The 107,269-nt window shown below is 32.7% G+C and overlaps 5 protein-coding genes across 9 annotated transcripts; 3 read left to right on the top strand and 2 right to left on the bottom strand.

The window, feature by feature from the left end:
* The first annotated feature begins 15,899 nt into the window (after window positions 1–15,899).
* On the top strand, window positions 15,900–29,923 carry LOC143083567 (uncharacterized). Of its 2 annotated transcripts, none has more exons than XM_076259827.1 (8): window positions 15,900–15,972; window positions 18,824–18,925; window positions 20,229–20,525; window positions 21,118–21,298; window positions 21,767–21,909; window positions 23,420–23,581; window positions 24,958–25,104; window positions 27,280–29,923. In XM_076259827.1, the coding sequence occupies exons 2-8, from the start codon at window positions 18,841–18,843 to the stop codon at window positions 27,576–27,578; spliced, it is 1,314 nt and encodes a 437-aa protein (XP_076115942.1). In that variant the 5' UTR covers window positions 15,900–15,972; window positions 18,824–18,840; the 3' UTR covers window positions 27,579–29,923. The 2 variants fall into 2 exon arrangements, with proteins under 2 accessions (XP_076115942.1, XP_076115943.1); XM_076259828.1 differs by lacking the exon at window positions 15,900–15,972 and adding an exon at window positions 16,836–16,938.
* Window positions 29,924–31,060: 1,137 nt separating this feature from the next.
* LOC143083566 (DNA repair protein XRCC4-like) lies at window positions 31,061–49,689 on the bottom strand. Of its 2 annotated transcripts, none has more exons than XM_076259825.1 (11): window positions 49,582–49,689; window positions 44,619–44,763; window positions 43,081–43,271; window positions 40,457–40,621; window positions 38,348–38,404; window positions 37,635–37,692; window positions 36,549–36,636; window positions 35,358–35,388; window positions 34,917–35,020; window positions 34,179–34,262; window positions 31,061–33,257 (listed from the first exon to the last, which is right to left on the bottom strand). In XM_076259825.1, the coding sequence occupies exons 2-11, from the start codon at window positions 44,746–44,748 to the stop codon at window positions 33,137–33,139; spliced, it is 1,029 nt and encodes a 342-aa protein (XP_076115940.1). In that variant the 5' UTR covers window positions 44,749–44,763; window positions 49,582–49,689; the 3' UTR covers window positions 31,061–33,136. The 2 variants fall into 2 exon arrangements, with proteins under 2 accessions (XP_076115940.1, XP_076115941.1); XM_076259826.1 differs by having other exon boundaries at window positions 49,565–49,668.
* Window positions 49,690–49,935: 246 nt separating this feature from the next.
* LOC143083565 (putative GTP-binding protein 6) lies at window positions 49,936–63,597 on the top strand. 3 transcript variants are annotated; one of them, XM_076259823.1, is made up of 12 exons: window positions 49,936–49,957; window positions 53,407–53,658; window positions 54,079–54,174; window positions 55,184–55,290; window positions 56,609–56,796; window positions 57,328–57,417; window positions 57,893–58,010; window positions 58,801–58,921; window positions 59,540–59,748; window positions 60,467–60,612; window positions 61,320–61,475; window positions 63,432–63,597. In XM_076259823.1, the coding sequence occupies exons 2-12, from the start codon at window positions 53,418–53,420 to the stop codon at window positions 63,589–63,591; spliced, it is 1,632 nt and encodes a 543-aa protein (XP_076115938.1). In that variant the 5' UTR covers window positions 49,936–49,957; window positions 53,407–53,417; the 3' UTR covers window positions 63,592–63,597. The 3 variants fall into 3 exon arrangements, with proteins under 3 accessions (XP_076115938.1, XP_076115936.1, XP_076115937.1); XM_076259821.1 differs by having other exon boundaries at window positions 49,936–50,019; XM_076259822.1 differs by having other exon boundaries at window positions 49,946–50,027.
* A 4,834-nt stretch (window positions 63,598–68,431) lies between these two features.
* LOC143083564 (uncharacterized) lies at window positions 68,432–89,436 on the top strand. Its single transcript, XM_076259820.1, has 8 exons — window positions 68,432–68,498; window positions 70,857–70,915; window positions 72,086–72,197; window positions 73,120–73,178; window positions 75,192–75,260; window positions 79,142–79,228; window positions 79,684–79,776; window positions 88,567–89,436. Exons 3-8 carry the CDS (start codon window positions 72,103–72,105, stop codon window positions 88,926–88,928), a joined length of 765 nt encoding a protein of 254 aa, XP_076115935.1. The 5' UTR covers window positions 68,432–68,498; window positions 70,857–70,915; window positions 72,086–72,102; the 3' UTR covers window positions 88,929–89,436.
* A 775-nt stretch (window positions 89,437–90,211) lies between these two features.
* Window positions 90,212–100,087, bottom strand: LOC143083562 (uncharacterized). Its single transcript, XM_076259819.1, has one exon. The coding sequence runs from the start codon at window positions 100,055–100,057 to the stop codon at window positions 93,092–93,094; it is 6,966 nt and encodes a 2,321-aa protein (XP_076115934.1). The 5' UTR covers window positions 100,058–100,087; the 3' UTR covers window positions 90,212–93,091.
* Window positions 100,088–107,269: the final 7,182 nt, after the last annotated feature.

The following is a 107,269-nucleotide window of genomic DNA, read 5'->3' as shown; positions in this document are numbered from 1 at the left end:
AATCAGAATTACACCAGTATAATCTCAGAGAATTTCCTCCTGGGCTGGATTCTACTCATCCAATAGCAGGGTATTGTAAGTATGAGGATACTCAGCATCTTTGAGTACTAAAAATATCCAATTTGTATTCGTATTTTTTTATATATTCATTGGTTTTTGGTTAGAACAGGGGAACCACAAATATTAATAGCTGAAGGACGCCTCCGGGTGCGGGAATTTCTCGCTGCATTGAAGACATATTGGTGACCTTCTGCTGTTGTCTGTTCTATGGTCGGGTGGTTGTCTCTTTGACACATTCCCTGTTTCCATTCCCAAATTTATGTTCAACAAATTTCAGATTTACTATAAGAATTGTACTCAGAATTTGGCAAAACTATGAAATCAAATATCCATTAAAATTTTTATTTTTTCTCAATCCGCCAAAATAGATACCAACAAAAATAAATGAATCGAAATTGAAAAGAAATTATGATGTTTTATATACTTGAATGGCTAAGTTTACTAAAAAAAAAGTGTATGTAAACATTCTTGTAAAACAAATCTTTATAAATGTACTGCTGTTGAATTAGTGTTTTCCCTTACTCTAATTTGCTGATATGTTTTCCTGTATACAATGCACTTAACTACAAGAGCTCTAGTTAGAACTTCAGCCACCTAACAGTGCAAATGCAAAGGGAAACCCGTACAGAAAAGAATAAAGAAAAATAGTTTTTTCGTGGATACTGAATTTTGTTGCTTTACAAAAGTCCTCATACAATGCCTATGGCAAATTTGTTCTTTGTTGAACATTTAAATTCTTGGTTCATCGTACGCACAAAATCCATGAACAAATTTATATCCCACAAATAAAACAAATAATAATGAATCCACGGTAAAACACAACATAAGCATACTAAGGGGTTTCACTGTAGTAATTAGAAATGTGTGCACGTTGACCTATAATGGGTTACTTTTAATTGTTACTTGGATGGAGAGTTGTCTCATTTGCACTCATACCACATCTTCTGATATCTATATGTGGTACAAAAAAAACATGTTTTTTTGTATTGATTGTTAAATCCCAAATATTTTTTGTAGAATTATAGAATTTTTTAGATTTATATAAATCTTTAATCTAAGAGCCAATCTAACAACCATTCCTCAATCTTCTCCATTGTAAGAACCACATGGTCAAAGTAAAATATGTACAATTTCCCCCTTATACCTATGTAAATTAATGTATGTATCAATAAAAGTCAATGAATATATTCATTCATATCTTTTCTTTTAGTATTGCCAACCCTACTTGATACTATGTGTCAGGAGTGTGCCTGTGTCATGATTGTTGGAGAAGTAGGAGACTTAGAAGAAAGATGTCAGTCAACATTTAAAGGGAAAGAAGTTACTCATATAATTCTTTCTGGTTCCAAGGATAAGAAGAAAATAAATCCAAATAAAACCAGTTGCAATGGGGATAGGAAGTGGAGAAATTTCATTTTTTAAGTAAAAAAAAGGCTTGCCAAAGCTAGAAAGAAGGGGTTCTAGTGATCCTGAAGAACAAATGTTAACAAGTGTCTAATTGTTTTTATACACATATATGTTTTGTATATGTACACCAAATTGAATGTTTTTCTACAAAATTTGTAACTTCTTATTTTATATATGATATTTTTATAGTTCTCTTTAAACTTATATGATATGATCTTTATTTTAATATTTTTGTATTATATGTGATTTATGTCAACCACACAATTTTTATATTTACACAAACATAGCATAGAGAGACCAAAATCTCTCTAATACAGAAACCTATATACTTTGGATTTATTTATTTTCGGGGGTACCAATTTTCGTGGATTGAGGAAAACCACCATATTCGTGGTTTTGGCAAAGTTTGCATACATTCCTTTAGAAAATTTGTTATTCGTTGAACATTTAAATTCGTGGTTCCGCAGTACCCACGAAATCCACAAAAAATAGTACCTAACAAATATTGATGAATCCACAGTTTACTGAACTTTTGCATTGGAGAAGAAACTGAACATCCTACATTACTTTGATTTGTGTAATCAAACCCTCATTTCAATCCTTGAAACAGTCAAGGGCATTATCTTAACTAGTCACGTTAAAAAATATTCAATATATGTTTACAACAAATGGAAGTTTTTAACGACTTTGACTGGCTATACAGCCCTTGCACGGTTGGTGTTATGTGAAAAACTATCTGATTATTAGTAAATTTCTCAATCAGGAATTACAGGCTAGCTTTTTCTGTAAAGATGCTTGTATAGATTCTCAATTAGCTGTGTTGTCCCAAGATCCTTCATTGTAGTGAGAGCCAATACAGTAAACATTGAGAGTCCATAACAGACAGCCAGTAAATCACAATAAAATCTTGGATTGTTTTGATAACAATGATGTTTTGTCATCCAATGATGTGTGTGATGTTTGTGTTGTAAATGTTACCTCGTCTTATTCTAGTCCTATAATGACTATAAACTGCAGCTCATAGTTTTATCATGTTTACTCAAGAATATTTATACATATATACATATTATAAATTGTTGCTAGTAACTTACGACAAATTTATGATTGGTTAAATTTTAGCAATCCTAACCTATCTTTTTTATTCTTGTATATAAATTATAAATATGTAATAGTTTACTTTGGATAGCAAATTAAAGAGTAAAACGTTAAAATTTTGAAAATATTTAATTTATCAATAGCTGCCTTTACATTGATTTTGTTTTCTTCTGGAATTAGAATTAAAATACATGTATTACTATATTATACCTTGATATTATTTAAACAATGTATCTAGTCTTTTATTCAATAAAACTTTTTTTGTTTTATTCAAAATATTTGATTTCTTGTTAATGGTTTGAAATATACAAACTACAGGAAACTTACAACTGCTGGTCATCCACAATATTAACCAATAAAAAAAGGTTTCTTAGAAAATATATCTGTATTACTACCGGATGTTGAGAAAACACCAATCAAAACAATTGTACTGGAAAAATCATTGAAAACTGCAGACATGCCAACTATCCCGAATTATGGTCATAGGGGATATAAATTTGACCTAAATTTTAAAATTCTTTATTTGATAAACTGAGAACATCAAAACAGCCATTCAAACGAGTTAAAAGGGTATTTAAACACCAATCTAATTAAAAACCGATCTCTCATCGCTCCTGTTTCTGATATGTCGCGTGACATATCAGAAACAGGAGCGATGAGAGATCGGTTTTTAATTAGATTGTTTAAACACCTACATACTCATTCAAACGATTTAATGGTCATAGGGGATATAAATTTGACTTGCATTTTAAAATTCTTTATTTGATAAACTGAGAAAATCAAAACAGCCATTCAAACGAGTTAAAAGGGTATTTAAACACCTACATACTCATTCAAACGATTTAATGGTCATAGGGAATATCAATTTGACCTGAATTTTTAAATTCTTTATTTGATAAACTGAAAACATCAAAACAGCCATTCAAACGAGTTAAAAGGTTATTTAAATACATACATACTCATTCAAACGATTTAATGGTCATAGGGGATATAAATTTGACCTGAATTTTAAAATTCTTTGTTTGATAAACTGAGAACATCAAAACAGCCATTCAAACGAGTTAAAATGGTATTTAAACACATACATACGCATTCAAACGATTGAATTATAGATTAATGACACTTGTAACAATAAAAGAGGAGCATATTAAGTTCCTCTTGCGCTTAAAATCAGATTTTGAAAAGTTGGCAGGTATGGACTAATTAAAAGTGCTTTTTGAATTTGGTTTTGACAAAAATTGTATATATATACATATATAAAATCTTAATTCATTTTGTCGTTCAAAGTATTTTCTTATTTATAATAGAACTATAACACAATGACGGGATCTTTTAAAGTACAGAGTCGCGTTATTAGAACCAAAGAAACACAAAAAGTCGCATATACAAAACACACCAGCAAAATTGAAAGATAATACAAACACATTGACGGGATGTATAAGTACCGAGCCACGTCAAATGGATATCACAGAAAACAATCCAAACAGTAAAAGTAATATTAATATTAGAACAAAGACAAATAAAAGAACAATATAACACGTTGTTATAAGAATGATGATAAACAACGTCAGTAAGTGTTTTATTGCATATGTAACGTGTTTGGCTTATGAACTATATGTTCGTATCCGTTTTCACAGAATCTGAGACACTCCAATATCAATCTTTTAATTAACTCAAAAACCCAACTACAACTTAGAGGCTTTACTTAAAACTACAAGACAAACTTTGAAACTTAATAAAGAAATAACACTATTTACACAAATAACTTTGTATCAAAAAGTAGTCTGAAAACTAGAACCTCAATTTATCCTTGATCCTTTCACTGACTCCGAGGTCCCAACTGATTTGACAAACAATTATATTAAACTTAAGAATAAGCTTCAAAAATCCTAGGTTCCTGAAACACCTAGTCCTGAGACACCCAGTCTCTGAGACAACTAGTCTCTGAAGTACCTAGTTCCTGAGACAACTAGTTTTGAAGCACCTAGTCCCCGGATCACCTAAGTCACCAGATTATTACAAGCTATCTGTTCGAGGGACTGCGACCATTCCCGAGAGAAATTACAGTTTCGGAACAACGCGGTAGCTTGCAATAATTGTAATACTTAGTCTCCGAAGCACCAAAGTCACCAGACTTTTACAAACCACCTGTTCGAGGGACTGCGACCATTCCCGAGGGAAATTACAGTATCGGAACAACCCGGTAGCTTGCAACAATCGTAAAGACTTCAAAAACCGCTTGCTTCAAAACCAAAAGCTTTCAACTCAAACTAGGTTTACAAACTTTCCTTTTAAACTACTTTATTGGCTGGTATTCACTTTCCGATGTTCATCCGTCGACGGCCAATTAATAAATCAGCGACTTGCAATGAATCGGTGTCTTTATATACCAAGAGCGCGGACCTCGAATAGAGCACCCTAGCAACAATTAACGCGTCTCATAACAACCAAGGATAAAAGACTGATTTTATATGTATTATTCGTTAACGCATTGTTCAAACGGGTAATTTATTATGGATAACAATTCAACGACAAATTACAAATATTGTCTTATGCCTAAACTGCATTTTTGTCACACATACACGAATGTAAAAAATACGAAGGAGTAAACCCAAAATACCCGACCAAAATAAAACTGCGGGAAATTTTATTTTTCAAAACACTATCAAGCATTTAAAGAAAAGCAAGTTCTTGCAAAGAAAACATTATATAACATGTTTGCGCGTTGATCGAGGGTCTGGATGCGGATCCTTCGTTTATTTTATTCTTTAAGGTTCATCATAACAAATGGACAAATATGGCCGTATTTTCACCTCTGTGTACAGACTTACCTGTGCCGTTTGGAAAGTTTTAAGGCCTAGCATCCACTAGATATATAAAAATTTGAAGCATTTTTTGTTTAAGAAAGATAAAATATTTTTTTTGGTTTTTGATGGGCATTTTTTCCCTTTCTGCAGAAGGTGTAAAAATAAACAAACACCTGAATTACTTTGGTACTATCCACTCAGATAAACTCTTTAACTCACCTATAGTTTTGAAGCTACCTGTTGTCCATGTCAATTAAGGACTATCAATACATTACAAACCGGTTTTTACCTGATGGAGCATCTCAAGTTGTCCCACACCTTACGCATGAAGGAAAAAAATGCCCATTAAAATCAAAAAGAGATTTTATTTTTCTGAAACATAAAATGCATTTAACTTTTATATATATAGTGGATACCAGGCATTAAAACTTTCCCAACTAGACAGGCCGGTATTAAGTCTGTCCTCAGAGTAGTTTTTGGCATGTAAAACAGCCATATTTGTCCGTTTGTTATGATGAACCTAAATTTATATAATTTTAATATTCTAGAGTTATCAAAACTGAATTGAAATTTAATTTGCACTACGGAGATCCTAGCATCTAAATCTCAGTCTCATATATTACTGATGGGCCTCTGTGGCAGAGTGGTCTAAGTCGTTACTTCTGTAATCACTAGCCGGTCAAGTTCGAACCCCCCTCATGCGGGTGAACTCGACTCCATTCTTAATTGACTAGAATTGTCAGTTTTCCTGTCTCGAAGGTCTGTGGTTTTCTTCGGGCACTCCGGCTTCTCAAGATCCACTGATAAAACTGGCTGCCATGCATGATATAGCCCAAAAGCTGTGTTTAAAAGAGGCATTATAACACAAAAAACCAAATCAAATCAAACCATTTGTTACTGACTTATACATTTGTAGAAATTTTTCATAACTTTTGAATTGTTCGAATATAACTAAAAGCTTAACTGTGACTGATGGGACTATGTTGCTAAATGATCGAGATTCAGAGTATGTGTAGTCCAATCCTTAATACCGCAGTCCCACTAAGCCACGATCACAATACGATCTGTGAAAAAAAGGCAAGTTTTGATGATCGTAGTACGATCGTGTAGATCGCAGTAAGGTCGTACCACGGTCGTGGTTAGGTCTTCAAGATCGTGATGAGCGTTGCCAACTTTGGACATGTTCAAAACAATCGTGGTGCGGTCGTGGCGAAATCAGGTCGTATAGTAGAAGCGTAGTGAGAGCGCACTAAGGTCTAGTAAGATCGAAAAGGTCGCTGTACCATCGTAGCGAGAGCGTAGCGAAAGCGTGATTCTATTCGGAGAGACTGAACTACGACCTCATCACCGTGACCTAACTACGCTTCCTAAAACGTTACGCACGCTGTTCCTACAACCCCTAGGATTTAAAACAGAATCTTCAAAATTTCCTCCGCAAAACAAAATAAAAATGTTAGCAAACACGAACCACTATTAAAACAAATTCAATATATGTTTTGAATTATGTTTTTATAGCTCTTGATCATATACTAAGTGATATCCAGTATATTTGAGGATTAAAATAACAAAGATATGTGAAAAAAACGGATGTCCAACGTTACATTTATGAAAACCTGGTTTAACTCTTATGTATAGTGATCCTATTTCTTATCATCTGATCTCCCGGAAACTTGGCAGGAACAACGACATGTGTCGGTTCTTTGTGTCGTTAAAGCCGTTATTTTGCCAAATTTCATTTGAGTCGGTGGCTGCATATTAAACAAGAATAAGAAAAATGTCCAACGACGTTTTTCGGTAACTTAACGACTGAAAGTGAATTTTATAAGTAGATATAGCGGAAAATGAATAAAAAGAGTAAGACAATAATAACATCTACCGAAAGTACAAATATTTGCCTCATTGTTCGTGAGTTCAAATATTGCAGATTTTATAAAATCTTCTCTACACAGTCGTTTTTCAAGCGGTAGCCATTTTGTCCAAGTTGATATTTCATTTTTCAAAGGTGTTAACGCGTATTTTTTAACTAATATTTCAATAAGTTATTTATAATTGATCAAATCAAAAGTTAGATACACGAAGAGTACAAAATGCCAAAATTCTTTTCTTATAAACTACATACTTAGGTCTTAAAGGAATAATTTTTTTCAACACATTAAAAAACGGTAGCCATTTTGTCCAAACGTCTAAAAACGTCGAAAAATCCGAAAAACGCTAATTTCCGACGTTACATGTGCTAGTAAAGTTTCAATTAAATGTTTATGATAATTAAAACATATCGTTTGGTGAAATTTGGAAAAAGATGTTGATGGCTGCCGAAAAAAAAAGAATAGTGCATGTTGCTACATGTATAGACTCCGACCGGGACATAGATTCGACACAGGTTATTAATTAAATTTTGCAATTTGTATTGATCGTTTATAGCTTTTATCAAATTTATTTAAAAGAATCGTGAAAAGGGAAATTAAATCTCATTACATGAACTTCGTTCAACTTTTGCAAAGACAAATTGGAAACACCAAGTCAATCCTCTAAATGTAAAATGCGAATTTTAATTTATGTTGCGGAAGGACTACGAAATAGATCATTTAAACTTGTCATTTCAGTAAGGTGCATTCACCAATTATATTAAAAGACTTAATACAAGTCCACGGAATGTTTTACTTCGCAATTTGTCCTGCTATTCATGTTATAACTGAAAGTAATTCCTGTACTACATGTAGTAGCGAAGCCGGAACTTTTCGTCAATATTAAGTTGTGCATGCAATTGAGGTAATTGAAAGACAAATCCAAAACAGCGACGAAAACCGTTTCATTGAATTAATAAAACCCGGGATTATATTAGCCGTTTTTACAGACAATACAGGAGTAAATTACTATATTTTAAAATGTATATCAGAAGTTAAACAATTTAAGCAAGCAACTTTAGATGACTTAGAAAATAATTCTCAAGCCAAGATTCAAGAAATTGAAGGGGTGTATTTCGAGAAATTATGTGCCATGCAAGGAAAATACAATTCTATTCAAATTAATCAAGGTTAAAAATGTTTCGATTTACTTGCAGAGTATCAGATATATTTGTATTGGGGTTAAATTAAGATATAGAAATTTTACAATAACAGATGATATGCACCATGAAAGTTAAACATCCTATGATAAAAGTTTTGCACATTATTTATGGAAAACCGTATACATGTACTTCCGTCCAATTTTTCCTTCCTACATTACTTGCGACAGTAAGCACTGCATTTTTAGGTGAAATAACTTAAAAGGTAAACATTATTAAATCGATTTCCACAACTTGAGGTAATTTATGATAAAATGATATCACAAAAAGAACAGAACCAGAATCAATCAACAACATATAAAAAACGAATAAAATTTGCAAAAAATAATCAAAGTCAAAAACCCTCTTTGACGCCGCATTTTTAGTGTAACGTCGTGTTGAAGGGGGTACTTATAAAGTGAGAAACGGAATCGAAACGAAACGAAACGAAATATAACGAAACGAAACGAAATACAACGAAACGCAACGAAATACAACGAAACGAAACGAAATATAACGAAACGAAACGAAATGTAAAAATGAAGAAACGAAACCCTCTTCAAAAGCATCAAATATATTGCCCCTCCCCAGCCCTTTTAGTTCAAAAGAAATTTTCCTCAATCATAATACAAATACTTCAAAATAAAACTATTATATAGAAAAGATATTTTCAAATTCAATTATACAAATGTCATGTATAAAGAAGTCTTTTCAACGACCCTGTAATTGGGCAGGTCCATGATTTCAATACGGGTGGTGTAAAAGGGATTGAATTTGCCGTGCAGAAAGAGTCACGAACACAAATATTTAAATGGTGACGCCCCTCACAAGAAAAAATGATCTCCCCTTTCTCAAGTTTCTCGGATTTACCGAGTTTAATAATGCTATGTAAGTACTTATATTCGAAAAAAATTATTAGGACAGGAACTTGTTTTTCCCCAATAGTACCGACCGTACAAGGGCTTTAATTATAGCCAGTCAAGGTCGTTAAAAACTCCCGTAGTACCCAATAGTTCTCCGTTTCTGATATAAAGGCCAACAGATTTTTTTCAACGGCTTTTTATAGTTCGTTCCTATATTGGACGGTCTTCAACAATGAGCAAACCCCGTACCGCATAGTCAGCTATAAAATGCCCCGAAATGACAAATGTAAAACCATTCAAACGAGAAAACTAACGGCCTAATTAATGTACAAAAAATTAACGAAAAAAAAACAAATATGTAACACAGCAACAAACGGCAACCACTGAATTACAGGCTCCTGACTTGGGACAGGCACATACATATACACATACATGCATACTGTGACGGGGTAAACATGTTAGCGGGATCCCAACCCTCCCCTAACGTGGGACAGTGATGTAACAGTAAAATTTAGGAACGAACTATAAAAATCAATTGAAAAGGGCTTAACTCACCAGATGGATACAAATAGAAATACACAGACAAAAACCAGAGTGGAATCGTTTTCGAAATTCTTGCACAAAACAGGGTAAAATATTCATATCTTATTATATTAAGGGACGACATCAAAAGATCAATGTAAGATAAAAAAAAACTTAATTCAAATAGTTTGGGGGTGGGGGTTGAACTGCTGCAAGATTTGGTTATCCGACATTGATTTTTACATATATCAATATGGGTCAATCAATTTTTCCCAAATTAAGTTAATAGGGGGATAGGGGGGTCAGTGAAAAAACTATTTGAATTAAGTTTTTTTATCCTTCATTGAACTTTTGATGTCGTCCCTAATGTTCTCGTCCTGAATATTTATTTAACTTGCCACTGGACGTTAAAGACCATTTATATACATTAACCCTCAAACCCCTAAAATACTCTTAAAATAAATCATTTTTTTATTCACAATTTCTCACGAGCACAATTTATTATGACCTGGGCTATTGAAATATTTTGCCATTATGGTCTATAAAGATATCAGATATCAGCTGGTTAGCTACTAAAAATTGCAATGACTCAACATCAAAATGTTTTTAAGTTCTGTTTCCTTAACTACTAACACTGTCGAAATAAATTTTAAAATGTACATGTATAAGGGTACTTACATTTTCTTTTCCTTCTCATTGGGCTCCATTTTGCGTAATAACGGTTGAATAAAAAATATTCCTTTTATATATATACCCGGCTGGAGCCCGTGCAACATTTGGTGCTGAATGCATTTTAGAAAACTTCAAAGACCTTTGATTTTTTTTCTCACGCTCACAACTTACCCATATATAAACTCAGGCATGATAAAGGCCGACAGGATGAAAGACAATGCCTTTAAAAAGTATTTTTGGAACATCAAAGTGTTATATTGTACGTCAGAACGGGTAGCACGTCCACACGGGGTTGTAGAAAAGTATGCAGTCTTTCAATAAACAATAAATTAATTTACAATCCTCAATTGAGAGATCAAATGAGTTTTTCTTTTCATCTTACATACTGTTTTAGCGTGGTTGTAACAATGATAACTACATCAACAGCACCACACAATTGCATAACATAAGGATCAGATTCATTTCGTTGTATTTCGTTTCTTCATTTTTTCATTTCGTTTCGTTTCGTTATATGTCGTTTCGTTTCGTTGTATTTCGTTGCGTTTCGTTGTATTTCGTTTCGTTTCGTTATATTTCGTTTCGTTTCGTTTCGATTCCGTTTCTCACTTTATAAGTACCCTGTTGTAGGAACATCGTGCACAACGTTTCTACGACTATGCCACGTTCGCACCACGCTGTTGAAGATCATAGTACGATTCTAGCACGCCCATGCCGTCCTCATCACGCTCTTCTTACGACCTGACTACGTTCCTACTACGACCATCCAGGGCCGTAACTACATTGAGGCAAATGCCTCATGTTAAAAAAAAAAAAAGAAAAAAAATGAAACAAAAGGTTGTTTTCATATCAAATTGTTTTCACGGAAAGTGTCTTGCAAGAAGCAAGTTCTCTTCACTCTCTGGTGTATCCCCTGGATGTTTTTTGTTATCCATTTTTCTATTTTCCTTTTAGTTTTCAGAATTGATGGGCTATTGTTTGTACTTCTGTGTTCCGTGTTTGTCTTTTGTTCATTTATTGTCCTACTTTATGACTATAGTTTGAGCGTTGATGTTCATTTGTAAACGTGGTTTTGCAATGTTGCATGTCCACCGATGTCCAGAATTGTGCGAGAAATATATTTCAAGAACATGCGATGCTACTCAGTGGACACAAAAAAAAATTGTCCTTTCTGCATGGGTAATTGAAATTGATATCAAAGAATACAAAACAGTTTGTTTTATTGTAAATAAAACTAGATAGCTGACATGGTTTGAATTAAAGTAAAGTCACATATTTCCCGGTATCAAATAATTTAAAGAAAAAAAACAAGGTATTGCCATATATGACCTTTTACATTGAAAGTTTAAACTTGCCGGCATTAAGTCGTGTTGAGACCCTTTAACAGGTAATAAAGGAGTATGGGGACATAATCGCACACAAAGTCAATGCATAGAAAAAATACAAATGATCAATGGTCAAAGTTTGTGTTCCTGCTCTTCATCTTGTTAGTTGCCGGATGGTCTTCAACAATACTTTTAAAGAATCAACAATACCGTAAAAGATCGTAAAACAAGGTGAAGATGGTTCCTAGTGTGGAATTAAGCAGTACTAGTACTTAAAGTATAATACTGCAATGTCACTATATTTAAATATAGTCATAAAAAATCACCAAAGTCTAATCACAATACAAGACAAGAACAGACAGACAGATACGGTATTAATAATTATGAGAATTACAATTTTTACTTTATCCTACATATCGGTCTTTTAATGTTGTCTCTAATAGGCTACTTAAAAGTCTTAATTACAATGAATCTTTGTTTTTGCTTTGGGACCTGATTGTCGAAAAAAATATCTAAAAATTAATTAAGCCGTTTCAATGCAAGAAAGAGTCTGGGAAGCGCTCAGAATGCACGATTTTGCGTTATTTTTCTCAGAGCTTCCCCAGACCCCTCGCCCAAAATTTTTCGCATAGCTCCGCTCGGCGAACATATTTTGCCTCACTATTAAAAGAGGCTAGTTACGGCCCTGCGGCATCATTCTCATTGTCATTTTCACATAAAATATATTATATATCTACAGGTTTTGTTTGTTTGTATGTAGTTCTTGTTCATTTTCTATAACGGCTCAACCATTCTTCTCGTTTATATAGATTAGACCGTTGGTTTTCCCGTTTGAATGGTTTTACATTTGGGGCCCTTTATAGCTTGCTGTTCGGTGTGAGCCATTGCTCCGTGTTGAAGGCCGTACCTTGGCCAATAATGGTTTACTTTTATAAATTGTTACTTGGATTGTGAGTTGTCTCATTGGCACTCATACCACATCTTCCTATATCTATCGACACATCTGTGTCATCTCTGCTATCGTTCACTATGATATCGTCAATTGCGCTTTATGGATCAGCAAAATGTTGTAATTTAAATAAGAATGGATTGGTCAGTCCAAAATATCTGCTTGATCAGGATTCGTTACTACCAGAGCTCCATCTGCCTCTACATCAACCCCTACCACCGCGCCCACGTGTTCTAGAAGATTTTGGTGGCATGACTGTATTGTTTCCGAGAATTCTATGTATTAATCAGATATAGAAGGAATGGAATTGTACTGATATGGAAGACGATGTTGGCGTTATTACTGTGCTAATGTAGTAAGATCACGGTATGAAGGTAGTCCACAATCGTGGTAAGAACGTACTATAATCGCAGTAAAAGAGTGGTAAGATCGTGTTGCAATCAGATAACTTGTGGTATGTTCGTAGTGAGAACGTGATGAGCGTAGAAAGATCTTGATAAGCGTAGTGAAGTCGTAGAATAAGCGCGGTGAGAACGTGTTATAATCGTAGCGGGATCGTTGTAGAAGCGTAATGAGGACGTATAGTAGCATCGTGAAAGCAACAAAAATTTACATTTTCATGCCGATCATACCGCGACCTCACCACGATCTGGATTTATTTTAGATCGTGGTGAGCGTAGTGCGATCGTGGTCTACATGGTCTAGTCGGACTGCATGGGGCTTAAGGAGTAAAGTCTAAATCAGATTCATATCTCCAAATGCTTTCAAATTACTAGTACATAAAAATCTGAAATACCATAAAATGTGTAAGTATGCATGTCTTTCGATTCTAATTATTTTTTTATAGTGTGCACGTGTCTTTCCACAGTCACTTGTTGTCTTTCTGTGTTGTGGTGTAACACTATTGTTTCAGGTAAGGGTGAAGGTTGGTACTTATATACATTTAAACCCGCTGCATAAAGTGTTTGTTCTAAGTCATGAACCTGAATTTTCGGCTCTCCTTTGATACCATTTGCGAGTATATATGGTCTTGATGAAACGATAATAGCCTCAGGCGGAAAGGGACTATATATATAGTCATTCATATCTCTTGCACGTAAAATACACTCTTGTAGATTTCGAAAAAGAGCAGACTTATGCTGCTACAAGGCAGCATCCTCAAAGGGGAAAGGGATTTATATAAGTTGCAATAACTTGTTTCCCAATCCACTATAAATAAATATGTTTGAACTAAACTAACTACTGGAAAAACCTGATGTTTTCCGTGGTTGTCGCCTGTTGGTGTGGTTCATGAGTGTTTTTCCCTATTATAGCTTCAGTGTTCACGGTTCGTTGTGAGCCAAATGCATGATCCGTGTTGGAGACACGCGTACTTTGACCTATTATATATAATGGTTTACTTTTTATACAAATTATGTCTTAGATGGAAAGTTCTCTCAATCATGTCAATGGCACTCATACCACATCATCTTTTATAAATCTATAAAAAAAAAACTTTAACTAACAGCCTGAAATAAATTAAAACTTATTTTAACGTTTGTCAAGTTAGGCTGGAATTTATATTTATTACTAAGTTAAAACATGACAAACACAAGGAATAGTAAGGCGTCCCAGAAAAAATATCAGTAAAATATAGCCTTGCCAGACGTCATAATTATTTGGACTACTGCGAATGATAAAATTAAACAATATAAAGTTCAATTGATCAATGATGATCAATGATAACAGAGACATAATACAATTGTATTATATGTCTCTGATGATAATAAAACAAAGAATACTTGTATTGTGTTTTATGTGTTATTTTCGGGTGCTCCCATGAAGAATTTAACGGATGCACATATCGCAGAGTAGATTTAAACATCTTCTACTTGGACGGATTACCATAGAATCAGAAATACATCAACGATTTCTCAAATCTTTTGGAAATATCATAAGAAATGAAAACTAAATTGAAAGAAAATTAGCCATCAGGACAGCTAGCAACAAAATCTCTACAATCTGGAAGCTGGTTTACAAAAACTGTTGTATGACCTACCATCGCCATATGATAATAAACCCACCTGGGAAACAACTTTGGAAAAATCTGGTAAATAAAACAGTCGGTGATCACTGTATAAAACAAATGACAAATGAAGCTAAATCAAAATCTACTCTGGCTCGCCTAAATTACTAAAATGTCAAAGAAGGGAAAATACATAACATATGGAAAAGCTGTGGCACAAATCCATATGCCATCACATCTGCCTCCTTAAAGGCAAAGTTAGCAACAGGGACAATACACCTGCAATATCACAGAGCTAAATTTAGCAATGGACATGTGTCGCCTATTTGCCAGCCAAGTTATGTGCAGAGGAAAATGAAGATATACTTCACTTCCAACTAAAGTGCTCTAAGCTACAGTATATTAGAGATGAATTTCTACATATGATAAGCGAGGTATGGACAGAAAACCTAGAGGATCTTATTCAGGAATTAATAATTCCAATGATGAACATTTGTGCCAGCTAGTTATCGACTGCTCAAAATTTAGATTTTAAAATGAGAATGCACAGAATAGTATAGAAACATAAACTATTCCAGCAACGGCAATAATACTAATTGAACAGTAATCAAAAGCATGAAATACCGAGCTGAAAAGAAGGGACATACCAAAAGATAGAACACTTTTTGTATATAGTGTTTTTACATTTTACCGTTTTAATATGAAAGAACAACTTTTATATTTGAATGACGGACGTCTTTTAGTGTGTATATACCAGAGGGGGGATAGGGACCTTTATCGGGACTGCGGGATCGGGTGTTTTTAAGCTCGGGATTTCGGGATTGACCCTTTTGGGATCCGGGAATCCTTTTTTTCGGATTTCGGGATGTCGGGATTTGCTTTATTTAAATTCGGGACCTCGGGATTTCGTTTTTTCAAGTCCGGGATTTCGGGATCAAGACCCCTCCTATCCCCCCTCATACCAGAATAGTGTAAATAATGGTGATAGGGTCACATCCCCCAGAGGAGATAATTTTAAAATATCTCTTTTATAGTTTTAAAAGTTTTATCTTTTAAACATAATCCAGAGGATTTTAACAGTGTTAGTGATATTACACCGATTCTAGGATTGGTGGTTCTCCTGATATAGGAGGGAGTTGCAGTACAGGTAAACAGGTAAACATAAAAACACAGCTTCTTTCCCTTTTTCGACAAGTTTATAGGTACCACACGTCAAAATTTAGAAAGGTAGTAATTTTATTAGCAGATATTTCTTTGGTTTATCTACTCCAACAGAGAAGCCCTGTGTCAGATCAGTGTTTATTTACGAGTTCTTATGCTGTCTCCACCATAATAGCAGACTTCCATACAGAAAAATGTATCAACTGGTTAATTGATTACTTAAATTCTATTTTCCTAGTCCAAAGAATAGATATGAGTGGGTATAGGACCTTTATCGGGACTCCGGGATCGGTGTTTTTAAGCTCGGGATTTCTGGATTGACCCTTTCGGGATCCGGGAATTCTTTTCTTTTTTCGAATTTCGGGACCTCGGGATTTCATGTTTTTAAGCCCTTGATTTCGGGATCTCGTGTTTTTAAGCCCGGGATTTCGGGATCAGAACCCTTCCTATCCCCCCTCAATTATCACCTAGGAGATGGCGTCCCAGAAAAAAATTAAAATAGCCTTGCCCATGTTGCCAGGCTTCATAATTGACCTAGGAAGGCGTACCAGAAAAAAATAAAATAAAATAGCCTTGCCAGATGTCATAATTATTCATGTTATTTGCCATGCATAATCTATACAAAAACTGGACAATTTTGTGTGAGAAAAAGAGAGGAGACACAGAATTTTTATTATAATTTGAAAAAAAAGCATGATAAAAACTACAATTTGACAAATTATTAAAAATTTCTACGGATCTTATTTAAAAATCCCATTATCTACCTTACAAATACCGTTTTATAACAACAATCAACCTTTACTTTGTAAAAATGTCTATACTGCTGAATTATGTATTCAGACTTTAGTTGACAATTACATGATTTTTAAACACTTATATTGTGTAGTGCAAAGTGGTAATCGTTTACTTTCAATTGGTGTTAATTCCTGTTTCCTGTACATAGATTATTCAATGTTTTAATTTACAACAATGATCATGATGAGATATGCATATATACAATGTAATATTCCAGGATAAACTGTGCTTATGTGGGTGAGGAAAAATTTTAAAATAGGAAATTTTCATGAATTATATTAGCTAGGTTATACTGCTAAAAAGGAACTTATAAATGGTTTTTGTTTTGTTTATATTTTAACAGTTGCATTATCATCTCTATTCATTTCATTTTTCTCTATCGTGTATTTTCCTCATTATTTTGGCACACAATTCTCTATTCATTATTTTTTGGTCCATTAATCTCTTGTCATATTTTGTGCCCACTGTCACCCCAATCTACACCCTGATAACTATTTGCATGTTTAATTCTCTTAAAACCATTGAGAACATAAAATTTGTGAAAGGGGGAGGTTTGGAATAGAGTGTACATGGTGTAGTAATGCCCTATACCACCAGGCGTCAAATGGTCATTTTCAGCAACTGTTAGCATCAAATTGATTAAATTTTTACTGTGATTCGTCAAACTATCCTTATCGTTATTCGTCAGAGGTCTCAGTTAATTATTGCTACCAGTACCATCATTTTATTGTCATGCATCAAAAATACACAGGGGGGGGGGAATTTCTTTTATTGGGTATACAGGGATGTGCCAAAAATATGGGTCATAATTTTGCGAGATTTTATTTCAAAATGACCCTCCTTTTTAATGACATCCTATATTAAAATGCATTCACGTTTGATAACTGTATATTGATTTGGGGTATGATCTACATATCATACATAAATTCAATCTATTCTTCTGCAAATCTGATTAAATTTGCACCTTTCTGCATGGAAGTATTTGACATTTAAAAATATCATATATATTTTAAATATTGTATATAAGTATACATGTAGGTCATTCTTTCTTAAATATCTATATAACTATAGGTACTGAATTTCAGTGAATGTTATATTAAAATGGGTCCATTTTTTGAGGCAAAAATGGCACACCCCTACCAAAAAAATACCCCCCCCCCCAATTACAGCCCTCGAAATACAGGACATAATTGATAAATTTACACATCAGATAACTATTCTGGCATCTAAGGTAAACAACTAAACAGTTGGTTGAGACACATTTTTAATTTTTTTCCTTTTCAACAATAATGCTAAGGGAGGTTGATAGAAAGTTGAGACACACTTTCTTTTTATAAAATGATGGTTATGAACTAATTATGGGAGTTTGCTGAAAGGTAATGTATTCTCAGATCCGGACATCCTGGCATTTAAATTTTTCAAGGGGTGATGCAGATAGGATTCCTCTAGATTTTTCATCTATTTGAAGGTGATAACTGATTATTTATATTGCTGATTATTTTTTAACCAGAGGATATAGTATGATAAAAATCAAAATGGAGATATTATATAGTGTCTTTAACAATATTAAGTGGGTAAAATTACTAGATTCAACTGGTGTCAATATATATCAATTAAATTAATTTGCATTGAAGTCTATGGAAAATCTAGAGGATTCTTCTCCGCATCACCTCTCAACATTGTTTACATAACACAAATGCTAATCATTGATTGGTCAGTTATACATGTTGTGATGTCACTGCACTGACTGCAGATCTAAGAATTTGTTTGTTTTGTTTTTATAACAATTTGATTCACATCATATCTTTCACTTTTCTCAATAAGATTTGCCTGTACATACAAATGTATTCAGATATTGTTACTAAGTTTGTGAGCAAGGTTAAAGATCCCATTTTAATCATTAATTAATGTTGAATTTTACTATATATTTACATAGTAAAACTGAGAATTGACACATGGAATGTGTCAGACATACAACATATAATATTGTACAATAACCATGATAACCCGAAAAAAGAGATTATTCCAACTAATCACCACTTGGAACTTTTGGTATAATACAATGTAGCTTCCTTGTGAGCAGGAAATATGTTTATTGATTTAAAAATAATTTCATTTTCAGATTGTGAGCGACTTTTGATGGCAGTACATTATTTGTTATTCCTATCAGTATTATTTAATACTGGTTACCAGTGTTCAAGTCTTGAAGTAGAACTAGGAAACAGTAAGTTATTATAAACTGGTTACCATTAATTGTTTTAGTCTTGAAATAGTAACTAGGAAATAGTACGTTGATTTTCATATATATATGAAAAAGAAGACGTGGTATGATTGCCAATGAGACAACTCTCCACAAGCATGACAAGAGACCGAATGACAAAGAAATTAATAACTATAGGTCACTACAACTTTCAACAATGAGCAAAGCACATACCGCATAGTCAGCTATAAAAGTCCCAGAAATGACAAGTGTAAAACAATTCAAGAAAACTAACGATCTAATGAATGTACACACAAAATGTACAAAAAATGAACGAAAAACAAATATGCAACACATCAACAAAGGACAACCACTGAATTACAGGATCCTGACTTGGGACAGGCACTGTATATACAGAATGTTGTGGGGTTAAACATGTGAGCGAGATCCCAACCCTCCCTCTAACCTGCGACAGTGGTGTAACAGTACATCATAAGAAAGAACTATACAAAACAGTTGAAAAAGGATTAACTCATCAAATGGATATGAATAGAAATACATCTAACAAAAACATAGAGTGGACGTGGCTGGGTACTTGTATATCCCAACAACAAAAAAGACACTAAGGACTGATCTGATATACTATTATACAATTGATCTTTTCAGAAATATATTTGAAATAGTTATTCAAGAATAAAACTTCTTTCTATCTGTACTTTTCTTCAGTTTTATTTGTGAATTAAAGGAGATGTGTATACGAAGATGAGAAATCAACTCTCAAATTTTAAATTTATGTTTTCGGACTGTTATGAATTTAGTGTGCTTGTTCAATCGAAGGCAACTTGCATTTTCTTGATTTTTTTTCCTTATTAAAACTGTTTCTTATCTGAACGATGAGATGGTCAACTATGATATGAAAGTTATTTTGTAATTGAATTTATCTAATGTTTAACTAATTTTGATAACTTAATTAAAATATATATCTATATAGACAAAATTTTTTGCTGCTAGGGTTAACATGCAGTAATGTTCTCTCTAAACAAGCCATTAAAATTAATGTGAAATTTTTTGGATTTCAGAGTTATGTACACCTTCAGCATAGCAGGGTTAAATTGCTTTCAAGAATGGAGATATACAGGAATTACCCTATTTCTATGTCTCAGTCAGACTTAGGTTTTCATAAAAGGGAATTTTGAAAATTCATTCAAGATTTTCAGTATGTCAACTCACTTTATAAATAATGTTTTTTTTTTGGGGTTTTTTTTTTATAGAAAATTGTATGTCAAATCACTTTAAAAATAATGATTTTATTATTTTTATTTTTTAGAAAATTACACAATTAACTTTATAACTTATACTGGGAAAAATGGAGACAAAGTGGAAATTTTGTGTCAACGTAAACAAGTAGGAGGAGTAAATATTACATGGTATTTCATACATTCATACAATCATGACAATTATCAACCAGAGCTATACCCGTTTTCTTTTTGCCAAAAAGAAAAGAACTGTGAGTTGGACAATGGAGGAAGATTATTGATTGTAAAACAGTTTGACCCATCTGCAGGTGGTAGTTACATTTGTGTTGATGGTGAAAACGGTCAAGGTTATTCAGTCCATTTTCAAGGTATCATCATCATGATCATAAATCTTTATTAAAACACAGAAATTATTGTGTGCGGTTATTATTTTCAAAAATGGTTAAGGTAGTGAGTTCAATTATTGTGATTTCAAAAAAATCTACATTTTACATATCTATGTTTTAGCTATCAAAATGCAAGTTCTTATTAATGCAATACTCACCTATATAGCTAAGTCACATTATTTGCATTAATAAATACCTCACAATAATTTCTGAATTTAAAGTGACCTCAAATGTGATTTTCATAATGGAGGTAAAGATGGTGTGAAAAATACGGGAAAACATCATTATAACAGAGCAGTTGCTTGGAAACACACATAGGATTTCCCATACTTTCATACTATTTCCACCTCTTTCAAAAAAATCTGCCCCCTATCCAATATGGCCGAACTAACTGTGAAGAGCCCTATTACTTTTCAGTATTCAGTCAATACTCATGATGACTTTTCATTACCAAAGTAATTGAGAGGAATGTTATATTTAGAACCTTAAAAAGTAATGGTACTCGTAGTTTAATTTTTTTGTGTATTTTTGTGTTGTTCAATGATTAAGATAATTTTATTTTTGCTTCTTGTAGAATGTGTACCACCAATAGTAAAGCAGCTTTCATTTTACAATCAGACTGCCTCCATTGGAACCAATGTAACATTTAGTTGTAGGGCAGATACTGGAGAGCCTAACTGTACCACCGATGTAGACTTTATATCTTTTCGTTTCCCAGGTGGTGAAAGATACAAAAAGAGCAAGCTGTCGAAGAGGTTAGGTATAGTCTAATAATTACATTAGATGTATGTTTCATTATAATATTTTATTCTGATTGGCTAACTGCACATCACGTGTTATTCCGTAAGCAGTTGCATTGCTCAATACAACTTTTCACTCATGATAACACGTACTCCAACAGTAAAGTGCACAGGTGAATTAAATAATAAAATATATAAAATTTGTGTTTTCATGATCATAGCTAAAAAATGTAATTATAAGTATTGAATGCTTCTTTTTGTAATTTTATAGGGTTGTAAAAGCGTTGACTGTGTGTACATTTTTAGAATGAAGCGCGGAAGCGCTTCATACAAAATGTACTTCGGTCAACGCTTTTACACCCCAATAAATTTACAAAAAGAAGAGAGAGAGAGAGAGAGAGAGGTCAGAATAATTTTTCAAAACAGAAAATATGTCTTTACAAATTAGTGTTGTATTCAATAATTTGGATGTATATTTTTCAGAATAGTAGATGGACGTGTAATAGTTAGCAAGAATTTGACCTTGCTGAACATCAGAAAAGAAGACTTTGGTATCAATGTAAATTGTACAATGTTTGCCGAAACAGGACCTTTACAACTACTAAGTGCATGGTTACTTGAACAAGGTACTGTGTATAAACAGAGACTGATATACACTTAAAACAAATTCTGGCAATTAGTTTGGTCAAATTTTAATGAAATGGTTGATTTTTAATGAAATGGTTGATTTTTAATGAAATTTTTATATATTGTTGTAAAACTGTCTTGTGGGCAGTTGTTACATTGGCAATCATACCACATCTTCTTTTTTAAAGTTAATATTTTGTCAAAGTTTAATGTAAAATTAAAAAGAGCGAGTTAAATCTAAATCAGTTTTTTGGGAAAACTACTTTTGCTATCAGTCATAACAATATTTGTCGAAGGGAAATCTACTGTTTTCTGTCAATCCTAACAGTAATCATTTTTGTACTTCTGTTTTTGAAACATTTTATGGTATACCCATTTCCATCTATCCATTGTCAGCATGTCAGGCAATAACTAAAAAAAATAGTTTCATTAATTTGCATAAAACTCTTGAATTTTTTATATTTTCGATTTTGGTAATTTTTAGATTTTTTTGTTTCAAGAGTTTTGGGTTTTTTCATTTAAAAATTGGGATTTTCCAGTTTTTGAACAACTCAAAACCACTTTCACCAATTTGCAAGCAACTTTGGTGAATTGTTTATATATTTTGATGTGAGCTTCCTTCCAATTTTTATGTATTTTAGATTTTACATTGCCGATCAGTTATTTTACGTTTCTGATTAATTCAAAAATGCCTTGAGCAGTTTCAATGAAACTTTGGTGAATTGTTTATACATATTGACGTAAGTTCCCTTTAGATTTTTACAAATTTGAGTTTTTAGGTTTCTAAATAATGGGATTTTATTATAAATTTAAAATGGGTAATTTTCCAGTTTTCAGACGATAACTCAAAAGTGCTTTGAGCAGTTTCATAGAATTAGACTGTTTTATATCTTAAAATAACTCTTTAGTTTTTATAATTTTCTGATTTGATATTGAGATGTTATGGAACTTTATTTTATAACTATATAGGCAAATGGTATACATTATGCACTAAAGGCGTGGCTGTTTATTCTTTGTTGAATATTTGTCCAATTGGTCCGAGACCACAATTGTCATCCCTTGATTTTCGTTGTCCCTAGTCCCTAGTATTGACAGTGGGTAACTTGCCAATATTTTTTTTCCCTTTCCAAATTTATTTCTCCATGTTTTATGCTTCAAATTGTAAGTAGGGGGTGAAATTATACTGTAAAAAAAGTTGGGTTCAGAATTTTAAAGGAAAGTAGTGATTTGGTCCAGCTGAAAAAGGTAAAAAATTAGCACTTCAGAAGCTGTCAAAAGATTTCAAGACGCCCTAAACATAAAATTGTCCATATTTTGAGTTAGAGCCGATGAAGTTTTCTATAGTTTTGATATAATTTGTCCCAAAAGTAGTACAACACACTGTAAAAATTTCATTGAGAAAGCGCAGGTGGGATTTTTTTAATTTTCATTTATGTTCTAAAAGAAATGCACTACAAATTAATTGTGGTCTCAGACCAATTACTGTTATCTCTATGCATGTTCTTTCAGATTCTTCCACCATAGAAGATACAAAAGTTGACATAAAGATAGTGTTGTTTATCCTATTGCCAGTGTGTATTGTCATTTTCATTAAAGTTGTAATCTTCTACCTATATCATCCAAGAATTAGTTATGTTCGATGTCATCTTACACATAACTTACCAAAGAGAGGTATGACCTTATTTTGCATAGTTCATGTCAAATGTATACTGTTAATAGAATTGAGAATGGAAATGGGGAATTTGTCATAGAGACAACTACCCAACCAAAGAGTAGAAAACAGCCTAAGGCCACCAAGGCCACCAATGGGTTGTCAATACAGCAAAAAATCATTTTAGGGAGGCAGGCTTCATTAGTTACTTTTATATGAATGTGTGGTATATATGTTAAAGAGACAGCAACCCTACGAAAGAAATTGAGAGTAAAAGAGAGTTGTCAACAATAAGCATAAGTTAATACTATATGTCAAACTCTGCATGAGTCTGTAATCAAGCATCTACCATAAAAATTCAACTCTTTAATAACTGAGATACAGTATAGCAGGTTATTTTCGCGCGTTGTAAATTTTAGCTTATTTTCGCGGATAGAACCAAAATAAAATCCACCAATTTAAAAGCACAACGGTATAGATAAAAACATAGAATCCACCAAAATATTTCTACCTTATTCAATACAAAATCACAAAATTTTACATCCAGGGAAAATAACCTGCGATACAGTATGACATTAGACAACTAACTAGCAGGACATGTTTTCTTAACTGCAGTCATCAAAGGGGATATTAAACACATGAAGAAAAAAAACTCATTTACTGTATATTTACATTAGACGATTTTAGACTTAAAAGAATTCCTGAAGTATTAAATTGAGAATGGAAATGGGGAATATGTCAAAGAGACAACAACCTTACCAAAGAGCAGACAACATCCAAAGGCCACCAGTGGGTCTTCAATGCATCGAGAAAATTCAACACCAGTCCGCATGGTCATAAAACTTTCGAGTCAGTTTTTCTTACTCGTACTCGAAAATCAACCAATCAAAATGATGGATTTCATGTTTCGAGCATAATTTTAGTGCTCCAAAGCACTGAGCAAAGTTTTATGGCTTAATCCCCTGGAGGTTGGCCTCATCAGCTGGCCCCTAAATAAAAATGTGTACTAGTTCAGTGATAATGGACGTCATACTAAACTCAGCAATCAAAAAAAGAAAACTAAAATTGTATGTACTTACAGATGATTTAAATGAGTGTGAAGGCAACGGTAATATCTTTGGTTAGCTTGCATGCTAGCTGAACAGTGAAGTCATTATTAGGTAAGGTATACTACCCTCCTTTCGAAGTAGCCTAGTCCTACAGACAGATAGATTGGTTATCTGTTTGGCTAGTCTACTCTTAAAGGATGGTAGTTTACCTTACCTAATAAAGACTTCATGCTTCAGCTAGCGAGGAAGCTAACCAAAGATAATACATTTGCCTACACACTCAATGAAACAGGCTGTAATACAGTCATATATTTTAGCTGCAATGGTAGGTATTTTTGTATTCACAGGTGGTAAGCCCTTTCATGGTATGATACTATACAATGAAGATGCAAAAGTATACGACAAGGTGCAAAAATTAAAATCGGGACTACACGGCTATAATCTCCGAGAATATCCTCCTGGGCCTGATTCTATTGATCAACAAGCTGGTTATTGTAAGTAAGATTAGGAAAATTAAATCAAAACACCATGAGCAATATAGGCAGTTAACTAAACAAGATTGCACACGCTGAAATGTCTCACCTTTTTTACTAATCATTGATATTATGTTGATAGTCCTAAATATAAAGCTTTAATACAACTGTCACATAAACTAAACATAACAAAGAAACTAAACATTGATCAATGAACCATGAAAATGAGGTCAAGGTCAAAGGAACCATGCCAGGCAAACATGTTCAGCTAACAATTCTTCAATACAACAAATAAAGCTGACCTATTGTTATAAATTAAGAAAAAAAAGACCAAAACACAAATACTTAACACTTAGCAATGAACCATGAAAATGAGGTCAAATAAAACCTACGAGACTGACACGTAGATCAAAAAATATTTCCGTACACCAAATATAGTTGACCTATTGCATATAGTATTAGAAAAATAGACAAAAACTCAAAAACTTAACTTTGACCAGTGAACCATGAAAATGAGGTCAAGGTCAGATGACACCTATCAGCGAGACATGTACACTTACAATCATTCCATACACCAAATATAGTTGACCTATTGCATATAGTATTAGAAAAACAGACCAAAACACAAAAACTTAACTATAACCACTGAACCATGAAAATGAGGTCAAGGTCAGATGACACCTGCCAGTTGGACATGTACACCTTACAGTTTTTCTAACACCGAATATACTAGACCTATTGCTTATAGTATCTGAGATATGGACTTGACCATCAAAACTTAACCTTGTTCACAGATCCATGAAATGAGGTTGAGGTCAAGTGAAAAATGTCTGACCCGCATGAGGACCTTGCAAGGTACGCACATACCAAATATAGTTATCCTATTACTTATAATAAGAGAGAATTTAACGTTACAAAAAAATTGAACTTTTTTTTCAAGTAGTCACTGAACCATGAAAATGAGGTCAAGGACATTGGACATGTGACTGACAGAAAGTTCGTAACATGAGGCATCTATATACAAAGTATGAAACATCCAGGTCTTCCACCTTTTAAAATATAAAGCTTTTTTAAAAGAAGTTAGCTAACGTTGCCGCCCCTGCTGCCGGATCACTATCCCTATGTCGAGCTTTCTGCAACAAAAGTTGCAGGCTCGACAAAAACCTTCGGCAAAGTGTGAATACAATTTTTTTTTTAAATATACACGAGAATTTAGTATGTAAAAGTTAACAACTTTAAGTTAGTTTATGACATTCATAATTGAGCAATTATCATACCTCATAGTTATAATAGGCCTTAAAATGAAAAATGTAAAATAGTTACAAAAAAGTTAAAATAACAAATATATAAAACTCCCAAGGAAAATTCAAAACGGAAAGTCCCTTATCAAATGGGAAAATAAACAGCTCAGACACATCAAATGAACGGTTAACAACTGTCATTCTCCTGACTTGGTACAGTCATGTGACAACTGAATTCTGATTAAACATATTTGAGTACTATAATCCTGGTATTTATGATGAGTTTATTTATATATTTGATTTTATGGTTTAACAAAAGTCTGCATACACTGCCTATGGAAAAAATGTTCTTTTTTCATTATCTAAATTCTTGGTTCACCTGTATCCACAAAATCCATGAAATAAATTTGTATCTTCCGTCACAAATAATAATGAATTCACGATATAACACAAATTAAGCATAATTAAGGGGTTTAAATGTTGTAATTGATAAAGTGAGATACCAAAAAAAAAATTATTGATTGTTTAATCCCAAATATTCTTTGTAGAATCTATAGAATTTTGGTCAGATTGAAATAAATCTTTAATCTTAAAGCGAATTTTAACAACAGTTTGAAATCTTCTTCATTGTTAGAACCATATGGTCAAGTGAAAAAATATACAATTTTGCTCTCATCTAAATAAATTTGAGTATGTATAAAACAAATAAAATAAAATTACCTGGTCTACCATTTTATTTTCGGAGATACTTTATTTGGTGTTTAGCCCTTTCTAGTCCACTTTGGGGCGATCTAATTTCAACATTTTTTATAAATATACATACTTGATGACGTTGAAAAAGGAAAGGTCCAAGTTATACCTATTGGCAACGATTTAAATTTGTGTGTTTTTTTTCTACTTGCGAAAGTCGAGGAAATAAGCTGGTTTACAGTATTAATTTGTATCTTTTTTTTAGCATTGCCAACCTTTCTTGATACTATGTGTCAGGAGTGTGCCTGTGTCATTGTTGTTGGAGAAATAGGAGACTTAGAAGAAAGATGTGTGTCATCATTTAAAGGGAAAGAAGTTACTCATATTATTTTGTCTGGTTCCCAGGACAAGAAAAAAATAAACCCAGTTATTTGGCCAAAAGAAACCAGTTGCAATGGGAATAGGAAGTGGACAAATTTCATTTTTGAAGTCAAAAAAGGCTTGCCAAAGCTAGGAAGAAGGGTTTCTAGTGATCCTGAAGAACAAATGTTAACAAATGTCTAATTGTTTTTATATTTATAGACATGGTGCTCATTTACAACAGTCAAGACACAAACAATTCTATCTCACATAGATTTGTCTCGCCTTGAGAGAGTAAAAAACAAGACATAGGTATGCTATTTCTGGCGGCGTCAACAATGTATTAGTAGGTCAATGATATTTGGTATGCAGTTGTATAATCATTGGCATATCTCATTTCCATGTAAATTATTTGGCTCCACCCCCTGAATCATGGTTTATTGACTTTGAAACTTTTGCTTTATTTAGATTTATTAGTTCGTGATTAAGGCAATTTAAGTTTACGTGTTTGTACCTTTCAAGGATATTTTTTGTTTTTTTATATAAGTCTTATCATGTTAAACCTAAAAAAGGGTAAATTGCAGTGGGGGATCCAGAAATTTTCACTGACTGCCTAAGAGGGGGCCTGCTCCAGTCATGCTTCAATGATTCCCTATATAATCAACCAAATTTTCACCCCCAAAAAGCCCCCTGCCCCCCTTGAAAACCCATCGAAATCCACCTCTGAATTGTGAATTTTTATTATTCTTCTAGTCCAGTGGTTGGTATATTGCATTAATTTTATTTGTTCAACATATAACCCTTAGCATCAGGATAAGTATTGTCCTTATCCGTTTCAACCTGGAAAAAACTGTTACTCAAACAACTTCCTGTTTAGGTCAAACTATGCAAGACAAACATCATCTTTTATTTATTGAGGGAAGAAAAAGTCACATAATTATTAAAATTTTGATACTAAAAGTCCTTTTTTTTTAAAGACAAATTAAAGTAAAAAAAAATTTGAAGTTTTTATGATGATTTGAACATGGCGGAATTTTCCTTTGATGTATTTTTTTTCTCTTTGATCTTTACAAATAGGCCAAATCTCACACATTAATTTTGCTTTATGACGGTATGTTCCACAGTTAATTTTTTATTGAATTGTCAATAAATGAAAAATTAAAACATTTAAATATAATTTTTAATTATTTAACTTCAGACCTTCCACTTCAAATAGAAAGATACTGGATTTTTTTTGTATCTTTATTAGGGTGCCATATTTATTGATATAAACTTATTTGAATGAAAATTACTAGTAATTAGTTTAAAATTTATTTTTAAAAATGGGTGAAAGATTGATAATTTTTATAGGTAACTTTTACATATTTGTTTTGTATTTGTACACCAAATTTGATATTGAATGTTTTTCTACAAAATTTGTAACTTCTATTTTTATATATGATATTTTTATAGTTCTCTTTGAACATATATGATATGATCTTAATTTATTTTTTTGTATTATATGTAAAGAACTACTTTTCGACATCAAACATTTTTCTACCATAAGTGTAATTCACCATTTTAGAACTTTACAGACTTTATATATGACTTGTGGATTATTCCACTGGTCATATATACTGTAAATTCAGATATTATTGCATGCATTTATTATTGCCATTTTGTCATTTTAGACTAATAAGCGATTTTAATTTTTGCGATATTCAGAAAAATCCTGCTTGATTCATATAAAAAAATTTCAAAATGTAAGTTTTAATTATTACAATTATAACCATGTCACATTTTTAGCACTAATATAAACATTTCAATAATTTCTTATTTGATAGTAGTTAACGACAAGTTTTTTTTTTTTTTTATATTTAACCAACAGATTGATGTTCAGATCTGTTGTCCATGCTTGCCTCAATGCTCTTCAACTTAGTACTTTATTTGGCATTTTTAACTTTTTTGGATTCGAGCCTCACTGATGAGTCTTTTTTTAGACAAAACGCATGTCTGGCGTATTTACAAAATTTGGTCCTGGTATCTATGATGAGTTTATTTGCTTATAAGGATTGGGACCCTTGGTTGTACCTTCTGTTAAAAACAACTTTAATATTCTCTGGTTTTTCTTTTGACACATACCTTCACAATTTAAGAGGCAGAAATCTCATTGGTTGAAGTAATAATTACCAGAACAGAAGGGTGAATGGTGATTTGTCAGTGAAGTGTTGACACATGTACAGAATCTGTATTTTTATACTATTTTCATATAACAACTTTTGACTCCAGATTATACAATTTTCAACAGGTGACCTAATCTATGGTGGGCCATTCTGATACTCTGTCAAGTTAGAGTGACCAAAAGAAGTAAAGTCAGACATATAATTAACTTGTGCAATTTGGGATTATTTTGTTGTGTACTGTATATAAAAATTAATTTCCCCAAAAAATTGCACAGATTGAAGTGTTGATTTAACTTATTTACGTTGCTCTAACTTGACCAAGGTATCAGGATGTCCTACCAAAGATAACGATACCTGTCAAAAACAAAAATTAACTTTGAGTCAAAAGTCTGTAATCTGAAAATAGTTGAATAGATCATGCATGCTTAAGGGATGACATAAAAAGATCGATGTGTGATAAAAAACTTAAATCAAATAGTTTGGGAGTGTGGGGGTAAAAATTCTGCAAGTTTTGTATATCTAAAATCGATTTTTACATATATCCCTATTGGTAAATCAATGTTTCCCAAATTAAGTTCAGAAGGGGGGGGGGGGGGGTCAGTGAAAAAACTATGTGAATTAAGTTTTTTATCCTACATTGAACTTTTAATGTCATCCCTAACTAGAATGCTGAAAATTTAAATGGTGCATCATCAATTATTTTTTGCTCCATAAGTATTATGCTTTTTATCTGAAAGTGCTACTGATCTGTTAATATTGCTGACATTTATACCTTTTTTTGAGGAGATCAACATCTAAAAACAAGAATGTCATGAATGTAACATACATAAACCAAAACTTCTCTAATTTAGAAACCTATATGTACTGAACCTTGGCATTGAGGAAGACAATGAATACATTAGTTTGACTTGAGTGACCAAAAACCCAAAGTTCAATCCTTGGGAAAGTCAAGGGCATTACTTGAACTAGTCACTTTCTAATTTATACAAGTTATGTTGACAATAATGCTCTTTTTATGTCTATATATGAGAATTTCTAATCCTTTTTAATTTCTCAATCATGAATTACAGGGTAGCTGTTTCTGTTATGGTGCTAGTATAGATCATGTAGATTCTTATTTAGCTGTTTTGTCCCATGATCCTTCAGTTTTAGGAGACAAAACAGTTAACATTGATACTATCCCATAACATATAGCCAGTCAATTACACTATAATCTTGGATTGGTTTTTTTTAAGAATGTTGTATTTTTATCAAACAATATTTGTGATGTTTATGCTTTGTATGTTTCTTTGTCTTATTCCAGTCAGATAGTGACTACAAATGCTCATAGGGTTTTAACCATGTTTACTCAAGAATATTTATACATTATACAAATTATAAATCATTTATATGTAAATTGTAACTAGTCAGTTATGACAAATATATATGATTGGTTAAATTTTAGCATTAAAACCCTGTCTTTTTATTCTGATATATGAACTATAAAAAAGTAATATTTTACTTTTGACAACAAAAAAAGTGACAAACATTAAAATATTTTATTTTAGCTGCCTTTCATAGTTTTGTTCTGGAAGTAGAATTGCAATACATGTATATGATATATCTTAACAATGTATCTAGTCTTTTATTCAATAAAGCTTTTTTTTTGTTTTTATCAGCATATTTGTTAATGATTATGAAATATACAAACTACAAGAAACATACATTACAAAAACATGTCAATTCCTGAATGCCCCTTAATTCAAGAGGAGCAAAAATGTTCCTAAAATTTTTTGCATTGGCACTTGATGTTGAGCAAACACTAATTAAAAAATTGTATGTACCAAAAATACCATTGTATAGTAGCTTTGATGTCTTGGTTTTTGTTATTAATCTCTTAAAAAAACTATAAAATCTGTCTAATCTCTAACAAAAAGATTCTCTACAATCATGTTCATAGAATATTAACAATAATTTGTTTACAAACTGATTGGTTCAAAGTGATTTCATTAAACATAAACAAACATTAATTCTCACATGAGCTCATATTTAATGTGCAACAACATTAATTCTCACATGAGCTCATATTTAATGTGCAACAAACATTAATTCTCACATGAGCTCATATTTAATGTGCAACAAACATTAATTCTCACATGAGCTCATATTTAATGTCCAACAAACATTAATTCTGACATGAGCTCATATTTTTAAAATGTGCAAAATACTAAACAGTAAAGCTTCTTAAGTACTATTGTATATGTGAATCCTCTATATAAATATGATGGACATAAAAATAATCTGTTACATTATGTATCAAATTCATCATCAAATACGTCTTATATCAAAAACAAATAAATTTTCTAACACATAATTAAAAATACACAACATAAAAATCTAAGTGCTTGTAAGCACTGAATGGTAAAGATTGCATCAATTTATCAGTGGGAAGTAAAATTAAATATTGCATTGTTTGTAGCTGATTTAACAGGAATTCTATATATAGCTAGACAAAGGAAGATAACTCCATTTTTTTTAAAAGAGATGACTTTAACAATGACATCATTTATATTTTTAGAACAGATATAACTTATAAGAATGATTAGATCAATGCACTTTATTTTGTGTATAAAAGAGGTAGTGATAATCCTTGGAGATTTACATATCAAGTCAGTCCTATAAGGTTTTGATTGCATTTCATGCGATCTTTACTTAAAAAGAATTTTGCATCAATAAAGTATGAATTGGTCCATCCCAATAATTACACTTCTGTTTAACCTTGAAACACTTATTGTTATTTATAGACATCGGCCTCAATTATGGTTACCCTAATTTTTCTTAGTGACTAAATCATTATATATTTAATCAATGCAAGTCAAAACTACAATGTCATAATTAACAAGAATGTGTCCCTAGTACACGGATGGCCCATCCGAACTATCATTTTCTATGTTCAATGGTCTGTGAAAATGGGGGAAAATCTCTAATTGGCATTAAAATTAGAAAGATCATATCAAAAAGAACATGTGTACAAAGTTTCAAGTTGATTGGACTACAACTTCATTAAAAGTTACCTTGACCAAAAACTTTAACCTGAAGCGGGACAGTCGAACGAACGAACGAACAAACAGACGCATTGCATTCTTAGGAAATTTGTTTCATAATCTACACATATTAATAAAATTACATTTCCATTTCTTAGATCACATTGTTAAAATATAAAAAACAAGAATGTGTCCTCAGTACATGAATGCCCCACTCGCACTATCATTTTCCATGTTCAGTGGACCGTGAAATTGGGGTAAAAACTCTAATTTGGCATTAAAATTAGAAAGATCATATCATAGGGAACATGTGTACAAAGTTTGAAGTCGATTGGACTTCAACTTCATCAAAAACTACTTTGACCAAAAACTTTAACCTGGAGCGGGACAGACGGACGAACGGACACACAGACCAGAAAACATAATGCCCCTCTACTATCGTAGGTGGGGCATAAGAATCAATATAACAATAATAATTCCTAATATAGTACAAATCATTTGATGGTTTCATATGAATAAGTAATCTCTATGACCCTGAAATTATAAAAATCACAGTAGAGTTTTGGAATTTAACAGATTATATTTCATCAAGCATAGCGTCAGCATCATTATCATATGAATTCCCTGAGGATGCCCTTGATTTCCTTGTACTTGATGGTCTCTCTGATGATCTACTTGTTGATGGTCTTTCTGATAAACTACAAAAAAAATAATACATTTATAATATTGAGAAGTAAAATATTAAAAATGGTTAGGTTTTACTGTAGTAGAGGAATAATCAGTTAATATTGATTTGACATATCAATGATATAATGATGAGGCTAAGAAACAGGGGAAATGCAAGGCTCTGTCAAGCTTTTTCGATCAAAAGACATATTAACACAAGTGGACATTATTGTATACTGTATGATATCCTCTAGATGCCTTTACTGCCTTGGTGGTCTTGAGGTAGTGTGGGAGGTTGTGGGTTTGAACCCTGGCTGTGCAAAGCAGACTTAAAAATCAGTATTTCCTGCTTTTCCACTTATAACGCACATGGCATCAATGAGTAAGAGTAAAGATTGGTTGGGTTGGAGTCCAAATAGTGTGTGTAGGTAAAATGACATGTCCTCCTGTGAACTGTTACCTTGTTATGTGGCTCAGCAAATATGTCAGTCTATTACAAAAGCAGGGTTAAGATATCGCATCCTGAATGTGCATATTAATTTGCCATATAGCCTTTTTGTACTCAGGTGGTGTAAAGGCAGTCAGCGTCAATGTAAACAATCTAGTTTGTCTTTATGTTATGTTTTGTTGGGTTGCTGTCTCCTCAACAGATAACACACATCACATTTTATTTATACCCACTATTTAAGTATGATGAGATGATTGAGTATAATAAAATTGAGAATGGAAATGGGGGAATATGTCAAAGAGACAACAACCTGACCAAAGAGGAAAAATCAAAAAACAACCAAAGACCACTAAGGGGTCTTCAACACATAAAGAAAATCCAGTATCCGGAGGCAGGCTTAAGCTTTAAGCTGATAAGATCCAAGGGTTGCAGAGAAGAAGATTGACAATGAAATTAGATTTATAAAAGAAATGCACTTAATTACCATCTATTTAAATGGAAGTACCTTGTATTTGAATCCTTTGAAGAAACTTTAGGTAGAACTGGTTTATTAGGGGTTTTCTTGTTCGTCTCCCTGGTTCGTCTTGGTCTATAAATATAAAATTTAATACAATGTACATTGTATAATACAGTACACATTAACCTAAAACATCCTTTTGATTTTTCAAAATGAATATCTAATGATTGTGGGCAATGCACTGAAATCATGTATATAAATTGCATAGCATAAATAATTGTCATTAATCCAAGTCAGCAAGGAATATTTTGTTAATGTTTCATCTTCCTGTGTAGTTTTCAAAATTATTTGACAAGATTGTATGATGAATTCATGCATTCTATGTGTCCTCAAAATACTCAAACAACCACATCCATCATTAAAACATGGTAACAATATTTTGGTAGACAATTCACTGTAATTTTGTATAGGAGGAGATAACTCAGATAATTAAATGTAATATATGGGAGATAACTCTATACTTCTTATACTTGTACTTTAGAATAGTTTTTTTTATGCAATATTAAACTTTTTTTTAAAATTTTACAATGCTAAAATACTGCTATAAGAAATTACAATCAACATAGTGAACAAACAATTATTATTTTAAGTGCCTTATAACCCAAACAGCATCTTGTACTCTTATATATGAAAAAAACACAAGGCTATAATACGGTAACTTACTCATTTACATTGAATCATGGGCTCATTCCTTTGTCCCAACTATGATAAAACTATATTACAAACCTTGCAACAGTTTTTGGTTTGTCTTCATTCTCATCTTCTAGCACTAGGGAATCATCGTCCATTGATCGATTTGACTGCTTTGCTTTCTTACTGTGTTGTGTGACCTTAAAAAGAAATTTAAAAAAATGTTTATAGAAAAGAGAATCTTATTTACTTTAGTTTGAATATCATAGTGATTTTCAAAATAAGGAAGATCCCATTTAAAATCAACAACTGTCTGAAATAAATCAAGACTTATTATTGCATTAATTTTTACCAAAATATTTTGTCAACATGAAGAAAAAAGGCAGCTAGAATGAATTCAAGAACAATTTAATGAAGAGTTTAGAGATTATCTGTAATCAGCCAATTATTGAAGAAAATATTAAAGGCTACTTGCAAAGTGTTTAAATAAATATTTCTTTCCTTTAGTTTAACTTAATATATAGAAGTGAATCTCACCTTTTCATCATCAGTGGTATTTTCGTCATCACTGAAATAATCAAGAACATCATATTAAACATGTACAACATCACAGTTTAAGTTCTTGTTTTACATAAAAAAAACCCATGGGAGCATCTTTATTCGATCTATACATTGTGTTAAAATTTCAAAAAAATAAGCTATATTAAATTTTAATGAATATTTAACTTTGATTAAAGTGTAAAATTACAATTTATCTTTAATTATAAATTATGTCCAAATTTCTACATATGACATTCAGCAATACTTATAGATTATGGTTGATCATCTCCATGAGATTGACTTTCTCGCTTGAGCCTGTATGGTGAAAGTGAGAAAAGCAATGAAGTTGAGATGACCAATGATAATCTGCTTATAGCAATTTTACCAATGACGATGTTGTCAATTTCATGTAAATTTCATTGACAACGCCACATGCCCCCTTAGTTACTAGCGATAATTTTTCATATCACTCGACTCTGCTGAGAAAAGAAATCATCAAGATCAAAGGAAAATTCAGTAAAATAGCGATAAAGGCACTTAAGGTGGTACCTAACAATACAGGGAGATAACTCTGTAAAATCAGCTAACGTTTTAATTACGTTACGTTGTTAAAGGAATATTAAGCTTCTCAATGATCAAAATTTTGTCAAACTGCTATATAACCAGTGTAATTTTTCTGATAAAAAGACTGGTTTAAATTTTTTGAAATTTTCATATTTTTGTCAAAGGGTCAAAGTAAATAATTTGTCAAAATTTTATTAAAATTAAACTAGCCAAATTAATTTTAGTGAAGGTGTTGGGTACCACCTTAAAGATAGACTATTTAATGATTTAATATTTGATTCAACATACAAAAAGAGGCAGGATGGATTAGGCAGATGCTTACTATTATACAGCCTGTCTATTTCTGGCTTAAAAAGAGCAAAATAATAATTTGTAATATGGATAAAAAAAATCTCAGTGAAGAAGTATTTGTCATAATGTTTTTATTCTTTTAAGTTATCTGATATATTGCTGGTTAAATTGTTTAGCCCATTGGTCTGTACAATGAACTGCTGTTTTCGTTTCTCCAACCCCCCCCCCCCTCTTCCCCCTTCCCTATTTCAAAAAAAAAAGAAAAGACCTAGAGAGTTTCCATTTTCTGGGTTATAGTTAATATCTATTTTGTTTTTTTCTGTAGTAAGTGACCTGTAATTCATCTGCTTTGCTGGACGTTTGCTACTTTGCGTTGTTTTTGTTCTAGAAGGTCCAGGGTCACCATTATTTACTGCCACACCTGTAAAGAATATATATCATAATGTATGATTTGAAAGATTCATCATATTTTTGTTCACTATTTAAAACGTAAGATTATTTTTTTTACCATTATGCAAAATGTAACAGGATCCAGATCTTTTTATAAGGGGGCCCACTACAGTCATGCTTCAGTGATTCTTGATATAATTAAACAAATCCCCCCCCCCTTCTTCTTCTAAAAAGGAAGTAGAAAATTAAAACCTTATGATCAAATAATCAAATTATATAATATGATTTTTTTAGACTGATTATTGTATCTCACCATGACTTACTGCACTCCAGCCAAGCAAGCATTTATGAGAACATTAGCGGAGGGTCTAAAGTGGAAGTCCTTTATTTCAGTATATATTGTTTTGAATTTTAGGTAATTTTTCTCTAATCTTTATTCCTATTCCCCCCCATCCCCATTATTCTCTATTCCTTATATTTTAACACCCCACTATTCACCAGTCCTTATTTTTGTTCTATTTTTCTCTATTCTTTACTTTTTTCTTCCATTTTCTGTTCTATTGGATCATTATATATATTCTCAATAAACAACATCCGGACCGTTTATAAGGTAGATTAATTAAAATTGTTGGTGTTTTAACGCCACTTTTAAGCACCACATTTGGGTTATTTCGGGGCGACCAATTTTTATTAGTAAAGGAAGATGGAGTCCCTGGAGAAAAACACTGACCTTCAATAGGAAAACTGACAATCCTAGCTATATAGTCAATTAAGATTAATGTGGAGTGCACCCACATGACTGGTGTTCGAACTCACAACCTCAGTGTTGACTGGCTAGTGATTACAGTAGTAGAACTACGTAGACCACTTGGCCACCTTATCAAGGTAGAAGATGGCCTTACTGGCAAAGTGGGTCAAAATCTAAATGTGCATCTGTGCCAATATCATGAATATGAAAACCTATCAACTTGGGTAAATTCTATTTTTCAGCATGTTCAGAATGTTTTGTACAATTCATTTCAAACAAACCTCCAGATTCTTTCAATTCTCTGATCTTCTCTTTTTTACTGTTTAAAATTGCTGCAAACTAAAAAACAAAATTTAATAATTAAGTAAGCAAATAAAGACATATGAACTGTAAAAATGTTTGTTCTTTATAGTTGAATATTCAAAAAAAATTATCATGTATATTTGTTAATCATTTGAGCTGAGTACATACATCATGAAATTGTGGTTATATGACAGTTTTTGGAATTTCTTTAATAGTGTTTACCCTAAACTATTTTATATACTGTACATGTGTCTAGATACACCTTATCGCTATTTGTCCGCCATTACGGGAAATCACATAGGTTCCTGTAAAATTTTGACGTCATAAAACAAAATATCTGACGCCACAATTAAATAGTGATTGTTGTTTGCGTCAAAAGGTCAAGTGGCCAGGTCAGCCGGGATTAGCGATAAGGTGTATTGGTGCCTTCATTTCTGCATTCCTCAACTTTCAGACTATTTTTATCAATCTATTATTTGCTATACTTTTTTTTTTTAACCTTATCCTCTATTTTCTATTTCTATTGGCCCATTTTTCATTTTCACTTTTTAATTTTTTGTTGTTACTTTTTCTGAAAATGTGTCCCATTTTTCTGTTTTTCTCTTTTTTGTTGGTCCATTTTTCTTAAAACCTTGGTTCATTTATTCCTTATGTAGACCCTCGTATACCAGGCACAATTTGTCTTCCTTACTTTAGAATAAAGGTCCCTTTCTAATTCTTCCTTTGCAACAACACATTTTTCCAATCTCTACAAAACAGAGTAAGTCATGATTTTTTTTTAACCATATTTCTTTGATACGGACAACTGATATATACGAGAGTAAAATGTCCTTGGAACATAAATTTTCTAAAACAAACTAAAGGAATCAAAATATATAGAAAGTGTTAACTTTAATATATACATAATATATCATCATAAGGATAGGAGAAACATGGTTGGCAGCCCCATATTCATATTTGTTTCTTTTTAATTGTTTTGTTATTATTATAAAGCCACCAGTTTTTCACAACTGAATTGTTTATTCTAATGCAACAACGTTTGTAACGTTCATTTTGATTGGATAACGTCACTTTCTTACATGGCATCAATTGACAATTGATGCTATGGGAAGTACGCGCAAGCGCAGACGGCATATGACAGATTTTAAATACATGTTTTAACGTTGTTTTCTGTCAGTTTCATTAGAATGCGTCGTCAGTAAACTTAATTTGTGACCATCAAATCCCCAATTGATGCCGTCAGAGCTTAAAATACAATACAGTTATCTCCTAAGTATTTTTCATGTTGGAATCTTTTATAGCATACTTTATCATATGGTATTGGTTTATCTCATTGTTGAAGGTCATATGTTTGTCTATAATTACTTACATCCACTTCATTTGACTTTTAGTTGATAGTTGTCTCTGACACTGGCCATCACACCTCATCTCTTTATATTGATAATTAAGTAAAAATATGATATTGGAAAGAAAAAAGTATGCAATAAGTAGGAATAACTGTAAGGGTGAAAAATTAGTTAATTGTTTATAGTGTGAAGCATAATGAAATTTAATAAACAAATGTTACATTTTTTTTAGCTTACAAGACATTTCTTTGTTTTTGATTTTTGAAGTATACGTTCAAGCATGCCAGTACAGGAAATTGTCCGAAGAACTTGCTGACTACCAGTCAGTCAGGGGTACTACTTAAACAAGTTAATTTTATTTACTTGAACAAGTTAAAAAAAAAATACACATATATGTAAATTTGTAAGATACTTATACAAGTGAATTTTATTTACTTGTATAGGTAAACAAAAATTTGCTTAGTTACATGTCCCTTTGACATTCAGAATTTTTTACTTGTATAGGTAAAATAGTCATCCTTTCTTCTTTTCTTGAATTCTTACGATTGCTTTGCTCTAATAGAATTTTAACTTGTGTACCCTTTGCAGATGTCTTTACTAATCATTTAAGTGTAATTTAATGGAAAATGAAAATCCCATTTGTCTGTGATCTTCATAACACTGCTTATTTACAAGACCCAAAGGAGCAATTTTTTAAGGCCTTGCGCAAATATACAAACAGTTTCTTTGGTGAATTAATGAGATAAAACATTGAACTTTAATGAAAAAATTTGAGCAAACCTGGGAAAAATCATTAAAGTCATGATTTTACATCTCAAAACTTGAGGATTTTTGTGGGATTGTTTTGAGAAAATTAAGGGGAGATTATTCAAACATTATTTATTTACTTATACATGTATGTGTATATTTTTTTTTACTTGTTCAAGTAAATAAAATTAACTTGTTCAAGTAGTACCCCTGACTGCCAGAAGGGGCATCAATACAATGATAGAAATGCAAAAATATAAGACATTAAGATGTACACCATAAGAAAATAGTCTTTAAATGTACAAAGAAAATACCAAATAATTACATTAGATGTATGTTTCATTATAATACGTTATTCTGATTGGCTAACTGCACATCACATGTTAATCCTTAAGCAATTGCATTACACAATAAAACTTATCATTCATGATGACACGAGGTCCCATAATAAAGTGCACAGGTTAATTGAATAAAAACTTGATGTAAATCATGTTTTCATGATCCAAGCTAAAAAATGTAATTATAAGTATTGAATGCTTCTTTTTGTAACTTCATAGGGTTGTAAAAGCCTTGACCGTGCGCACATTTTTAGAATGAAGCGCAAAACAAAATGTACTTCGGTCAACGCTTTTACACCCCAATAAAGTTACAAAAAGAAGCATTCAATTCTTAAATGTTCTTGAAAAATGAAAAAATAAATGTCCTACCTTTAAAGCATTAACTCTTTCTTGAGATAATCTGTCATTATCTGTTTGTAATGTTGCTATGTCTACTTGCTGTGATTTTGCACATTCAATACAATAATTAAGGACAGAACTTATGGCATCAGTGGCGGATGTTGATGACTTGAGTGTAGCTCTGCCTAGCTGGAACTATACATGCATGTGAACATAGTAAGTTAAATTGTTATAAAATCAAAATGGTCATATTTACTTTTCACAATCAAATTTAATAAAAAATAAAAAGAAAGCCTACTGGAGTGCTATTCTTTAGGCCACACCAATTTGATTTATAGTTCTTTGGACAAAAGCTCCAAAAATTATGGGGCGAGCGAGCGAACTTTTTTTGATCGTAAAAAATTCTTGAAAATGAGTTTTGTTGAGGCGGGTGCTCTACAAGTGGAGTGAGCGGCATAATTTTTTTTCAAATTGTGCAATTTAGAAATTTGTGTACATGTTAAAACTGGGTAACTTCAAAGAAAAAGGAGGAGAAACATGCTCTAATGCATATAGTTTGATGTATTTGTGCCTGTAGTACAGTCTATACCATACCCAACTTTCTGGTTCGCTTTAGTTTAGTATCATTTTGATTATTTTTCGTCGAATAAGCTTTAACTGTGTGAATTTTTATTTAAATTCACACATGTATATAATGAGGCAAAGCGGATAAACTTTAACGAGAGGAATTGTGTAAGTAGGCAAATATATTGTATGGAATGCAATTAAAATATGTGCATATATTCCCAAAAATGCCCTAGAAAAATATTAAATATCTTTGATACAGTTGCTTTCATATATAGAAATGATTGTTTATTGGCTGCTTGGCATCTAGTTGAACCTATTTATCTATAAAAGGATCAACATAATGAGTGAGGTGAATATTTCAACAACATGTTGAGTAAAAAAGTTATATTGCTATGCATGTTGATCTCAGTGTAATGGAACATTCCCTTGAAATACATTATGTCCTTAAACCACATTCACATGCATTATTTTGATTTGGCAAAATACATTTTCCTTTTGCCCCTGAAACCTAAATGTATATCAAACTGGAAGTGGTTGCACCAATAATACATGCATTATTATTATTCACAGGCCATTACTAACCCGAATGATTCAGTCCTTATATTCCGCTTACTACATTAAGTAGGAGAGATTGATTACGGGAGGGACTGAATTATTCGGGTAAGGCCATTTCAAAACAGTTCTGAGTGCATGTCAATAGACTAACAAGGGGATATGGGTTTTCGGGGATATGGGAAGGACGACTCTGGGTGCGAGAATTTCTCATTGCATTGAAGACCTGTTGGCGACCTTCTGCTGTTGTCTGCTCTATGGTCGGGTTGTTGTCTCTTTGGCACATTCCCCATTTCCATTCTTAATTTTATTTCATCCATTTGGAAATAAGATTAATATGTCATTTTTTTTAAATCATGTAAATTTAATATCAATTTCATCCAAGACAGATAACTCTATCTATGTCTGTTGTAGTCCGAGATAACTCTGACGTCCAATGGCTGTTTTGTCTGACAATCTGGAGCCGTTGAACAACTCTATATCTAGTCTGGCTAAACAGCCGTTGTATGTCAGATTAATCTCCAACAGTGTCTATTGAAACAATGATTGGGAATGACAATGTTTGAACGAGTACTGTTGTGATCATGGTCGTCTTATGAGAGAATTTTTATTTTGACTTCTAGAACAAGTCTTCATAGGTAAAAAGAAATCCATTTCAAATAACTGTGTGTTTTAATAACTATTTGTCTTATGCAATGATCTGACACAACTGCATGTTGGCATCCTGATTTTTGAGCTTTTAATAACAAATCGATTTATCACACGTACGTTTGAATCGATTGGAGCAATATATGCACAAGAAAAACGTCTACGAGAAAAAAAATGTCAAGGATAAACTAATTTTGGAGCGGCATGCGGCCCAAAAATTTGCGGAAGCGGTAATTATTTTTTTTTATTGAAAAGTCAATTTCTCCAAAACAGAAGCGGGAAAATCCAAAGAACTATCAATCAAATTGGTGTGGCCTTAATTTTTTTTTTTTCATAATTAAATTTCCTGGCAGTCTATTTAGGAGTCTTATTTTGTTGTTGAAATTTTCATAACATAACTGTTCATAATGTTTCAAGGTTAAACATCACATTCCCCATTGTTCCCTGACAGTCACTAAAACCTCATTATTTTATCTTTGTTACCATGGTTACATATACAGATTCACGGATGTCATAATTAGTTTCAAGGTTTCATAGAAATGGTTTTTTTTGTGAACTTTAACAAATGTTTAAGTGGTTTTATGAATTCATCATGTTCATTTCAATCATTCATTATGTTCATCATCAATTTCCTTGTCTGTTGAACCCTTTCAGATTTGTTCTTATTACCATGGTGTTTTTATAAAGGGACATAGCAGCACTACTAAATATGCATTGAAATAAACCCGCCTATTAGCCTAAAATGAAATATACATCATGTACATTGTCCCCACATGGTTGCTTTAACCAATCATATTCCTGAAAATGTACAGGAGGTAAGATAATTAATGAGTATTAAACATGTTATATGTTAAAAAGTCTTTATTATTAAATAAATATTATCTTACTGTAATATCTTCTGCTGGAACATGTTTCTTCCAGATCAACTCTAAACTGTTATCTTTCTTATGTTTGACTTGATAATTAAAAACAATGTCTTTCCCTCCTGATTTTGTCAATGCTTGTAATGTCTGTCTTGTAAATGTATTAAGGTCCATCTTGATAGCTAATCGGAGATTATCTAGATCATCTTCAGAAACTAAAAGTTTAAAAAAAAATAAAAAAAATACTATAAACATTTATAAGAGGGTGGTATAGGGGGTGCTTGCACGAAAAAAACGTGAAATAAGACATAATTTCATGTTGAACGTGAAATAATTTCAGTTATAAATGAACGTTGCACAAAAAATAAATACTTTTATTTGTACCTTTGGTGACTGAGTCACTGTCTTCTTTTATATATTAACTCTTTGTTTTACTTGATATTCCAAATTTAGTATACACATTTATGATATAATTGGTTTACGGCTTTTAAAAAAGTATTTCTTGACTATCCCTGCCAAGTGTTTGAATTTTATTTGAAAAATACCGAGCACGCAAAATAAGACTTTGAAAATCACGATGCACATAAAATTAAATAAGCAGAACACGTTGAACGAGGCACCCATCTTGCACGACTGAACGTCAAATAAAAAAGTAAAAACATGTTGAACGTGAAATAAAAAACGGCGATCACGTTGCACGAAAATAACCCTTTACCACCCTCTTATAAATTCAGAAATTATAGCAATATTTTTATAATGCAAATAATCATGATAATGTCAGTCAGGGGTACTACTTGTACAAGTTATTTTTATTTACTTAGAGAAGTAAAAAAAAATATACACATATAAGTAAATAAATAGTGTTTGAATAATCTCCCCTTAATTTTCTCAAAAATTTACTTGTATATAAGCATGATAAGTAAATTTTTCTTGCAATCCCACAAAAGTCCTCAAGTTTTGAGATGTGAAATCATGCCTTTAATGATTTTTCCCAGGTTTGCACATTTTTTTTTTTTATTAAAGTTCAATGTTTCATCTCATTAATTCAACTAAGAAACTGATTGTGCAAAGATCTTAAGTATTTGCACAAGGCCTTCAAAAATTGCTCCTTGGGGGCTTGTAAATGAGCAGAGTTCTGAAGATAACAGACAAATGGGATTTTCATTGTCCATGAAATTACACTTAAATGATTAGTAAAGACATCTACAAAGAGCAGATAATTTAAAATTCTATTGGAGCAAAGAAATCGTAAGAATTCAATAAAAGAAGATAAGATGACTTTTTTACTACTACAAGTAAAAGATTCTGAATGTCTAAGGGACATAACTCAGCCAATATTTTTTTTACCTATACAAGTAAATAAAATTCACTTGTATAAGTATCCTACAAATTTACTTATATAAGTATATTAATATTACTTCTTCAAGTAATTAAAAATAACTTGTATAAGTAGTACCCCTGACTGAATGTGACTGGCTAAGTATAAAAATAAGTATTAAATTTAAGCATTACCATGATTAATTACTATTATGATACCAAGTTCAACAGGGTCGATATCTCACCTTGACCTTTCCAAACATCTATGCCATCAATCAAGGTAAGCTTAAATCCAGACTTCCCGTCATCCTGATAGTCTGTCTGCAGGAAGCAGCCATTCCCATCCAACAAATCTAATTTAACCAAGGATTTCATGCTGGTGAAGTTTTACTGTAAAAGAACATTTTAAATTGTATTACATTATCATGATTATTTAACATGTTTAAAAGTATGGCTTTGAGGGTACTATCCCATGATGGCATGCATGATGCTGGTCTAGTTTTACTTAACATTAAATATAAAACATTCCTCATTTTTAATCATATACCATTTTCAAGCATTGCGGGTTAAGGGATATCTAACATGCATATACTTGATCATGATGATGTAGAGAAATTAATTGTTTACTGTGTGTAAATTTTTTGATTTTTGTACAATCATGACAATACCAATTTTGTGGGTTTTGTTTTTACAAATTTATGTAGAACAAAATTTAGACTTGCATATATTTATTTATTATTTATGTCTGAGCTCTGACAGATGATGACCCTCAATTATATACATGAAACAACAGGAATCAAAAATTCTATTAATAATAAGGTATAGGGGCAATTATTATTCTCAAAGTTCGCCCGGCAACTATAGTAAATGTTGTAATAGGGGTGGACATGGTGGAACCAGCAAGGGGGTTACAACCATTTGTCCCCATTCAAATGCATTGATCGTCAAAAGAGAACCCAACCCCTGGATTAGCCACTAAATAAACAGTGCCTTATTATTCTTATTGTTGATAGAATTTTTGATTCCTGTGATCAAACGCCCACTTTTCGCTAGCTCATGTATGCATGAGAATTTCGCTAGCTGATGTATGATGTATGAGAATTTTCAAATAGTGTTTAACCTAAATTAAATTTGAGCAATAAAATATCTGTTGATTTTCATATACTATAGTGTACCTCACATAATCATGATAATGCTTAGTGCAAATAATTTTCTTTGATGCCTTACATCGACTCTGTAAAGGATACTTTATGCACACAGGCACTTGTTTCTATCCATAGGAAGGTCGACTATCCATATAAATACAGGGGCAGATTTAGGCGGGGGCGTGGTGGGCGTGCGCCCCCCTTAAATTTGCAAAGCATGGGTTGTCCCCAGCTCAATAAAGTATCTGAACAGACGAAGAAAAATAATGTTGTTGCATTGCAATCTGTTTTATCATTCAAAGAAGTATATAAAACAGTAAGTTTAACAGAACCAATGTGATTACTAATATACTGACCTACGGTTTATCTATAAGTTCTATCATAAATATGTTATACTTCAAAGAAAGGTGTCAAACGCGGTACTGCGTTTGATGACACATATCATAGGCATATTTAATTGGCAGTTAAAGTAAAACAATTTATAAATTATAAACAATTTCTTTGATAATCGAAACTCCAAAACATCACTAACTCACTTTCCAACAAAGTAGGTGAAAGTGCCCTACCCGCGGTTGGGTTGGGTATTTCATCATTGCACAGCGAAGAAAACAGTCAAGGTAACTGGTTAAATTCTTTCTTAATGAAAGATAGAAATACTGGTTCAAGCGAAAGGTTAGTTTTTATTAATTTGTATTAATATTTAATATATCTGTATCAATATATGTTTCTCACTTAATTGCAACCTGTAAAGTTTGCCGAAGCATGCATAAACGATCAAGGCTCCAACTCGTATTTCCGTATTACATATAGGATCCCACATACATGTGAACCTCCCGACGGGAGTACTATAATCCCGTTTTCAGGGGTCTCCTCCCGTCCTCCCGTTTAGGAGAAAAAACTCCCGTGTATGAAATATTTCATGAATGAGAATATGCAGCCGCCATATTTGTTAAATTTTTACTACCGTACGGGTGTAATTGACACCTGTGTTAAATTTTACCTGTAAATCAAAGAAGATGTATTATTATATGGCTTCACTTGACAGCTTGGGTGTCAAACATACTGGTAATCAACGATGTTTACCATGGCAGTATAATCAGTTCGTTGATTGTGGCCATTATCTGGCAGAAGCAGAAGAAGAAGGCTTACTGGTATCCGGTCGTTCCGGCCCCAAGTCAATCCGGCCCCAAGTCGATCCGGCCCAAGTCGATCCGTCCCACGTCGATCCGGCCCCAAGTCGATTCGGCCCCATAATAAAATATGAATAAACTGTATTGATTTTGGAGGAATTGGTGACACATTTCAACAGTATAAATGGAATTTTTAAAAAGTGTTCGATGATGGGTGACAAAAGGTAAGTGATTTAATAAAAACTTTGTATATTGGAAATACATTTTTGTTACTTCCCTTTGAATTATCCTGTTTTAAGTTATTTTGCTTTAAAAAACGTAAATTGTAAAAAGACTATAAATGAATAATATTTTAATCAAATAATCATAAAAGGATGGTAATTAAATGAATTTAAATGTTTTGGGACAAATAAAAAAAATATAAATTTATAAATTATTTTAGCAATCTAGACTTCTTTTCAAGGATTAAATTGAAGTTTATATTCTCTAATTTTTGTGCTATTTTCACATTTCCTGACCGGTGTGAGAAAAATATTTCTCCTCACTAGTGAAAAATCTGTTCTGGGCAAATGATTAGTCGAAATTTGATTATGACGTCAAAATGTTTTGTTTTCTTCTCAATTTTCCTATTGTGACGTTATGAAAAAAGGCGACCTTGCCTGATGACGTCGCATATAAAGAGCACAATTTTCTGAAAATCTTTGAAAAAGAACGATAAAAAGCATTAGAGAAACAGATTCCGACACTATAACTCGTGTATTACGATATTTCTCCACTCTCGACAGTTAAATTTTATTATTTAAAGGGCCAGGCAAGCCTCGCGCTTTAAATAATAAAATTTAACTGTCTCGAGTGGAGAAATATCGTAATACACTTGTTGCAGTGTAAGAATCTATATTTCTAAGTCTGTCTCATGTTTGAAGTCTGCTGCCATTGGATATAGATAAATAAGACTGAATACAAATCCTAGATAGCATATTTCTTTCTTATTTGTCTATACAGTTACCAATGATAAGGGGATGGAGACATGAATACAAATCTATACAGATAAGATTAATAAATATAATGATTTATTTGCAAGCAGTGAACAATCAATTCTCAAAAAAAAACCATTTTATTTTCATTCAAATAGAAAGGCAATAAGAATACTTTAAACATATTACAATTTGATAGAAATTTGAAGAAAAAAACACAATTTCTACATCATACGGTTACATTTACGACAAAATTTATGTCGATAAAAAACCTCCTGATTTGAGTCCTAATCTCCTGACCAAAATTTCCAAATCTCCTGATCTGAGTTTCACAGTCCGTCACATGTATGATCCCATGAAAATAAAGATCTCATTTTGAATTTAGTGGTTTACTGTAAAAAAATGTACATAAAAAGTTTGGCACGACCTCCGAAAACAACAAAAAATAATAATAATAAAAAATTGTGAAAAGACAATGAAAAATCGCTGGCAAAAGTAGACCGTTTTTTTTTTAAAATCTAATATTGGTCAGTTGAGCTATTGTTGAGTCAATGAATTGAAACTCGCACATTTCTTGTTAATTATGGTGATTGTAGATTGACAGGGGTGGATTTATGCGGTTTTAGCTTGAAACTTTAATTTCTCGCTTATTTTAATAAAATCTGAAGGAATCATTGTTTCCATTGAATGGACCCCTGGACACGCTGACATACAAGGTAATGAACTAGCAGACCAACTAGCTAAAAAAGCAGCACAGGAGGCAGAAAAAATACAAAGTATTCCAGTATTTACTAAACAAGATATACAAAAAGGAGCTAAAGACAGTGTTATGTTAAAATGGCAAAACAGATGGGACACCAGTGAAAAAGGAAGGAGGTATTATGCCTTTCAACAAAATGTTAAGAATACAATTCCAAAAGACAAACCGTCAACTGAAATATATAGAATAACTACTAGTTTAAGAACAGGATATTGCAATTTAAATTCATATAAATCAATGATATGCCCAGCACTCATCGACAAATGCAGCTGTGGACAAATAGAAACAGTTGACCATTATCTTCTGGATTGTGAAAATTATGAGGAGGCTAGAGAAAAACTCCGCTCTGCACTCTATTTCATAACATCAAAACTAACACTTGAATCAGAAGTACTATTAGCAACAACAGAAAATGATAATTACAAACATCACATAGAAGATATTCAAGATTTGTTAGGGGTTTTTATTAAAGATACTGGAAGGTTCACAAAATAGTTAGTTAAGGTTTTATTTATAGGGTTAATTATTTATTCTTTTTTTTTTTTTTTTTTTTTTTTTTTTTTTTTTAATTAATTATTTAATTATTTATTTAGTTTCTCTGCAGTGCCACATCATAAATACAAATGTACTAATGAGTTTAATACAATAGAGACATAAAATTACCAGAGTGATCGAAATTACAGATAGAGATTATAGTGTCAAGTTGACACTTCTAAAGACTAAAGACTAAATATTCGCCACGTTTTGCTTGCCATGCAAGTTAACTTCATTGCACCTTCTTTAGAAGAATATTCCAATAATTTCAATAATTATACCTCAAAAAAATTTTCGCCTCGCTCCGCTCGGCAAAATTTTAACATTACACCCCCTCCCCTAATCTAAAATCCTGGATCCGCCCCTGAAATAGAAGCTTTATATGGATAGTCGACCTTTCTATGGATAGAAACAAGTGCCTGTTTTTATGCATCTCGGCCTTGGGAGGCAACAAAAGATGGGCTATGGGCGTCAAAGCAAAAATTTAAAATAGCCTTCCAAGACCTGTAATTATTTGGACTAGATAATGCTCATCTTCATGTCATGTTGCATTGTTTGTTTTGATTTTGTGTTTGGTTTGATAAGATCTGATGTTTGCCATGATTGATCAAAATCAAATGATTGAGAAAATGTCTCATGAATTTATACCTATAAATATAGTTTACTATGTAAGAAATTCAAATATCTGCACACAATGTTATTATTTCTAGACTAAACAACTTTTGTTGCACAGCAAATATTCTAATGTTGGAAGATGACAAATACAGAGGTATTCCGAGTAGTCTACTTATCTGCTAGTCTCATGAGCAATTCTTAACTATTCAATGATTGCACCATTGCGGTAATCTAAGCGATGAAAATTTGTCACATGAAAAAAACGATACAATTATATGATCATAGTTATGAAATAATGAGGTAGAAATGTATGTGAATAAGATATTCCGGGTTCACATCCGACATTCGATTCTGGATTTTAGAAAAAACATCATTTGGTTTTCTCTAGGTTTTACCACATCTATTAAGGATTTTGACAGGACCAAAGTAAAAGTTACCAAAAAGTTAAAAGAACAAAAAATTGATCATCTTGCAAGAAAAATATTATAGTGATAATGTACTTCACTTTTAAACTATTTTACACACCTTCAATAACATGACAATATAGTCTTAGCTCTAGATTTGTTCAATTTGAAAAATGTAATTATGTACAAATGCATGAATGTTGAACTTATAGTCCCCCTCTAGCATTTGACTGTTTGATGTCTAAATCATGAAATATATATGTAACACTCCCAAACGTGTTCTTCCCCTCAAAAGTGTCCGACTCTCCCAAACGTGTCTTTTCTCCCTAAACGTGTCCGAAATGTACAATACTCCCAAAACGTGTCCGATAATTGTTATTCGCCAAAACGTGTCCAATATTTAACGCCAAAACACACGTCTTTTAGCGCTAATACATGTATCTCCAAAATAAAATCGCTGATAACGTTTACGGCAATTCTATGATGGGAGACACACGTGATGAAGTTGTCATTTATCAGATTAAGTTAGTTCGATTTAGGTTTTTAATGATTATAATAATTGCAAAATTAATCTGTTATTATTAAGTAACTTTGACTGCAGTTGTTTATTGTCCAGTTGCAAGTATTTCATATTCATTTAGAGCGAACATTCACATAGTTCTGGAGTTGAATTAATCGTTAACTTTGTTAATTTGTTTGTACTTATAAACTCCGATGATGCCTTTTATATTTATCCGAATATTGCATGGCGTGCTTTTAATAGCATTTTTTTTTCTCACTTTTGTCAATAGTTTGTGTGTATTTCAAAAGCTCATCAAATCATAAACTGGTTATCTGTTTTTTTTAATAAATTCTAGGTTTCCAACATCACTAAAGACACACGATAAGAAACATAACGTCCAGTGCTAAATACTTCATGCATAAGTTTTATAGATTCTTTTTTTATGAATATGACTGTCATGTGATCAACACCGGTTCTAATTGCAAATTTATTTTGTAGTGTATAAATAAACTTTAGTCTGTTAATTATGTATTGTCCAGTTGCAAGCACTTTATGCATATTTAGAGCGCACACTGGTTTTGCAAGTTATAATGTATTAACAGTTGTACTGTACAAATTAACTTCAAACTGAACTTTAAACTGATGATTGCGTATTGTCCAGTTGCAAATATGTCATGCATAATTAGAGAGAACATACAAGTTTTAATGTTTTTGCAGTTCTATTTAGAGAGAACATAGGCTACCTGTTTTTATTTTTTTTACATTTGAACATACATGTTTTAATGTTTTTACTGTTCTATTGTTAAAATAAACTTTAGACTGCTGGTTGCGTATTGTCCAGCTGCAAGTATTTTATGCAAATTAGAGAAAAAATACATGTTTTAATGTTTTTTCAGTTCTACTGAATAAATTAACTTTAGACTGTTGATTGCGAATTGTCCAGTTGTCAGTATTGCATGCATGATTAGAGAAAACATTAAAGTTTTAACGCGCAGAGAAAGGGACACTTTGACCCGTTAACTGTACAGTTTAACTCAACATGTTTGCTTACAATTTACATACGATATAGCCAAAATGACGCCCCCACTTTAACCCAGTTTAATTCTTCCGGTTTGAAAAAGTACTAACGTGCCTTATGTAAATTTCTAATGAAATGGTAAAATTAGTATACATTAATGAAATAGCAATAACCAAATAACGCTTGATATGGACACGTTTTGGGGATTGGACACGTTTGGGGGTTAGTTGAGAAATGGACACGTTTGGACGTTTATACAAATGACACGCTTTGGCGCAGTTTTCAACTAGACATGTTTGGGGGAGTCGGACACGTTTGGGGGGAAGGACACGTTTCTGAGAGTTACATATATATTTTCAAATTCACCCAAACCCATCTAAAAACACTATTGCAAATAGAGGGTGGGGGTCAGAACTTTATCTGGACTCGAAGATCAGACGATTTTCAAGCTTGGGAGTTTCGGGATTTATCCTTTCAAATTTTTTTTTGAATTTCAGTATGCATGGTATGACGGGATTTAAATTTCTTTAAATTTGGAACTCTGGGATTACATGTTTTTGAGCCCGGATTTCAGTATCAGGATCCCTCCAACCCCCTCCAAATAGTTTAAGCATGTCAATAGATCAGTTTGCTTGGTTCCTTCACGTCAATGCAATAGTGTGTTTATTTACAGGAACGGCAAATATTTGTATTCACTTAGTGCTCTTCTATCCAGAGAACTGCTGTATTTGTCCTATTAGCAATGATTAGAAAAGAAATAATTCATGGGGGCTTGAATTTTTACTGATTTACCACTGGTTTGCCCTTTATGCCAATATTTATCCCTCCACTGTCATGACTGTCGCTCATCGGTAAAATATTAAGCTTAAAGGGCCAACCCATGTTATATCAGTATAAATTCAAGCCCCCAATGAATTTAAACTTGATTTTATCATTTCTGACAATTCAAGTGCACACACACCCCTTTTTTCTCCAACGTGGATCAACTTCTGTTAGTATGGATTTAATACAAGGCTATCTAAATATCAAAATCAACCGTATAATATTCATGTATCCAAATTAAGAATAATTTGTTTAAGTTTGTCATTTATGAGTCTATGAAATTAGAAATTCTGATTTGTTTAATTTCTAGACTTGCAATTCTACAGAATAACAAAGTACAAATTTTGAATAATAGAATTCAGAATAGAAATAGGGAATGTGTCAAAGAGACAACAACCCGACCATACATGTAGAATAGACAACAGCCAAAGTCTACCTAAATGTGTCCTCAATCATTTCATGCAGAGAGAAACTTCCGCATTCAGCATGTTCAGAGGCGTCCTTCAGCTGGCCCCTGAACAAATATGTATACTAGTTCAGTGATAATGGATGCCATACATTATCATACTAAACTCTGAATTATACACAAGAAAAAAATATATATACATCATGTTTATACATGATATACAATGATATATAAACATGACAAAACAGGACTAAGTCATGTAAGTGTAGCATAGAAATATATTTTATTAATAATATGTATCTCAGCTTTATTTACTGCTAGTTATTTCATAGGAATACATACACGCACCTTTTGCATTCTCAGCTACTTGAAAAGAGAATTATTCTGTTAAGACTTCGTAAAAAAAAATTTAATGTGGTTTGATTGCAGTTGTAAAAAAAAATTTTGTCAATCTATTAAAAATAAATTCTAACCAAAATGAATTCATTATGAGGGGGGCTGGACCTTTTTCAGGATGTCGGGATTTGGTGTTTTTTATTTCAGAATTTCAGGATTGACCCTTTTGGGATTTGGGATTTCTTTTTTCTAATTTTGTGAAGTCAGGATTTGATTTTTTTTTAATTTTGGAACCTCAGGATTTCATGTTTTTAAGCCTGGGAATTTCAAGATCATGACCCCTCCTACCCCCCTCTTCTCTGTACTGTACACTTCCATATATTTCAGAAAGAAGTTGAATGTTTCTGTCAGCCATTAATAAGACGAAACATGTGTGTACTAAGTGTGTGCATCTACAGTCAACAATTAGAAAACTAAGCCACCAAAGCCAGCTCTATACATATGGAAGATCAGAGATCACAAAGAAATCTCTGATAAGAAAAACAAGTCTTTTATATTTAGATGGATCAAAATATGGTGCACCAGGAAATTTTCACACATCTGCTCTGCTATGTCAGAATGACGATTCTTCAAATGAAGGTAACCAATATTTATGAGAAGAATTTATTTACATGATTTATCAGCATAAATGGCATATGCAGTGTTTTTATAATATCATTTTGTTTGAACATTTGATCATGATGTCAAAAATAGGGATCAATTTTAATAACAAATTTTAAACATTGTTAAAAAAGATATGTTGGTTATATCAATGAGAAAGCAAACCAACAAAACAGCTTTTTAATGTTTGAATTGCCTTGATTAAAAAAAGTGCCTTTTAAGTGGTGAATTAATCTGAGATCAACAACATAATTAAAAAAAAAAACTCGCTGAAAAACATTAACATGATTCAAATACATTATGAAAAAACTACTCATTGTTAATATCATTTATTTGTTTCTCCATGAAATACTTGTCTTCTCTATAAACTACATATATCTTTTATTTTTCAATTTACAGATGAAAATGTTATTGACGACCCAGAGTATAAAGAATTTGTACAAGAATATCACAAACATTCTAACAATGGTCACAGCCTCTTTGTTATTCATCCAGGTTTGAATTTACCAAAGAGTTTAAGGTGGTACCTAACACCTTGAATAATATTAATTTGGCTTATTTAATTTTCATAAAGTTTTGACAAAATATTTACTTTGAACCTTTGACAAAAATATAAAAATTTCCATAGATTCAAACCAGCCACTTTATCAGAAAAATTTTGTTGGTTATATCATGTATATAGCAGTTTGACAAACACTAATTTTGATCATTGAGAAGCTTTATATTTCCTTAAGAAAACAATGTGATAAAAACATTTAGCTGATTTTTACAGAGTTATCTCCCTGTAGTGTTAGGTACCACCTTAAGTCTTCTAAAAGGACTTTTAACATTGTTTTAGCTAGATGGCAAATCTGGCTAGTTTTTGCATGATCTTTTTAATATACTTTATGTATGTGCCTGTCCCAAGTCTGGAGCCTGTAATTCAGTGGTTGTCGTTTGTTTATGTGTTACATATTTGTTTTTCGTTCATTTTTTTTTATAAGTAAGGCCATTAGTTTTCTTGTTTGAATTGTTTTACATTGTCTTATCGGGGCCTTTTATAGCTGACTATGCAGTATGAGCTTTGCTCATTGTTGAAGGATGTACGGTGACCTATAGTTGTTAATATCTGTGTCATTTTGGACTCTTCTGGACAGTTGTCTCATTGGCAATCATACCACATCTTCTTTTTTATATTTAAATTCAGAGATGATTGTCTGCATTTATTATTCCCATTTTGATATGACAGACAAATGTATGATAATGATTATTGCAATAACTGGTAAAGCTGCATACACATAAATGTGCATGTATCATTATTCGGAATGCAAGTTTTTATTTTGTGATCCTCACGGAATTAATATTGGAAAAAACACCCCAGCTTTTGATTACTGGAACAAAAATGTACAATATTTAAAAAAAATGAAGTTAGTTCTAATTGGCTTGAAGTGAGCTGTCCAAGGTGAGAAGGGTGAGAAGGGAAAGTGACAAAAATCTATATAAGCGTGATGTGTCTTTATTTCAGCTGTTAGATATGATCGACGTAACCCCCAGCTTACAACACCTGAGTTAGAAATGGAAGAGGCCTGTACACTAGTTAGAACATTAGATAAATGGAACGTTGCTGAACAGGTAACAGTTTGAAAAAAAAAAAACACAAAAAAAAAAGATAAATCTACACATTTATTCCTGACTTGTATTTAAGGAAAAAGTAAAATAACAAAAGAATACAGAACTCATACTAAATTTCAAAACAGAAAGTCCTTTATCAAATAGCAAAATCAAATGCTCAAACACATCAAACGAATGGAAAACAACTGTCATATTCCTGACTTGAAACAGGCATTTCCATATGTGAATAATGGTGGATTGAACCTTGTTTTATAGCTGGCTCAACCTCTCACTTGTATGACAGTGATATGTTATTCCATTATATTTGACAACAACTAGTGAGCAAAACAAAGAGACATATTAATAGAAAAAAATGTTTAAAAAAACCTTGGTACAGTTAATAAATGAATGGAAAGGCATAGGACAGTCTAAAGTAATGCTCTTTTAAAGAAACTTTATTTATTGGTAAAAGGTTCATAATTTTGAGGTTGAATTATCTCCCTTACCAAGTCAAGTTTCTAAAAAAAATATGTTACAAGTCAGTATATTCTCATTTTGGTTTTCTCTTAACTACATTATCAAAATATAGTATATAAACATCTGTTTTTAATCATTATTTCTTCTATTCATTAAGGCACCCTATCATGATTAGTCTGTTAATTTTAATATTAGCCTTTGGTCATAAAACAATTCAAGATTCAACGTTAACTCAATATTAATATTGTTCATTACATGTCATCACAAAATTTATACAGCAGACATCCTTGTCATACTGCTATTCATACAAGAGGTGTCTGGGGGAAATGTTACACTACCCTGTTTCTGGCTTGTTTAATTTTCATAAAATTTGGACCAAATATTGATTTTGACCCTTTGACAAAAAAAAGGAAATTAAAAAAAACTTGAGCCACACATTTTATTTGAAAAATTTCCATGTATGAATATATATAGCAGTTTGACAAACACTAATTTTAATCAATAAGAATCTTAATCTATTTCCTTAACAAACGAATGTGATGAAAACATTCAGCTGATTTTTACAAAGTTATCTCCCTGTAGTAGTATGTGCCACATTAAGGAGGGTGGTAAAGGGTTGTGTTCGTGCAACATGTTTTGCCATTTTTATTTCATGTATTGATTGTTCATTCATTGTGAAATGGCAATGATATTTCACGTTCTTCTGTTCAGAAACCCCCCTTTACGCCCCTCTTAAAATACAACATACTTGAGTTTTCCCAGGAAAATTTCTTTATGAAGAAATCATTACATGCCATGTGTTTTTCTAATTAACTTTAATAATTTATTGCAATATATACATTATCATTAATATGTTTTTCAGAAAATCGTAAAAGTCAACATTGGCACCCTAACAACTGCAAACATGTTTGGTGCAAATGTTTTTAAAGAAATGTGTTTTAAAATTCCAAACAAGAAGAACATTTCTGCTGTGTTTCTTAATGTGAGTCGTTTGAACAAGGCACAGATTATGAATTTCCAGGCACATTGGCAGCTACCTGTATTTGATAGGTAAAGGGCAAGAAAGTTTAGGGCTGTTCCAAAATTGATTATGGTGGGGGGGTTCCGGATAATATGCTATTAGATTAATATGCTGCTGGTTGCTGCATTTTTATACAAGTTTTGTAAGTATCGTAAATAAAAAAAAAATGTCCCCCCCCCCTCCAACCCACGTTTAAAAGTTTAATTCTGGAACAGCCCTATATAGTTTTTAATTTCGTAGTTTATATCTTTTTTTTATTCTGACATATTTTGTAATCTCTGGTTAATTATATATATTGAAGCCCAATCAAGGTAACTATGCTTATATTGATGTACAATTTCACATAAATGGTAATCTCTGTACAGCATGATGAATTTATAGGCTAGTGAAATTTTTCAAAAAAGACCATTAGTGAAAGACACCCAATGGAACCATCATACAACTGCGCGATATTTCATTGGAAGGCTTATTTATATCTGTAATTTTAAGTTTTTGCCAGTTTTTGAAGGTGGTGTTAAAAACCAAGAATCAATCAATCAACCAACAAAATTTTATTTCAGATATTCTATAGTGATACAAATTTTCAAACAACATGCTTTATCAAATGTGGCAAAGCTCCAAGTGGCACTTGCTGAAATTCCAGTAATAAGGTAACTAACTTCTTATTTATTTAAACCTGCCTGCACTTTCAATTAAACTGAACAAAACCCAAACATCAGATATTCTTCAAAATCATGAATAAAAAGTGTAGTTTTTATTAAAAAAAAATCAATGCATAAATGAAAATGTTCATCTTTTGTAGACCAACCACCTTCAAGACAAAGAAAAATAATGAATATTGCTAACTTGAAAAATTTATAGGCCTTGACTGTTAAGAGTTATCATTAATTTACAATGGTTAGTGTGATAAAATTGAGATACAAAAATGACAGAAAGGTGCATGGATCAGCCTATTCAAATACAGTTTGTCTCAGTCTAGTGAAAGGATTAAGTTAAACATTTTTTTTTCTAGATTAATAGTTGTACATGTTGTAATAGTATTTTTTTTTATTGATAAATGAAACCCTTAGATCTGACAATCATCTGTTATAAATGTTCAAACACTATTATGTATTTTTACTGCAGAGATAGGTTAGAAGAACTTAATGCCGCCAATCCACGTCAAATTCAGAGTGGTCTTGCCAAGTCAGCTCATGGTCGTGGTGCTAAAACTCCATTACAAATCAGAAAAGCTTTACTACAGGTAAGTTACAGAAGACAAATGTTTGTCAGAAATTTACCAGCAATGTTCTCCTTGAAGGAGTGTATAGCAAAATGATATTCTGTGAATTCAGAAATATTTGCATTTTTTTTATTATTGCAAAAATTACAAGTGGATGTAGGTTTCATAAAAAAAATAAAAAAAAAAATTATATGTTGATAACTTTATTCGTTGCATCATTTAATAAAATCATTATACACATGTATGTAATTAATCTTATATTTTTGTCTAATGCTCAAAGATAGAAATTAAGTAAATGAACACAAAAATTTCAGAACATACACTAATTTTTATCCTGCATAATTGTATATTAACTATTTAACTATGAAATTGATATTAAAGTACAGTATATTTTTCCTCATTTGATCTATTTCACTTAATAAGGGTATAATAAATCCACAGAATCTACAAAAACTTAAGTGGGTAGACCTTGGTTCAGGGAGATAACTCTTTAAATCAGTTAAGCGTTTGTAAAAGTCAAGTTCATCAATGTATTTTAAGCATTTACCTGAAACAGATTGAAAATAATCTATATAACCTAGAAGCTTAGAATATATTTTTGAAAATGGTTGACACAAACGTACTGATGATTTTAAGAATTATTTCCCTTAACCTAGGTCTACCTCCTTACCGTAAGTCTCATGAATCAATAGTATAAAGAACAAATACATGTGTTTGTATAATTGATGAAGAAATCTTTTCCCTCTTGTATAAGAAATAAATTGTGATCTGCTACCAGTACAATCAGATCAAAATATTAAATATGTTTCAGGACACAGAAAGAAAGTTAAAGAAAGCACTTGCTAAGGTAAAAAATCAAAGAGAACTTCTGAGAACAAGTAGAAAAAGGAAAGAACTCCCAACTGTAGCAGTTGTTGGCTATACAAACAGTGGTAAGAAGTATAAACAGACCAGTTTTTGTAACATGGCGTACTGGTACAATACTTTAAAGAAACATTGTGCATTTATCTGAGCATTTTGTTTTTGTTATTTATCAGTGATAGTATAAGTTTGTTTGACAAATCGGTATCAAGAAAAAATTTGAAATATGATATTCAGACAATTAACTCAGAAAAGGGAAGCTTGTTTATACTTATTGTTCTATGAAAGAAAAATATTTAAAACTACAGGATTTCCAAAAAAAACCCCAGTAAATTTGTAAATAAAGAATAAGTGCTTATGCTTTGAACATTGAGAAGGATAGATATTCAGAAAAAAGTATACTGTTAGATAGATCCCAGTTAAAATTGCTCATTTGGAAAAGTTGAGGATGAGCTCAAATTTTTTATTAGTGTCCACTTGATAATATCAAAATAGTAGATTTTTATCAATACATTTATAACATTTGAAATGATTTTAAAAACTTAAATACATTTTTTATATTTGTAATTGTATGGCTCTTGACACAAGAGGATCTTATGGAAAAATGGACTGTTTTGAATTATGGAGATCAAGTCTGAATATTGATTATAGATTAAAAGAAATCTTTGTAATGCAATTTTTACATACAGGTAAAACAACACTGATCAAAGCTCTAACAGGGGATGAGAGAATGCTACCAGAAAACCAACTGTTTGCCACGCTAGATGTCACTGCACATGGTGGACTACTGCCCAATAAAATGACAGTTTTATATATGGATACTGTAGGATTTATATCTAATCTTCACCATAATTTGATTGATGCATTTTCTGCCACGTTAGAGGATGCTTTGGCTGCTGTAAGTTAATAGTTTGGGTTTAATTATTAGCTGTAGATATGAGGATATAAATAGGTATCCGAATGTGTTGAAATAAGTGTTAAAGTCACTAATACTGTGCTTGTTTGTCTTTATGTTCAAAATCTATTTCTTAGGCACCGATACAAAAGTACGAAGTCATGTCACAAACAAAAGACGTTAATTTGCACCTATATTCTCAGCAACATTTACAGAATACAGAATAATGGACTAATACTTCATAAATATGGGCCAAAAAAATGATGGCGAAAAATGGGCAAAAAAAAGAATATAAAAAAATGAGATTAACATGGTGCTTAACTATAAAGAATGCAAAATGATAAGCAAAATTTACAAAAGAATAGAGAAATATGGCAACCAAAATTAAAGAATTAACAGAAATATAGAACCCCCTATAAAGCAATAGATTTCAATAAACTGTTTTTTGCTCTTTAGTGAGGTTGTTCTCTCTTTGACACATTCTTCATTTCCATTCTCAATTTTATGGTTCAATTTTTGGGACACAAGACATAATTTTTGTTCTGACAGAAAATATGAGATTGAAATATGTAAGTGCAGTTATCACCCTTTGATCAACCACATATTAAGGAATACTGTTCTAGAAAATAATAATGAAATTGCTCATTTTTGTTTTTTTTAGATATAAGAGTTTGTTATAACAAGAATCAATTTAATCAACTATATTCATTTTTTAATTCAGGATATAGTACTTCATGTTAGAGATGTCAGTCATCCTGATGCTGTCAATCAAAAAGTTGGTGTAATGAAGATATTGAAGGAAAAACTGACCAAAGATCAAATGGAAAACATTATAGAAGTCTGTAATAAAGTGGACAAACTTTCACAGTAAGAATAAATTAAAGGATAATTCTTATAGACGGATAGAAAATCAATATAAATTGGTTATGTTTGTTAGTTGTATTTTTTTTTTTTTGTTGATGTCCAAAGTTTTTGAAGAATAGAAACCAGAAAAATCAGAAACTTACTTGTTTAGGGGCCAGTAGAAGGACGCCTCCGGGTGCGGAAATTTCTCGCTACATTGAAGACCTGTTGGTGACCTTCTGCTGTTGTTTTTTTCTATGGTCGGGTTGTTGTCTCTTTGGCACATTCCCCATTTCCGTTCTCAATTTTATTGTCTATTTTGAAATTTGTTTTATGTTGATGATTTAAACAAATAATGAAAATTCCTATACATCATACAGGAAGCACTATCCCCATCATCATGACTTTTTGGTTAACATATTCTTTGTGGTGTTTTCATCCTTTTCACATAATTTTATATTGTTGGTAGATATTGTGCAGTGCCAGTTAAATTATATATTCACAGCTTCCAGGAACAATTTAGATATTGAAATGTAACAGAAGTTCATTTTGCATATATAGAAGCCTTTAAATGTCTTTTGTATTGTATTGTTTGTTGTGGTTTCATTGAAGCAAATCTCAAACATTCTTTAATTAGTAAGAAATCCTTGATATGATTTTCTTGTTACTCATAAAAAAACAGGTCATGGTGTTCTATATTTGAATTTTATTTTCCTTTTTTTCTATTGTAGGAATTATTTTTTTGAAGGCAATGAAATGCCTATATCTGCAGTAACAGGACAAGGCCTAGATGTTTTAGTCGAAAAAATACAACACAAACTATTAGGAGAAAATTCTATATATTTGGAGAAAAGACTGAGAATTCCCGATTCTGGAGATCAGCTGAGGTATAAATATCCATTTGTTCACATTTTAAGGAGGTAGACCTAGGTTAAGGGAAATAACTCTTAAAATCATCAGTACGTTTGTGTCAGCCATTTTCAAAAACATATTCTAAGCTTCTAGGTTACATAGATTATTTTCAATCTGTTTCAGGTAAATGCTTAAAATACATTGATGAACTTGACTTTTACAAACGTTTAACTGATTTAAAGAGTTATCTCCCTGGACCAAGGTCTACCTCCTTAAATAGTTTAATTATTTTCCAATCTTGAATGAGGTAGTGTTACTCAGATACTTTTATCAATTTTAACTACCATATAGTTAAGAAGAAAAATAAAGAAACTGAAGGGGGACCATGGCCGAAACGTCTTTCAAATAAAGTTTTATTACAACAATCATTTTAACTTTTGGCAAGGGGAATACAGCTGTACTGTAGATATTATTGAGAGGCTTTTTATAAATTGGAATAATGCCACTTGGTAAGTATTGCAATAATGATAACTGAAACCTAGATCTTTATGCATATTTTTTTCCAAATCACAATAATAAAACTCACTTGAAAAATGGTAATAATAAATAACGCAATAATTTCTTAATTTATAGTACAGTAGACTCCACCTAATCGGATATAGGTTAAACGAATATATCGGCTATTGTAATATTATTTCAAAACACCGAACCATTCCCTATACATTTCAGTCAAAATACATCGGATAATCGAATATCGGTTATTAGAATATATCGGCTAATTGGATAGGAAATTCGAATATTCATGAAAAATGTGTGAAAACCATGTACAATCGAATATTTTGAAATAATTTCGTATTTTTCTTCACAGGAAATGAAGCCGGAAGTTGCGCCATTACGAAGTTTAAGAAAACTTCTGTACAAAAATGTTTCATTTTATTAATAAAAACGATCTTTTATAGACAAATAAAACATATTTTTTCTTGTTGTCTTGTTTATTTTATGAATCTGATATTATATTTTGCCTTAGATCTGTTTGTTATGTGTTTATCCAAATGTGGTCGATATCATTTGCTTCACAAACAAGGACACGACAGAAATGATAAACTGTGCGTGATGTTCATCAATGTTTATTAAATATGAATGAAATGTACCTCTTTCTCAACAATTTATTAAAATATATATAGAAGTCCCGTGTAAAAATAAGGATTCGTGTGTCAATAGCATATCCCAGGTGAAATAGAATTATGTAACTTGTACACACGTACGCCATTTTCCTAATTTACATAATATTCAGCCTTTTATTTTCAGCCACGACAGATAAGATAGAAAAGCAAATTAATTTTACTCATCTTGATGTCCAATTTTATAATCATAAAAATAGTTGTATTACTCGCAATTGGAAATGTGTTTCATAAATAAAAAAACTAGAAAATTAGATCCGAGTTCGATTATAGTTTAGAGAATTCGTAGCTATTAATAGATTTACCTGTGGCCTACTTCCGAGAATTCATAGTTATTTTTAACTTTTACCTGTTTAAACACACAAATGAAACAAATCACGCAAAAACAACAAGTCTCATTATTTAAGAGGTACATATTTTATTCAGATAATCAACACATAATTAAAAAATCAATAGACTGACAGATAAACAAAATACATTATAATCAACTGATCGATCTATTTACTCAATCAATCGAATTATCCGAACTTGTACCTGAAAAAACATTGAGATTAGTTACAAATTTCTATTAATAAAGCAGCTATAATAGCTATTGGTATCTTAGGGTTGTATCTGTCAATATTGAAAAAAAACTTGGAGGAATATACGTTCATCGGCTAATTGAATATATCGGACAATCGGATATTTTTAGCTGACATTTTGGGTATCCGATTGGCCGGAGTCTACTGTATATAATCTATATTTTAATAAAATACTGTTATGATTGTAACCAAATCAATTTAAATTCCTTTATTTTTTTCATTATTTCAGTTGGCTGTATCAAGAGACCAAAGTACAAGACATACAAACAGACACTGATAATCATCTTATTGTAGATGTTGTAATCTCAAAAACTGCTTACGAAAAATTTAAAAGTAGATTTTATAATGTGAAACAGAAAACAGACTTTCCAAAAATTAAAAGAAGTTAAAAAAGATATATATCAATTGTTGGCATCAGATATTGTTTTATTTTCAGTTATGTTTAAGGGAGTTCGCTTCTCAGTTTCAAAGTAATTAACTTTTCAAAACACTAGTTTATATTGATAGGGGATAAATAAAGGAATCCAAAGAGCAAAAAAAAAATATAGGTCACCGTGCTTGTTTTCGAGATATTAGCCATTGAAATTTTGGTAGGAAACTATTCTCTCTTGACTTTTCATAGCTTATCATTGACAAGTTTAAGTTCTAAAAAACTATTAAAAAATAATTAAATTTTTATAAGATTTTAACAGATGGATTATCATTATACATGTAAAAGATTTATAAAAAGAAAAATGGGGGTCACCGGGCAAACTTTTTCAAGGCATTCAAATAGATAAAACCAGAGGATTCCGAAAATCTGACAAAAAATCCAAAACATGACAAGCCAGCTTCCTTAATTCTTATTCCTTAGTGGTCTTTGTACTTCAGGTTAGAGTTCACTTTACTGTAAGGGTTAAATTTGAATGTTAAGGATTGTGTTATTTCTAGGTATAGTTTAGGATATAGCAAGTTTAGGATAGCCTTTTGTTGGATGGAACTCTTTAAGCAAAAGTTTGTTTGTGTTTTTTTTTTAAAGTTGTTCCTCCTTGCTGTTCCGTATGAGCCAAGGCTTCATGTTTAAGGGTTTACATTGACATATAATGGTTTACTTTTTACAAATTGTGATTTGGATGGAGAGTTTTCTCATTGTCACTCAAACCACACTTTCCTATATCTATGACAAAGATTATGAGACCATAATCACCACCATATTGTCTGTTATTAGCTGATATTTCCGCCATTCCCCATCTACCGAAACACATGCATACTAGAGGTAGTAAAAAAAAAAGTTATATGATATTCATGCACATACTACATGTGAGTGCATTTGGAATAACCTTTTGACTTAAGGTTTGGGTAGCCAAAAACATAAAATATATGAGAGAGAATATAACTCAAAAAGGCAAATTCTTAGAGTGGCATTAAACACCAACAGTCAATCAATCACTCTTTAATAAAGTACCGTATAACGGGTTATTTTCGCGGGTGTAAAATTTTGCGATTTTCATTGAATAAGGTATTCAAATGATTTCGACGGTTAATATTTTGGTGGATTCAAAACTATTATCAATACCTTCGCATGTGCACTTTTAATTTATTCTGGCGATTTTGTTCTATCCGCCAAAATTAAAACCCCGCGAAAAAACCTGCTATAGGGTATCAAACATGTCAAATTGCCACCCTAGTGTTAGTGTAATTAGATCCATGTTATGAGCTGAATGGTTGCCTTTTAGTGAATTCTCTTCTTAAAATATCGGCTGCATCTGGCCACTGGAAGGTATATGATACAGTACTTGGTATGATGTCCACTTAAATTGGTGATGTAATCAACAATGATCATATCCTTTCAAAAAAATACCAGTCAGTTTTTACTGGCTTTTCTCTAAGGTTAGGCATTAAAAAACTAATACAACAGCTCCTTATTTTTATATTGCCGGTTTTGATATGAGTTGATGAAAGTTCAGTTGTCCAAAATTTTAAATACCTTATTAATTTTTTTTTATTGAAACACGAAATCTTTAGCATAAGATAAATATTCAATGAAAAAAAAGTATATATATCTTTTGATGTTTAAACAAAACAAACATCAAAAATGTGTCGGACTTTAAAAACAACTTAAAAAAGATTAGGAATGATAGATAATTAAACAATTTAACCATTGACCAAATGACCAAGTTTGCAACAATAGGTCACTTTACGCAATACATGCAGAAGGTTCGATATGTGACCTTCTTTTTACTATACTCTAGTTGGTAAAGGTTATTAATATTGTGACAGTGTAATAAAATTTGATCAACATCAAAACTTGTGTCATTAAGTTTCAGCAGATGTGAAAGTTTTAATGTCAAAGAGTGGGAAATTCAGTGAAGATTGTTGCACAAGAAACAGAAAAAATATGACCCTTTGTTATAGCACACTTGGTAAATTATCTAGTCAAGTGATATATATATCCTCGGTAAAATTTACCCCCATTGATATATTCTTTCGCAAATTTTTTGTTCTTCCCTCACCGGGATTCGAACCCATGCTATTGAGATATCGTGACACCAAATCGCCTGCACTGTAGCCGTCCCGCTAGACCACACGACCACCTGGGCTTCATAAAAATGAAGCTTTCGATGGCCGAGTGTTACCTTTCCACCTCAGTTTTAATCTAGCGTCGTACTACAGTACATGATATATAAGGCATGGAGATGTATATATATATACCTTAATTCATTTAGGAAGAGACCCTAGTATATGTTCAATTCATCTATTGGGACCTTTTTTAAACTGTAATTGAAACTGGATTGATCATCAATAAAATTTCCAATCATGATTCCTTTTGCCATTAGAAATAGATTTATTTGATAGATTAACTGTAATTATTGTAACAAAAACCCAGTCCACTAAAAAAAGGGAATCAAGTTGTCAGTATGGTCAATGAGAGTGGTTTTTTAACTAGTAAAAGAGACAGTTGTTCATGACTTATGATTGCACTAGTTTTATAATTATAAAATCCAGGAATAAGGCAGCTCTGGTGGTCCCATTGAAGCTTATTTGCCTTTAGTGCAGGAGGTCAAATGAAACCTTGAAATAGATTGATATTTACTGCATCATTGCCAAGAACATGGTTCTTAGATTTGTTAGAAATAAGAAATAAACAGCTGCGCCATGAGCGCATGATACGACCGACGTCTTGTGTGGAAGTTTTATGCAATAACCATATATTGTTTTTGAGACATGACAGGACATGTGAAACCCCCCACCCTTTTTTTTTTTACAAAAAACTAAATATCACTAAAATAAAATTTTGAATCAAAACCAAAAAGTCTACAGATCTTTAGATTAATATAACAAAGAAGTGTGTACAGTTTTAAGCAATAATCATAAATTATTTTTGAGATACGGCGCGACATGTAAAAAAAACCTCCCCTGTTTAACAAAATACTCAATAACTCAAAAATAAAATTTTGAATCATCACCAAAAAGTATACAGATCTTTAGATTAATATAACAAAGAAGTGTGTAAAGTTTTAAGCAATAATCATAAATTGTTTTTGAGATACGGCACAACATGTAAAAAAAACCTCCCCCTTTTTTACAAAATACTCAATAACTCAAAAATGAAAGTTTTAAGCAATAATCATAAATCGTTTTTGAGATATGGTGCGACATGTAAAATAAACAGCTGCGCCATGAGCGCATGATACGCCCGACGTCTTGTGTGGAAGTTTTATGCAATAATCATAAATAGTTTCTGAGAAAGTTTTAAGCAATAACCATATATTGTTTTTGAGACACGGCGGGACATGTGAAACCCCCCACCCTGTTTTTTTTTTTTTTTACAAAAAACTAAATATCACTAAAATAAAATTTTGAATCATCACCAAAAAGTATACAGATCTTTAGATTAATATAACAAAGAAATGTGTAAAGTTTTAAGCAATAATCATAAATTGTTTTTGAGATATGGCGCGACATGTGAAAAAAACACCCCCCATTTTTAGTTACAAAGTGCCGTAACTCAAAAAGTTTTAATCTTATTTTCACCAAAAAGTATACAGATCATTTGACCATCATAAGAAACAACTATATTAAGTTTCATGAAATTTGAATAAGTCGTTCTCAAGTTACGGTGCGACATGTTTACGCCGGACGGACAGACGGATGGACGGACACCGGACATTTGTATACCATAATACGTCCCGTCAAAATTTTGACGGGCGTATAAAAACCTAAGGTGACAAGTCTTCCTGAAGTGTCACACTTTGCAATGGAATATAATCGCCCTGAATATGAATGTAATATTTGCCACTGGATGCAAAGCTGCTTACAATCCTATAGGCAAAATCATACGATGGTCCTTCAGGATACACTAGCTTCTTTTGTTTAGGTATTAACCAAATAAAAAGTGAATTGAAATAAAGTTAATCTTCTATTAAAGACATTAAGAATCTAACTTGAACATTTATATAAATATTTGTATCGATATATCAATTTCTCTAGAATCTAAACAAATACTAAATAGGAAAATGACTGTGCAATGAACCTTTCGGAAGAGTTGAAATACTAATATTTCTTGTTTATTTTTAACGATAAGCTTTGCAATTCCATGTACTGTTATTAATAGGCAAAAATAAAATTCTAGGCGCATCTTTTGAATAGCTATTTGTGACAATCTAGGCATTTTAGGAAAATATCGTTTTCATTATAAAATTATGCATACATAAGACGTGGGCTAGGACACGGAAGTATTAATTATATGGATTTCCTTCTTATAACAATCATAATTAAACATTTCATCTTTTGAAAGTGACACAAAATTTAAATGCAAAATGTTGATTTTTTATTTTTTTTGACTACAAAGCAACAAGGACGTATAACTAACATAACTAATATATATACGTCCTTGAAAGCAAACACTCATTTTTTCCCAATCATGTTAAACTTTATAATAAACGGATACCTGTATTTCTTTATACTGAAAGAAACTCTATACATAGATTTTATAATCAAAAATTTTAAAGGACACAATTTATAAGTTTTAATATTTTCCGTCATTAGATCATATTAATAATATCAAAGGAACAATTTCATTATCTTTTTCCGGATCAGTTATAGAAGGCCTTGGAATTTCTCGATTTTTGTTCCATACTGGAAAAAAATAAAGGTTTTCCCGTTAGTATTGCTTTTAAGCAAGCTGTTTGATCTCAAAGATAAGCCATTAAAGCGAATTAGACAATATGAAGAAACACTTGTTTTTATTATTGTTAACGGTATATTGTTCCTCAGCCAAAACAACCAAAAATCCAGAGTGCTTCAGAAGTGGAAGGTTAGTCAATGTATTTTAAGTTTTACTCCGCAATACGTCCACGAGACTTGACAGTGTTAAATTCATATCCTACCTTACTGTGATTTGGCGTTGATAGCAAAATTATATTAGTTTCTATTAGATTTCCAATTTTTCCTAGATTCGGAAACATGTCAGCAGACAAAGGTACTGAAATATGGTCACCCTCGCACTCGGGGTGAACAGCTGAGACATTGTGTACCCCACCCTTTGAATATTTTGTTTTTCAAAAATATATACCTTTGTCATATATCAATTAAAAAATCAGACCTATAGATATATTTGACTGATATTTTTCATCTTCTGGTACATTAGTATAGTAAGTTTTATTGGTTGGACGTCCCGTTTATCATCATGTTTATGTTTAGAGCACCGCAATCGCTACCATTACACTTAACTTTTCCAATAAGTTCGTCACATCTTAAACATTTTCCTCTATTTTCCCATTTACTTTTATATCTTTCAGTATGAAGAAATTGTAATCTCAATACATGATAAAATATGGTTGATCAGATAAATGCAGTAGCACCTCAAAAAGTTACACTTTCACTGAGTTTTACATTTTAAATGAAAAACTGATAAAAAGTTACATAGCCGTTCGCTCTTGAAGAACACGGCTGACACTATGGAATTTCATTTATTAATTGTTATCATGTTTTATGTATACAAACATTTGAATGTAAACTAGGTGCAAATGTCAAAATGGTCGGATTTATAGCATTTATAACTAGCATCAGTGGAAAAAACACATTGGAATAAATAGAGATTAATTGTGTTGACAAATAACTGATTCATTTACGACTGTGGTTTAACGGCACCAAAAATAAATACAGACTTCTGATTAGTTTCAAACACTTATGATATAATCAAGCAAGTGATAATATCAACCTATTTATATAGATTAATCTGAATTTCTCACCCTTTTCATAAATATATATCACGGAGCATGAAATAGTGACCTATTCCAGCGGCTCATCCCTAACACTCATTACATAGTAAGTGGCGCCCCGATCTCTCGCATGAACTTCTCTCGATTCTACCAGTAAAAATCCTTCCTTACAAAGGTATAGCTGGTCGTCTATTTGGGATTTGTTAATTCGCAGCTTTTATATATCAAAGTAATGAAGTACTGAACATAGGATGACCGCAAGTGCTTGTGGATGGTCCGACAGGCACTTGTCTACTGAAAAAAAATCACATCTCTATACCTGAAAGTGAGGTTAATTTACAGATATAATATTTTTTTAGGACAAGTTCATGCGTTGATCATAAATTAATAACAGGAAATCAACCTCATCGTAATGACTATTATATTGTAGTGATACAAATCAGTATACTCTGGTTTACTAATGTTATATATTAAATTAATACTTGTATAGTACAGTTACATGCATATATGATTTTCATGCATTTTCATATCATTATATTCTACTTTAATAAAAGGACAGTGCAAGTGCATGGTGGACACTCTAGCTTCTGTAATAATTTGATTTTTCTAATAGAATGGATTTGAGTAGGCGTTCGTATATTCCCGCAACAAATGTTTAATCATTTATGCAGAGTTATTGTTCCTTGAGATTGCAAACGTTCCTGAGATATTCTTCCGCATGCGTTTGCAAAGATATTAATACAGTTTTTTTTGTTTTTTTTATATATATATTACGTACATAATAACAAACCATTTTAATATTATTAATTTATCTTCTTTAAAAGACATTTGATGAGTATTTATTGAAGAAATGCATTTATAACAAGCAATAAGGAATATTTGTTTGCACTTGATGATGTCTACGGATTCATTATGTTTATAGATCGGTTGAAAACCCAAAACGAAAGTTACGTAACGGAATTATAGGCGATAGCAATACACTGGAATGCCCTCACGGTCATCCGCTGGAAAAAGGGAGATGTGGTATGATTGCAAATGACACAACTATCCACCAAAGTTCAAACTAAGTGGATGTAAGCAATTATATACAACCGTACGGCCTTCAACAATGAGATCAACCATACAATATATCCGACTTTAAAAGGGATATAAAAAATAGGAAAACAATCATTTGTGAAAACTAACGGCCAAATTTATAACACGTTTTTTTACGAAAACAGTTATATATGACAGACATGTTCATGGCAAAAGACAACCATTGAAATATCAGAAAAGGTTTGTGGATTTCAAACTTTAACAAAAAAATATATGATATTTCCTGATTTCCAATAATCACGGACCAGTCTAAACTAAGAGTAAAGACTTGTCAACTCAGATATATATACATTATGTTACTGGCTTCTTGAAACTAATCACAAAAAATAGTTTTCAGTTTGTTTTTTTTATTTCAGAGATGGCATAAGAACATTCTGTTGTAACAACCACGAATTAAAGAATGGACGATGTGTTGGTATGTATTTTTATGCTTTTAGAATATTAAGATTTAGGAAAAGTGACCGATAAAACAGCTATCAAACAAAAATCAAGCAAATGAAATCCTTTAATATAATCAGAATCCGGAAACGAATGTGAAACTGTTGGAAAAGGCGGCTTTTGACCTGGACGAAATACGTCATACGAAATACAAAATAAACATGATAACACAACATAAACTCCAGATATGGATGTGTGTGTGTGTGTGTGTTTTAATGACCTTTATATTTGTATTCTTTAATCAACGTTTTGACATTTTCTCTAGTATCTAAAAAAAAAGAAGAAGAAAGATATCGCCTAATTAAATTATGGCTATCATTATGAGTTTTGAACCATTCCCCCCTTATTTTCTCTTACTAATATTTCTTATTCTGTAAACCCAATGTAAACCCCACATATGTATGTTAAGATATGTATTATGACTATTATTGTAAAGGTAGATTGTATGTTATCATTGTTTTGATAAGATACGATAATAATATGATTACTAACGTAACCGTTAAATGGTCCAATATCAGAGGGTCTATATAGGATGTTCTTCATTTCGGTCTATTCTTTATAGTTTTTTACCTATCTTACTCTATAATAATTCCTTATTTTTTTTAACCTTTTTTCTTGATTTATTTCTCATAATTCTTTATTCTGTAAACTCCATCCTGACAAATTTTATATCAGACAGTGCAACAAGCTATTTTGTTGGTGTTAATTGTAGGCAGATTAAGCGGGCGGGACACAAGGCCTCTCCCCCTATTTTGTAGGGAAAAAATGGTTGATTATATAGAAATCACCGAAGCATAACTGTAGCGGGTCCCCTCTTATGGCAGTAAGTGCCCTCCCCCTTTTATAAAAAGTTTTGGATTCCCAAAATGTTTTACCGATGTTGACTCGAGGATCTCGAACTGTTGATACACGTGTATAAACCACAGAAATCATTTGGTTGAAAAATAAGAAAAAAACCCTGATAGGATAGAGTCCGTTTCATCCTGTTTGATAATATGTTTATAATAATCATCAATTATAGTTTATTAATTTTTTAATCCGTTTAGATATTTGTATTTTTGTTAAAAAAAAAGGGGGGGGGGGGCAATTTTTGTTTGTTCCATACATCATAACTATTTGATTCAATCTAAACATTATTGTATTGTAGAATGCACAGCCGGTTACATGTCGTCGGGATACGGTAAACCATGCAAGCCTTGCCGAAGTAACCTATATGGCCCTAAATGTAGTTATGGTTGCAATTGTTCACCGACTCAAAGGTCAGTTATTTTGTTTGCTCTTCCAACTTCATCCTTTTTATAAATTTTTTTCAGATAGTAAAATATGTAATACATTTAACACATAGTCGAACTATTTCTCTACGAAACATATATTTTTGATATCCAACTTTAAAATCACAGAAAGCTTATTTTTAAATCATATAATTTGCCTTTTTGATTAGTTAAACTTGATATATGAATGAATGCAAACTTGGGAAAAATTAAATATTTACGGTTTAAAAAATTACGAAAGAAGGATATAATCCGAAGGAAGTTTTATTAGGAACATTTATCTTTTATTACGGCTTACTTTCGTCATATTCATAATATTTAACCGATGTATACATACCTTTAAATATAATCATGTATTTAAATTTTTGTAAGAAAACCCACACATAATTATTTCCTGAAATGTGCTTCTCTTTGAACCGAACATTGATATGAATCAGGAATGCATGTACCTTATAACTCTCAACACATTTGATATACATATGAATGAAGTAGTGAGATATTAAACATATGTCGTGGTTTTAAAGTAGAGAGTTGGTCATCGAAATTTTAAATAACATAATATGTATTTCAATACACTTAAGCTTGCTTTGTCAAATAAAAGTCCCCATGATATATGTCTGGCACACTCTTACGTCGACGATTGAACGTAGGGGTATTTTTGATACTGAAACACCCATTGGCGGATCCAGAATTTTTTTTTTACACGAGGAAACCCACTGACTGGCTTAGAGGGGTGCCCGCTCCAGTCATGCGTCAGTGATTCACTATATAATCAACCACATTTTCCACAAAAAAAAGGGGGGGTCTGTAACTTTCTGCCTCTGACAGCATAAACAGTACAGCAAATAAAGGCCTAGTACTGTGTATGAAAATAATTTTTATACAAGTTGATTTATAATTTATTTTCTAGATGTGACCCAGTTATGGGATGCATGGTTGATGAAGAAATAGAGTTGGACATTTTTGTCGGTAAATATATGTGATTAATCAGCTTGCTTAACATAAAAATAAGACTAATTAATATGACGTCATGTTTCGGTTGTACTCTTTATGACGCAACGTCAGATATTGCTATCATTTAGTGTTTACATAACAGAAAAATGACGTTAAATTGGAAACGCGCTTTATCTAATTCTTCCTGCTTTCCTTTTTGGGTAAATGTAAAGTATAACACACAAGTATAAATGCCATGAAAATCCAATCCAATAGGATTTTATAATTAACATATGTTATTCAACTTTACTGCTAGTAATTAAGTGTTTTTGGAGGAATATTGCTGCATTATATATTCAAACCGAGTATGATTTTATTCAAGCAGTGACATACAATAGCTTATACTTGTGATACTGAAGTTCTCTTACTTTTTGATCGTCTTATAGATGTGCATTTTTGTAATGTGTGCATCATTTCGTTTTGTTGAAAGCAGGACATTTATATTTAGTGGAGAAAGGAACACGCGAATGCAGTTCATGCCGTCCCTAGCATATTACGCTTGTGGCGACGTCAAATTATGATAACGGACAAACTTCAAGACATTTTCATTAATCCGTAGTTTTGATAGATAACCCTGTAATCCTATGAATATTATATTTCTATTCTTTCTCTATCATAATGTGAAAATTTAAGAATCAATCTTTATTTTCATGTGTAATTTGAAATATTTATTTCAGCATTTCTATAAAAACTTTCCCGTCAAATATTTACTTAACGCTATTTTTCGTGGTAGTAGCAATATCTAACGTTGCGTCTTTACCTTAAACTTAAACTTTTTCCAATCCGTTTAACAGACAGGCTTTTTTTTTTTATAAAGTTATATACATTAAAATGGAAAGCAAAATTCTTATATTTGTTCACAAACAAGGGATAGCTTGAACGATACGTTTTTTTTCCTGTAATTTTGGCCTCATAAATATGTATGAAATACTAAAGGACAACTAATGGGTACTATTGCTCGTTACTGCAGCGATTCAATGCACTAAAAAAAATAATAACTCAAATCCTGTTTCAAGTTTTTTTTTAAATGAATTCATGCCATGGAAACGGATCAACTTTATTATATCAATGATAGATAAAATTGAGAATGGAAATGAGGAATGTGTCAAAGAGACAACAATCCGACCATAGAGCAGACAACAGCCGAAGGCCAGCAACGGGTCTTTAAAGCAGCAAGAAACTCTCACGCCCGAAGGCGTCCTTCAACTGGCCCCTAAACCAAATATGTATATCTAGTTTAGTGATAATGGACCTCATACTGAACTCCGAATTAAAAAGTACGTTTATGACATAAGAAAGTGTAGTATGTATGATCGAAGGTGTGGATTACAGAACAAAAAGTAGAGTAAAATGACTGAGGCAAAAAATAATGAAAAGAGAATAATTGGGTGTTGAAACTTTAAGAATAACTGAAAAAAAAAAAAAAAAATGGGTAACAAAAAAAAAAAAAAAAAAAAATGGGTAACAATATATTGATTACCGAAAAATACTATATCCAGAATACAGTTATCAAGTAGTTACGGAATAACCATTATTTTTCAAAAGAATAATGAGTGAACAAAATAAAGAATACAAATATGAAGGAACACCAATTTATACTCTGTGTTGTAATGTTACACTTTATTGTTTTATCTAAGGATGAAGTTTGGTACCTTTTAAAACGTTTAAACCCCCTGCAGTTGTTTTCACCTGTCATAAGGCAGGAATCTGATGTTCCGTAGTTGTCGTTTGTTGATATGGTTCATAAGTGTTTCTATTTTCTCGTGTTTTTTTTTATATATATTAGACCGTTTGAATGGTTTTACACTAGTCGTGGGGCCCTTTATAGCTTGCTGTTAGGTGTCAGCCAGTTTTCAGTGTTGAAGACCATACTTTGACCTATAATGGTTTACTTTTATAAACTGTGACTTGGATGAAGAGTTGTCTCATTTGCACTCATACCACATCTTCTTATATCTATGTCTGTATTTTCCCTCCTTTTCCATGCAGAATTTGAAGATGAAAGCAGTGATGGACACATTAATCAAAACAGAACCGAAAAGATTATAACAACTTCAGGTATTTAATTTCCTTTTTCTATTTTCTAGCTAAGCTATATATACATGCAGTTTACAAAAAATGTTATACCAATACTGCAATGAGTAACAGAGCAATGGACAAAATCCCCAATATGTACAGGAAAACATTTTCCAGAGCATAGCACCAAATCAGGAATTATTTTCAGGGAAGTTACTGGTAAACTAGTAAATTAAAATAGAATCTGTGTGGAAAACCTACTAAATTAAACATACATCAAATAGCTATTGACAGATTTATGATATATTTTTATTTTGAAAAATTTCAAATACCATGTAAAAATATCTGAAACTCAGTGACACATCGGTATCAATTTTTTATTTTAAGTAGTTTTATGAGTGATTTAAGCCCATATGAACTCATTATTACAGTTTGTTCTCAATTTTGTACTGTTACACCACTGTCCAAGGTTAGGTGAGGGTTGGCGCCTTCAAACTAGTTTAACTACGCCACATGCTTAATTCAGTGGTTTTTGTTTGTTACTGGGCTACATATTTGTTTTTGTTCATTATTTGTTCCTAAATTAGCCCGTTAGTTTTGTCGTTTGAATTGTTCTGCTTTTGTCATTTCGTGGCCTTTATAGCTGGCTATGCGGTATGAGCTTTTCACATTGTTAAAGACCGTATAGTGACCTATAGTGGTTAATGTTCTATTGGTCTATAGTCAGGGGCGTAGCTAGAAAGAAACGATGTGAAAGCAACAACCGCCGAGCGCAGCGAGGCAAAAAAAATTTTGGCCCCTATATATATATATATTATGCAGAATTATTATTTTTCGGTTTTCGTTCATAGGACGGTTAAAAGAGGAGCTATATGTAGATAAAAATTTATGAATGTAAAACTATTAATAAATCTTCTGAATATAGTAATACATAAACAACAAATATTTGTGATACAGAATTTACTCAAAATTGTCCAAAATCTGCTCTTCGGGACTGGGCAGAAACAAACTTCTCTATTACTTTGTCAACATTCACACTGAAATCCCGATGAATATGCAGTAATGCTATGTAACTTTCGTTGTTCATTGTTGATCGTACATTTGTTTTCAATTGCATACGTAGTACCGTGACTGATAGATCTCATGGCCATCATGGCATGGTAGCACTCGCGATATGTTATAAACCAGCGTATGTGTTCGGCATCGAGCGACCTCCCAATTGAATTCGTCAAAATTACATGTTAGGTCAGTTTCGTATGTTTCAGACAATATTGAGATTTGTTCGTTTGTGATATTTCTTACAACACGATGAAGCCGTGAGATACAGAACAAAGAAGCGATTTTCTGATAACTTGACGCGAGATACAAGTAACCTTCCGATTTTGTCATAATCTCCATTTCTTTTTTTGAATGCCGAATCAATGTGCACGCAACTTCGGAGCTACGATCTTTTTCTAAACAAACAGCTTCATCAACACTTGTAACTAGGTTGTCAAACTAATATCCGGGATAGACGGAAAAGACACCATGCACCAGTCTCCGATTCCGATTGACCAACTCATCTCTCTCTCTTCTGCTTTTTTTCTTTCTTTTTTTTCTTTTTTGTTTGTTTTTTTGTTTGTGAAAACGACGTGGATGCACGTGCTGTCGTGCCTCCGGGTAGCTACGCCCCTGATAGTGAACAGTAAAATCATCCGTTCGTAAATTTTACGAACGCCATCACGAGTTGGTTTTGACCGTTACGGAATAATTAACCGTTTCGCAGATGATATCGGATATGTTTCTTATGTCGTAACTACCATACCCTTCCCTTTTCTTGAAGGCGACTTACCGAATAAGACTATTTACTGGATTTGTAATAAAATAAACAATACGACGGGTGCCGTATGTGGTGCAGGATCTGCTTACCCTTCCTGAGCACCTGAGATCACCCCCAGTGTTTTGGTGGGGTTCATGTTGCTTAGTCTTTAGTTTTCTATGTTGTATCTTTTGTACCATTATTTGTCTGTTTGTCTTTTTAGCTCACCTGTCCCATCACTTTGCGTCCGGCGTCCGTCGTCGTCCGTCGTCCGTCGTCGTCCGTCGTCCGTCATCGTCCTGCGTCCGTCGTCGTTAACTTTTACAAAAATCTTCTCCTCTGAAACAACTGGGCCAAATTAATCCAAACTTGGCCACAATAATCATTGGGGTATCTAGTTTAAAAAATGTGTGGCTTGACTCGGCCAACCAACCAAGATGGCCGCCATGGCTAAAAATAAACCATAGGGGTAAAATGCAGTTTTTGGCTTATAACTCAAAAACCAAAGCATTTAGAGCAAATCTGACGTGGTGTATAATTGTTTATCAGGTCAAGATCTATCTGCCCTGAAATTTTCAGATGAATCGGACGACCCCTTGTTGGGTTACTGCCCCTGAATTGGTAATTTTAAGGAAATTTTGCTGTTTTTGGTTATTATCTTGAATATTATTAAAGATAAAGATAAACTGTAAACCGCAATAATGTTCAGCAAAGTAAGATTTACAAATAAGTCAACATGACCGAAATGGTCAGTTGACCCCTTTAGGAGTTATTGTCCTTTATAGTCAATTTTTAACCATTTTTCGTAAATCTTAGTAATCTTTTACAAAAATCTTCTCCTCTGAAACTACAGGGCCAAATTAATCCAAACTTGGCCACAGTCATCTTTGGGGTATCTAGTTTAAAAAATGTGTGGCGTGACCCGGCCAACCAACCAAGATGGCCGCCATGGCTAAAAATAGAACATAGGGGTAAAATGCAGTTTTTGGCTTATAACTCAAAAACCAAAGCATTTAGAGCAAATCTGACATGGGGTTAAATTGTTTATGAGGTCAAGATATATCTGCGCAGAAATTTTCAGATGAATCGGTCAACCCGTTGTTGGGTTGCTGCCCCTGAATTGGTAATTTGAAGGAAATTTTGCTGTTTTTGGTTATTATCTTGAATATTATTATAGATAGAGATAAACTGCAAACAACAATAATGTTCAACAAAGTAAGATTCACAAATAAGTCAACATGACCGAAATGGTCAATTGACCTCCTAAGGAGTTATTGTCCTTTATAGTCAACTTTTAACAATTTTCATAAAATTTGTAAATTTTTATTAACATTTTCCACTGAAACTACTGGGTCAAGTTCATTATAGATAGAGATAATTGTAAGCAGCAAGACTCAGTTTAGTAAAGTAAGATGTACAAACACATTACCATCACCAAAAGACAATTTTGTCATGAATCCATCTGCTTCCTTTGTTTAATATTCACATAGACCAAGGTGAGCGACACAGGCTCTTTAGAGCCTCTAGTTATTTTTAGCTATGAATTTATTGTCAGTTTATTTTCAATCTATGAGTTTGACTGTCCCCTGGTATCTTACGTCCCTCTTTTGTCTCATTGGCAATCATACCACATCTTCTTTTTTTTATAACCTATTTATCTAATTTTACTGGCAAAACAGATAATTTACAATTGTTTATTGTTTGTATTTTGGTCCATAGACTCTAATGGAACAAAATTTAATAAGATCCGCCAAAAAAACCCCAAACCAACCACCAAACCCAATGTGGCCCAAATGGAATGAACACAGACTGCTATTACTTTCCCCTCTAGAAAAAAAAGATGATACTGATTTGGGTATTTTAAACATTACAGTATCAATCATGTAGTCACAGGGGCGGATCCACTCATTTTTAAAAGGGGGTTTCCAACCATATGTCCCCATTCACATGCATTGATCGTAAAAAAAAGTGGTACAACCCTAGGACCCCCCATGATCCACAACTGACTCATCAAGCTCATACTAAAAAAAACTCCGTCCTGATTAAAATATCGTGTATAAATATATGACGTTGTCAACCAGCTTTGCATGTTTCATTTTTTTTCAAACTTTAAAATGTATTCCAGATAAGCTTACTGATATATCAACTTCTGAACTTCTAATGTACGAAGGACAAAATCAGACACTGTCTTTAGAATATACCAATAGTACAGGTAAATAACAGTTAATAATTTTCATTTGTAGAAAAACAACAGTGAGCTAATTCCTTATTGTTTATACATAGTTTACATACTTTGGTATCTTGAAATACAATTTAATTTTTTTTACTGATTTATTTTAAGATAAGCCTTGGCCATGTATATATATGCGTAAATAAACCTTATATTTCAATTGAAAATCGCGTTATCACTTGTTTTGCCCATCTACGAGAGAGTCATCGTGTTTTCCTGTCTGTGTGGTTGTCCACTTGTCAAGCATCAAGTTACATATTTGGTTTAAGGTTTTCTTTGGTCCCTTTATTGGTTTAGTCGAAACTTAGTACATATGCTCATTAAAAAGTCAACTGTTAACATGATGGTAGTTTGAACTGAACACAGTGTGCCACGGGGGAGGGATGCCCTTTACTACATATTCTTGTTTTCTAAATATTAAACATTCTGTTTTGTAGGAGATATAAATACAACGTCGTTTCAAACTGTGTCAACAAGCGTTGAACAAAGCTATGTTCATTTAAACATGTCAAAAGAGAAAGTACATTCAGGTAAGTTACATCCCAGCTCCTTTGTTCTAACAGGGGTGATCTAAGCCGGATCACACCTACCACATCACCCCAGTTTGAGTTTCTTTGTTATGCATGCTTTTCTTTGTTCTGTAACAATTTGGCGGGAATGTCAAATCCACTATAAAACTTATAATTAATTATACGGAAAAGACTATCTATCAAAACGCACGTAGAAAAAATCCAGTGTATATGCTTGGATTCGAAAGACCTTTAGCATATCAAGCCACGACACATACCACTACACCAGGACGACTGGATACGAACTATCAGTAATTTAACATACTTAAAAGAAGCAAGATATTTTTATAAGTGGGGCGAGTAGGTAGACATTTATTTAGTGGTGTTTAAACCCTTTTCGTCAATAAGTGAGTTTTCAGACTGATTGTTCAATTTGATTTTACACTTTTTCAAAAGTGGGGCGAGTCGGTAAACAAGAGTAGGGCGATTTTTTTTTATAAAGTGGCGATATAGTGTGGGCCGATTGGACAGTGGGGTGAGTTGACATTGTTTGATATCTACTCATCGTGTTCGGGGGTTATAAAGGATATACATCATATAGTAATATATAAAGTATATTATAATGGTTGTGTGGCATTCTAAACGAGAATTTTTGAATTGCAAATCGTCGCTGGGTTTCTAAAATGTCGTATATGACTTTTTTTGGCTAAAAATACTTTTTGACACCAATGGTCTGGGTGGGAGGAAATCTTTGATATTACAAAATAGCATACAGTTAGACCAATCAAAATGTGTGAAATAAGACATATTACAAAATTGTTGTTTGTAAAGTTTGCTTCCAAAATGTTGTATGGAAATTTGAAAATCGTTGTAGAATGGCTTTGGGAAAAAAATAATTGTACATTTCTTTATTTCTGTGAAAATATTTTAAGTTCTTGGATAATCCAGAAATGTCAAAGTTTTTATTTTACTGCTATTTACAAAAATGTTCAAGTTCACATACAACATTTTGGAAGCATGCATTTTGCCAAAATTTTCAAAGCGGTTTGTGAGATATTTTTTTCTTGCAAAATTTAGCGACGAAATGGTTTTTCGTCTAATCTAAAACAGCTGGGATGTAAAATAGTTATCCCACTCGGACTTGGTGTGTCAGTGTTAGATCACCCTCTGGCCTCCGGCCATCGGAATGATCTTACACTGACACACCAAGTCCGCGTGGGATAACTATTGAATAAATACCAATAAGAATATTTGTGCCTTTTGTCTAAATAACTACTCACTCCTTCTATTCCCTAGGATATAGAATATAAATAGAAATAGAAAAGAATAAAAGAATAGAAAAGTTGTACGTACAAATTGTTCTTTGAATTTGTTGATGTCTAAGTGTTAGATAACGAATTCAACAAACACGTTTCTATTAAGGGAACGACCATTGCACTTGAAAAGGGATAGGGGGTTGGTTGGAGTTTTTTTTTTTATAAAATACATTGTATTCTGATTTCCAATTTGTCCAAGAAGAAAATATGTGGTAAAACACGAAACGATTACCGCCCCTCCCCCATCAAGTTAAATGATTGGTGGCTCCCTAAATGTCAAATCAATAAATATCATAGAAAGAACTACTGACTCTTCTACAGTTTTTGAGATCACCTCGATTTTTGGTGATGTTCTTGTGGCAATTTAAATCTTAAGTTTTCTGTGTTGCAGCAGTTTTTTTTGTATAACAGTTGTGTTTTGTAGATGGCGGTTTCTCAATTTGGGTTTTCTTTTTAAGAGACCTGGACTTGTGGGGCTTTAAATTTGTTCCTTCTCTTCGTACACTTTTAGACACTAGTGACCGATTTCTTGTGCCTTAACACTAGTGTCCCATTTTAGAGGGGAGGGTAAGCGCCTTCAAACAGGTTTACCCCCGCAAAATTTTTATATAATCTGTCCCAAATCAGAAGCATGCAGTTATTTTGTTGTCGTTTGCCCATGTCTGTCATATTGGTTTTTCGTAAATTGTTTTATTATTCCGTCATTAAACCGTTTGTTTTCTCAATTTAACTGTTTCATATTTTTCATTTTGAGGCCTATTAGTGCGGTGACGGAACAGTTAAAAGTCGATTATTAACAGAGTTTAATTTCACTTTATGGTACACGGCTAAAAATTGGTCTATATCTAGAAAAATGATTTTAATTTAATTTTAGACTGGTCGTCAAAAAGTCGTATGGTGCATTTTTTTTTAATTTGTCGTTTTGTTAGCAAAAATGACATAAAATATGAACTCTACGAGGCATGCCATTTTGGCCGGTTTTTTTTAAATCGTTGCAAAATATATGTATTTCTTATAGGATTTAAATATTACATATAATATGTTATTTATTAAGCAGTAAAGCTAACATCATAAGTCTTTTGTAAAAAAATATGAAGATACAAAGCTCTAAAACTTTGGACATTTCGTCGCTTCACCGGATTTCAATACTTTGCAAGAACGCATTAATCTTTAAATTATGAACTAACTTATACAACGTGAAAATTCAGAAAATACTCTTTTCAGTGACATAATTTTTTATCAAATAAAATTTCTCAAAAAGACTTGAAATAGCATCCAAAATATTCACTATCGAATTACAATCTTACTTAATTTTCCGGAAAGTCGTGTCAGGTACGGCTCAGATCTATTATTGTTATCCTTATTGATTTTGAACTTTAAGCGCACCATATGTTCGATTACTAAATAGCAATTATCACTTGATATTACTTGTATTTGTTCAAGGTTCTTGGTTTCTTAGTTTGTTTTGTTTGTTGTTTTCTATTTTGAGGTTGTTAATAAGGTTTAATTCATTTAAGAGGAATATTTGTTTTTTAGTTGGAAGTTATTTTTAGAAATTGAGATCTGGCAAAACCCCAAAAGATGGCACAACAAGGAAGTCCGTTGAAACTTGGCCCTAGTTGTGCAAAGCGAATGAAACCAAGTTTAGTCTTAGAAAAATGTATTATTTGCCAGAAAAGCAGTAATGAAACAGTTGTTTTATTTACTAATAACAGTAAATCGAGGTTTTTTGCTGCAGTTGGTAAGCGTAAAGATGATATTTACACGAATTTGATAAGTGAGTATGATTCATTCAGTGATATACTGAATGAAAGTCTTGAAATGGTTTATCATAAAAGTTGCTACAAATCGTATACAAGTGAACATAATATTGCAGTGTTTACTAAGAGACAAAATGATGCATTAGCTGGCGGTTCAATACAGGACAGTCCAGTCACGAGTATTTCAACTCGTTCTATGTCTTCTCCTACCAACTGGAGTGCTTGTATATTTTGCAATAAGAAAAGCTACAAGCAAGACAAAAAACTTTTAAAAATAGAATCAGATGACAGGGTTACTCGCATTACCATCGCTGCAAACCATAACGGTGATTTAAATTTGCTACATAAAATTAATCAAGACAATTTTAAACAACAAGCTTTTTACCATAACCAGTGCATTGTAAAATATCTAAAGTCTTCAAATAAAGATATTGAGGTCATTGGTAACTCAACTTCAGAATATAAATCAATAAATACAACTGCTTTTTCCAAATTAATCTCCAGCATAAATGATGATTTATTAAAAAATAAAAAAAGCATTTCTATTATCCTCTTTAATTGAGAAGTTTGTTTTATACCTACCCGAAAATATGCGTACAAGCTTTACAACAAGGAAACTGCAGCGATATTTGGAAAACCATTATGGTGATTCTGTTGTCATTCAATCACAACAAGGTCAGGGTAAGTCCAACATTATTATGAGTAGCAATATAACACTAGGGGATGCAATCAAGGCAGCCAGTAATTTGAAAGCAGAGTTAAAATGGTCAAATGAAAAACGAAAGAGTCGTATGAATAACGAACAAACGGATGAACAACTCCTTTATTCAGTAGCAAGTATAATACGGAGAGACATTAACAAAGTAAGATTTTGTAAAGAGCACTATCCAACTTCAACGGAGGTATCATTCGACAATTCTTTACAGTCAATGCCCGATTCTTTGGTCAAACTACTAAGTTGGATTACAGACGAAAAGGCGTTTAGCACGTGTACTGTTCCTTCTGATATCAAAACAGAAAGCGTGAGGAAAAGTTTGGCTTTAACGGAATGTATTGTTGCAACTAGTCGTAGTATCCTGACACCTTTTCATCTTGGTCTTGCTATTCAAGTTTACCACGAGTTTGGGTCGAAGCGTCTTATTGAAATTCTGAACGCGCATGGGTTTTGCGTTACATATACTGAATTGCGGAGATACCTTACCAGTGTTGCAAACCATGAGATCAGTCGTATCAGTGGCGATCGATACATCCCAGGAGGTATTCGCCCCATTTCAGAAGGAGGTCGATTGATTCAAGAGGGTTCCGATAATGTTGACATTAACGCCGAGACAATAGATGGAAAAAACACCTTCCATTCTCTTGCTAGGGCTGTATTTCAAACTAAATCAGCTGGCGTTCATGACTATAGTTTAGAACGAATCAAGCGAGGAATTGAGAGATCGTTGACTATAGATGATACAACAGCATCATTGACCGATGCTATTCCTTACCTTAAACCAAAATGTAGATCAGAACCTCCACGACGATCGGATGCTTTTGAAAAACTTCAATTATGTGATCATATTAAAAGTTATGATGTTGACCAGATATGGGTGTTCTCCAGACTTTTGTCGGGGGATGTCATAGAGTTCCCAATCGAAATAAAAACGAATGAACAAAAGATTCCTTTTTGGACAGGGAACAATTGTCTTTTGTCTACAAAGGGCGCCGATGTTACAGTTGTAGCATATCCTCCAATTATAGATTCTAAACCGAATGACATGGCCACAGTGTATACTGCCATGAAGAAATGTCTAGACATGTCTAATGAAGCTGGACAGGATTTCGCTATTCAAACATTTGACCAGCAACTCTATGCAATTGCTCAACAAGTCAAATGGTCCAAACCGGACATTTTTAATCGCCATATTCTCAGACTTGGTGGTTTCCACAGCTTGTCGTGTTTCTTAGCCTCTATCGGGAAACTTTGGGCTGATGGCGGTCTTCGCGATTTGTTGGTGGATTCTGGTGTGTATGCTGGAAATACAGCTGAACTTATGTTGAATGGCAAAGAGTTTAACAGGGCTGTCAGAGGGTTCACGCTTGTGTTTGAAGCCCTACAAGTTCTTTTTATCTCAGCATTTATACACGGGTGTAGGACCTTTGATTACTTCGATCAGATACCATCTGCGTTCTGGAATGTGTTGTTAGAGTTCAATACAAGTATATGTGATCAAACGGACCAAGCCCCAGAAATTAAAACTAGACTGGAAACGTTGTTTGAAGACCATGTACAACCTCTTATCTGTATGTTCAAAGAATGGGGACACGATACATCACCTACTTTCAAATATTGGGACATGTTCCTGGTTGCCGTCCAAATTATGTTGTCAAATGTACGAGCAGAACGAGAAGGTAATTGGTCGTCACATTTGATGTCCTCATCCAAAATGCTGCCCTATTTTTTCATTACCAACCGTACAAATTACTCTAGATGGATGCCTATATATATTCTCGATATGCTCGAACTACCAGCAGAGATCGAATCGGCTTTTAAACTAGGAGAATTTTCTATCAAACAAAAAATAGGCACATTCAATGGTATTTGGAGTGATATGGGCACTGAAAAAACGATCATTAAAGATTCAAAGGGTTCAGGTGGTATCGTTGGAATTACAAATCAGAAATCTGCTCTGATAAGATGGACTCTGACTCGTCATTTATTAGCGTCATTTAGTCATGCAATGAATGACAGAGCAGGTATTACATGCAAAAGTGACAATTCGCATGAGGAAATCAAACAAACAGCTTTGAAGCGAGACGAAGAACAAGTACAAGCAATAGTTACCCATTTGAACCAAACTATGACTGATCCCTTTGATATAGATGCCCACCCTCCTTGTCTCATCAATATCTCTACAGGCATGCATGCTACTAGAGAAGTTCAGGATTCTTTGCTTTCTGCTGTCAATGAAGGAGAAAATATGTACAGAAAATTTGTTAACAGTGCGCTTTCTGTAGACCAAATCGGAAGCTTCTATAGCCCTATTACCAAGTCCAAATTGAAAACATTTGAACATATGAACGCTAAGACAACCCTCAAGTGTAAATCTGGCGAAATTATAACCGGCCATATCAATCCAGAAATTGTTTTCAGGCGTGCTCTTGTTTTGGCTAACAGCAGAGATGATGTTACTATTGACAGTATTCTCTCACTTCCACTTGGGCCTATCCCAGTTTCTCTGTTCCATGAAGATGGAACAATGAGAAAATCTTGTAAATCAGATTTAGTGAAACAGTTTGAAAATGAAGTCTCGCCAGTTCTTTCTTTGCCAGAATTTGATTCTTCATTGACAACTTACATTAGAGATGGTATGGCTATAGTTCAGTCCATGGATGCAAAGAAACATAGAACCTTCGGAGATTTTGCACTTACCTATTGCAATTATTTAGCAAGTTGTTTTACAAAAGCACACACAGTTGCCGATGTTTTTGATCGATATGATGTAAAACACTCCACTAAGTCAGCTGAAAGAGAACGTCGTACCAAAGTCACTGCTCATGCAAAGGTGTTTCAAGTAATTGAAGGAAGAAATGTCCCCGACTGGAAGAAATTTCTTTCTGTTAAAGAAAACAAGCAGGCTCTCATTAGATTTTTTGGTGACTTCCTGGTCAAGTTCATTAAAAGCAATCCTCTATTAGTACTCCCTGGACATACTTATTATATGGCAGGTTCCTTTGAAGATCCTGAAATTGCAAAAGTCATTTCTGACCAGGAAGTCGTTGAATGTCCTGAATTGTTCAGTACTCAGGAAGAGGCAGACACCCGCATGATCCTCCAGGCTTTACATGCAGACAAAAGACTGAAGGAATTATGGAAAAAAGGCAGGATCATTATAAAATCATCTGATACAGACGTCATTGTTCTCTGTATTCATTTTTTCAAACAGATGACCAACACGAGTGAATTTTGGGTCCAAATGGGAAATATTGGTACTATAAAAGATAATCGAAAGTTTTTGCCAATTCACCAACTGTGTTCTTCTCTACCTGAAATCATTTGTAGAGTTCTTCCTGCCGTACATGCTCTCTCTGGGTGTGACACTACATCTTCCCTATTTGGAATTGGTAAAAAGTCAGTGTTTAAAGTGTTGAAAGAGGCAGCATTTGATTTCAGTGATCTATACAATTTAGGAGATTCCTACACAGAGACTGCCATATCATGCTCTAGACGGTTTGTGGCAAGGCTTTACGACCAAAAGAAAAACTATGCATCCTGCCATCAGGACATTAACAAACTGCGCGTTAAGCTTGCTACGAGCAAGGATTCAAGTCTTGTCAGATTGCCTCCTTCTGAAGCGGCGCTTCGACAGCATATCCTTCGTGCCTCATTTCAGACCAAAATTTGGCATGCTTCCTTTCTTGCAAAACCACCCCTACCTTCACCATTGGAATACGGATGGAAATCATTCAAAGATTCCTTGCATCCTGTCTTCTTTGAAGGAAACATGTCAGCAGATTTTCTACATGATCTCGTGTGTTCGTGTAAGGGAAAATCACAATGTAAAAATTCGTGTGTTTGTGTCACCCAAAACCTTGCATGTACCGACTTATGTTTCTGTCAAGGATCAGAATCCTGCAAGAACGTACATACGCACGCCCTTACAGAAGAGGTTTGAGAACTAAATTTTATTTGTCAGTAAGACTTTTGGTGCGATTTGCAAATTGAATGTGCATTTCTGATATTGTATCACTAAGACCCTTATTAAAAATTTAAAAGTTTCACATAGTTAAATCCGGTTCTAGTAAGCCAAAATACTTTTTACAGTTGTTCGTATGTTCTATGCTGACTAATGTTCCTTGTAATGCAGGTTATAACATTATTTTTTTGTTTAAAGCCAAATATCAGTCTGTGTTTATAGAGTTTATTGTCATTTCGGCGTGTACCAACCCTACCTAAAGTGTACAAAACTTAGTTGTAAAACTTATATTTGGCAATTGAAGATATTTATCTTATAGCAAGCATTTTTTATCGTATTTTTGTTTCATTTTTTTATGGTTTTGATGCTCGAAATAAAAATTATTACGAAAACGTACATCATTTAAAGATTAAAATCACCCCCTTTTTAAAAAATGCTTCACTTTATCGATACAATTTGTTATAGGATTTTTTTTTATTTTTTGGATGAACAATTGAATAAGAAAACAGAATCGATGCCGTTTTGCCAAAAAAAAATTTGATTATGTATTTCAGTTGTTATCTTATATCCATTGCAATTGTGTATGGAAAATGGTGGTTGACCTTTGATCTTGATTTTTGAAAAACTGCACCATATTTAGTTTTGACGACCAAATTTATTATTAAGTACACATATTTTCGAATCGAATGATATATGATACAGCCGTGTACCATTTTTGACGATTAAATTTTCAAAAAAATCACTCTGGTCACCGGCCTATATTATGGGCGACTACAATATACATACGGTATGGGTTTTTATCATTGAAGGTAGTATGGTTGCCCATAGTTGCTTACATCCACTTCATTTGAACTTCTGTGGATAGTTGTCTCATTACATTCATACCACATATCCTTATTTTAATTGTGTGTCCAAATTATGTAGTTTAACTCTTTTTTGCAATTCCATTGATGTCTCTATCATACAGACAATAACTATTTTTTTTTATTTGTCTATACACATACTCAGCAATCTGATAACAGTTATAATTAACCGGATTTGTTTATTTCATTTCAGAATTGTCGATAAAATATATATTAGCATATACATCAGCAGCAGTTGGTTGTTTCGTACTTGTAGTTGTATTAGCTTACTATAAATGGAGAAAAGTATCTGAGAATCATACACAAATCAGGGCATATCAGATAGTTAATATTGATCCACCAGAAGTACACATTAGAGGCGAAGCTTTATACGAAACTATCGATGTCAACAAAATGAATCAAAATAACAATCTCGTTTTTTACCCTGAAAATAGTACAATGGACGTTGTAAGTGAAACTTACGAGGATACGATTTCATTGGGTGATGCAGAATGCTTAAATTCATATCTGGAATTTGTTTCTGAGTTGAACGAAGCAAATGCTTCTTATTGCTAATGATTGGATTACAGACAAAATATGAACAATGAAACATAGACCCAACAACACATGCTCTATATTGTGCATTAGAATGTGCACCAACATAATTTATAGGAATCACTGCGAAGACAGATAACTTGATTGACTAAAAGGCACGTCCAATATAAGACAAAAGTGTATTGAAAGTATTTTGTAGTGTCTTAATCCGTGATGCTGATGATACCAAATAGTAAATAGATCATGTAGATATACGAAGATGTAGTATGAGTGCCAATGAGACAACCTTCCGTCCAAGTCATAATTTGTAATAAAAGTAAATCATTATAGGTTAAAGTACGGCCTAACATGTAACTGTTATATATTGAAAATGAAACACATAAATGCTGATTAAAGCTAAACGAAATAAGAGAAAGGCAACTTTAACAGGCAGAATCGAGTAAAAAATTATAACAAAGATACCAAAACTCCAAGTCGACTTAACTGACAAAAATTAAACGCTATCAATTAACGGAACAAGGGAAAATTAACTGGCATATTCCTGTTTAACTACAGATGAAAATTGTTGCTTAAACCTGGTTTTATAGCTCACCAAGTTGCATGACAATTGTTCATGTGTTAAACTCCACTTCATGCTCCTGGCAAAAACTTTTGCTATCTGTTTGATGCGTTTAAAAATCGAGTCGTTTTATTCCGCTTTCGGAACTTTACATTGCTGAAAGGTATTAATATCGCACTGAAATTGGCATACTTTTTGCACTGTTGTTGCCTTCCTACTTTGCTATGCTATACAAATATGTTTGTTTTGTTCTTTGTTGAAGGTCGTATGGTAACCTATAATTGCTAACATCTACTGTTTCCTATGTCGTGTGGTCTCTGGTCGACCTTGGTCACATTGATAATCATGCACACCTCTTTGTGTTATATCGATAATAAATATTGAATATCACGCATACCACACGTGGACGGTGATAAACAGATTAGGAAACCGTGTAGCATGTTTTTAAATCAATAGTTTTCCAAGGGACACGTCTTCTGTCTTAAAAGTAGCTTGGTTTAAGTATTTTGTGTGATAGTATTACAATAGTTCTTATTCTCTGATTGTCTCATTGTATTGCTTACATAAGTACATAAATCGGTGCTGGCAATTAAAATAAGGTTTATTACCACTTTCTTTTCTTTCCATTGTTTATGAATGTATGAACAGAATACTGGTAGTTTTGGCAAAAATGTATGTTACTCTCAAATTTCTTATCGATAAGAAGAAGAATAACATTTGCATGAAACAACAAATATCAAATATATAAGATATACGTATTTAATATATTTAAAATATGGTTATTGATAAAGTTACAAAATAATACTTTATATAAAAGTAGTACTCTACATTGAATAAATCAAAATTCATGAACTTGTGTTCCGCTATCGACACTACTTCAGTTCTCTACTTCTGTTCCCATTTTTCTTTAATAGATACAAAAAATGAATCATTTCATATAAAAAATACTGTTTTCTTTCAAATTGCTTTGGCTTAAACAAGCGTGTTCTACATGTCATTATTAAGTTTTGTTATTAATTTGATTAATTATCCTTTTATTAAACTATATAACTATAACTACAAAAAGTAGGAATGTGCTTAATTATAAGATAATGATTTATGTTAAATAAAATGGCTTTGACTGAAGTTCACGGAAAATGTCAACCCTAAAACCGACATATGCAGATAACACACAATACCATCTAATATATATAAATCAGTTGTTTATAAACATATATAACTGTACAGTTGTAAATTTTTAAAGATATTATTTCAATTGATTTAAAGGTCATTCAATCAACAAATCTTTTTTCAAGATACTATTTTATTACTATTACCTTTTAATTAGATGAATATTAAAGCTACACATTTGTTACCACATTATAAAAAAAGAAAATGTTGGTCTAATATAGCTGACAAAAGTATGTGCCATCCTAATAAAAAATAATCTTAAACAAGCGAAGTTTATATAAAGACTTATTTGGACAGAATATGAGGATATCATTATTTTCCCAATTTGATTCTTCGCATTGGTTATCCTTACATGTGTCTAGTTATTTTTAAGTTTCGACATCAGGTTTTTTTTGTCTTCACAGTTGTGATATTCTTATCTTTAGTTATGTACAGATGTTGAAAAATTAAGACAGAAATAAAGACACTAAAATTACCAAAACAAAAACAAACGAAGGAGAAAAGTAAAAAAACAATGTATAGTCGAAGTGATTCGGCACTTAACCTTTGTCAATACATATACTAATACAATTTTTTATTTCGGATTCCGATGTTTACCAAAATGAATAGATGTGCCATATTTATACGTCACAATTAACTTTACATTTCAATGATTTTACAAAACTTAAAACTGCCTTTATCTTGATAAACAAAATGTTTATCTAAGTATCAAATAATTGACATACTGATTGATATAAAAAAAAGTTCATACTAAATATACATACATAATAAAACAATCAATATACAGGACAACATCTGAGTTACAAGACATGTATACACCCAATAATTATTTTCAAATCATGACAGCAAAAATTAATATATGTCTTTTACATGTTTTTAACAAAAGAATACATATATAAGCATAAATATTTTATAATTATAAGTTGTATAAAACGTTTACTTATTTCTTATTGAATGATATAAATCTCAAAATATTCTATTGAAAGAGTTAAAACAAAATATCAATTTATAAATCACATAATCTACAGAAAAAAAATCAGAAGGCATGGTAGACGTGTTAGGGATTGAGTATCTCCATTCTTTAATTGCGAGAACTGCAACTGCCTATCTTGAATTTATAATTTATTATTTTGTACTAATTTTCGTGAGTATTGGTGAACAAGGAATTTAAGGAATCGACAACATACAAGTTCACTAAAATCTTTAAGAATTTAACAAACATGGCAATATACATTTCCAAGACGAAAATAAATAAATTTTACAGTACAAACGTATGCTATATAAAAGCCTTTGCGTAGCAGACCTTTTAAAAACCCATTAAAGATAATTCATAGCTAAAACATTTTTTTATTAAATTTAAAACTACCAATTTCCGTGAATTTCATTGGGACAGAAGAACAACGAATTTAAATGTTCAACGAAATTCAAATTTTCTTAAGGAATGTATGCAAACCTTCCCTAAACCACGAATTCGAATTAAAATATCCACGAATATGCGAGTTTTCCTCAATCCATGAAAATTGGTACCTACGAAAATAAACGATACCACAGTATGTTAAAATGTATCTATTATACATCATATTGACCCTTACCTTATAACAATTCTAAATAAAATTATGTAATCACATGTATAGAATAGTTGACTCTAATAAGGTCCAAATGATTATATTGTAAAATTTATGGTAATTACCTGAACTCGTAAGACAATAAACGAAAAGTATTACTCATTACCTACATGTAAACTGATTTTCAAAATATATTTTGTAACCTTTTATGAGGTGAATTAAACAATTTCTGTTTTGCATGATGTTTTATGAAATACAACTAAAAGTCATAATTATAATATTTGCATACAAGTTCATATTAAAGATTATTAATGTGCTTGGTTCATGTAACCAAGTTTTAATCTGTCAATTATCAGATGTTATTTTTATATCATTTAACTACAGATGTTATAGTACACAACACCAGTTATTTGTTTACATTTAGGAGAAGAAAGTCCTATCAAAGATAACGAAAACAAAATATGATAAAAGAAGAAATAAAATGATATGGATTGCGTGCAATGTGTTTTCAATGAATATATTTTTTTAGATATCACATATTGACTTTCGTTTTTGCCCTTTTGTTTCCTACTAACTAAACATCGACCTCAACATAATTTTTATCATAAAAAACCGTGTCAACCTTAATTTGAAATTTTCATTTATATTCAAAAGCATTATGAAATTCCTAGTCGATAGGATATTGTTTTTTTGTTAATTAAAGCTGACGCATACGAACACGGATAGGTAAAAATTGATACAATTCAGCATTTAATATATTGATAATTAAAACATTATTTAAAAATAAAAATTGATAATGAAATGAAATATTACCAACAGTTATTCAATCTATTCTAATATTAGTACAACTACCGAAGTGACTATGACATCGGACAACCTGGATTATCACCCTAATTAAGTTCATTCAAACGATCATTGTTTCCTAACAACGAGGCGAATAAAGCTGACTGTAAATTTGAATCTTCATCGTCATCATCTTCACCCCTGGCGTTAAAAAAAGGTAGCGGGAAGGGCCAAGGTATTCGTCCAATCCTCCTTCTGTCAGATTGTTCGTCGTCTTCGTCATCTTCCTGATCATCTTCCTCATCACCACCATTCATTGAACCTTCTAGTGCTCTTTTAAGCAATTTTTCAACGCGCTTATGGCCCAACCTTTTGGCAATTATCATTGGCGTTGTAGAACCACTATGTGCTGAATATTTAACAATAGCACCGTTTTCTAGAAGCGATTTTACGATGTCTTTATTCCCATGTGTACATGCAGACATCAGGGCTGTCCATCCATCATTGTCTTCGATGTTAACATTAGCTTCGTTACGAAGTAACATTTCAACTGTATCTTTATGTTCAGCTTGGCAGGCAATTTTCAAAGGCGTCCAACCATTACTATCTGATTTATTGATATCGGCACCACGAGTCAAAAGAAGTTCTGCAATCTTTGTATGGCCCATACCGCAAGCGATTTTAAATGCTGTCGTTCCTTTATTATCAGCTTTGTTGATATCGCTTATATTGCTGAATAAAAGTTTGACAAGATCTACGTGGCCACCTTTACATGCTGTCATCAAGCATGTTTCTCCATCTTTGTCTGCTAAATTGACATCGGCACAATTTTGGATCAAATATTCAACTATTTCCTCGTATTTCTTATTTGAAGTTGAATAAAATGATGACGATTCCTTACATTCTTCTTGAAGTCCTATAATCTTTCCAATTTGTAGAATAGAATCCAATTTGTTTTTAGGGTCACCGACACATGCACCTTTCAGGGGACTCCACCCCTGTTTGTCAACTTTATTAACGTTTGCCCCCTTCGACACTAAAAACTTCACAGTTGATTCCTGTCCATTATTGCATGCGATTCGTAAAGCTGTCCAACCATCCACCTCTGTCATATCAATACCTGCTTTCCAGTTTAGGAGTAGTTCAGCGATATTATCATGTCCATATCTACAAGCAGACATAAGAGGAGTCCAGCCATCTGTGTCTTGTTTATTTACCTCTGCTCCCTTCTCCAATAACAATGTAACAGTTGCAATTTCCCCCCTTGCACACGATGATTTCAACGGGGTCCAACATCTTGTGTCAGCTTTATCTACTTCTGCTTTATTTTGAATGAGGAAATCTGCAATGTCATTATGACCACCATCACAAGCAAATCTAAGAGGTGTAAATCCGTCATTGTCGCTGTAGTTTAGGTCTATTTTCGTTTCAACAATCAAACGAACAATCGCAATATGACCATTTTGACATGATGCCATCAAGGAGTTCAAGCCTTCGTTGTCACACTTACTGGTGTCTGCACCTTTGGTAACCAAATATGCTGCAGTATCATATTGTCCAAGTTTAGCAGCAAGCATAAGCGCTGTTGTGCCTTTCCTATCACTCAAATTGATGTCGGCGTGATGCTGTATTAATATTTTTACTACCTTTAGACAGCCGCCTTGACTAACAATCATTAATGGAGTTCTACCTTCTTCATCAGTTTGATTTGGTTGTGCATCATTATTTAATAGTATTTCCACTGATCTTGAAAGACCCCCATTGCTTGCCATTCTGAGGGCAGTCTGTCCAATTAGGTTTCTGTGATTTATATTTGCCCCTCTTGTCACCAGGTTCTCGATGATGCCATCATGTCCACCTTGACTTGCTAGCATAAGCAGACTATTGCCATCACCATCAGCTGCATCGATTTTATCTTCACTTTCACTTTCAATTAAAATGTTAAATAATGATTCATAGCCACCCTTACAGACACTTTGTATCAGTTCTTTCCCATTACTATGTGTACGATCTAGCAATTTTCGAACATCGTATTTTAAAGGTTTATACGATTCTTGACTAACAAGGCAATCTACTATTTCATAATTTTCAGTGCAACAGGCGATCTTAAAGGCAGATAATTCGGCATTGGATTTGATGTCCATGTCAGCCCCATACTTCGTCAATAGCTTTATGCATGATAGTGAACCTTTTTGACAAGCAATCATAAGAGAAGTTTGTCCAGAGTTGTCACACTTATTTACAGTAGCATGGTTTTTTAATAGGATTTCAACAATGTCTGTATAGCCTTCAACACATGCAAACATTAAAGCTGTTTTTCCTTCCGATGATTCTGAATCAATGTCAATACCCTTTTTAACAATGACCTCTACTATTTTCGTCTGGTTCATCTTACAGGCATGCATCAAAGGAGTTAAATCTTCGCAAACAAGAGAATTTAAATCAGCTTGTTTTTCATCAATGATTAATTCAACCAAAGCTTTGTATCCATTTTTACAAGCCATTGTAAAAAAATCATTCCCGCTTCTCTTTTCATTACCGGATTCAGTAGTACTGATACTTAGTAGATCCTCATGGTTTAATCTAATTCCCATTTCTATAAAATAATCTACAATATCCCATGCGTTTGCTTGTTTTGCCAATGTCAAAGGTGAACATGCCTTATCAGAAATAATAGTAATACTGGCTCCATTTGAAACTAAACATTTTACTGTGTGCAAGTCCCCATTTTCACAAGCATACATAATTGGTGCTTTACCACAGTCATCTAATTTTTCCACGTCTGTTCCGTTTAATATGAGCAACTCTATTAATGGCACGTGTCCTCGGCTTGTGGCTGCTGTTAAAGGTGTATATCCATCATTGTCCGCTTTGTTAAGATAACTTCTGCAAGAGTCAATGACTATTTTGCCATTCTCGTCAACGACTTTTTCTAGTTTTTCTAGGAGTAGATCAACATTGTGTTTGTTTCCGTTTAAACATGCATATATCAAGGGAGAAATTCCCCTTTTGTCTGGTTGAAAAATATCAGCCCCGTGCTCGAGTAGATATATCAATGTTTTCGTATTTGCATCTCTACAGGCTTTAGTCAGAGCAGATAAATCTTCTTCATCGAACTCGTGAATGAGGTCTTTTAACATGGAATGGTCCAGTTCAAATGTTCTTCCCTTCTTTATGAACAAATCCAAAACAACAAACTGACGTTTTTCAATCACCATTTTTAATGGAGTCATAACGCCTTTTTCTTTGGATTCAATACTGCAATCTTGGTCTAGTAAAAATTCAATTATTGGAAGATGACCGATCTCACACGCTTTTAATAAAGATGCCTTGCTTTTGTCAGCCCCTTTCTTAATGAGCAGATTTGCAATTTCATCATTATGGGTTTTAAGGGCGATGAGATAAGGATTCCATCCACCTGGTGTAGATTTATCTACATCTGCTTTATTATGGATAAGCAGTTCAACAAGTTGAAGGTTTTGTGTTTCGCAAGCGCTTATGAGCGGTGTGTAGCCATTCAGGTCAGCAATATCGATATTGGCTCCAGCTTTTATCAATAATTCGACAATTTCTCGGTACAAGCCGTGGCATGCAGCCTTTAACGGACTAACACCATTCTTATCTGTGACATCAGTATCAACTTTATAATCAAGTAACTTCGAGACATTTTGCGTTTTCCCATGCATACAAGCAAGTATAAGAGCAGTTTGTCCAATATTGTTTGGCTTTTTCCAATCTGCACCCTTTTCCAGCAACAACTTAATAATTTCTCCACCATCACTATAGGTACATGCTATGGTTAAAGGAGTGTCCCCTGTAGATTCACTATAACAATTGACATCTGCTCCGTATTCTAATAGAACACTGATGACTTTGAAATTTCCGACTTTGCATGCTGACATTAATGATGTCCAGCCTTCGTGATCAACTTTGTTAATATCCGCGTTTTTCATCAGTAGTTTCTTGACAATTTGATAATGTTCATTGATAGAAGCACTTTTCAGTGGCGTCCATCCTTCTTTGTCTTCTTTGTTTATGTCTGCATTATTATTCAAAAGCACATCTACTGTGTCTTCATCGCCGACCCTGCATGCAGTTTTCAGAGGAGTCCAGCCATCATTATCTACCACATTAACATCAGCCTTGGCATTTATTAGAATCTGAACAAGACTGGCCTTTTTATTTCTACATGCAAACTTCAGGGGAGTCCATCCTTTGTTGTCAGCCTTATTAACGTCAGCTCCATGCTGAATGAGAATTTCTGAGGCTTTTATGTGACCTCTCATACAGGTGAAATGTAGCGGTGTCCATCCGTCAACATTAAAAAGATTGACATTTGCTTCATTATTAATAAGAAAGTTAATTACTTCATTATTGTTATTTTGACATGCTGCAATCAATGGGGTTAATTTCTTCACACTCTGGTGGTTTACACTTGAACCGTTTTCTACTAGGAGTTTTGCCATTTTTTCGTGACCAAACTTACAGGCTGACATGAGTTCAGTCCAACCGTCTTTATCTTGACTGTCAAAAGTGACACCATTCTTCGAAAGACATACAACGATTTCTGTGTTTCCGTTCGCAGCTGCAGTATGAAGGGGCGTCCAACCTTTTAAATCTGGTATATTAATATCTGCATTATGTGACATAAGTAATTTACATATTTTTAAATTACCTTCTTTACATGCAGTTCTCAAAGGCGTCCATCCATCCGTGTCTTTTCTGTTAACGTCTGATCCCGCATCGATAAGAAGTGAGGAAATCTTATAATACCCATTTTTGCATGCTATTTTAAGGGGTGTATAACCTTTTTTATCAGGTTTATCGACATCAGGACGTTTCTTAAGAAGACGTTCAACAGCTTTATATTTGTTATTGTTACACGCAACTCTAAGTGGTGTCCATCCATTATTATCATCGAGATCAACGTTTGCATTGTTTTCAAGAAGTAAATTAATTACTGCAATATGCTCGTTATTAACTGCAGTCATGAGTGGCGTTATTCCGTCATTACTTTTATAATTTACATCTGCATTTCCACATACAAGGAGTTCTGCAACCTTTACATGTCCCATTTGACAACTTGACATAAGTGGCGTCCATCCATCATTGTCAGCTTGATCAATTTCAAGTTTATGCGTATTCAATAAAATCTCAACAACTTTACTGTGCCCATTCACAGATGCTTTTTTCAAAGATGTCCACCCATAATTGTCTGCCATGTTAAGGTCCAATGTGTCTTCGATTAAAAGAACTTTAACAATATGTTCTGCTCCTCTCTTACACGCTCGACTAAGCGGCACCCATCCGTCATTGTCACGGGAATTCAAGTTTGCTCCTAATTTGATAAGACTTTGCACTGTTCCTTTTTCACCACTAATGCACGCCATAGCTAAGGCTGTCTTTCCGGATTTATCTTTCATATCGACTTCGAAACCTTTATTTTTTAACAATGAAATAATACGATCATGTCTTTCCTCAAACGCTATAACAAGTGGTGTCCTGCCATCTTCGTATACGGTGCTAGTGTAAGCTTCATTGTCCAGAAGTAATGAAACTATATTTTCATGTCCACTTATACATGCATATTTTAGGGCGGACATTTTGCTTTTGTTAAACGTCTTGATGTCCATCCCTTTCTCAATCAGCAATTGCACTGTTTCATATAATCCCGTGTAACATGCTAGCATTAAAGGAGTAGTTCCTGATGCATCAACTGTATTGATATTTGACCCTGCATTAATCAAAAAGTTTGCGATTTCATGATTTCCTCGATGACAGGCAGCACATAAAGCGGTCCATGAATCATCCCAAACAATATTCACATTGGCACCACTTCTTATCATCAGTCTTACAACTGATAATGGGTACCCTTGGCCAACTGTAATCCTAAACAGAGCTGAAACTATTTTATCCTTGATACTCTTTTCTACATGGCGTAGCATAAAGGAAACAATCTCTTCATAGCCTTGGCTACATGCTATTGCTAATGGGGACCCTTGGAATCGTCCAGTGATAGCAATTTCTTGTATCTCTTTTGTATTTATCATACCAATTATCCATTTCCCACCCATTTTGGTGAATTGAGCAATTAGTTTTTGTCTAAATACAGGAACTTGCATTTGTCTGGAATAGAATACACTGTAGTCTTTTCGGGAAACATCATCAAGTATTCGCCTGAAATAACGTTCTTCCTGCAAGTTATTTACGACCATGAAGTCTTCCCCAAAGATTTGTTGCGTACATTGTAACACCAATTTTCCGTAAAAGACCGTTCCATCAACCAACTGCAAGAATACATTCTGCAAATCTTTATGTTCACAGAAATAACAACAAAGAAAATGGAACATAATTGAATTCGAAATTTTATAATGATCCCCGTCCTTTAAAACATAATTTTCGGGATGATCCCATAAGCTAGCTCCTACTTGAACACAATCAAGTGCGTATGTTTTTAAGATTTGTTGAATTCTATCTGATTCCTTTCGAATTTCATGTTGTTCAAAACATGAACTGTTTATACAACCATTATGAACTGTAATTGAAAACAAGGCACAATGTTTTGGCTTATTATACAAAAACCAGTCGTCCAATTGATCACTCCAAGCAGTTTCAAATTTGACAGCGCTGACAGATAGTTGCGGTGCAAATTGATCTGAATATTCGGGTGCTAAATTCTTTATGTGTCGACTGAAGAACAAATCAGGTTCCGACAAAATTATTTTCCAATAGACACATGCAGTGAAAGAAATCATGATTTTCGTCTTGCCTGCTTGTACCATTTGTTTGAAACTTTTGTTATGTTCAATCAAATACTGAACCGACTCTTGTACAGGAAATAACCGACCACAAGCATCTTCTAAAACAAACAATTGATGCCTATCAAGCTTATAGTGATTTACGACTTCAACAGGGGATTTACAAGGAATAATAACATAACACTCATTGTGCCCTACAAAAGAAAGCGCAATATGATGTAACAAAGCGTTTACTTCCTCCTTTTCTGTTCCTACCAGTGTCACACAAGATGAGTCTTCAAGTTCCTTCTGCAGGTCATCGATAACATCTTTCATATTAAAATTGTCTGTAACTTTTTTCCAGGTCCTGATTTCTAGATGGTGCAAATCTGTAAAAAATATTTTCGTGTAATAATGAATACTTAACCATAAGTGTGTCTGTCTGTCTGTATGACTGTTTGTCTGTCTGTCTGTCTGTCTGCAGTGAGTGTGTGTGTGTGTGTGTTTATTTGTCCATTTGTCTTGTCTTTCAGTCTGTTTGTCTGTTTGTTTGTTTCTTTGTCTGTTTTGCCTTGTCTTGTCTGTCTGTCTGTTTGTTTGTTTGTTTGTCTGTTTTTCTTGTCTGTTTGTCGGTCGGTTTGTCTGTTTTTCAGACTTTCTCTCTCTCTATATATATGTGTCTGTCTGTCTGTCTGTCTGTATGTATAACAGGCAGTCATGAAGCAAGACATTAGTTTATTCACCTTGACAGGAACACTCGTGCGGTTTTAAACTCTTGTTTTCTTGTTCTTGGAGAATAGCTTCTTCAATATCCTGGTTCCCGATTCGTTCATCATTCGCATTTGAGATCTGTCTAGATACTTGACTGGAAAGTTGACGCAGAAGTCTAGTGCATTTTCCTTCAAATTTGTTACCACCAAGCCTGACAACAGCCTTAAAAGAAAGAGCATTTAAACATTAAGTTAAACAAATGAAAAAGTGATAGTTAACATAGGAAAAGTTTAGAGGGAAATGAACCCTTGCAAAATCAATATATTAAGATATATTAAATGGGATTCTTTTATATAAAGACATTTTTAGAATGTCAAAGCAATATTCTTTAAACATTTCACATTTATATAAATTTCATATAAAGATACCCTTAAGTGCAAACATGTCGTTTATGCTGCCACTCTGATATTAAAATGTGTCTAAACAAACATAATTATTTGAACAAAGTATTTTGCAAAAAATAGATATAAACCAGCATGACATATTGTTCCGCATGACATACTTGTAGCTACAAAAAATCACCTTGACTTGACAAAGTAAAAATGCGAAACGACAATAAAATTTGCTCCAAGAAATATTATCTTTTAACATAAGGTTTTGATCTCTACCGACCTTTAGTTTGTAGATGTTAATCATGATATAACGCATACTAACATGACTAAGTTGTATCTATAGTAAATATTATATCACGTTCAATAAGATCGATTCGTTCAAGATAGTTAGTCATCGAATAACATAGTGAGTGGACAAATATTGGAAAGTGAAAATGAAGGATACTACTAAGTTTAACTTAGAAAGTATGAAGTAAATTGCGAAAAAAGAAATACGTCGACAAGAAACTGATCTCAGACTATATATTGGGAGATCATTTCGTTTTATAAGATAATATTTGAAACTTCTATGAATCATTGTTTAAGTTAAGAATGGGAATAATCGTCAACAAGGATAGAAAAAATCAAATATACCATTATAAAACACAATAGACTAAAATTGTATGCGCACAGGAAGTCAAAACGGAAGGAATTTCTTATGATTCCAGTCGTTTGGTTTAGGTGTGACCATATCCTTCTAGGGAATTATTCCAGTAGCTACAAAAGATACTAACCTTGCTGTGAAGAACACATATATCACCCAGAGCTAACCAGCTTACTTGTTTTACAAACTAGAGGCTCTAAAGAGCTGTGTTGCTCACCTTGGTCTATGTGAATATTAATCAAAGGACGCAGATGGATTCATGACAAAATTGTGTTTTGATGATGGTGATGTGTTTGTACATCTTACTTTACTGAACATTCTTGCTGCTTACAATTATTTCTATCTGTAATGAACTTGGCCCAGTAGTTTCAGTGGAAAATGTTAGTAAAAATTTACAAATTTTATGAAAATTGTTTAAAATTGACTATAAAGGATAATAACTCCTTAGGGGGTCAATTGACCATTTTGGTCATGTTCATTTATTTTGAGGTCTTACTTTGCTGTACATTATTGCTGTTTACAGTTTACCTCTAACTATAATAATATTCAAGATAATAACAAAAAACGGCAAATTTCCTTAAAATAACCAATTCAGGGGCAGCAACCTAACAACGGGTTGTCCGATCCATCTGAAAATTTCAGGGCATAGATCTTCACCTGATAAACAATTCAAAATCAGTCAGATTTGCTCTAAATTTTGGTTTTTGAGTTATAAGCCAAAAACTGCATTTTACCCCTATGTTCTATTTTTAGCCGTGACAGCCATCTTGGTTGGTTGGCCGGGTCACACCACACATTTTTTAAACTAGATACCCCTAAGATGATTGTGGCCAAGTTTTGATTAATTTGGCCCAGTAGTTTCAGAGGAGAAGATTTTTGTAAAAGATTACTAAGATTTACGAAAAATGGTTAAAAATTGACTATAAAAGGCAATAACTCCTATAAGGGTCAACTGCCCATTTTGGTTATATTGACTTATTTGTAAATCTTACTTTGCTGAACATTATTGCTGTTTACAGTTTATCTCTATCTATAATAATATTCAAGATAATAACCAAAAACAGCAAAATTTCCCTAAAATTACCAATTCAGGGGTAGCAACCCAACAACGGATTGTCCTATTCATCTAAAAATTTCAGGGCAGATAGATCTTGACCTGATAAACAATTTTACCCATATCAGATTTGATCTAAATGCTTTGGCTTTTGAGTTATAAGTCAAAAACTGCATTTTACCCCTATGTTCTATTTTTAGCCATGGCGGCCATCCTGGTTGGTTGGCCGGGTCACGCCACTAATTTTTAAAACTTGATACCCAAATAATGATGGTGGCCAAGTTTTGATTAATTTGGCTCAGTAGTTTCAGAGGAGAAGATTTTTGTAAAAGATTACTAAGATTTACGAAAAATGGTTAAAAATTGACTATAAAAGGCAATAACTCCTATAAGGGTCAACTGCCCATTTTGGTTATATTGACTTATTTGTAAATCTTACTTTGCTGAACATTATTGCTGTTTACAGTTTATCTCTATCTATAATAATATTCAAGATAATAACCAAAAACAGCAAAATTTCCCTAAAATTACCAATTCAGGGGTAGCAACCCAACAACGGATTGTCCTATTCATCTAAAAATTTCAGGGCAGATAGATCTTGACCTGATAAACAATTTTACCCATATCAGATTTGATCTAAATGCTTTGGCTTTTGAGTTATAAGTCAAAAACTGCATTTTACCCCTATGTTCTATTTTTAGCCATGGCGGCCATCCTGGTTGGTTGGCCGGGTCACGCCACTAATTTTTAAAACTTGATACCCAAATAATGATGGTGGCCAAGTTTTGATTAATTTGGCCCAGTAGTTTCAGAGGAGAAGATTTTTGTAAAAGATTACTAAGATTTACGAAAAATGGTTAAAAATTGACTATAAAAGGCAATAACTGCTATAAGGGTCAACTGCCCATTTTGGTTATATTGACTTATTTGTAAATCTTACTTTGCTGAACATTATTGCTGTTTACAGTTTATCTCTATCTATAATAATATTCAAGATAATAACCAAAAACAGCAAAATTTCCCTAAAATTACCAATTCAGGGGTAGCAACCCAACAACGGATTGTCCTATTCATCTAAAAATTTCAGGGCAGATAGATCTTGACCTGATAAACAATTTTACCCATATCAGATTTGATCTAAATGCTTTGGCTTTTGAGTTATAAGCCAAAAACTGCATTTTACCCCTATGTTCTATTTTTAGCCATGGCGGCCATCCTGGTTGGTTGGCCGGGTCACGCCACTAATTTTTAAAACTTGATATCCAAATGATGATGGTGGCCAAGTTTGGTTTGATTTGGCCCAGTAGTTTCAGAGAAGATTTTTGTGAAAGATTACTAAGATTTACGAAAAATGGTTAAAAATTGACTATAAAAGGCAATAACTCCTATAAGGGTCAACTGACCATTTTGGTTAAATTGACTTATTTGTAGATCTTACTTTGCTGAACATTATTGCTGTTTACAGTTTATCTCTATCTATAATAATATTCAAGATAATAACCAAACACAGCAAAATTTCCCTAAAATTACCAATCCAGGGGCAGCAACCTAACCACGGGTTGTCAGATTCATCTGAAAATTTCAGGGCAGATAGATCTTGACCTGATAAACAATTTTACCCATATCAGATTTGCTCTAAATGCTTTGGCTTTTGAGTTATAAGCCAAAAACTGCATTTTACCCCTATGTTCTATTTTTAGCCATGGCGGCCATCCTGGTTGGTTGGCCGGGTCACGCCACTAATTTTTAAAACTTGATACCCAAATGATGATGGTGGCCAAGTTTGGTTTAATTTGGCCTAGTAGTTTCAGAGAAGATTTTTGTAAAAGATTACTAAGATTTACGAAAAATGGTTAAAAATTGACTATAAAAGGCAATAACTCCTATAAGGGTCAACTGACCATTTTGGTTATATTGACTTATTTGTAGATCTTACTTTGCTGAACATTATTGCTGTTTACAGTTTATCTCTATCTATAATAATATTCAAGATAATAACCAAACACAGCAAAATTTCCCTAAAATTACCAATCCAGGGGCAGCAACCTAACCACGGGTTGTCAGATTCATCTGAAAATTTCAGGGCAGATAGATCTTGACCTGATAAACAATTTTACTCCGTCAGATTTGCTCTAAATGCTTTGGTTTTTGAGTTATAAGCCAAAAACTGCATTTTACCCCTATGTTCTATTTTTAGCCATGGTGGTCATCTTGGTTGGTTCGCCGGGTCACGCCACACATTTTTAAACTTGATATCCCAATGATGATTGTGGCCAAGTTTGGTTGAATTTGGCCCAGTAATTTTAGAGGAGAAGATTTTTGTAAAAGTTAACGACGACGGACGACGACGAAGGACGACGGACGACGGACGAAGACGGACGCCGGACACCAAGTGATGAGAAAAGCTCACTTGGCCCTTTGGGCCAGCTGAGCTAAAAAAGGAATCTTTAAAGCACATTAATGATTATTGATAATCTTATAAAATCCTGTTACAAAACTTTGAAAATTTCGAAAAACTAAGGAATTTCTTATCCCAGGAACAGGTTATCTTAGCCGTATTTGGCACAACTTTTTGGAATTTTGGGTCCTCATTGCTATTCAACTTTGCACTTGTTTGGTTTTATAACTATTTTGATCCGAGCGTTAGTGATGAGTCTTATGTAGACGAAACGCGCGTCTGGAGTACTAAACTATAATCCTGGTACCGTTGATAACTATTAATATATATTGAACATGCATACATACCATACACAGAGATTTCCATTCTTCATCAAATTGTTTTACTGAAATCGTTTTCATTGGAGAATTTTGATAACGTTTCCTCGTCAAATATATTCTAGATAAATCGGCTTGTATACTTGTATCATCTTTAGACGGCTTCTTGTCAAACTGAACCGTTGGAACATCTTGTTCATTTGAATACAACCAAAAACGTAGTAGTAGAATAAGGTCATAATCCATGGACGATGTGGATCCATAATTATCTGCTTGAATTAAAAACAAAATCGATTGATTCTCGAATTTTAAGTACACACAAACATGTTTGGTAATATTCAATATTTCTATTTTCAATTACATTATTCTGAGGCAATTTTACAAGTAGGCGTACGAATAGTCTAAATTAAATCTGTAAAATAATGTAATAATTCGAAAAAACACGGTGACCTATAGTTGTTAATTTCTGTGATATTTGGTCTCTTGTGGAGAGTTGTCTCATTGGTAATCATACCACATGTTCTTTTTTATATTGTATGATACAGACGTTTGACTCCTCTGTCATAATTTATTATAAAGCTAAAAGTGCCGACACTGCTGCGACAGGTGGGAATTTTTAATTATCAATTAATGGAGGTAATGGATCGACATAAACATTGGAACAAATACACATAGATCTAACGGTCGCTTATTTCAAACGAAAGGTGTCCTCTTTAACATGTACTCCTAGGTTGCTTCTGTGCCAATTTTCGTTTCCTACGACTTTCTCCAACATCAAAAGTTTGTTCAACACTTTGAGTTATTTTTTTTGCAAACTAACATAATTGTTTTTAGTGTTTCTTCTAGCTTTAAAAAAAATAGATTTTAAGCATTTTTGTCTAATTTAATATAATTCTACACATTTTTGTTAGCCAACATGTAATAATTTATTACTCAATAGTGACAAATATTTGCTTTTTATAAAGATAACTAAAATATGCTATTTAAATCATGTAATTATCATCTTTGACCGCTATTATAAGAACAAGTGATTCCTCTCCAATAAGCGTATCGGATACTTCATGTTCTCTTTCTGTCATTTTTCTTTTTCATAACAGAAAGTTGAGACGTAAAGAAATACTTCAAACACGTGCTTGCTAAAATTATTTTGAAGTACCCACTTTAAACAATTATTACTGTCAAAGATGTAAAATGAATCCTTTTGATATATGACATGTGACGCCATTTAACGACACAATTTCATTAAACAATAAAATCCACACTTTATTAAAACTACACATTTTTGCTGATAGCTGTCAAATTTGAACTGCATATTATTTAGTTTCTGTCAAAATCGTAACGCATGACAAGTTCAAGGTGGGACCCTTGTATTGTTTAATAAGGCAACAAATCCAAGAAATTTGAAAAAAAGAGAAAAGGTTGTACGAATTCGAAGCGGAACCGTTATATTTGTTTCGCCAAATTCGTTTGAAAATTTTGAAAGTTTATCTGCACGATTTTTCAGTTTTTCGTCGGCGTTAACCTTTGTGTACACACTAAATGCAATATGTGAATTATACCTCTCGTGCCGTAGATGGATTCCTTATGCTCTTTAGACAATGATTTTAAAAAGTCTGCTGCAGTATCCAAATGAAGCATTTCCAGATTTGTTTCTAATATTTTCTCTTCAATGTTCTGAATAACAGCACTGTTTGCTATGTGGAAAAGTTTTTCTAAAAGAAGAAAATTCTTTTTCTCTTCCTTTTCTTTCGTCTTTTCACATATATCTGCAATACAAAAGTTCGTTTACATATATTATATTAGATAATTTATGTACCCTTTGCTGTACGAAAAAGATTTCAGAAATCTTGATACTAAAACAGAACAAAGTCTTTGACAAAGGTTGATTTATCATATTTCTTGTTAAAACTTAGAAAGAAATAAAGATGATGATGTTCTGGATATAATTATTTCATCTTATCTGAACAGAAATTATTCTTCAGACGTCAATGTCTTTTAAAGAGGCCCAGATAAACATATTTCTAATCATAGTT

This window comes from Mytilus galloprovincialis, chromosome 7 (assembly GCF_965363235.1).
Source record: "Mytilus galloprovincialis chromosome 7, xbMytGall1.hap1.1, whole genome shotgun sequence".
NCBI lineage: Eukaryota > Metazoa > Mollusca > Bivalvia > Mytilida > Mytilidae > Mytilus > Mytilus galloprovincialis.
The sequence above is the reverse complement of the archived record's forward strand: the minus strand, read 5'-3'. Positions and strand labels throughout refer to the sequence as shown.

Bases quoted from the DNA above. Each gene is read 5' to 3' on its own strand.
- LOC143083565 (XM_076259823.1), top strand. From the start codon at position 53,418: ATGTTTCTGTCAGCCATTAATAAGACGAAACATGTGTGTACTAAGTGT. The intron at 53,659-54,078 runs GTAACCAATATT...TTCAATTTACAG, and splicing joins TGACGATTCTTCAAATGAAG to ATGAAAATGTTATTGACGAC. The intron at 61,476-63,431 runs GTATAAATATCC...TCATTATTTCAG, and splicing joins GATTCTGGAGATCAGCTGAG to TTGGCTGTATCAAGAGACCA.
- LOC143083566 (XM_076259825.1), bottom strand. From the start codon at position 44,748: ATGAAATCCTTGGTTAAATTAGATTTGTTGGATGGGAATGGCTGCTTC. The intron at 35,389-36,548 runs GTCACTTACTAC...TGATTATTTCAG, and splicing joins GCAAAGCAGATGAATTACAG to TGATGACGAAAATACCACTG. The intron at 35,021-35,357 runs GTGAGATTCACT...TTTCTTTTTAAG, and splicing joins ATACCACTGATGATGAAAAG to GTCACACAACACAGTAAGAA.
- LOC143083562 (XM_076259819.1), bottom strand. From the start codon at position 100,057: ATGAAAGATGTTATCGATGACCTGCAGAAGGAACTTGAAGACTCATCT.
- LOC143083564 (XM_076259820.1), top strand. From the start codon at position 72,103: ATGTCGTCGGGATACGGTAAACCATGCAAGCCTTGCCGAAGTAACCTA. The intron at 72,198-73,119 runs GTCAGTTATTTT...TTTATTTTCTAG, and splicing joins AATTGTTCACCGACTCAAAG to ATGTGACCCAGTTATGGGAT. The intron at 75,261-79,141 runs GTATTTAATTTC...AATGTATTCCAG, and splicing joins AAAGATTATAACAACTTCAG to ATAAGCTTACTGATATATCA.
- LOC143083567 (XM_076259827.1), top strand. From the start codon at position 18,841: ATGGCAGTACATTATTTGTTATTCCTATCAGTATTATTTAATACTGGT. The intron at 21,910-23,419 runs GTACTGTGTATA...ATGTTCTTTCAG, and splicing joins TGCATGGTTACTTGAACAAG to ATTCTTCCACCATAGAAGAT. The intron at 25,105-27,279 runs GTAAGTAAGATT...TCTTTTTTTTAG, and splicing joins TGATCAACAAGCTGGTTATT to CATTGCCAACCTTTCTTGAT.